Raw genomic sequence first — 144,179 nt, forward strand, 5'->3', positions numbered from 1 at the left:
AGCTCTTCCAGCTCCTGCCAGATCCCCCTTCACCTGCCCTGACTTCTGGGCCACGTGCGTGTTTAGCTCTTCTCGGACACCCAGCAAAGTAGGAAGCTTAGAGCCAGTGAGAGACCAACAGTTTCTAGTCCATCTTAAGGGGTCCAGATTTGCTTCTCACTTCTTATCTTTTCCATTCATTTTTCCTTCCCAGTGGTCTCAAACTCTAGCACCAGATATAAGGACAACACCCTGACCTAGACTGTTTAACGAGTTTCCACAAATAGGTAAGATCAAAATTTTTAAATAAATCCTAATGGTTCTGTTTCTCTGGTTGAATCTTGACTCATACACATTTTTGGTACTGGGGAAGGGTTTCCCCAGAACAGAACCTGAAGGGTAGGTTCTCTACCTACGCTTAAGGTTGTACACCATCTGGAATTGATTCTCTGATATGATTAGATTTAGAGTCACTAATGACCCTGTTCCCAGTGATAACAGCTAATGAAGCACAGCAATGAGCTTGGGCTCATGGAATTTGCTGGTATGATAGCATTCTTTATCACCCTGAAGTAGCTGGCCTGATAGAATGGGGGGATGGCTTTTTGAAGACTCAGTTATGGATGGCAGCACCAGGGCTGGGGCAATAGCCTTAGGTTTTCTATAAGCATTCCCCCCCCACCCCCCCACCCACGCCCCGTAGCTAGGTTTCACAAGTCTAGGGATCAAAAGGTCAGACATGGGATAGCTCTCCTCACTAGAGATCAGCTAGTAGAATTTTTGCTTCCTATATTCATGACTTAGGACTCTGGTAATCTTAGACATCCTGGCTTCCAAGTAAGGAATGCTTTCCCCAGACGACCCAGCAGCGGTTCCACAAAACTGAAAGTTGAGATTCCTACCTATCTACCTCTTTAGGCAACTTGTGCCAGCAAATCATCAGGCAAAGAATGAGGTTATGGTGTTGGCTGGGATGCTTAATCCTGATTATTAAGGGGAAATTGGGCTGCTTCTACACCATGCGGATAGGATGTAAGCGCTCCCATAGGGCACCTTCTAGTACTCCCATGCTCTGTGACTAATTCAGTGGAAAACTAATCACCTCAATCTAGGCACGACTGCTAAAGACTCAGACCCTTCAGGAATGGTTTGGGTTATCCCACTAGGCAAGGAACCACAGCTATCTGAAGTGCTTGCTGAGGGCAAAGGGTTTTGGGTAGAGGAAGATGGTAGTTTTAATTCATTTTGATTCAAATACATATATATCTGTCTTCCCCTGTCCCATTCTTCTAGGATCTAACATAACAGTAGTAGGAGCTAACTTTATATGTCAGTATTTATGTTATAGGATACCCAGGGGAGAGTGTGACTCACCTAGAACAGGAATGAACATCACTTAAAGATGGATAAATAAAGTCGATATCTTTTTTCCTCTTTTTCAGTTTATATGAGGGGATTGTTGCGTTTTGCTAAGGAGAAGCATGATCTTGTCTGTATTTGCACATGAAGTATGGTTAAAAGAGGTAGATATAGATGGCAAGTTAACAATGGGTAGAATGTAGGAGATTTACATTGTGTCAGCTTAGCTAAATTGAGGCTGCGTCTCCCAGAATTCCTTTCCTTGCAGGAGTCATAAAAGAAATGCTGTGCAAGATTAGAAGGCAGATGAGGCAGCCATATTCCTTCAATTTTCAGAAAGTGGTGCAGAGGCACCAGGCACTGTTGTCGCTTTTATAAGCTTCTCTCCCAGCTCACCTGGTCGGCCTGAGGTAACAGCGGCCGTGTACCTGCTCCAGCCCTTATTACATCCTCCTCCATCTGCTCGGACTCCTAGGCCAGGTGGGTGTTTAGCTTTGTCATAAAGGAACACTTCCTCATCAACTTGGAGACTTGAAAGTGGTAAGCACGCGACACAGGTTCCAGGTTATCATGAACTCCAGTTTGTACTTCTGGGTTCCGGTTTGCTTTCTCTCTCCCCCTCGCTTCATATTCTTTTTCCCTTCCCAACTGTCTGCCCTACTGACTTCAGGTTCAGCACAGATGCAAGAAAAGCAGTTTTACTTAGGCTATTAGTCAGTTCTGATAATTGTGCAAAGTCAAATATATCTACATAATCACCAGGTATGTGTGTGTGTGTGTGTGTGTGTGTGTGTGTGTGTATGACTATATATAGGCAGAAATATATAAACACAGATATGGCTTACACACATAAATAAAGCCACCAGCATCTAGCATAACACTAGGCACTCAAAACATGTATGTTGAACTCAGACAGTAAATTGAATAGAATTGGAAAGATGGTCTGTATGAACATATGTAACATTTTAAAACAATATAAGTTTACTATCTCATAGTTCTGTAGGTCAGAAGTCTGGTAGGGTTTGGCTGATATCTCTGCTCCGGGTCCCACAAGGCTAAAATTAAGGTACAGCCAGCTTGGGCTGTTAATCTGGAGGCTCTGGAAGAGAACTTGCTTCCAGGCTTATTCAGGTTGTTGGCAGAATTCAATTTTGCTTGAGGTCTCTGTTTCTTTGCTGGCTGTAGGCTGGCGGGGGGCGGGGGGGGGGCTGTTCTCAGCCTACTTTCCCTTGCTCGTGGCCCCCGCATCTTCAAAGCCAGCATCCATACGTTGAGTCCTTCTCATGGTTTCAATCTTCTACTTCATCTTCCCTGCCTCCAACTAGAGAAAGTTCTGTACTTTAAAGGGCTCATGTGATTATACCGGGGCCCATCTGGATAATCCAGGACACTCTCCCTATTTTAAGGTCAGCTGGTTAGTAACCTTAATTATACCTGCAGAGCCCCTTCACAGCATTACCTAGATTTGTGCTTGACTGAATAACTAGGTGTTGGGAATCTTGGAGGGGATTTATTTGTAATTCACCCACCATAATGCTCAGTCACATGTGATCTGAATCCTTGAGCTTAAAGCACAACATGGAGACTAGAGAGGAAGAACAAGATGAGTCATAGACAGATTCACATGCTTTGCTGTAGCGTAGAGCCCTTAATTTACAAATAATTGAAGGAGTTCAGGTTTATGTTTTAGTTGGATTTCAGGTTGCAAAATAGAAGGCTGGAGAGAATTGTTAGAGGTCAAGGATGAAGATGGGCACGACCTATGACAGTGATAGTAGAAATTAACAAAAAGTAATGCATTCCAGAAATATCTGGAAAGTAAAATTGCTAGGAGTTGGATGCTGAGGGTAAGGAATACGGAAAGGGAGGGTTCTCAGATCATTTCTGAGCTTCTGGCTGGAGGAAGGTAACCAAGAGCATGGTGGTGGTACTGAGACATGAAATACTGGGGAGCAAACAGATCTTGGAGGCGATAGGAAGGGAATGAGAACTTCCACTTTGGGTCTACTGTACTTGAGATTTATAGGAGAAATGCAAATATGCACGCGCACGTGTGTGCAGACTTTTTTAAAAAGATTTTATTTATTTATTTGAGGGACAGAGAGAGAGATAAGCCAAGCAGGGGGAGTGGCAGGTGTAGGGAGAGGGAGAAGCAGGCTCCCCACTGAACAGGGAGCCCGATGTGGGGCTCGATCTCAGGACCCTGGGAACATGACCTGAGCCAAAGACAGATGCTTAACCAACTGAGCCACCCAGGCGCCTGACTTTTTCTTTTTTAACATGGCCATGGGCTAACAGCAAAGAGCAGGGGAGCAGATTCATTGCAGCACTTAAAGCTATAGCTACGTGGAAATAAACAGAAACAAAAAGCCAATCCCCCCTCAAATTAGTTTGTACAAATCCCATACAGATTATTGGCTGACACTCTGTGACTGTTAAAGCTTAAACACTCAGTGGATTTCAGAGACTTGAGGATGCAAATTTCATCTGATAATAATATCTAACTCTGTTCAGGTGTGTTCAGCTTTCTGACGTTCTTGGAGAATGTTTAGCTGCTTGCCACTTAAATATATAGGTCATGGAAATCAAAGGGGAGAAGAAGAGGTTACTCAGTAAATACAGAAATGAGGCCATTCCCCTCTCTATACGCCACATCTACCCAGCTTCTGGACCCTCAGTTTTTTCTTTTCTGCCTTCAAGGGTGTTATAGAAACACGGAAACTTGGCAAGGAAATTTAGAGACAAGCAACACAGCTTGAGTTCCTGGTAGGAGAACTAGAAAATTAAAAAGCAGCTGTAAAACCTTGCTGCCATTACCATCAGAGGCTTCCTCCCAAGTAAAAAGTTAATGGCAATGGTCAAATTCAACCTTTTCCAAACCAGTGGCTATCCACGTTGATAACTGTGTCTATAAAGTGTGACATGCTTAATGTATTTTTAAGAATGAGAATAGGAAGTGAAAGTAACTTGATTAAAAACATAATTGTAAAATGAATTAATTGTGTTCCAGGTACTGGACTTTTCCGCTGTTCCAGGCATGGTCAGAAACTTCAATTTTCCTGCATTTGCATCCAGCAAAATGCGATTTTGCCCATTTCGATCACTCAAAATCAATTGTGCTATTTCAACAAAGGAGCAATCTTATAAGAACTGTCGCCTCTTAAGTACATTTTTTTCAGAAAGTTAAATATAGCACAACTTTTTGTTATAAATGCACACACGGCCGCACACGTGAACCGTTTCAAAGGCTTTTGTGTCCACAGTATCCACCTAACCTTGGACTTCACACATGGCTCATTCTCTTAATCCTTGGAGAAATGAACTAATCATTTCTTTGTACTTTTTCTAATCTGAATCCTTGTGTGTGTGTGTGTGTGTGTGTGTGTGTGTGTATGACTCTTGGAAAAATTTCAGTGACTTCCATTAAAAGTAAACAAGGCAGAGCTTTGCCTTGGACCCAAAGTGGGGAGGGATCCACTGAACTAAACCTAAAATCATGAGGTGTTTTCACAGCTTGGGAGAACAGTTCCTGTCATTTGCCCAGTAATTGAAGGGCCGGCGACGTGCAGGATGAGGGTCCTCAGCCATATGTGGGCTCATTCTTTACCAGCTCCTCATTATCACTGCCACTGGCTACAGCCCTCCTTATCTCTCACCTGGGCTGTTGTAATAACCTTCTACGGGCTTCCTCCACATCAGTACCCTCCTGAACCTCTGCTTTCAGAATATCCTTGCAAGATTCACTTTCTTTAAGCGCTGTGTTGATGATGTCACAGCCCTGCCAGGAAGCTTTAATGTGCCCTCCTCTGCGGATCAGGTGAAACTCAAGCTCCTCAGTGGCTCCTAGAGGGCCCTTTAGAGCATTGTCCCACCTTCTTCTTCCAGTCTGCTCTCACGTCTCCGTCACCTTTCCTGTAAATATCAACTAGACTCTTATCTTCTTTTTCTTCATTGAGCCCCCCATCCCTTTGTCGCTTCTATAAATGTGCTGTTTCTTCCACATCAACTGCCCTCCCTTCTTGACCTCGGCCAATGTTTATGCCATTTTTCTCAAAAAAGTGTCACCAGTCATGCAAAGCATCTCTCAACTATGATTTCTTTCATGAAGACTTTTTTCTAACCACTTACTTCCCCTTCTTGAGCTAGATGAGACCTGTTCAAGCATCTTACATGGCATTCATCTTATACTGCTTTATATTATGGTTATTTGTTCCTTCAAAATAGTGTCTCAATTTCTTTAATCTGTGCTCCCTTTGGGAAAAAAAATCTAATACCCTCATTTTAATATTTCTGGGATTTCAAAAGAAATGAATTATCGTGACTAATAAATAAATCAAAATAATTATAGTATTTACTATGCTTTTTAAAAACTATAATGGCCCCAATAGAATCTCTTCATCAGTTGATAATTGTAACTCAATCAGTGGATCATATTGAAAATGTATATAAAAGTCAAGCGCAGTACCATATCCTACTAAGTGCACAATAAATGTTAGCTATTTTTATGATTATAATGAGCTTCTTGAGAGAAGGATTGTCAACTGTTGGTTGCAATATTCACAACTGGCTGATCCCTTAAATGATATGATTTTTACTTCATGGCAAATTTAAGATCATACCTTCTCAGTAAGATAATCAGTAGTAACAATGCGCTTCACTTTTGTTATGGCGTGGCTAATAAGCTTAAAGAATAAATGAAACGGTGGCAAAAGGGGCCAATATAAGTAAGTGCGGTGTGGATAGCAAAGTACTGGTAAGTTGACTCTGGGCATTTCTGACATTGCTATGAGTTCAGAATCAGACTGTTTTCATACTGAAAGAAAGATACAAGATTTCTGATTGATGGTTCAGCAAGTCAGGCAAATATCCATTCCAGAACTTTAAATGGTTCAGGCATAATTACCAATGTGTCATCTCGGGGCTGGGATAGGAAATATGTCATATGATTCAAATAACTTGTTGAATCCACACAAGAGAAAACATCTCAATGTTTCTGGACTCAGGGATCTTAAATGGGGGTTATATAACAAAAGGACAAGTTAATGATATCAAACACCCATTTTAACTTAGTAAAAAATCACTTATGGTTAAATATTTCTGAGCTTAGAGTCACCCACAACAGGACTTTCTGAGGTTTGCAGTTATAATTATTAGAAAAGAAGGCTTAGAAATTGCGCCATCAAAACATAAAGTTGAAGATTAAATTCAATCACCTCTGTTAAAAAAAAAAAAAACTACAAGCATTTTCTTTTTTTTTAAAAGATTTTATTTATTTATTTGAGAGAGAGAATGAGATAGAGAGAGAGCATGAGAGGGGAGAGGGTCAGAGGGAGCAGACTCCCCGCTGAGCAGGGACCCCGATGCGGGACTTGATCCCTGGACTCCAGGATCATGACCTGAGCCGAAGGCAGTCGCTTAACCGACTGAGCCACCCAGGTGCCCTTACAAGCATTTTTTTGTCAAATGACTTAAAAGGATATAACCCAGAAAAGCATGGTCACATCTGAGTGCATCATTAAATGTTGATGAAAACACCATCAAACATTCCAGAAAACATTTCATTGTCCCTTAAAGTTAACTTTATTATTTGTCATTAAAAACACAAACTGCATTCTATAAGAAATTAGGCAACCCATCCATACATATGTTTACATCACTGTAGACACTGGCAGCGTTAGGGACCTGGATAGAGGCTTGAGTTCAAAGGAACACATTAACTTGGTTTTGAATCTTTTCAAAAAATTGAGTCCTTTACACCATTTGTTACTCCCTTATCTTGAAATTATACAAAAGAGTACAACAAATAATTTTCATCAACTTAATGGAGACCTTCCAACAAACACCTAAGTCTGCTACCAGGAAGTTTGCAGTGTTGTCTGGGTTTATGCTCTGTCCACACAGCCTCCAGCCGTGGCTGGTGCCTTTGTGACAGCCTACTGAGTTTGTAACCAGAGCCTTCATCCTATTCTCCTCTGATAGAGGAGACATTCGGAAGGTCTCTGGGTGAACTTCAGATAGGAAGACCTAGTCTGGAGTGCAGGATCAAGAAGGCTTCCAGGGGGAGGGGACCCGTGAGCTAAAATCTCAGTGATGAGCAGGGACTGGGGATGGGGAGGCAGTGAAGAAAGTTCCATCTGAGGAGCAGGAACAGGCAGCAGGAGAGCTAGAGAGGAAGCTGATTGGGAGGCCAGGGAGTGACAAAGACCGTGTCCTTGTCCAAAATTTAGCCAGCTCCTCTGAGCCTTCTTCTTGAGTAAGTCTTGATCTTACCTGCCTGCCCCCTACTGTCCCATAATTTGGGCCTGCCTAGCCCAGGTTTAGCAAAAATCCTGCTAAGTCAGTTTAGAGTCCCTCACTTTTGATATGTTGCCTTCAGCAAGATCCTGTTAAGTCGGTTTAGCAAGAACTACCCCACCTTGATATCTCCTCTTAGAAATTTTCCATCACTGACCTCTTCATGCTACTCATTGCCTATAAATTCCCACTGTCCTTGTTGTATTGGAAGTTGAGCCAGATCTTTCTCTCCTATTGCAAGAGTCCTGAACAAAGCCTTCCTTACCATTTTAACAAGTCTTAGATCATTGTTTTCTTTAACAGAAGTAGAGAGCAAGGTGTCGGGGGAGATGAGAATGAGGGCGTGTTGAAATACATTTCCAGGCCCCAGATGGAGTCGCTCCTGCCAAGGGTGTCACATCAGCAAGCTCAAACTTAGATAACTTTTGTGTCCCTGCCTGTCCTTTCACATCCATCCACCTGACAAGAAACACAGCATAATGGGTCGGCCGATGCCCAAATGCCAAGCCAACTCTGGGCTCTACACTGGTTTCCTTATTTCTTATTCATTTTCTCTTTTTCTCTTTTTCTTTCTTGTTCCTTACTCTTTATCCTATAAATGTTTCTTGCCTTCCACCTCATTTTGCAGTTCTTTGGACCATTGGGAACGGAGACCACCCACTGCATGAAGTGTTAATATCATCTAAATTGCCTTCTTTAATCATTTTTAGCAGGTGGAAGAAGCAGAGGGTAGAGGAGTTGGGGGAGGCAGACAGGACAGATCAGGCAGGGGCTCCTAGTCCACAATAAAGATTTTGGTTTCTATTAAACAAGAACATAAAGGCATTGAAAAGTTTAAAGATACACAGTGACATGATCAGATTTGCATTTTGGAAACGTCATTTTAGCCTTTAACAAAGAACAACGATACCAGTTTAAAAATTCTTTACAATACGTAAAGGGACATGAAAGACAAGTGAGCTCATTTGTACCTATACAAAATGGCACCACCAGTGGCCACATCTCAGCAGGAATTTGAAATCTTGGTCAGCCCACAGCTTAGTCCACGTTCCCCTACCTCATGGTCCCCTACCGCAGTCCACCTGCCGCTAAAAGATTGGCCATGACCAGTGTGCTGGGGATGCTTGCTGCAGGGGTACTTTTGCTGTCACTCCAGCAGCCCCACCTGAAAGAGGTACGGGGTTCTGGGGCACAGGGCTTGCTGGCTTGCTGGCAGCATAATTTATTTTTTTTAAGATTTATTTATTTAAGAGAGAGAGAGAGAGAGCATGCACGAGTGGGAGAGGGGCAGAGGGAGAGAATCTTCAAGCAGACTCCCTGCTGAGCGTGGAGCCCCGACTCCACGCTCCATCCCAGGACCCTGAGATCACGACCTGAACTGAAACCGAGAGTCTCTTGCTCATCCAACTGTGCCACCCAGGTGCCCCTGGCAGCATAGTTTATAGCCCCAGGTTCTATTTTAAGATACGATGACATTAAGATACTATTTTGAGAAAGCTCTTCTTGAACTGCAAGTTGCGTATCTCGAGTCACAGAGGTAGGAGGTTGAGATAGAACAAGACAGTGAAACCAATGCGGGCCATTAACCCTTCAGGCAAAATAGATTCATTGAGGTTAGCAGAATAAGAGCAGAGGTTGGAAAAAATTGAACAGAAGAGGTAAGTTTTGTGTGAAAGAAAGGTCTAAGGTATTCCATATTGTGAAACCATGAACGTGTAGGAGATGAGACAAAAGTGTGCAGGTATCCAAAGTAAGAGCTGGGTAGCCTTGACAATGGACTCTGGTAGGATAGGAAATCAGAGTCCCAAAGAGCAAGGTGAAACGTGTGATATGCAGTCTGTCACCTGTACCTAGAGGATGGCATGCCCCCATGTGACTGATGTATCCAGGACTATAAGTATCTTAGAGAAGCCTCTGCATTATCTTACTGCATTCTAGAATGCGACTTCATCTTTGTTTGCTGGGACAGATGGACTCACTGGGAAGCATGGCTTCCCTTCTGCCTTTCAGAAGAGCACTCTCAAGTGAGTTTTCTTGATGTTTGGAATTTGCCTCAAACACAAGTAGGCCACTTTATTACTAAATTAGACTCACCAACAACTTTTTCTCTGATTAAAAAAAAAATGTAGCTCCCTACACTTCGCTCTATAAGATTTCCCCGTCCTCTGCTGAACTATGGGATGTCGCTTTTCCATTCATGGTCAGCTCAGTAGCAGAGAAGGGGAAGTTTCTAGCCTGAAAATTAAGCAAGCCTCTGGAGGGGAGCATTTTCCTTCATGATCTGGCTGCCAGCTCTTTTAAGGTCTCATCTTTTTAGGATCTGGTTATGGTATGTTGTACCCTGCTCCATAAGTGTTTGAAAATAGGATTGCAATTTGACAGGCGGGAACATGAATCATGCCTAGCAATCCTTTCCCAAGGAGCAATGGAGGCATTTTAAGAAATCGAGCAGGATGCACTTACGTGCTCTCTCTGTGATAATGACGATAAACAAAAGCACTTGGCCATCCTGTAGGTACATGCAATATTCCATTATGACAGCCAAAAAGCACAGTCACTTCTAACCTGTTATATAAAAATGCACTGTAATCAAGGCCTCCTGGTGTAGTCACCACACAGACACAGGTATTTTTAAAAGCTGGGAAAGTACACAAGAGGCACCACAACACACGAATTTTTTTCCCTCCCACCACTTTTTCTGTGGGTGGCAATCAGCAGTGGGTATTTGTGGCAATTGACCTTTATATAAATGAATGAGCATTAGTCTGGAGCATCGATTGGTAAGAATTTTGCTTTCATTAAGCAGTAGGACTTGTGGCTTGCTATTTGGGTCAGGAAAGCTTGACACGATCAGAGTTTTAATTAGAAACATGCTAGCCTTAATTACTTGTTTGTCACTCTTGCTTGATGTCAGTGGAAATGGCCTTACTTTTGATTCACAGTCTCTAGTTCCACCTCCAATCTACCCCCTACGGCCAGTTAAATTGGTTGGACTAAAACTTAGAACATTTAGTTTTCGAAAATCACCTTCATAGTGGAAAGAGACCCTCACAGGCGAAGAACATAAGTAATTATGCCATGGACTTCAGAAAACCATCTTTTTTTCTGGGAAGTGGCTACTCAGGGGCATCCGAGGTGTCCTTTTATGGCCCCACACCAAGTAGATGATGAAAGTGACTTGCACAAAATAAAGCCAGTTCTGTTCCTGCCCCCTAGTCCCCAGATGCAGCAGATTCCTTCCCTGATAGCGTCCCTGTAGTCCAAGCTATCAATACACCCACCCCCACCACTCCAGCACGGGCTCAACCCCACCCCCTGCACTAGGGGATCTGTGCTGGTATTAGGATACCCTAGAGAGAGAAGCCCAGATGGTCTGTGACATAGTAAACTCCTAGGGGGATGAAACCCTCTTTTATCATCTGTGCCCCCTCACCACACATACCACACACACACACACACACACACAACCACACACACAACCACACACACCACACACACACACACACACACACACACACCCCACACACACACCACACATACCCTCCACCCACACCCACCCACACACATACACATGCACACCCTGCCCAGGGCTTACCAGCACACTGAAGATGCCTAATGAATAGTTATAGATTGACTGACTGGTATGCTGGGCCAAGGAATCACACAATCTAATTTGTCATATAAGGCAAATTCTGTAACAAGAGATGAAATGCTTTGTGGTAAGGCAATACATTGAAGTCGCCCTTTACCCTCCAAATGACTTGAATGAAATAGCTCCAAGTCATCAGAGTTCATTATTAATGTTAATGGTTAGCCATGCTAACCAAGCCACAAATATTTAAATCTCGGCCCTATCCCTAGAGGACATTTGCTCTTACCCCTATTTCGTACACGGGGAAAGTTATTACTTTGCCCAGGTGAGTTTGCATCAGACCACGTGAATGGCAAGTAGCCAAATCCTATAGTGCAACTGCAGGGCCGGGCCCCCTAAACCTTACTTTGTATTGACAAGCTCATTTATGAACTAGGGTGCAGAAGAAGTAGCTCATGTTCCTGAGGAACTAGGACAGAGAATATGTGTCAGGAGGAGAGGAGAGGAGAGGCCCAGGTCAAGGAGAGTGAGCGAGATAGAACAGGTGGCCTGGGGCACCTGTGGAGAGAAAGTTGGGTATAGGGAAAAGAAAAGGCCTTTTGAAACAAGCCCACCCGTTCTTACTTTAAAACGGTCTGACTATTCACAGGTTGCATGGAAGCAACCCAAATGTCCATTGATGGATGAATGGAAATAGAAAATGTGGTGTATACATCTACAACAGAGTATTACTCAGCCATAAAAAAAGAAGGAAATCCTTTTGCAACAACATTGAGGGTGTTATGCTAAGTGAAACAAGTCAGGCAGAAAAAGACAAATACTGTATGTTCTCCCTTAGATGTTGAATCTAAAAAAGAGCTGAACTCATAGAAACAGAGAATAGAATGGTGGTTGCCAGGGTCAGGGATGGGGCATCCGGAAATGCAGAGATGTCAAAGGGGGTCAAAGGGTGCGTACTCCCAGCTAAAAGATAAATGAAATCTGGGTTTCTAGTGCACAGTATGGTGATTATATTCAATGAGGCATTATGTACTTGAAGGTTAAGAGAATAGGTCATAAAGGATATCACCACACACATCATAATTATGTGAGGGGATAGAGGTATAAACTAACCTTATTGTACTAATTATATTGTGCTAAATACTTGTATCTAATCATCACTTGTGCTATATACTTGTATCTAATCATCACATCTAAACTTACCTACATTATATGTGAACAATATCTCAGTAAAGCTGGAAAACAGAACAAAACTCCAAAGAGATTTACATTAAATATTTCCCAAACTGGGATGCCTGGGTGGCTCAGATGGTTAAGTGTCTGCTTTCAGCTCAAGTCGTGATCCTGGGGTCCTGGGATTGAGTCACGCATCGGGCTCCTTGCTCAGTGAGGAGCCTGCTTCTCCCTCTGCCTGCTGCTCCCCCTGCTTGTGCTCTCTCTCTCTCTGACAAATAAATAAATAAAATCTTAAAAATAAATAAATAAATAAATAAATAAATAAATAAATAAATAGATAGATAGATATTTCCCAATCTATAAAAAAAATAAAAATAAAACTATCTGAGGTTGGCCCTGGGCATAACTTGGTTTGCGGGCTTGGCATCAGATGGGGAAAACGGTCTGTGTATTTATTTCCTACTGTTACTGTAAGAAGTTCCCCCAAATTCCATGACTTAAAACAACACAGATTTATCATCTTACAGTTCTGAAGGTCAGAGGTCCTACAATCAAGGTGCTGTCAAGTTCTTATTTCTTCTGGAGGCTTCAGGGGACAGAATACGTTTGCTTGACTTTTCTGGCTTCTTAAGATTGCCTGCAGTCCTTGGCTCATGGCCCCATTCTTCCTCTTCAAAGCTGCAATATAGCATCTTCCAATCTTTTTTCTTACCTCTGTCATCATGTGGCCTTTTTCTGACTTTGACCCTCTTGTCTCCTTCTTATAAAGACCCTAGGGATTACACTGGGCTCATGCAGATAACCTATCTAGGAAGTAATCCATCCCAAGATCCTTCATGGAAGATCCCTAATCACATCTGCAAGGTTTCCTTTACCAAGTAGGGTAACACATTCATAGGCTCCGAGGATTAGGGTGTAGACATCTTTGGGGCACCATTATTCAGTATATGATAGTCAGTAAAAATCCCAAGTGCTATAAATCCAATCTCCTGTCTGATTGAGAAAAGTCACAAAGACTGGAAGTCAACTGTACTGTTGAGCATGTGCAGAGGTAAGAATTGTCCCACACAACTAACTAACGAGTAGTGATGGATAGAGAGAAGCTGATATTTTTTTTTTGAGAGGAGCTGATATTATCAAAAATTTCAAAACTTGTCCTTGCTTTTAACCAACAATTTTATTTTTTATAATTGCATTTATTTATTTCAGAGAGAGAGAGATAGAGAAAGAGAGCATAAGCAGGGTGAGGGGCGGGGGGGAGGGAGAAGCAGGCTCCCCTCTGAGCCAGGAGCCCGATGTGAGGCTCAATCCCAGGACTCCGGGATCATGACCTGAGCCGAAGGCAGATGCTTAACCGATTGAGCCACCCAGGTGCCCCTTAACCAACAATTTTAAAAGCACATGTTCCTTCAGTTGTTCTGCTCTTTTTACACACTGTGTGCATGGAAGGGAAGGAAGAGGAAGGACTTATCTGCCCACCTGTCCCGGGAGGAGCCACGTCCTTGTCTCGCCCCCCTGCTCTCTGTGGCTCTGTGGCTTTACCTCATCCCTGCTACAGAGCTGTGGCATGCTTTCCGTAATTCTTCTGTTTGCGACTGTTCTTGTTCTCACTCTGGGTATATAAAATTCTGTGGCCCGAATAATGGCATTGAAGCATAGTGGTCTAAACTTATTTGTCCCCTTTTCCCACTTTAAGCCATGCCCTTTAACACTGTCCACAGAGTTCATATGCATTCATTGGACTGTTTGGCTATAAGCAATAGGACATCCAAAGCTTAAACCAATCAGGACTGTGTCCTCCCCAACAAGGAGTCTGGGGCTTGTTAAGCTAGCCAATAGCTCAGAGACGCCATCGGGGCCCAGATCCCTATGGGCTACTCCCCCTTTCTTAGACTGTGGCCTCGGCCTCATAGTAGCAGGAGGACTCCTGCACCTCTCAGCGTTGAGTCCCTGTCCCGGGAGAAGGGAAGTGAGCCAAACGACAGATGAGGAATCAGCCTGCCTGCCTTTTCTACACTGTGTTCCCAGTGCTCTTCTCAGTCACTTCTGCCTCAATTTCACTGGCCAGATTGGGTCTGTCCAGATATAAGAAAGCCTGGGGAGGTGAGTGTTGTAGCTTTCTGGATTCTCGTGGTGGAGGAAAAGAAGGAAGGAGGGTGAACAGGTGTGGGTATAAAGCAGAGCATCTGCATCAGCATGCTCCAGAAGTGCCTGAGAAGGAACTCGGGTTCTTGAGCTGAAAAAAAAATCTTTATTATCCAATATGGAGCTAAGTTTGTCTTATGCCAAAAGCTACTCTGTTGGTGAATCCTGCCTGTGTCATGGATGCCCCTCAAAAGTTATTTTTAAAATAATGATCACCACAGTATCTAGAAATCTGCCAGAATTACAATTCCGTGAATTAGGCAAAAGTAGAGTATATCTATACCAGTACAATGTCCCTCATCAAATTTTCCTTATACCATTATTGTATCTCTTGTGCTATAAAAAAATGGGATTTAACTAACTGAAAAACGCTTCAGGTCTTATCCAGATTTACTCTCTTAGTTCACAGACGAGGTAACAAACTAGAACAGCGGAGACATGATCTTCTCAGGGTTACCCAGCTAGACAGTCTCACAAAGGGGTTGTGTCTAGAGCACCTTCTCCTACTGCCAACTGTGGGATGATCGGCCCCCACGAAGCAGCATTATAAGATGCAGGTAGAGCTCCCGTCTTACCCGGGGGCCCTGCCCAGGGAGCTGTACGATCTCGGGCTTTCCTTTCATCCCCAGAAAATAATTCCATGCCACTATTGGTGTTTTGATCAACACATGTTCTATTTATACTTTTATAAATGCAAATTTGATGTTAAAGGGGAATATTTCTAAGCTGGAAGTGAGGAAATTCCAGTGTTTGTGTATTTGGCTTAATGACAGCTAAAATATACTCCACAGACTACATATCTCCTTGCTAAAAATATAAACAGGAACATCTTGAGATGAATGTTTATTTTTAAATACTAAAGATGCTAATATCTCCAGTGAATCACAAAATTAATACATATAATTTTGCTAAGTAATACTGCCATTAGTAACTTTAGATTAAGGATCAACTTTGAGGTTGTCATATACTCATAATTTTTTCATTCTAATAACTTTTTCTATTGATTTTTTTTAAGGAAAGTGAAATTCAGCACTTCTATGATATACTGTCTAGTTTCCGGTCAGATATTAAACAAAGTAATCCTAACAGCTCTCTATTTTGTAAAATAATGCTCCAAGTAGTGGCAGAGTACTAATTACTGCTTTGACACATCCTTTTTTTTTTAAGATTTTATTTATTTATTTGAGAGAGAGAGTGAGCGCGCAAGCAGGGGGCAGGGGAGGGACAAGCAGACTCCCCACAGAGCACAGAGCCCTACACGGGGTTCAACCTCACCACCCTGAGATCGTGACCTGAGCCAAAATCAAGAGTTGGAAGCTCAACTGACTGAGCCACCCAGGTGCCCTCCATCCCCCCATCCTCTTTTAAATAAGCAAACTGATTTAATGTCAGTAATTTAAAATAGGGCTCTAGTCGCTATTAAGTAAAAAAAAATAGAAACTATATAAGTATATAAACTGGGATCTATCCCTGTGCCTGTCCATGCAGCTGTCTGACTTTGAAGATGATCTTGATTTATTGTTTCTGGGTTTCAGTTTCCTCATCTGTGAATGAGGCTGGTGGACTAGATTACCTCTGTGGTGCTCACAGTCAGCGCTTCGAAGGGAATGTCTGATTTGCATTGTCTTTGGTTCTGAACACTGTTCTCACTGTGTCAGTTCAGGAACCTTTAAGAACGATGGGACGATAGACTTATTATAGGAATTAGACCCTTCCCAATTTGGGGGTGGAGAGTGGGGAGGAATGCCCTGGGGAATGGATGGTCTCACGGGGGTGGTGGAGGATCCCTGGGGTGCTTGACCGGGCCATTTGAGAAGGCAAACTCACATCGGCACAGAAGCGGTCACAGAGGGGGAGTCGGCAGAGAAGTCCATGGGACAAGTCTATGGGTCCACAGCCATGTGTCTGGCTTTAGGCTTGGGACTGCGGGCTCATCGGGGTCGGAAGTCAGGAGGAATGACAGTAAGACAGTAAGTTGAGACACCTGCTGCCACCTCTGACCACATGACCTGCAGAAAGGGAGGCAGCTGCTTCCTTCTGCCTTCCAAATCTTGCCCGAGCTTCTCTTCTGGCCAGCTCCAACCTGGAACCACCCCAGGATGGGATTCTAGGAAGCATAGCCACAGCATAAGTCCGTTGATAATAGAACAGTTTCATACAAACGCAGCCCAACAAAGTGGTGAGATCTTTGTTCTGATTCTCTTGCACTATTTTATTCAATCTTTCTATATTCTATGCATCTTTGTAAATAGTCTCAGAGCCTGGGTGCAGAAAGTTAGGGAATGAACGCTTTGAAAGAAGTATGGCTATGCAAACACTGAGGATTTAGGGACCATGTGGACAATCTGAAAGTGAAGCTCTGGTCTAGAATTAACCTGACTGCCTGCTCACACCAGCCCCTCCCTCCTCACAGATGCCCGGGCTGTGGGAGGGAAGAGTAGGAGGTTCTGCAGAAATGGGACACAGAGCCAGAAGGGAAGGGGAGGCAGTGGGAGGAAGTGGCAGGTGGAGATACAGGATCGAGAAACTGGGAGAGAGGAGTTTGGGAGAAGGGAATAGGAGGCCATAGGAGGAATGGGAGTTTGGAAGAAGCAGGAAGAACAATGAGAGCTGGGGAAACAACACTAAATGTACATGTGGTTGATCATAAGAATGACTTTGGGAACTTTTGGGGACACCTAGGTGGTGCAGTCGGTTAAGTGTCCAACCCTTGGTTTGGGCTCAGGTCTGATCTCAGGGTCGTGAGATGCAGCCCCGAGTGGGGCTCTGTGCTCAGGGTGGAGTCTGCTTGAGTTTCTCTCTCCCTCTGCCTCTGTCCCTCCTGCCCCCCACCGCAAGTAAATAAATAAATCTTTTTTTTTTTTTTTAAAGATTTTATTTATTTATTTGAGAGAGAGAATGAGATAGAGAGAGAGCATGAGAGGGGAAAGGGTCAGAGGGAGAAGCAGACTTCCCGCTGAGCGGGGAGCCCGATGTGGGACTCGATCCCGGGACTCCAGGATCATGACCTGAGCCGAAGGCAGTCGCTTAACCAACTGAGCCACCCAGGCGCCCTAAATAAATAAATCTTAAAAAAAATTACTTGGGAAACTTTTGTGTTTCATTACAATGAAATACTTTATATATACCAAGGAATGCAGGTAACATTTCTTTAAAGACTGATCCTTATAATGCATCATATACCTACCTCCCAGCTTAAGACAAAGAATATTGCCCAGTGTTGAAGCTGCCTGAGTGCCAGACCCACACTACTTCTCTTGCCCTGGGAAGGTAACTTCTACCATGAACTTAGAGCACAGAAACAGGAAGTTGCTTTTAAGGTTGCAAAGGAGAATAGATGGTGTGAGTGAACGGAGGGTAGATGGGGCTCGTGGGGTCCATTCTCTCCCAGGGAAAAACCTCACTGGGTTTCTGTGTGTTCTGACCATAACCTGGCTTCTTGGCTCTGCACAGGGCGCCTGGGTCCTCTGACTCCAGTATGTTACTTCAAGGCCGTTTCCTTTTTTTCCGCCCCAGGCAAACTTGAGTCCTATGGTGATTATATCTGAACTAGCAGAGTAGCCTCATCTGGGAATAGATGCTTTCTACAAATTACAGGCATTCACTGAGTTGGTTCTTGTGTATAGAAATGCAGCCTCTAATAGCCCATTGAAGGCGCTTCCCTTGTAAATGATTAAGTAGCAGAATCTTCCCATACAGAAGGATAGTGTTCTGTTGCCTTTTCCGGGACTTCTAGATTGGTCTCTTTGGGGCCTTTTAGCTTTGAAGGTCCTAAGCAGCCAATAAATAGAAGTAGCTCATAAGGACGGGCTTCTTGGGTGGGTGAGGAGGGAGCCCACAGCAGAGAGAAGGTGGAGGCAGCTGGGGCTGTGGCTCGAGGAAGAGACTGTCTCATCCAATTTTGAATCCTTCCCTGTGTCTTACACTTTGCCTGGCACAGAACCGTTTGTTGACTTGTTGAGTTGAAACGAGACATACATAATTGGTCAGCAGAGCCTCCACAGCTTTCTAGTTTAGCCATGCTTTTCTATCATCTACTTTGATTCCAACTGCACTGTTTCCGAACTGCAAGTGGGACTGAAATCCACTGAGAAATCGCTCCAGCACCAGTGTGTCTGCCAAACGCAGTGGTGACTCAGGGGTGGCCACGTGGCCGCCAATCGGCCTTCAAGCCGGCCGGCAAATTGCCTCCAAAAGGTCAGAGATGAGCCAGCATCTTCCATCCTACATCTTTGTACCCACGTTGGCAAGACGCTCTATAGTAAATTCCTGAGAGGGAGTGGCTATGGGTTGGGGTAAGCGGTGAGCCAGCACCACGCGCACAGGCCGGGCCTGTGGGCAAACTGCAAACTCAAGGCAGACTGTTCTGAGTTTGGGACCCACCTCTGAAGAGGCCAGTATGGCTGGAAGGCAGGTTTTCTGACCCTCAACACCACTGTCATTTTGAATCAGGAGATTCTTTGCCTCGGGGGTGGGGCAGGAGGGGAGTCCCACACATTGTAATGTGTCTAGCAGCATCTTTGACCTCTGCCCATTCGCCCCCTCCCCCACCAAATTGTGACAATCAAAAACACTTCCAGACCTTGTCCCTGGGGGCAAATTCACCTCCAGTTGAGAACTCCCGCCATAGAGAATGTGTCTGCAGCAGTTTCTCTCAGAACATTATTCTAACCCTGTAGCAGAAACACCTGGTGTGCTCATTAAACTACAGAGTCCTAGAGGCCACTCCAGAATTACTGGGACGGTAACGTTTGAATGCTTGGTGACCGTCCTAAGGGAAGCAGCAGAAAGCTTGCTTTATTCAAAGCAGGAGACAGAGAGAAAACACATGGTATTCTGATCAGCCCATAGAATTTTAATGTCCAATCAAGTGTATTCACAGCATTTACTTGTATTGTTCTACTCCGAGCCTCCATGATTCTGCCATCTTTGAAGTCTTTTACTTCCTTTGTTTTTTGCTCTCCCTTCTCACCTGGTCTGAAAAACATGGTGCCTCTGGAGGCAGGACCTCAGGCAACGACAATGTGATTTTTACAGCTGCCAGCATGCTGTATCACCTGGTCTCCTATTGGTGCCCTGCCCCCCGAAGTTCAAGTTCCCTAAGTCATGCAGAGAACGTTAATCGGAATGTAAAATTTGTCCTCAAAGCACATCATGCCCCTACAGTAGGACATGCCTCCAAGAGAGCCAGTACAGAGCCAGTGGAGAACAGAGCCACCTTCTCTTTCCTTCTGCTCAAGGTCATCCTGTAAGCCACCTGCAAATAGAAGATGCTGTGATCGAGGTCTTTTATGTACTTCAGCATCTTGCTGCTTCAGGTTGGTTCACTTACAATCATTCTGGGGGAGAACCCGGCTCTCACCGAGCCACTTACACCTCCTTTTCCTGTGCATGGGCAAGTCCGTGGAAAGGGTGAGGCTTTCCTTCCAAGACTGTTATGTCCTGGACTTCGTAAGCACCAACCACCAACCACCGAGACGCGTCTTCGTGGCCCTGTTTTTGGAACAGAGAACTAGATGCCTGTTACACAATGAGAAAAATCCTCAAAGTTGAAGACAATGAAGCAGAACTTGGAAATAAAGAAAGCACAGGAAGTGACTCACTTTCCACCAAGAAGAGAGAGGCAGACAAACAGAACTGACAGTGCTGTGAGGAAACCCAGATTTCCATATTCACCCAGTAGAGAGCAGCCACCACCAGGAACCCAGACTCTGTGGCTTGCTTTCATAAAATAATTTGGTTCTAAAGAATCACATCAATTTATTTATTTTTCAGTCTTCACCCGGGGGAGTGTCCATTCTTGGAATAGCCCTACCTCAATGATAACGTGCTTCCTTTAAGAGAACTGGCCTAATTACATTGATGTCTAATTCAAATGATTCCTTTTATCATGATGACAGTGCATTTGGAAATCAGTCTGAGATTCAGTGGGGATTTTCCTCATTACAAGCACAAACATCTTAAATTAATTAAAATTAATTAGATTAATTAAAACAGACCTAATTACTGTGTCCTAGCTCCAGCAGTGTTATGTCCTCACCCTGCCCCCTCCCCCAAAATTGGAAGCATTGAAAGAAAGAGATAGAACCACTTAATGGCTGACTTTCAAATATTGGAGGAAGTAGTAGACTCAAGATGGCATTGATTCTAGGTGGTCATTTTGTCCTATCTGGAGAATGCACTGTCTCTGAATTAAGGAATACAGTAGAAAAAGTTCAAAAGTTTAGATAGGTGCCTCCTGAGACTATTCTTTTTTCAAACTGGCTCTTTGACTAGAAATAAGGTTTCTCCTTCCCTCTTCTTGCAGTGTGTCTTCTGAGCATATGGTGGGTGAAGTCCCCCTTCTGGGAAGTTCGGCTTCCCAAACTCTGTCTCTGCAACCAGCAGGCACCAGGTGTGAACACGTCCAAATTTCCCCAGGCAGCTCTCATTGGAGAACAGGTAAGAATCTCAGTGCCCACAGTTGTGTGGCCCTTCTTCTTCTTCTTTAAAGATTTATTTATTTATTTGAGAGAGAGAGAGAGAGAGAGAGAGAGAGAGAACTCAGTTGGTGGGGGGAAATCCAGAGTCGGCTGCTTAACCAACTGAGCTACTCAGGCGCCCAGCTGTGTGGCCCTTCTAAGTGGTCAGTCTGCAATTGGTGACTTCACTCTCTGTCCTGACACTCCATCCCCCCTCCATCCCTGCTCACAGCTTTCCCTGCTCTCACCCCAGAGATGTTAAGAGGTTTTTAAGGGGGCAGTGTGCTATTCTGTGGTACCATTCTAACCCTTGGTGATGGAAAAAGATGGGGCCAATTTTGCACACAGGCAGGATGGAAGGTGCCTACGTGGCATGATTTTTTTTTTTTTAGGTCTAGGAGAGCTAGCATTTTAAAATTTATTAATCTAATAGATTAATTGGATATTTTAGAAGACACACAGGATGGAAAGAACTTAAAGAAACATGACAGGGATACAAACACTATTAATTCAAAGGACCAAGAATCTGTAATTTTGCCTCAGGCCATATTTCAGAAAAGGCTTTCTTCCACATTTGAATCTACTAAGGTGTAAGCCTGCTCACTTCCATTGTTCGGGAGACTTTCTAGGAAAATCTTATACCTGGTACAACATTTATTACTTCCGATGAAGACAGGAAAGATTTGAGACTTCTCCTCATTTGCAATTCACCCTTGAATATGGTTAATTTTAATGAAATGCAGAAACTTTAACTCATTGTCAGTTGGTCTTGATTGATATCTCTGTTTTGGAGAATACATAAAGTCATACTTAATATTTATTTTCTTTTTCCTTGAAGGAATTATAGTGAGACCTCCTCAGTCTATTTCCATATAAATATGGTAATAATACATGATGTATGTTTAAAATTATTATGAAAATTTGGATGCAAACACCAGGAGCTTCTTTAGTCAGCAAAAACCCTTTGGACCTTAAAGCCTGGTAACCTGGGACGAAGGACAAGATGGGCTCAGAACACCCTTGTAATTCAATTGCCTGAATACAGATTAGTATTAATACTTGGAAGTGATGAACTGGTTTTCTAACATCAGCACTGAGAAATTTATGACTGAGACTTAACATTTCAGGATTACTCTGCCCTCCAACCATTACAGACCAGCCACTGCTGTAGTGCAAAAATAAATATTACAGTTGCCACGGAAAATGAATCACCTTGGAGATGATTAATACCAGGAGGGCTAACAGTAGAGGTTGCAATCTCATCATTTCTGGCCAAATTAATCATGATCAAACAAAGAGCAGCAAAAACTTTTATAAAGGCATATGAGCCAAAACTCTTTTTCTAGACCATTTAAGAATTATTATTAAGTTTTGGGGGTGCCTGGGTAGCTCCGTTGATTGAGCGTCCAACTCTTGGTTTCAGCTCAGGTTGTGATCTCAGGGTCATGAGATCGAGCCCCGTGTTGGGCTCCAAGCTGAGTGGGGGAGTCTCCTTGAGATTCTCTCCCTCCACCCCTCCCCCTACTCACACTCCCAATCTCTCTAACATAAATAAATCAATCTTAAAAAAAAAAAAAAAAAAATTGCTATCAAGCTTTGTTCTCTGTGTATCAGGAAGTTTCCTAGTAAATTGTGACATTTTCACTTACTGAGCAACTTTTTACTAGCTCAGCTATAGAGGGGTGTTGAATGCCTCTTACCGTGCGGGAAGGAAGGTTTCATGATGAAAGTCCACCTTGTAAAGGAAAGCTCTCCACCCTTTTTTCTATTTATTTCCCCCCTTTGCTGTGAATCCTCATCTTTTGAGAATCTGGTGACTCTAGATTATTATAATCATTGAAGTTTTGATTGTGGTTTTTACAAAAATTGCTTTGCTTAGGAGATCTTTGCCAAACCATCAATACATGAGGATGTTATCAAAAAGCCTATTATTGAACAGAACGAAATTGTTATTGTTTAAACAAAAGGGTTCATAATGGAATGTAGAGACAACAAAAAACCTTTGTTACCTGGCATCGTTGGTTGGTGATTAGGCTGTTCTAGTTTCCAAAGACAATAAAATCGTTATCAACAAAGAAACTGCTCCAGTTACATATTTCTTTCAGAAATTTTAGCATCAGAGGCAGAAATAAGAGTAGAAATAGTTGTTGTTTTTTTCAGGTAAAGAGGTTACATTATAAAAATATTATTGAAAATTGATCAGATCAAAAATGATCATCTTGATGCCTGTAATTAGTTTATAATACTTCTTCCTGGACGAAGTGATGTTACTATCGATGTCTTAGTAATGATGAGTAACATGGCTTCTGTGGCAGAAAATCCCAGAAATCTCAGAGGTTTAATTCAATAAAGATTATTTCTCAATCCCAACACAATGTAAATTTAACAACCCATTTATCACAAAAAGGGGTCACAGATCTCATGTACCTCCTAAGAGGATCCAATGAGAAATACACAATACCATCTATAAAATGCTCTTGCCAAAAAACCTCACTAATCAAACGATCCATACACAGGACATATGGGGCAGAGAAACTGTCAAATAACACCAGAGGCATGCAATCAGCTAAATCCAGAATATGGAGAATGATAGATGACAAATGGTCTGCTTTCTTCAATAAAGAAATCACAAGGATCAGGGGCAGGGAGGGAGAGGAATCCAAAGATTAAGAGAGACTTAAGAGATTTTAACCAATTGTAACGTGTGGACCTTATTTGGATCCTAATATGAAGAAACCAGCAGAAGAAAATATGGAATGATTAGGGAAGTTTTAATACCAAGTGAATATTTGATAATATTAAGGAATTAACATCATTTTTTTTGCCGTGATAGTGGTATTGTAATTAAATTAAGATGAAAGAAGACTCCTTTAGGGATAAATGCTGAAACATTTACAGATGAAATGGGATGTCTGGGATCTGCTCCAAAATAACTCAATGGGAAGTGATGGTAGAGGTGAAACCTTCACCTTTTTTTTTTAAATCTCTCAGCAACAAGAGATTTTGTTCTTTAGTGTAATGATATTAGAAAGGAGCTTCCATTGTTAAAATTCGTGGCTTTCTAAAAGCAAAATGAATGTGAGAGATGGGCTTCCACTAGTGATGTCTGCAGTGTTTAAGACAAGAAGATTTGCTCCAGTATTTTGGGGTTATCCCTGCATGCGTATAAACAGATTTAATTTAAAAGTCCTGGGATCCCTCTTATTTATCCCTTTTATTTCCTTCTTCAAAAGTCTTTCATCCTCAAGGATGGTGCCTGAGGTTTTATTCCTAAATTGCTCTATATCCAAATATTGGCTCAGAGGGTTCTAGTTGCATCTGTTCATTCTTGAATAACTGAGTCCTGACTCTAGATCAGTGATTCTGAAAGTATGTTGCTGGGACCTCCAGGGGCCCTCAAGACTTGAAACAGGCCTGCAAGGTCAAATTATTTTCCTAATAATAAGGTTACATTTGCTTTTCTCATGCTGATTCTCTTAGGAATGTACAGTGGAGTTTCCCAGACACTACATGATATATGAAAACATCATTGCCCTGAAAGCTAATGGGATGTGTGTTTTCATTTTTTAAAGTTCTCGGTTTTTTTTTCCAATACAATACAATACAATAAATACATATATATATATATATATATATATATATATATATATATATATATAACACAAAAACAAAATCTCTTTGGAGTCTTCAATAAATTTTAAGAGCATAAAGGGTTCCTGAGCCCCAAAGTTTGGGAACCCTTACTTTAGATTGTTATCAAGTCTGTCTTGAGTAAAACTGTCATGCAAGGCATTGATGGGGTTCAGGACACACACCCCCAAAATATGGCACTTTGGCATATTGAATATTTTAAACTGAAGCAGTCTGAGAAAGCACCAGAAGCAGGAAGGTCACTCTGATCTCCCCTCCACACTTGCTTTTCTTCCCTGAAAGAAAAGAGGAAGACATTCTTGTCACCGGAGAAGGAGAGTTAGGGCTAAAAAGCTGTATAAACAAATCTTGTTATTTTTTCACCATTTACTACCCTTAGTTCAAACCCCTTTGTCTCATCAGTTTTTAGCAAACTTATTGTTTCTTTGTCTAAAAAGTATAAAAGTTTCTTGCTCTGGCCACTTCGTCAGGTCTTTATTCTCTTATGAAGGCTTCCATGTACATGTAAAATTTTAATAAAATTTGTATTCTTTTCTCCTGTTAATCTCCCTTTCTCAGTTTCATTTTCAGACCCAACCAGGACTGTAAGAGAGTCAAGGAAAACTTTTTCCTCCTCTGCAGTATAGTAGAAGCATATACATTTTTGGAGAATTAAGACTTTATCAAGCTTTCAGAACAAACTGTTTTACTCCTACTTGCTAATAAATGTCTATATTGTCACAGAACATGGAAGAGACTTGTCTTCATTATGACCCAGTAGCAAGTTAAGAGATCAGCTACACCTGTCTGTAACTATTGGCGAGTATTATAATCAACCAAAAAGAACTTAACGGTGATTTGTGCCCTTATCGGCTTAGGGCAATTTGACCAGTAATGAAAGCCACAAAGCATATGCTCAGGAGACTTAGAGTAGATGGTTGGGAAGTTGGAGAAAGAATAAGGCTAAGGGATGAGCAGATGAAATGGAAGCCAAATTCAGGTAGAGAAGAGAATAGAAGGAGTTGGGGGAGCGGCCCATAGGGAGGGAATGTAGAGGTTCTAGGTGGAGAGGTTCTAAGTCCTAGAAAAAGCATGTGATATGGGTCGTAGGCTCCTCCATTCCCAGCAGTTCCTGTAATAGTTCCCTGGCAGCTAGCCAACTCTGGTTTTCCAAAAGCCTGCAGAGGTAGAATTTCTCCCTGCCCTACCTGCTTGCCAAGACTTTAGGATGATTTATTGGAGAACATAGATGTTTGCTCCACAGAGAAAAAAGGCTAAACATCAAAGTGTAATCAATCAATCAACTGACAAGCATGAATGATCATTTTAGATCTTCACCTCTTGGGAGCTCAGGGGATGGAGGAAGTTGCTCCCAAAGAGCCATGCAGAGAGATAGGAATAGGTAGAGATAGTAGTGAAGCCTGAATTGTCAATAGATGTATATTGAAAATGTCCTAGGGTCTCCTCTGGCCTGGGTCCCGTACACCTCTTCACCTGGGTGCTTTTACAAGTGTAGCTAAGAATATAGGCCAATCTGTTTCTCAGGGTTTGAGAAGACTTTGAGCCTAGGGGAGTATTTTTTTCTTCTTTTTTAAATAATAATTTTAGTTCTCAGAAGATCTGTCACTGAGAAAGTGAGAAGCTTAGAATATGCACAAATCCACTCAATGATAGGTGAAATGACTTAGTAATTTTTGAGTGTCTAGATCATCTGAGAAAGTCTTTTCAAAACTGTTTGTCCTTGGTCTTTCTGATTCAGCTTCTTCATTCTCAGTCCACAGGCTCCACCTCCTCTTCCCTCCTACTGTCAGCAGGGGTTCAGTGCAGCTAGGGCCGGCCAGAGTCAGGAAGTTGACCTGGGCCAGTGCGGATGGTTAGTGCCAAGAGCAAGGTGCAAGCTAACAACAATAGCACAGTGTTTATGTCCATGCTATGAAGGAGGACTTCGCTGTTTGAATTTTGCAAGCTCCTTGAAGGACAAACAATGTCTAAGCTGGTTTGTTTTCATGGCACTTCACATAATGCCTGGTACACAATGGGCTTTCAAAAAGTGATGGTCACGTTGGCCATCTAAGTGTGGGACCTTGGGGGACATTTCATTTTCTAAATGATGCAGTTCCATTTTGTTGGGATGTGGATTTTTTTTAATAGTGACCCCACATTATTTCCATAACTGGTAATATCATTTAAATAATTCTAAACATATGAATAATAGTTGAAGAAAGTCCTGAAAGCAAAAGAGAAATAATAGCTTGGGGTGTCAAAGCAAAAGGAAAAACCTAGACATGGTTGAGAGACTAAAGAGACTGGGGACAGCTAATGACAGGAAGAGCAAGAGAGGAAGATGTGAAAGACATAGTTTGGTACAAGCCAGCATCCATTGTCCAAAAGAGGCAAGATGCAGGTGTAGGTTCAAGCTATGCTTTGGGGAACTGAGGGAGGGAGAGAGTATGAGAAAAGGGTGAACCATCAACATCTCTCTGGGTAGTTCTTTTATGCTTAGGGAGTCTCAACACTACCCTAGGACCTAGCTCCGTGGCCTGACTTTTTAAGTTCCTGCTAATTTCCAATTTATCTTCTGTTCCTCTCTAGTTCAGACTCAATACTCTAGGCAGGCCATGTGTCCTGCAGGCTTTACTTCTCCCTGATTCCGGGTTTTAACCTGAGCTGCAATTTCTCTCCAAAAGACTGTCCTTGAAATATTTCCTTGATTCATACAAATCCTTCAAAATCTAGTTCAAGTTGTTTCACTTCAGAGAGCATTACTTACTTTTTGATATTCTTCAGTGTGTCAAGGATGATGCAGGTCTCCTTGAGGTTTCTCAGTGCCACAAACAGAAGTCACATGGGTGTGCATGAGACACTTAAGAGTCTTTTAAAGAATCTATTTCTTTACCTCAAATAATGGCAGGATTTTTTTCTTACTTAACTTGGAAGAGTGAATGCATCTTAAATTTCTATTTTCCCACTCTCCTGGTATCTGCTGTTAGCACATAGGTATAAAATTTCATTAAGAGCAAGTTTCTATTTCAGGTTTACATCTAGGATATGAAAGTAATTTGCATGCTCAGGTACTGTTGGGATTCCTGGGAGACATGAGCATGGGGGAAGATGTGCTATACCAATCACAAGACCTTGGTAATGAACCATACCCTGTAACTCTAAAGAAACGCTAACTGAAAATGATCATTTTGACTTACAAATTCATGCAATTGAAATATTATGTACACCTGGGTAATTGTTTCATTGATGAAATGAATTTCAAATAGGGCTTGGGCCTTAAAGAGTAAAAGCAAATATATGGGACAAAAAGATAATACAAAGTTAATGTTTCAAAAAGGCCGCTGACGAACTCTCCAAGTACTGAATTCCTTTTGCAGTTCAGTTTGTTTTCTATGCTTTTAAAAAGATATACACAGCTTTTGAAATTACTTTCTTATTCTTTCCAGGACCAGATGACCAAGAGTACCACTGGATTAATTCTTCCTTTACCTTCCTGCAGTTGGTTTATAAACCAGTCCATGCATTCCACTTTTATAACCAGCCACATATGTTCCCCTTTCTTATCATAGAGATTTTTGTAAATTGACCCATAAATATAGGACAATGAAATACAGTCTCTATTTTTCACCATGAACTGAAGAGTAAATTCTACCAATATCCATTAGGAGACCAATATGTACCAACGTTGTGCAAGACTCTGAGGCACCTTGATGAGTAGAGTCTGAAGTCTAGAATAGAAATATTGAGAAGAGAGTCTACGATGAATATATTAAAATCAATTCCTAAATTTCCTGGACTTTCCAGTATACAATTTATTCAATGACATACCAAATTGGCAATAATCTCCATTCTGACCAAAAGTCAACTCTTGGTTGACTGTGGCAACAAAAGCAAGACATCAGAAATAACACATATAAAGTATACCTAGAAATACCCAACATCACACCTTCTCAGATATTCTCCCTTTCCTTCCATTGTGAGCCCATGGCAGTGTTACCATTATGCTTCAGATGGTCAATACTCAATTTTATCTCTTCTTGAGCCGGAGAACAGAGCCATAAAATTGCGGCAACAAAGTAAATAATGCAACATATAAACAAAAAGAATTGAAAGAGAAGAGCTTGAAGGAGCCACAGATGAAATACTACACATTTAAATATTGGATAGCAGGTTATACGTTTAGGACTAGACTTTTTTGGTATAAGTTTATAAACCTACAATAATTTGCATCAGAATTTCTTAATGTACATCATTACCAGAACTCTAGCATAAGAAAAGAATGGCTTCTATTAAATTTACTTTGTAAATTGCTAAATATCTTGCAAATCAATATAAAACACAATGCAGCATTCACACACCAGAGTGTATTTCACTTAGATTACTTTGTAAGAGAGTTTTTTCCCCTCTGAGTTGGTAATGAGCATACTGCACTGTAAGAGATTATTAACTATAACCTATATTAAATATGATCCAGATTCTAAATGTCTTCATATTTTTGCTCGTCTGTATTTTATTTAAGGTCCTGAAACAGTAATAGACTATAATAACAAACATAAAATGCAAGAACCTTTGAAAGATATTTCCTTAACTCTTCAATTAACTGGCTGGAAAGTTCATTTGACTTCTCAGGTTATTAACATTGTAAATGGTAACACATTTGGAATTGGAAGTGCTTTAGAGAAAAAAAAAATATACCTAATGAACACAGAAAATATATGAGTGTAGAAAAAAAGTGATTTCATTTTTTAAAATAATAATCTCTGAATAGCTTTGAGCTATTGATGACTCATTAGTTGACAACCTCAAATTAGTGATTAATTCACTAACCCTTAGGGTGAATGACAGAAATAAGCTGGGAAATAAACACAGATAATATCTATTAAAATGTATTTTTAGAACAACTAAGAATATTTTCTCACTGCTTCCATGTTTAAAAATTATAAGTTTGGTATTATTCCAAAATAAAGTGTAAATGGAATGCCATTTGTTATGCATGGGTTTTCAATAAGCATTAAGAACATATGGTATTGTCTCCTCTCCCTCAAACCCCACACTTCTTCCTTCCTTCCTCTTGGTCTTCCTGCCTTCCTTCTTGTACATGTGGTTTATTGAATATGGATGCAAATGACTCATTTTAGTTCCATAAATCTTGTTCAAAGACAATATAATGGCTCAGGCAGGCATAATGGCGTAATTTTCATGGCAGAGCTTCATAGTTAATATATTAAAATGCAGAAAATCAATGTGTAAGATAAATACTAAAAATTCCCATTCCAAACTCTGTGCCTTATCTAACGTCCGCCCCAAGTATATCACCCCCTGTGCGCCCCGCACATACCTCTAAGATGTGATGAAAGTCTCAACACTATATCTCCTGCCTGAAATTTTAGATACTTTTCTCTTTGCGAGTCCTAATCAACTCAAAATCTATTCATCAGAATTTGAACATGTTTTTTAAAAAAAACCTTAAAAAAAAAACTTGGCTTGATTTTAATTGATGTAGATCTCGGGAATCAACAGTCTCGGATTCAAGTCCTAGTTTTGCCACTAACCTGTGGTCCCACTGGGTGTCAGCTCTAATGTCTTATTGCTTCTAAATTCCAGGCTTTTATGGTTCCATAGCAAGCATTCAATCTCTGTGCCACAAATATCATGGCATTATGAGCTAGATTATAAACAATTGCACTGCAAACAAAATCTCTAAATTTAGTTTGCAGAGTACACATGCTCCTGGAGACACAATCCATACTATTTGGTGATGAGAAGGAACTAGGAAATCATTAGAAATCTCAAAGTATTAAGGTGGTGAATTAAAGGGAGGAATGAAAATAAATTTCTCAGTAATTTCTGCAATAAAATAACTACTGAACCAACCAGTAGTAAAGGGAAGCAATAAGAACAGAATACTCAAAGTTTAAGATTATAGTGAAGACCAACTTGATGTGTGACAATGACAAGATCCTATGTGTAGAGATTCCTGTATCCTCTTTATTACTTACTTTCTCTTTTCTTACAGTCAGCAAAAGAAGAAATATACATGTAAATCAGTTTACCAGAGATGTGTTTCCAGAATAGGAACTAACCTGCCGACATTTAAAGATTGAGGGACCTTAGGAAACAAACGGAGGGTTGCTGGAGTGGTGGGGGGTGGGAGGGATGGGGTGGCTGGGTGATGGACATGGGGGAGGGTATGTGCTATGGTGTGTGCTGTGAATTGTGTAGGACCATTGAATCACAGACCTGTACCTCTGAAACAAATCATACATTATATGTTAAGAAAAAAAAAAGAAGATAGTAGGCACTTCAATGAAGTTGGTCTTTCCCCCCTTATGCCATCATCCTGAAAGAAGCAGCATATAGAAAGAAACCAACTGAATTACTTCAGTTTGAATTCAGATCACAAAGGACTTAAATCATTAAATGGGGATCTAATCCAACATTACGGTTTTTATTATATTGATATAAGGCCTGAGATGGGATTATATATGGCACGTGGGAAGGGTAACAGGGCAATTCTTTGGAATTAAGAGGCAGGATAATCTATGTATGGCACTGCTACTTGGAGAATAGTGTTTAAGATCTTTGAACAATCTGAATACCACAGGGGTTGGATGTATATCATTGGGCAGGCCAAGACTTTCATATTTAAAACACTATAGGTAAAGTTTTGGTAAATTGATGGATTTTTAAAAAATTTATTTTACCTCTTTTAGTCATTCATGGTATGTTTCCATAAATTAAAAAGGGCTAAATTGGAACTGCTAAAGCAAGTAACTAAAAATTTATCTTTAGTAAACTGTTCATTGCTAGTACAATATCCATTTTGATACAAAGCCGGGCTAAAAGTTTCCTTTTTACTGATATTACCACTGTTTCTTCTAAAATTACATAAACAGAAACACTAATTTGACTCTGAAAACTTCTACAATTGATAGCTGCTTTGAAGCCAAGAGTTTAAGATACACTCTTGTCCAAATATGGGAATATATATATTTTGAAGTTTGTACCTCTTAATACCCTCCACCTATTTTGCCCATCCCTCCGTCGCCTCCCCTCTGGCAACCACCAATCTGTTCTCTTTATTTATGAGTCTGTTTCTAGTTTTTTTTGCTTTTGCTTGTTTGTTCAATGGTTTTGTTTTTTAGATTCTACATATAAATGAAATCATATATTATTTGCCTTTTTCTAACTTATTTCACCCAGAATAATACTTTCTAGGTCCATCCATGTTGTCACAAATGACAGATTTCATTCTCTTTTATAGCCAAGTAATATTCCATTGTGTATATATACCACATCTTCTTTATCCATTCATCTATTGATGGACACCTCAGTTGCTTCCATATCTTGGCTCTTGTGAATAGTGCTGCAATAAACATAGGGGTGCATACATCTTTTTGAATTAGTGTTTTCATTTCCCTCAGGTAAACACCCAGAAGTGGAATTACTAGATTGTACAGAACTTTCATGTTTAGCTTTTTGAAGAACTTCTGTACTGTTTTCCACAGTGGCTGCATCAACTTACATTCCTACCAACAGCGTACAAGAGTTCTTTTTTTCTCCACATCCTCACCAACATTTGTTATTTTTTGTCTTTTTGATACTAGTCAATCTGACAGGTGAAAGGTGCTATCTCGTTGTGGTTTTGCTTCACAATTCCCTGATAACTAGTCATGTTGAGCATTTTTTCATGTGTCTGTTGGCCGTTTGTTTTTTATTATCTATTAAAGTCAGTATTTCCTGCTTCGTAGAAGCTGTACCTCTTTTGTCTAAATTATTATACTTACATTATCAATGTTAAAGTAAATTTAACGTTGACCATACATCAACTTTGGGCCACCTGCCATCACCTGGGATAGATGCCTTTTACCCTGCTTATTAGTCTGCTGACAACTGGCTCCCTTCTCTGAAAAAGCTCGTTTGGTTTTGGGGAATGTATTAGTTCCCTATGGCTGCTGTAACAAAATACACGGATTTAGTGGGTTAACATAACATATACTTATTCACTTACAGTTCTGGAGGTCAGAAGTCCAAAGTCAGTTTCACTAGGTTAAAGTCAAGGAGTCAGCAGGACTGGTTCCTGCAGAGGCTCTGAGAGAAGAATCCATTTCCCTGCTTTTTCCAGTGTCTAGAGCTTTGTTCCTTCCATTTCTTGGCTTCTGGCTCCTCCCTCCATCTTCAAAGCCAGGATCTTAGCATCTTCTGTTTTCTCTCTGGTTTGATCACATCATCTCCTCTGTAGTCAACTCTTTCTTAGCCTCCTTCTCGTGAGTACTCTTGTGATCACAATGGAGCCATCTGAATAATACAGGATAATCTCCCCCATCTCAACATCTTACATTTAGTTAGAGTTACAAGTGATTTTTTGCCAAATAAGGTAACATTCACAGGTTATGGGGAATGGCACATGAACATTTTTACGAGGCCTTTATTCATCCTGCCAGTGGGGTATATCTGGGGGTGGGATGTGGTAAGGTGAAGAAGGTGGGAAAGCTCTCAGGTGACACTTTCAAATAGTAAAAGAAATGCTGAATGCTCACTGTGTGCCCAGCTAGGAACCATCGTGGACCCTCTATGAGCATCAACTGATTTTATCTGTACTAGCCAGGGAGTGGAACTGGTACTCAGATGGTATTCACTGGTGGTCTTGCCTCAACAGTGGCAGAAGCCAGAAAGTGGCAGTGCCAAGTGCAAATCCTAGTACTCTGGCTCCAAAATCCACGAGTCTAAACCCTCTGCTCTACTGTGGTTCCTTCTCCTCATTATTTGAGAAGTAAACTGCTGCAGAGATAGTGACAGGCAGTGGGTCTTCATCCCAGGGCATCAAGAATCCCGAGCCTTTAGAGTTTGGGCTTTATTGTTGATATTCATACTCATTGCACTTCACAGTTGAGGAATCTAAGGCTTGAAATTAAGAAATAAATTTAAATTGAATTAAGTGAAATTGAGATTTTTATTTACTGAAAGCTACAGAGCTGTGGTAGTAAAGCCATTGGGGGCATCCTGTGTTTTTCTTACCTGCTCTAGGCTAAGAACATTCACTTAGCTCTCCCACTTCTCAAAGGCACACCTCGTGGTATAGGCAGGCTTGTGTTCCCCTCCAAATTCATATGTTGAAGTCCTAACCTCCTGTACTTCAGAATGTCATCATATTTGTAGATAGGTAGGATCTTGAAAAAGGTGATAAAGGTGAAATGAGGCCCTAATCCAATAGGACTGCTGTGCTCATAAGAAGAGAGACCCAGAGATGTGCATGCCGAAGAAAGGTCACTTGAGAACACAGGGAAAAGATGGCTTCTGTAAGCCAAGAAGACAGGCCTCAGGGGAAACCAAACACCTTGATCTTGGATTTCTATCCTTTAGATCTATGAGAAAATAAATTTCTCTTGTTTAAGTCATCCAGTTTGTGGTATTCTGTTATGGCAACCCCAGCAAACTAATACATCCCAGGTAGACCACAGGCCTTACAAACTCTTTGGACTAGAGGCAAGTAGCCCACAGTTCAGATAGCTGAAGTTTCCCAAAGGAAGAATGGGAGTTCCTAAATAATTTTCAATATTTATAAAAGCTTAAGGGAAATGTACAAAATGCACTCTAACTAAAATTCCAAGTTGCATTGTTTTTGTGCAGAATTGCATCGAATCAACATGGTAACATCCACTGTCTCATATTCATCTGAAGCTTTAATTAGCAACATGAGTATGATTAATTTAAAGTAAAGTTAATCATTTCATAAAGCTGACTTGTTTGGGAAATAAAAACCTCAGACTTTTTGATGAAGAGAAGGATGAGCAGCAATCACTGCTTTGAGCCCCAATTCCTTTATTTGAATCCTCTATGACCCATGCTGTTTAATCCTCTTTAAATTGTTACAGCTTTCTCAGGGATGAACTGAGCAAATTATATGGCTTTAGTCATTTGTCACATCAGGGGTGTTCAGAGTCACTGCTTTCAAACTTGGGAGTATCACTGACATTCGCTAGGTGCTATATACCTGGTTGTATTCCTGAAAGCCAATGAAATTTTAAGTGAAAATGATCCCAAGTGTATTAGGGTTCTCCAGAAAAACTGAACCAATAGGATAGAGACAGATGATGATAGATAGACAGATCGATGATAGATAGATGATAGATAGATAGATAGATAGATGATAGACGGATAGATAGGATAGATGATAGATAGATGATAGATAGATAGATGATAGAGATGATATATAGATAGATAGATAGATGATAGATGATAGATAGATAGATGATATAGATGATAGATAGATAGATGATATAGATGATAGATAGATAGATGATAGATGATATAGATGATAGATAGATAGATGATAGATAGATGATAGATAGATAGATGATAGATAGATGATAGATGATAGATGATATAGATGATAGATGATATAGATGATAGATAGATGATAGATGATAGATGATAGATAGATAGATAGATGATATAGATGATAAATAGATAGATAGATGATATAGATGATAGATAGATAGATAGATGATAGATGATAGATAGATGATATAGATGATAGATAGATTATATAGATGATAGATAGATAGATGATATAGATGATAGATAGATAGATAGATGATATAGATAGATAGATGATAGATGATAGATAGATGATAGATGATAGATAGATGATAGATGATAGATAGATAGATAGATGATAGATAGATAGATGATAGATGATAGATAGATAGATAGATGATAGATGATAGATAGATGATAGATGATAGATAGATAGATAGACAGATGATAGATAGATAGATGATAGATGATAGATAGATGATAGATGATAGATAGATGATAGATAGATGATAGATAGATAGATGATAGATAGATGATAGATAGATGATAGATGATAGATAGATAGATAGATGATAGATGATAGATGATAGATAGATGATAGATAGATGATAGATAGAGAGATTTATTATGAAGCATTGGCTCACATAATTGTGGAGGCCAAGAAATCTCATGATCTGCCATCTGCAAACTAGAGAGGCCCAGGAGAGGTAACAGTGTAGCTCCACTCCCAACTTGAAGGCCTAAGAACAAGGGAAGCCAATGGAATAAACCTCAGTCCAAATCCAAAGGCCCAAGAAGCAGGAGTACCAATGTCTGAGGGCAGGAAGACAGATGTCTCAGCTCAAGCACAAAGAACAGATTGGCCCTTCTTCTGTCTTTTTATTCTATTCAATCCCACAACAGATTAGATGATGTCCATCTGCACTGGTGATCAGTTGATAGATTAAAATGTGAATCTCTTCTGTAAATACCCTTACAAACACACCTAGAAATCTGGGCATCCCTTAGTCCAGTCAAGTTGACACATAAAATTAATCATCACACAAGGAGAACAAATATGAAAATAGCCTAATTAAATAGGTGGATAGACCTAGCTCTTTAACAGAAGCAAAATAAGAAAGCCACAGAACCCAATACATATACTAGAGTATCAGGCGCCTTCAGTAGAATATACCTTGGAAGTTTGAAAAACAGTACTTTAAAGAGAATTGCATATTTTACTTAAAAAATAATAGCACATGTAGGCAGAACACAAATTTCTATTAAGAACGGAAGTTTATTAAATGTTTTATAGTAAAATATTGAGTCCACTCTATTAAAATACACAAGCTTGGTGTTCTAACAAGTAACATTGACTCAATTCAGGGAAGCTCGTGATGCCAACACAGGGGGAACTGTGGGGAGCTACGAACAGAAACATACCTCCTTCTCCTTTTCCACAATAGCTGCAATAATACTGATGCTCAGAAACATTTCGGCACTGGGAAGAACCTGTAAAATTTCCTGAGTATTCCATCAAACATTTCTTACAATTAAATGTTACCTTAATGGAAACCATGAACATTTTCTGATGGAAACACTCATTTTCACATTTGTTATCTTCAATAATTGAGAGCCACAATCCCAAAAATGTATTACACCATAAGAAAGTCTTTGGGGTCTTCAAAAGGCTTTCCAGCACAAGGTAAATTTCAAGGCAATTTGTCAAGGACTTGAGTCCAATTTGTCAATTTTCTTGAGTCACCAAGCTAGTGATAAACAAAGATAAAAAGAAATGTTAAGGTTAGCTGATTATTTTCCAAAGAACAGGATTTAAAAAATCTTGAGGGGAAAGAAGGCTGTGGGAATGAATGGATGCTGGATGATAAAAGAGATGGCTAGGAAAAATACTGAGATTAGTTAGCGTTAACTAACCCATAGTGTATTTTTGTGACTAATCAACGTCTTCTTCATGTATATAATTATTTCAAGAGAGCATTCCCACAAACTAAATTGGCTCATTCCTTTTTCAAGTTAGTTGCAAAGAAATTTTGATTCTGAATATCTAAAGTTATAGCTAATAGCATTTTGATATTTACCCCTATGAATAACTGGCATTCTCAGCCATGGCTCTTGAATACATGGTTTCTTGATAAAATATCACTAAAATAGAACTAATAATAAAAAAAGATATACCTACCCAGAGCTCAGGGTACTAGTCACAAGCAACTTAAATAATTCCTGTCAGTTAGCTCACATAGAACTAAACCAGTTTCACCAATTCACATTACTTAGCACACCCAGAAACTAGATCTTTCTCCTTTTAAATAATTTAACCAATTTTGTAAAAAAAAAAAAAAAAAAAAAGCAGTTGTTCAGAAAATCACACCTTAGATTTGTCCTCATGCTCATTTATAAGTTTATATTGAGTCTTGGGCCTAAATTTGGTACTTCGAGTCTACACTTTGGTACCCTACCTTTTCCTAACTGGACACTTGATTCTATGCAGATGACCATCGGTGAAAGAACTTGAAAGTAAAGAAAGGGAGTTTTAGTAGAGATGGAAGTGTTCTCTGTTCATACTGATAGAAGAGATACTGCTTTCAAAGGAAGGGAGAGTATAAAATCATGTGTGATCATAGAAAGTCCTGCAAGCATAAGTAACCCAAACATACAGCCATCTCCACCACGGAAGTAAGCAACCAGGTCTAACCCACTACAGACTATTTGATTAAAAAGGCTCATAGCCCATACTTTAACATGGAAACACTGGTGAAAATAGTTTTAAAACATACAGCCTTTGAAAATGATACATTTTTGAACATTAAAACCTCGTTTCAGAAGTTCCCCGCTTTAGGTTGTTACTCAAAAACTCATCGTGTTCAAAACTCAAATTGTTGTGAGATCTTGAAATCATGAGAAGCTTCTCCTTATTGGTAAAGTCTTTTCTGATCGCAGCTTGGGGCACAAGCAGCCTCTCCATGGGGTCCTCTTTATTTTCTAGTTTCACGTATCCTTTGCTGTTGCTTCGATCCAACCGAGGCCAACTTGGGTGTTTCCGTTGTTCGGCCTGAACAGTTAGGGTAGAGGGACCCCGGTCTAAGTCTAAGGATTTTGAATGTGACGAGAGCAAATGTAAAGATGTGTTGGATCCAAACTGTCTTCTAGCAGCCCCAGGAGACAAGAGCTGTCCAGCCCCGGGTCCGAGGGCCACAGAGGACTTGTACTGGCTCGACAATGACTCCCCAATGGAATTATTCCTTGGGAACACCATGCTGACTGGCTGGAAGGACTCACCGGCATTGGGCAAAGGGACCATGAGGGAATCCATTGACAAATTCCTTGACCTACTTTTGAGGTTCTCAGCGTCTTCAGTGATGTTATCTATACTGGGCTCATCAATAACACAGTTATTAAGTTTGATCACAGGCAATGTAAAAGCACTGATGGACGATGACACAATTGATTTGGTTTCACATTTCTTAGGGCCACTGGTCTTACCATCTGTCGCCTTCGAAGGAGGTGGATAGAGGCCAAAGACAGAGACGGAGCTGTCCGAAAGCAAAGGTGGCATGAGATGCACCAAACTCTTATTTTCATTTAGCGCAAGCTCATCCTCCTCGACAGAGCTGTCCATCCGAAAACTGCTCCTAAAACTCGAGAAAGAGGCAATGGTATTTGCTGCCAGTCTCGAGGCACAGGAGCTCCCATTCTGCTTTACTTCTGTGTCTCCCATCAAACCAGTATAGATGCCATTCATATGCTTTTGCTCCTTGATCCTCAGTGTGTGGATGTCGATGACTGTGGAATAGATATCCCTCATGTGTATGATCTTGGTTTCTTTGTCACGGTTCTCATGAAGAATGGCATTAGCACAAATGAAAATGAAAATGCCAATCCCCATGGTGAAAGGGCCAAGCATTTTCATTTTATCAGAATGCAGATGTTGCTCAAAGAAACGGACTACCACACCACCTTGGTTCCGAATGACCTGAGTCTCGTTGGTTGACAGTGTCGTCTCAGCATCAATAAAATGTTCTTTTTGGGGCCAATATCCAAGGACTGCCATTGCAATTCCTACAATGGAGATAAGCACTCCTAAAATGAGGAAAAAACCAGATGGGGAATAAAGCCGGATTTTGCCTCGAACCACCACAACATCGGCCTGAGGCCGCCGCCTGACGGGTTTCTTCTCTTGGGCAGTAGGCGATGGGCTGAGGCTGACATGATGCTGCGACCTGGCAGAGTCTTGCCTTTTCAAGGCGGCCAGGCCAGTTATCACTCCACCGGTTGCTATCATAGCTCAGTCTTTTGCTCTGAAAAGAAGGAAAAGAGATGATAATCCAATATGTTCCTGGACACATTCACCAGTTCAACAATTGTTTATATGTTTTTGCTGTTGCTGTTTCATATACTGAAAAGGGGCAGGGGAATATCTTTTTAACTGACATAGCTGAAGTAGAAGTTTTATTTATTGAATAATGTAAAAAATCCTGGAGATTTCCTTTATTGGCTGAATTGATATCTCTAGTATTAATGAAATGTGAACTCAAGGTATATTTTATTTAAATAATTTTTCACTTATATAAAACAGTCCCTGGTCACAAGGCTCTCTCTCACACACACACGCGCGCACGCACACACATGCGCGCCGTCTTAAATTATCTGTGTTATTTTAAAGAAATGGGATAATAGGCCCCAAACCATCAAACCCTAGACTTACGAAGAAAATACATTCCAGCAACTCACGGTTTAAAACCCACTCTTGTGAAAGTCACCAGTGAACTCTTAACTCCCACATTTCATTTCTCCTGCTCCATTCTCAACCTCCCTATTTCTCTGTGTCCATGAACAGTGCTGACCCCTCCTTCTTTGAAAATCTCTCTTCTGCAGTCTTTTATGATCCTAAGTCTGGCTCTTCCCTGACCTCACCGACTACTTCAATTTTGGCTCATCTTCCCTCACCTACATGCAGACCATCTTCCCCTGAGAGAGGCCTATCTTTGGCCATGTTCTCTTTACACCCTCCCTTGGAGTTCACATCCACTCCTACACCTGCCACCATTACCTCCGTGCTAATGAATCCCAAGCCTGTCTTTCAGACTGTAGCCCGAGTTCCCATTTCACATCTCCGCCTCCCCACTGGGGAGCACAGGTACATTCATGCACCGTTAGAAAAGCTGAACCCACTTTCCCCTAGTCCGGCTTGACTTGTCTGACTTCCTTAATGATGTCACTTCTTAGGTTTGACTCTTCATAATTATCTTTAACTCCTCTCTTTCTTCTTCCTCTCATCAGGTTCTAAATCCTAGAAATGTTCACCACCTGATGTCTCTCAATTCGACCCTCCATTCCAATCCTACCCCTCCCAGCCCAGGGCAGCTCGTGGTACCTCTTACTAGACTGTTATAATAACCTCCCAGCTGGCCTTCCAAACTCCAATTTCTCTTCTTCCAGTCAAGCTTTTACGCTGAGGACAGATTAATTATCTGATTAATTATCCTCAAACACAGCTCTGAAATTGCTTAAAGAGTGGAATAATGGATAAAACATTCCCCATTACCTAGCAGAGTTAAAGCTGGGATTTCAGACCCAGGGGATTTAGCTTTATCAGTAACTGCTCCCTTTCATTTACATAAAACTAAAACCTAACAATGTTCCCTGTATTTTATACTGTACTATTTCTGAGACTTTGTTAATAATGTTCCATTCATCTAGATCCCCCTTACCCTCCAGACCGCATTGCACATATTAACAACTGGCTATTCATCAAAGCTCATATCCCACTGCCTTTAGAAAGCTTTCTTTGTCTCACTCAGCAAATCCCACCCGAGCCCTCATTTCTCAGTGCATTTTCGCAAGCATTCTATGGCACTTGCTGCATTATAATGTCTCAGTTCTTTCAATTCTTGTGGTCCAACATCAAGTTCAATTCATATTTTCATTACCAAAAGCACTTGCACATAGCCAGTGTTCAAGAAACATATGCTAAAATGTTCAGTAAGAGAATAATTCTTTTCCTGATTATCTGTTGGATGGCCATCACATTCCTATACTAACTTGCCCAGTTAAAAATATGAACCAACAAAATTAATACCAAGACAAAAAGCAACACGTTGTGAGTTGGTAAAATATTTGTCATTATTGTAAGAATAGTTCTCAAGCTGCCAGATCTGGCTGGTACAAAACAGAGGATATTTTAGGACTCACAAGGTCTCTGGCAAATATTTGAGAGGGTTTCTTCATGGCATCAAATCTCATCTTGTGAAACTGAGCTCTCCTTTTGAATTGCTATTTATGATTTCTGAATTGTGTTTAAATAACCAGGGTTGTGGATGGTATCTACACTTTAAGCTAGCTGAACAAGCTGGTGAGTAAATCCAGCCTTCATTGGAATTATAACCAGGATAAAAATAGTTTAATGCTGAAAGAACAAGCTATACTGTAACCCATAGCATAAGTCTATGAAATTTATCAAAGCAGACATACTGCAGTTCAGAATTTCTCCCCAACCTTGGCGACCATGGAGCTTAGTGTCAACCTATGTTTTCTTGACCTCAAAACAGTTTCAAATGTTTGAATAAAATAATTTGATTAGATAGAAGCCATCTAACTCAGTTACTTCCCTGTGGCAGGGGGAGGATTTAGTCTGCGATCCTTCTGAACAGAACGAAAACAAGGCAAAGGCTTTCATCTGCTTTGAAAGACACCACTGTGAACTACCCTTCCGTACAGAGTCCACGTCCACCTCCGTTTGTTAAAACATTTCTGCTCGCATTACCATTCCCCATTCCTGAGGCTGGCAGAGGAGAGGGGGCTGGGAGAGAGAACTGTATCTGAGAAAGATGGATAAGGATAAGAAGGCAGAGAAGAACGACAGCGAGTAGGCTTTGTGAGTAAGCAAGCAGGTTAGACTGGACAGGAAGGAAAAGCAAGGGCAGTCTAAGTGCAAACACTTACAGCAAATGGAAGGAGAAAAGAGTCTGGGCAGAGTTTAGGAATCAAGAAGAGGGTAGGGGGAAATGAAAGGATGCCATGGCTTCTTCAACCAGGCTGCCCTGGCCAGGCCCAGACAGGGGAACCATGACTCCCGAGGGTCAGCAAGCTCAGGGTGGGTGCCAATACCCTTCTTTGGTAAGCTACTGTTATGACTGGGCCCCAAGGGACCCAGAGGGGAAAGCAAAGGTGCTTAAACGCAGTCACTGCTTCAAAGAACTTGAACCCCAGTGTAGGAGCTGGTTTATCTCCCTAAAACAGAATTAATACCCCTAGAATGAAAGTTTCTATTATGGCAGAGCTTTACAGCAGCTTCCCGCAGCTGAAAGCTTTCTAACTTGCATCACAGTGAAAAGTCGAAGGAATAGTTATTTCAGGTAAGGTCAAGAGAAAGCAAGGCTGGAGCACAGAGCCCTGGTCTGCCTCTAGCACCCGGCTCAGCACTGAGGGAGGAAACCAGGTAAGGCTCGAGAGGAAAGGGAAGGCCAGGTCTTGGAAGGTAGCAAGGGTCACTCCCAAGTGCCTGAATATTCCATTCACGTGCGCCGGGGTTGGAGTAAGACACAAATACTGGTGTGTTATTATAATCTTAGGGAAATTAATCTCAACTTATAGAGCGAAGCAGTAATGAGGGACTGACCCTGGGAACAACATAAAGATGCTAATGGCAGTTTTGCAATAAGCCCGTGGCACTGTAAACGTGGAGAGAGTACATGCACAGGCCTCTGCACCCCCAAACCGCAATGTCCACTTGGTTTGCGGTGTTCAGTCTATGCGAAAGTGGTTTAAATCTTTTTTTTTTTTTTTTTTTAATTTATGCTGCAAAGCCACATCCCCTCCATCCTACACTTTTATGACTGTGTGTGCTCTCTACCATACCAGGGCAGGGCTGGGACTTATTTCCTTAAAGATCCAAGTGAAGAATTTTACTAACTGAATTTCATTCTGTTAACTTGGGCACAGAGTTTGTGTTTCCCAATCTCTCTGGATCCAAAGCTTTACCTAAACTTTTGGAACTTGAAGGAAGCCCTGTGGTATTCCAGTAGAGACCTTCTCCTAAGAGGCTGTTAGTTTGTGTAGATATTCTCTCATATAATTGGTAAACACCAACATCTGGTATTGCAGTTATAGCAGAAGACTCAAATAGGTTTTCTGGCCTCAAGAATATAATGATCAGCAGCTACCTTTTTGAGGAGGCCATTTGACTAGTTATAAATAAACGTAACTAGAGGGTCAGCCACGCTCACTTTCCATATTCTCCAAAAAGGTACCATGATTTTGTCAGAAGTCAAATTAAAAAACAGGTATGAATATAATCATCTGTTAACAACCAAAAAAAAAAAAAATTAGTTTGGGTTAACTTTTAGCTACATATTCATCAGCCTAGTTTCCATTCCCAGGGCTTGTAAGTCAGCCACAACGTTGCCTGCCACAGCTAACAAGATGACCAGCTTATGATTTACACATGCACCTTCCTCCTCACTGGGCAGACCAGCTTCCTGCTGGGCTGTCTCTGGGCCTTCACCATCTTACCCATTCATCGTAGATCTCAGAAGTCATCAGTAGGGATTCAGTCTCAGTTGCTACCTTTCTCCCTGGAGATGTAGACTCCTGCACTCACTCACGCACCCCGTTCTTATCTACTCGCCTACCTGGGGCTCATCTTCCCTCTGGACCATGCTTATTCTACCCCCTTAGCCAAAAGCTCTTTCTCCTTGACTGAGGAGATCTCTGCTTTGCATATCATATGTTAAACCCACACCATCACGTCTCTGTGTCAGGCTTACCCTCTCCTACTCTTGCTCTGCTAATCATTTTAAAAACTTTATTGTTGTTGTCCTTCACCCAAGTCACAAGCTTAAGCATATTGTGGAACTGGCTCTTCAGGGCATTCTTCCACACTTAGGATTCACATCCTCACAGAAGCTTATTCCTGTACTCTCATGTCCTCTTCTGACCACACCGACCTACTGTTCCGACCACAGTGTGAGCCTCCCACACGTCAGATGTGGTTCCAGATGCATCCGCACACTTCCATCTGAGATAATAAGTAAGTATACTTGCAGAGTTGAGAGACGTCAGAAGTCTTTGAACCAGACATTCCTTTTAACCAACTAAGGGCCAGGAATGCTGTCTAAGATCCAACAATGAAGTAGCACAAAGAATAGGACTAGAATTCAAGTTTTCAGACCCCCGGGCCAGTGTTCATTCTTTAGCTTAAATATTCTTCTTCCTATTGTTTTACATGCTATCCCAATGCCTCACAGAATGCCGGGAATGTGATAAATGCTCAGCAAGTTTCTCTGTTGACTACAAATTGACTTGAGGAATGCCCATCTATGACTGAAATGTGCTAGAGACCAGGGACACTGAGTTAATAACATCTAGTCTTTGATTTCAAGGAATATGGAGTCCAGTCGAAGAGCAGTAAAGTACATATTTCAAATGAAATGAACTAATGGCTATGATGATGGACTTATCCTGGAGAATGCTCTTCTACACTATCTGGAGGAAGCAGGGGGAGGCTTCCAGGAAGTGGCAGGAGTGGAGACTTGGTTTATCAGTAGGAGTTCGCCGTGCAAACAGATTCGAATTCATTTGTGTTCTTCACTGTTTCACAATGGTCCTCACACCAGGTTTTTTTTTCTTCATCTTCTCAGCTAAAGGATGCTTATTGTCCTAAATATATTTGATATTGTCTTACTTCTATGTTTGAATTTTTATTCGTATCTCAAGGTTTAAAAATTCACCAGAATATGAGGCTATCTGCCAAAAGGAAGTGAAAATTAATCTATCCCTTCAGGACCAAACAAAAACATTATATAAAAACCCCATGTGGTATCCACAAATGTAACAGATGGAAATATTTTCTGTTCAAGCTAGAATAGTTTTAGGACTTTCTTCCCAGTAGAGACATTTTAAACTTTCAGACTGGGATTTTTATTCTATATCCTTACCAGAGTTGGAAGAGAAAATTTCTATGGGTGACTAATATTTCAATCATATTAAAGTTTAAAAATAAGAATAGAGTAGAAATCATTTTTTAATGTGTAGCAAAATGGTTTTGCACATGGACACTGGAATCACAGAAACCTGATAGCCAGGCAATGTTGGACAAGTTTTGTTTTTTGTTTTTGTTTTTTTTTTAAGATCTATTCATTGGGCGCCTGGGTGGCTCAGGTGGTTAAGCGTCTGCCTTCAGCTCAGGTCATGATCCCAGGGTCCTGGGATCAAACCCCACATTGGGCTCCCTGCTCAGCAGGGAGTCTGCTTCTCCCTCTGCCCCTCCCCCCAGCTCACGTGCTCTCTCTCTCTTTCTCAAAAATAAATAAATAAAATCTTATTTATTTATCTTAGAGAAAGAGAGAGAGAGTGTGTGTGTGAGTGCTCAAGCAGGGGTAAGGGCAGAGGGAAAGGGAGAGAATCTCTAGCAGACTACGCACTGAGCCCAGAGCCCGATGCAGGGCTTGATCTCATGACCCTGAGATCATGTCCTGAGCTGAAATGAAGAGTCAGATGCTTAATCGACAGAGCCACCCAGGCACCCCTTAGACAAGTTGTTTTAAATTCTTATCTCAGTTCCTCTATCTGTAAAATGGCAAAAACCTTCTTTAATGCATAGTATATAGTGTACTGGAGGCGGAAGACCAGGCAGGAAAGGCTTGAATTCCTCCACACCACTTAATAGCCACAATTGAGCAATTGACTCAACTTCCTGGAGCCTCAGTGTCCTCATCTGTAAAATGGGGATAGTAACAATACCTGTAAGGTTGTAGGAGAGCAAAGGAAATAATAATGAACGTGAAGCACAACTCAGTAGCTGGGAACTAAGGTCTACATTAGTGACGTTAGCTGTGTCTATTGTAAGGTCATGTTAAGGATAAAATGAAGCAATATCTATGAAATGTTTACTATAGTGTTGATTGTAGTAAATTCTCAATAAACAATAGCTATTTTTATTAACTCTTCATTGCTTAGTACCATTAACTTTTTCATTGATCTGCTAAGCAAACCAAAATATATTTCAATACACTAAGTGAAATAATTAATGATGGCTCACTGTACATGGAGAGGAAATTATGATTGCAAGTTTGTACTGGGACTTAGAGTCAAAACTATCTGAATGGAGACTGTGTATTTTAGTGGCCGAAGCATTAATAATTTGGTAGTTATGAAGAGAAGAGCTGCATTTATATAAGAGAGAGGCAGATGGGGGAATATATAAAGCATGCTTTTCTTTTTAATTGTATTTCTTCAGATTTGGAGACCTGTCTTGAGACAAAAAAATAAAAGCAATAATAAAAATGAGGTAGGAAAACCCAAACCAGTTCATCTGATGTTTTTACTTATCTTAATGATGCAGCTGAACCAAACACATGAGTATCTGATCAATCCCGCAAGCACCTTTCTGCTTCCATTGGTACCCTTGGGCATAGAACAGACTGAAAATGAAGAGGAATATGGGGTTTGGGGATACGGGGACTAGAGAATTTGCCATAAGGGTGATATAAAGGGAAAACTGCAAAATGTTAATTTTGTGACAAGGGGTTTACGCTATGATTTTGTGTACACCGTGAAGACCTTTGCTGGTCTGCCTTGGAGAGAAGGGTATCTTAATCTGTATAATTCCACAGCTGCATGAGTGCTGGAACCAAAGGGAGATACAGAATTTTTTATAATTAGCAGAATGAGACTCAAGTCCTTAAATATAAAATACCACTTTATGGTCGAGTACATCCTACGCATGCAGAAAATGCTAGAACCCAGAAAGCGCTTGGAAATCTATACATGTTCTTTGTTACCGAAGCCAGCCTGACAAAGTGTAAAACATGGGCCCAAACCAATTACAGACTGTGTAACAGTGACATGGAACTGGTCTCCCAGGACTAAAAGCCACGAAGCTCAGGAACACAAAAGTCTTCAGGAAACCAAGTAACAGATCCATAATGAGCTGTTAGACAAAGCCCTGCTGAGACCCAGTGGGAGACATTTTCCACGGGAACAGAAGAAATTTAGAAGCCTATTTCCCCCAAAGTGGAAATATGCTTCCTGCCTTGTACCCCAATTCTTCAAACCTGGACAAGCCCTTACAAGCACTTACTCACACTCCCTGTTCACAGCGCATCCAGGCAGGAAGTCGGCTTGAAATAGACACACAGAAGCTATTGCTAAATAAGTCACAGATTTACTAAAATGCAGGAAATTAGCGGAGATATTCCTGGATAAAGAGCTGAAACACTTAAAACCCCAGGATGGACTTTGTTACACGGATTTCTCTTCTGCAGAAGAACGTCTATGGTAACTTTGCTTAGAGCTACGGTGACAGTGGTTTGGAGACAACACTGGTAAGGGAGACTCCAGTATATTAATAACCTTTCTAGGGACTTTAAATGCCTAGAAAGTCCCAAACACACTGTTGACATTTCTATAGGACAAAGGGGGGAAAGGGCTGAAGCTTGGTAGTAAGTTTCAATTCTACTTGCTCTACTTTCTGGAAAATGTCTTCTGTAAGTCCACCAGCTCTGTATGTAACGCAGCTGGGCCAATACCGGTAAGGATGCCAAACATCTTCCTTTCTTCTCCACTGCAAATGAGGAACCATTTCTCACCAGAGGGAAACACCATCAAAATTAGCCATCAGCTGTGCCATCTTTTAATCCATAGTAACATACTGTACATGAAGTTTCTTATAAAGTTTTCCAAACCACGGTAGCTCAAGGCTGCCATGAAGCATTTGTAAAACCCGAGGAACACATTACGAAATAATTCGAACCTCATCATTTCCACTATAGAATTTCATTCTCCCCCTAAGTGCAACCGGAGCAGGATCGCCCTTCAGGCAAGGGAGAACGAGGTAGGAGAGGCGGCCTCATGAGAGAGGGCAAGACCGAACTCCTCACCGGTCACAAAAAGAATGAATCTCTTCAGCTCGGTAATACAAAAGTCTTTTAGCACTAAGGAACATATTCTTTAGAGAAACTCCAGTAAAGGAGACAGCGGGCGTGCACGTGACTATTTCTATTTCCGTTTTCTTCATCTTTTCTCCTACTTGTACAGGTTAGTGGCAGCAAGGTGAATCGAAGAAAACAGATTTTTTAGACTTCCAATTTAAAAACAGTATTTGTTAGTCAGTTTGTCCTTCTCCCTTCCTTTCCCCTCCTCTCCCCTCCCCTCCTCTCCCCTCCCCTCCTCTCCCCTCCCCTCCTCTTTATGTGGAAGCTACTTGTGCTCAAGGTATCCAGCAATAGAAAGTGAAGATAAGTACCTACACCTCTGGTTTCCCTCGTTTCCCCATCCTAGAGGTCAGCAGAGTGTCGGATTTCTTGTAGCTCTTTAAGAAGTGGGAAGAATGTTTTCTCATTTTGTTTCTTAGAATTGATTTATGCGAACTCTTTACATATTGAAGAAACCAGCTTTCTGGTAGTGATATGCCTGGCAAACACATTTAATTTATATTTTTGGTTCTTTTTTATTGTATCCTTTACCAAACAGAAAATTTTAATTATAAGTGGTCAGCCTTATCGGTATGTTGATTGATGGCTTCAGAGAACCATTAGAAAGGTCTTCTTCAATGGAAGTTTATGTTAAAAATTCTCCCATGTCGGGGCGCCTGGGTGGCATGGTCGGTTGTATCATCCAACTCTTGATTTTAGCTCAGGTTGTGATCTTGGGGCCGTGGGTTGGGCCCTGCAGTGGGCTTCCTGCTCAATGCAGAGTCTGCTTAGGAGTCTCACTCCCTCTGCCCCTCCCCCTGTACACTTGTGTGCATGTGTGTGCACGTGCGCTCTCTCTCTCAGATAAATAAATAAATCTTTAAAAAAAATTCTCCCATGTTTTCTTCCAGTAATTTTATGTTCTAATTCTGTTACATTTTAATTTTCTCACATATCTGGATTTCTCTGTGTGTGTAAGAATACAGGTAGGGATCTGACTTGTTTACAGGAAATAAATCTCTCCTCCCTTGCTTCAAAATGCTACTTTCATTGCATATTAATTTCTTATAGTTGTACTATGTACCAAATCTCATATGCATTTTGGTCAATATTAAGGTTGACCCTTCTGTTCCATTAATCTATTAATTTGCCTGAACCAAACTGATTTGATGACTATTTACATTATAATACATATTTGGATACCTGGTAAGATTAGTTTATTCTCATTCTCCTGTGTCAAAAGTTTCTTGTCTATTCTTACACATTTTATGTTGCGAGTGAACTTCAGAATTTGACTTTTACAAATCTGGCATTTTTATTGAGATCCCACTAGATCTCTAGATAAACACAGGGAGAATTGACACTGTTATGCCACAGCAGCATTTTACCTAAAAGTTTTCTTTTATGTCAGAATTTTTTTTTTTAAAACATAGATCTTCTCCATTTCTTGTTACTTTTTGTTTTTTGGGTATTTTGTCACTGGGTTTCTACTATATAGCAGTACGTTTTTCTGTCACTGTCATTTCTGTCTTCAAGTGGTTGTCATTTGGATGTAGGAAGGCTATTGACTTTCGTGCCTTAATTTACTAAGCTGCCTTAACGAACTTGTTGACTGTTAAAAAAAAAAAAAGTTTTTAGTTCATTCTCTTAGGTGTCCTAGAAGGACAATTACATCATCCAGATATGTTTTTGCCTCTTCTTTCCCAATTTTAAACCTACAATTGGTATTTTCTTTTTTTTTTTAAAGATTTTATTCATTTGCGAGAGAGAGATAACGAGCAGTGGGGAGGGGCAGGGGAGAGAGAGAGAAGCAGACTCCCGGCTGAGCAAGAAGCCTGATGCGGGACTTGATCCCAGGACCTGGAGATCATGACCTGAGCCAAAGGCAGATGCTTAACTGACTGAGCCATCCAGGAGCCCCTACAATTGGTATTTTCTAACTGTACCATCTAGGACCTGGAGAGCAAAGGTAAACAAGTGAAACAATAGGGAGGCGTGGCCATTTTTGCCTGGCTCCTGGATTTAATGGGAGCGCCTGTTTCACCACTGAAGAAGTACCAGTCAATGACTGTGTTATGCAGAGTTTTTACCTAGACTCTAGGGGATAAAGTTAATTATGTCAGAGCTGCTGCTGGATAGGGATACGGAGGAAGTAGAAGGAAAGAGGAGGGGAAGGGCAAAGGATAGAAAAGAAGGAAGAAGGAAAGGTGGGTACAGTGGAGGAAGAGAAGGAGAACCATGTTCGGTGTGTGTGGGGAATTATGGATTATTAATGCAAGGTTAACTATCTGAAACCATAAATCAGTTCTACATATTTTCTTAAAAATCCTTGCTTCTTTCCTTATCTTCTTAAAAAAAATTATATAAGGTCAGGAATTGTCCTGTTGGGGGTGCTGGGATTACCAGATCATCTATAAATCCTGCCTGATTATATTAGCTGAGAGGGGAAAATCAAGAAGTATGATAAACTGCATATGACGTCAGGAATAGGAAAAGAAAAACAACAACTGGAAAGAGTGCTTGGCAGAAAATGATTTCAAGGGAGGTTTACCCTAACAGCAGCAAAGGATGGAACCATGTTCCTAAAAACACCATACATGCACATCTCCGCTTTCTACAAGGGCAGGGTATGTGGGGGTCATGTCTGAGATATTTTTAGCTTCAAATATCTGTTATACTTTATAATGGTTGCTTCACTGGTAATTTCCTGTGAGAGATGGCAATCCAAAAGAAAAATGGACAAAAGACATTCATAGTCCAGTCACAGAAGGAGAAGTACAAATGTCCAGGTAACAAAGGAAAAGAGCAACTCAATAGAAATTAAAGAAATGCCGACTAAAGCAATTTCAAAAGTAAAGACAGATCTTCACTTACTAATTGACAAAAAGGAAAAAGAGGGATTGATTATGCCCATTACTGGTGGGGTGTAAAGAAGATAAACCCTAAAAAGTTGTCAATGAGAGGACACACTGGTACTTTTCTTGGGAGTGACTTTCAAAAGGTTAAGTGTCCATTCCCTTTGACCCTGCCTCCCCCCTCCACCGTTTTACTTCCATGACTACATCCCTTAGAAAGAGTTCCAGAAGTACCCACAAAGTGTGCATTCAGTGCTACGGGAATGGCAACAGCTTGGAAATCACTTACGTGTTCATCAGGAGAAGACTGGCTGAGTCAGTTAGGCTGCATCTATACAACAGAATATTACACAGATATTTAAAACAATGAGTATGTACCAATGAGGAAAAATATTTACATCATATTTTTTAAAGATTTTTATTTTAGAGGTGGGGGAGGGGCCGAGGGGGAGAGAGAGAGAATCTGGTGGACTCCCTGCTGAGTGTGGAGCCCGCCGCAGGGCTCGATCTCACGGCCCTGAGCCAGAACCAAGAGTCTGACGCTCAACCGACCGAGCCACCCGGGGGGCCCCTATTTACATCATATTTTTGAGATTTTAGAACAGAAATAAAGAGTAAGATTCTGTTTATGTCCACCATACAGAACATGTGTTTGGATATGCACTGAAGGGATGTGGGGGGCCACTGCTAACGGCTTCTGCGTCAAGAGCGGGACGCTCGCTTTAGATATATGCAAATTATTCATCTTTTGCAAGGAGCACACACTGCTTTTATTTCATTTCCATTTTCATTAAGTACAGAAACAAACAAACAAAAAGATGCTTCAGCTTACAAAACAACAGTAAAAGGCAGAGCAAACTGGTATACATTTGGATAATTTGGTGGGCTTCCTGATCTAAAAACAGGTGTAATTTTGTTGAGGCAAAAAACGCAAAAGTAGAGAAAATAGAAAATGGCTAAAATCACTAACCAGACCAAATCAGAAATTTAGGAATGAAAGATTTACTTACGATACATCGTAACGGTGAAGGACAGGAAACAAAGATCAACACCTGCATTTACTGGGGGCAAGTTAACATAAAGGATGAATTATGAATTGGCATCTGTCTTCAAGAAATCTGTAATCTGGGATATGCTCATGGACAATGCTGTGCATTGTAAAGCAAATCCTGTCTCAGGGCTGACTGGCTCACCTGTGCCCGGGTCATCCTGACTTATTCACACGGCTCCCTTCTGGCCTGCAGAGGAGCAAGGGGCTTTCTTTCTTTCCCCAAAGCTCAGTCCTCACTGACGATCTTCAGTTAATCTAACCTTACAACTTTGATTCCCTTATGAAAACGGGCTTCTGTTGGAGATTAGCCTGCAACTTCAGAATTATTATTCTCATCAAGCATGCGGCCACAGAGGCTGGACAGAGATCTTCAGCCTTCATTATGAGGGAAACCGGGTCCGGGGCTCCGGAAAGGGTTCTACTTAACCTGATTTGCATTCGTCTCCTCAAAGAGATGAAGAAGCAAGGCTGAATTTTATTTAATTTTCATGCCCTGAAATTACATCTCTGTTCTGCCCCATCCGTTGACACTGTTTCATCCTTTGTGTGCAGCACGGCTCTGTTGTCTACAGAGACCCAAGAGTCGTCCTAGAGGGTGAGGATCTGTTTTGGCAGGAGCTTGTGCCGGAGTCGGGTGGGGTGGTGGTAAGGAGATGGTCCCTTGTACTCAAGGGTTACCCTGTGCCTGCCCTGTCCCTGCTTAATCTGAACACAGAGAAAGTATATTTACGTGGAACTTTTCTTCAAGCGTCGACATCCCAGGGGCTTACCTAAGATGAGTTTATGCCACGGTTGAGCCATCCTATAAATTCACGTGGCCTCAATCTGAGTTTTAAAAATGCCTTCAATCTTCATGATTTTCATCAAAATCAGACTAATAGGGTTATAATGAGTTTTTGACCTGTATGCTTTTAAAACAAATACTTAGCATTAGTTTACATTTTTGATCCTCAGTGATATCCAACCCACGGACAAACGTAACTTGCTTTAATAATCAAAGTACTTTTTAGATTTGCTATAGTTACATGCTGAACCACAGATTTTATCTGTAGCTTTTTGGAGATTAATCAAACATTTGTTGGCTTATTCATATATTGGCTCATTAAATCCTCACAACTCTGAAATGTAGGCTGTAGCTTCATGCCCATGACGTACAGGTGCCTAACAACCCCTTTATAGCAGATGAGCTAAGAGTCCAAGAAGATACGTAACTTACGTAGAAGTAACTGTTTCCCAGGTCTGTCAGAGCAAGTTCTGACCATACCGCTCCTGTAGTCACTTCATTACTTCTGAACTGGCTGATCTTCCAAAGGAAAATTATAAGGAGGATTGAAATAATTGCTGAGCTTGTTCAGGCTTCAGTATGCTTTGCTTTAAACCATTTATTTATAGGGCATCTGGGTTCTTTTTTATTACTTTTGACATGATGAAGAGGACTTCTTTCCTCCTAAATCCATATAAGATAATGAAGTCAAGTAATTAAATAAATCAAATTACATTCCTAATTCTTCCAGAACGATGCTGATAATTTATTCAAATTTCTCGTTCACTTTGGAAAGCAGAGAATCTCACTCATCTCTAGTTAGCAATGCTTGGGCTGCTTTTAATTTGGATCACCACTTACAGTAATTTCAATCTTGAATGCTGCTTTATCTGAGGACCCATGCTTGTGGTGTCGAACATTTACTTCTGCACTCAAGAGGGCTTTGTGGAACACCAACCAGGCGCCAGAGCTCCGCGGTGGATCTGACACCCTCTGCGCCTTTATCGGGCCGACAGCCTAGAAGCAAGTACTGACCGCCAAGCAAGTACTAAGACGCACTCTAGGCACAGGGACAGAAGTATTTATGGGATGCAGAGAAGGCCAACAGGAGCCAGTGACCTTGGGGGTTAGGGGAGGGAATAAGCAGCAGAGGTTTCATAAAGAAGGTGACCTTCACACCGTCTTCAAAGAAGGGAGGAAGAGAAGCAGAGAGGCAGGGAGGAATTCCCAGGAGAGAACACAGAGGCACGAGAGCCATGAGCATGGCACAAATGGACCGGCACAACTTTCCATCAGCAATCCCCAAGCAGAAGACAGAATTCGGTGGTCAAATCTCCGAGTCTTACTTGATGGAGACACCCGTCATTGTCATCATAGTTCCCCAACCCAGCCCCACCTGCTCTCATAAAATAGTTGAGGACTGCGTACGGCTTACAAGGTCATTTTAGGATTCGTTCGGATTTAAAAGGAATAAAGTTAACCAACCTGAGCTCTGCAACGTTACTGAGATCAAAGTAAATATTAGTTAAACAGGGACTTTTTAAAAATGATGAATTCCAGAAAGAAACAAAAAGTTTTACTCTGAATCTTTTCCAAGAGAACAGCCAAGAAGTTCAAATTATTCATCTGGAGACTGGGGGAAATTATGAAAATTGTGAAGGAAGAATGAAAAATTAGAAATGGAAAAGGAACAAGTGTTTATTGAGCTGTGATATTCTGTTAGGAACTTAATATACACTATTGTATTTAATCTTCAGAAATATTCTGTGAGGGAGGAAAAACTGTACCATTTTGCTGAGGCTCAGAGAGGGTAAGTGATTTGCTTCATGTCACACAGCCAGGAAATAGAAGAGCATGGTTTCAAATCCAGATCTGTTGAGCTCTAAGAACATGTGATTTCTCCTTCAATCATACTGCACATTAACAGAATTAGGATAAGGGAAAGAACCAGGCATGATTGAAAATGTTGAGAGAAAACAAGAAGATGAGGAGAAGAAGGAAGAATTTATGCTTATGAATTTAGAATGCAGGGAAGAAAAATATGTTATTTAAAGAAACAACAAAGTATGTCATTTAAAGAAAAAATGTTATTTAAAGAAAGAAATCATATGCATCTCTGACTTGCACAGCAGAGCGCCATGTCCTCAACAACTTGCAACTGTTGGTGATGACAGAATGAGTTCCATTTCCAACCTTTGTAAGAACCCATTTCTATAAAAATTATCAAAACCGTAAGTGAGAAATAAACAAATTCCTCAAAAAAACCCAAAAAACACACACACACATAAACCGCCCAGAACTACATCACTCAATGCATACATAAAATAAAAATCAAATACTCATTGGTATGCTGCTATAGATCTGACCAGAACTAAGGGAAAGATGCTTAAAAACGACCCTTGCACCCTGAACTGATTTGAGAATATTTTATCTATTTATTTTTTAAAAGATTTTATTTATTTATTTGACAGAGAGAGAGACAGTGAGAGGGAACACAAGCAGGGGGAGTGCAAGAGGGAGAAGCAGGCTCCCGCGGAGCAGGGAGCCCGATGCGGGGCTCGATCCCAGGACCCTGGGACCATGACCTGAGCCGAAGGCAGACGCTTAACCGACTGAGCCACCCAGGTGCCCCAAGAATATTTTAAACCCAATCAGTTTAAAGATTTTATTTTCCCCCCAAAAGTGTCATATGGACAAACTAAGGAAATACCAGCAAAAGGTTTTTTTTTTTATTAGTTAGCAGTGTTTATATAAAAGTGTTTTCTCTCTCTTTAGAGGGTAATTCGGCAACATGTACTTCCCCCCCCCAATTATATTAACACAATGATTTGACCAACCAATGATGGTACACTCAAACAAACGCATACTAGTAGTCATTTCAAAAATGTAGAAAAACATTTAATGACAGGAAGAAATGGTCTGTAAATATATTAACTGAATATCAAAAATTCAATGTGATAAGCAATCTCATTTATTTGAGAAACAGATTTCTTTTTTTTTTTTTTTGAAGACTTGATTTATTTTTTGACAGAGAGAGAGACGGCGAGAGAGGGAACACAAGCAGGGGGAGTGGGAGAGGGAGAAGCAGGCTCCCCGCTGAGCAGGGAGCCCGATGCAGGGCTCGATCCCAGGGCCCTGGGACCATGACCTGAGCCGAAGGCAGACGCTTAACGACTGAGCCACCCAGGCGCCCCGAGAAATGGATTTCGAATACATACACACATACACAGCTGTCTACAATCTACTGGGGTTGGAGCCACACAAATTCTTCTGTGTAACTAGAGGCACAGTGAAAAAACATATACATGGAGAAAATACCCAGATAAGCCCTCTGGAAAAGAGCTCACTCTGCCATCTAACTCAATACAATTCCTTGTTTGTTCATCTAATCTTACATATCCCAAATAGAAGATCACTTAAAATCTGGACTTTCATTTCTTCAGGCTCATGTGTGTCTTTATTCTCAAAAGTCAAGTTACTTTGTTGTTACATCAAGACCAATTTAATAGCTACAGCTATGAATGTACAATTGGACTCAGTCAAGATTTGCAAAATTGCAGACGCGTTAATTTTATATTCCACCCCTGTGGCTGAAGGAACTTCTTTACTTCCTTTAATGATTTCAAAAAGGCCAACTGCCTAGCTAGATACCAGGAGTATAAGAAAAACACTCATAAATTTCTGAAATAGCTGATTAAAGGTCCCAATGTCTTTGCTACAAGGAAGCCATCCCTTTACTATTCTGACCAAATACAGCCTTCAGAAGTGCTGGGCAGGCAACCCCCTCGGCTTTCCCTCCCTCCAGAAGGTCTTCTGGGACCAGACGGTTCCAATGCTTAGGAATTCATCATCTGTAACAATCAAAACAACATTTGGCCAGACACATAAAAGAGAACACGAGTCTTATAATACCAGAAGAGGAATAATTAGGATCATCCCAACAGTTCAAAAGCAACACGAAAAAAGTTAAGCAAACCCAGTACCTGAAAAGAAACAAGCTCCGGGAACTCTGGAGGCACCGGGAGGAAGGAGCAGGGATGGAGCTCAGAGCAGTGCTGTTCAAACTACCGTCACATTGGTATGACTCGCGAACTGGTTGGAAATGCAAGTTCATGGGCCCACTGCCACCTCCTGAATCAGAAATCCTGGGGATGGGCCCAGCAGTCTGTCTGAACAAGCTCTCCAGGTGATTGCCATGCCTGTTGAAGTCTGAGCCACGGAGATGGAAGAATTTCCTCAAGAGACTCAGCCTCCACTCGGATCAAACATCGGGGAGGGGACTGACTGTTTCTTCTTAAAAACAGGATTCTTTCTCAGGGGTGGGAAGGAGGTGGGGAAGGGAATGCTATTTACTAGAGAAATAGAGCTCAAGGCAGCCGTGTCCAGCGGCGCTGCAGGGGTCAAGGTACTCCTCCTTGCTTCCCCAGTGACCACAGCCTGGCTACGAAGGAGGGAGGAAATGAGTAGGAAGGGAAAGGCAATCAGCACAGGATTTCAGGATCCCAGGCACTGAGAAAATGCCCCCTCGTGCTCTCCCTGCGCCTGAAATTTCTTCACATGGGGACAACTGTTGCATATTCATTCTGTTCTTCATTCACTTGGGGACGGCTGAGTTCCAGATGCTTCCGGGGCATTGAGGACCCAAGACTAAAGGAGAAGAAAGAGGACCCTGAAAACCGAGAGGACTTATTTTTGTCTACACCGCTCTGACTACAACCTGACCTGCTTACTCTCAACCCGGAACCAGAGTGGCCGTGTGGTTGCCGCTTAACAGAGTGCAAGGAAAGGTGTAGACACGGGGCCGTGTGCTGGAAAATAATGTACTTGGCTCCATAATATTAAATGTGTCACTCCAATCCTCTTTGTTCTTTAACAGTTTATATAAGCCACAAATTTCCCATCTGGATAGAAAAGAAGAACTGAGCATTGTGAATATAAGTCATCTGAGTTGTTGCGCTATGTCCATGTAGGACACTGAGGCAGTTCCATCCTAAGCTTACGCAGTTATGCAGCCCTGTATTTTGTCTCGACACAGGCCTTATTTCTTAAGTTTCCTTTTATTAAGGGATACTACGGGCAACAAGCGGAAATAAACCTCAGGTCATCATTATGAATGAAGTTTGTAACCAATGTAAGTCATAACAAGCCCTAACATTTATTTGGTTCTTGTAAGGTGCCCAGCACGGTGCCTAGTTTTACGTTCACTAACTTAATCTCCCTGACAATGCTAATAGGGCCAGGGGGTGGTCATTAGGGTTGTTCACCAACATTCCAATTCTCCTTCTAGGCCCACAGACCCATTATTGGATTGCGTTTTCTCAACCCCGTGAATCTAGGCAAGAGAAGTGGCTTGCCTTGGTCACTGACATGTGAGGAAAGAGACGTGTGTCCCTTCCCGGCAAAACCCTTTAAAAGCCAGTGTGTAATTTGCTATGATCTCTTCCACTAGCCATGATGGTTGACAACCCTCCAGACGGTAAAAAGTCAATCATCTCAGGTTCTCGTGTAAGGATGATGTGGAGGAGCTGCTGGTCAACCCACAATGGACGTGAATAAGAAATACATCTTTGTTATTTTAAATCACTGAGATGTGATTTGGTTTTGTTACTGCACTTAACTTACCTGACTGATACAGCTAGGTTCTGTTATTATTCCAATGTTTTATAAAGAAACTGAGAGCCAGAGAGACTAAAAAAATGACTAAAATGCAGAGGGGTATTGTCACCAGGTAAGAGTTTTTTTTGTTTAATACCTGACCCTCTAGCTTCAGGAGCCCAAGGAAATTCATTAGCTGATTTCTCAATGATTCCCTCTTGTAGTTCCAGTTCATTTTTCACCAAACTGATATATAATATCACATGACTAATAATTGCTCAGAGATTGCCCTCATCTACAGAGATTAAGCATATTGCCCACTGTGACTCAGTCAGTATGTGACCAAAGGGAGGATCCAAACATAGATCTTTCTGACACTAAAGCCTTTGATTTTGTCACATTGCTACATTGCTTTTATGGCTAAATGTATCCTGAAAAGACTAAAAGTTCTGGTCCTTAATAAACTGTAATCTTTTTATTTTTTTAAAGATTTTATTTTATTTGAGAGAGAGAGAGGGAGAGAGCATGAGCCGGGTGGGGAAGAAGGGGTAGAAGGAGAGAGAAAAGCAGACTCCCTGCTGAGGAGGGAGCTGGATGTAGGGCTTGATCCCAGGACCCTGAGATCATGACCTGAGCTGAAGACAGACGCTTACCAACGGAGCCACCCAGGCGCCCCAATAAACTGTAATCTTAAGATAATAATTTAAGTTACCACTTCAAGTTTTTATTTTTTTTTTAATTATAATACTAACCCTCGCATTCTTTATAGGTTGCTATGAGCTAGGCTGAGTTTAAAGGGTTTGCAAACTATACATCAATAAAATCAGAACTGGGAAATACTGAAACTTCAGGCTTGGGACACTCCCCAGTTTATGAGTAGCCCTAAAGAACAGAAGTAGTAACTTTGTATTCACCTTTTTTTAACTTTCATTATTAGGGATAAAAATATTTCTAAAATATAACACTTCAAAAAAATACAATACTTCATTCCAGGTTCCTCAAACAATATTGAACATAATTTAATTTTCTCTTGATGTCTCAGAGTTGTTTTGCTTTGTTTTGAATATGATTATCAGCTATGACATGATTTTGTGTGATACTCTGAAAGCTTTGTGAAAAGCCCAGGTCTTTCCCTAAGATGTTTATGGATCAAGAATGGGAAATAACATTTTACAAGCATAACTGTGTCACTAGGTGAATGTGGTTAGTGCTGTCACGCAAGTAAAGTTCCCTAGAAGTCTGGAGGATGGTGAGGTGACCATGCTGCTGGCTGACACTGCCATTGGGAGTACGGTTGCTACAACTGCTCGTCCTATCCAGTTCTTGGGTGGGGCTTTGTCCTTAGAAATGAGAGAGCCAAGTAAATAAGTTTACTGATGCTACGTGCACAGTAAAAGCAAGCAAAGTTGGAGTGAAGACTTTGGGTACACATATGCGTTGGGCTTTATGACATCTATTTTCCTTGTCTTTTGACTACTGGATGTGTGCCTACTTCCTGGTTTTGCTGTGTTCTTAAGAAGTCTGCAAATTTCCAGTGAATGTGAAGTTCTTATGTTCGATCGGCCTTGACATGTTAGAGAGTTATTTAGATATGTTGTAGCATGAGTACGAGGAGACAAATATTGTCTAGATGTTACATTCTATATACATTCTCATAAAGAAAACTTTCCACTTGTTCAGGGCTTACCAATATACTTAAATTTCTTCACCTGAAAGATCCTTCCTCTCTGTTCCCACACATTGCCAAATCAATTTAAACCTGAGTATACAAGAGTATACAAGACTGTTGATAATACTTTCAAACTTTTTAAAAGTACTACCTATTTGTGCTCAAATTTTCATTATTTGGGTTTTCTTTATCCTAATTTGAATTGTCATAATAATTCAACACCAAAGTAAGTATTTGAGTGACATTTACATCGGTCCATCATTCATTCACTCACTCATTTCATTTATTCATTTTCATTCATCCAACAAATATTCACTGAGCATTCATTATGTGCCAAGCACACTGCTGAGAGCTGGGGATAAAATGATGAGCAACTCAGACCTGATCCTCCCCTCCTTGGATCTAACTGTTGAGTGGGGAAGACAGACATTGAACCAATAATTGCGAGTGTTACATGTGGTTAAAAGGGCAAGTGTAGGATGGCATGGAAGTGACTATCACGGTAACCCACCTTAGTCTTAAGAAGTTTGAGGAAGCGACTTTAAGCTCAAGTAGAGGAGGGAAGGAAGAACAGCATGTGCCAAACCTGAAATGGTAGAGCACCACGTCTCAAAGAAACGAGCAAAAAGCAATGTGACTCAGGCAAGGGAGTGAGGGAAAAGGTAGTAGGGGCAAGGTCACATGAGATTTCACAGATCATGTTAAGGGCCTTAAACCTTATCTTGGGAGACACAACGAGTGGGGCTTCAAGCAGAGAAAGAACAGGATCAGATCTGTATGATTAAAAGAGTGCTGGTGCCAGAAGGAAAGGAGGCAAAAATGAATCTAGGAAGACCAACTGAGAAGTCCTACAGCAATCCAGACAAAAGACGACAGGAGTCTGAACCAGGGTGGTGGCTATGGGGTGAACAGAGTAGACAGAACTGAGAAGGCAGAATAAAGAGATCTTGGTGTTTGAGCAGATGTAGGAGGTAAGGGAGAGGAAGCTTTCAAGATGACACCCAGTTGCTGGCTTGAGCAACTGGATGGATAAAGACACCTTTCAGGGAAACAAGGAACGAATGAAAAGAAGCTGTTTGAGGGAAAAGTTTAGTTTGGAATGTTATTGGTTCTCATATTCCTACAGACTTACTGTTCATTGACTATATGTACACACATACACAGAGCAATCCTATAAGCAAAAGTTGAAAATTTAATCCACTGATAAAACAGGCATGAGGCTTAATGCCCATGAATCATAATATTGTTTTTCTTAGTGAAACAGATCCTCTGAATCTTCACACTAGAGTCAAAACTAAATAATGAATGTAATTTTGGAACTAATTTCCTTTCTCCTACAGTATTATTTACTTTGTAACCTGGAGAAGAATCCCAGCAGCGATTAGTATGGAATAATTGTCAAACTTAATTTACCATTAAAAAAAAACAAAAAACAAAAAACCAACAACTAAAAAGCCTGCTCCCCAAATAAAAGCCTCAATAAAAATTAATGTAATTAGGACATTTAAACTGTAAAAAGGAAAAAAACCAGGAATGTGTATAAAATATTCAGTATGAGAAACACTTTGAAACCTTGGAAGAGATGGGAATTCAAAGTATTATTGTTACCCAATTATCTCTAGTTTAATTTCCAAATGACTTGTTTCAGTGAAGATGATGAATCTTCACTAATGATGCTTATAAATACTGTAATAATTCCTCACACATATATAGCACAGTAATTCATTTGCATATCAGATTACAGTTTTCTTTTAGGTGAAGGTACAACCTCAGACACCCTCCAAGAATGATCTCGTGGGAAGCTCCGAAGGCACTAAAGTGGAGGAAAGGGATCTCTAGAGCAGAGGAGGGCTGGGCAGATTTACCATCTATTTTTTTTTTTTAAGATTTTATTTATGTACTTGTCAGAGGGAGAGAGAGAGCACAAGCAGGGGGAGCGGCAGAGGGAGAAGCAGACTCCCCAATGAGCAGGGAGCCCGATGTGGGACTCGATTCCAGGACCCTGGGATCATGACCCAAGCCGAAGGCAGATGCCCAACCGACTGAGCCACCCAGGCGTCCCTACCATCAATTTAGTAAACTATGAAAGTGGGGGTCAAGGGAGTCCCAATTCCTTTCAAAACTTAAATAAATCTATCATCTTATGGAGTCTTTGGTTCTCTTTTTTCTGACATGTAGTTCTCTTGAAATTATAAAGAGCTGATTTCTTCACCAAGGAAGGATGTAATTCATTTATAATGAAGCTTGCTGTTGGCAAGCCAAGCACACAGAACTGAGGAGAATGCACTAAATCGTTCACCCCTCCACGTTCCATTTTTATCTGTTAATTTGGGGGTGAAAGAGGTTTCTTTACCCTTTTGCTCGTCTCTGTCACTTGGCACCGTATCACTCAGTAGAAGAAAACGCTTCCCTTTGGGCCAAACCTCTCTTCTCTCTGCTCTCTCTGGTCTCTAACTCCCTGGTTTTCTTCCCTTTCTTCCTGCTTCCTCAGAGGCTAGCTCTACAAATCCTTGCATTCCACTGAATTCTATTCTGGAAGGGGTGGTAGGGATGAGCTTTCAGTTCTCATGGATACATTATCTACAAAACAATATAATTTTATACTGCCTCAAATCATTTATCTCCTATGAGTTAATATGAAAAAAAGAGTCTCTGACTCTTCCTTTTCTTCTGTATTTCATATCTAAAAGTTGGTTTGGAAGTTCGATATGTTCCTGGCTCCAGATATTCAGTGTATATGAGCAATGAAAAAAATATCCCTCCAAGCACATAAATGTATTTGCTGGTTTACTTGTTTATTATGTTTCTTCTCTACTAGAGCACGAGCACATTTTGTTCATCAGTTCCTAGCATAGTGCTTGATGCACAATATTTCCTGAACGAAGGTGGGAGTCCAAGGCACTGGACTCGGCTGGGTGATGCTACGCAAGTCACTTCTCTGATCTCATGAGGCTGGAAATTCAAGAGAGACAATGCATGCACACATTCTTGTACTTTGGGCTGTGCCATGTACATGTAAGAAATTATTATAGTATTTACAAACACCATTAATAAAAATTCATCATTTTTACTGAAGCAAGTTGTGTGAAAACTGAACTAGACATAATTTGGTAACAATATACTTTGAATTCCCTTTTTTTCCCAGGATTTCAAAGTGTTTCATATGCTGAATATTTTATAGACATTGTAGTTTATTTTCTTTTTTATATTTTCAATGTCATAATTACATTGATTTTTATTAAGACTTTTATTTTGGAAGCAGTTGGAAGCAGACTTTTTCTTGTTGTTTTCTTCATAGTAAATTAAGTTTAATTATTATTTCATACTAGCTGCCACTGAGATTCTCCTTCAAGTACAAAATAAATAATACTGAAGGAGAACAGAAACTAGTCCCTAAATCGCAGTTATCAGTAAGCATTTGGCTGTGGTGAAAAGATTCAAAGGTTCTACTTGGAACAGGGAAGTTAATGATCTTCTAGGCAGAGGATGTTCAAAAGCTCTTAGGCAGCAAAAAGTTTGATATGTTCCAAGAAAGAAAAAAGACCAGGTGCTCAGGGCTTAGAGAGTAGGGGGGTGAACAGCACAAGATAAGAGTGGAGAAAGGGACAGGGACGGGTCATGCCGCTGTACCCAAGAATCATGGGGTTTGTTAAATGTGTTTAAGCAGGCTAGGGACATGACCTGATAGGCAGACATCACTTTGGCAGCTGTGAGGATAATGAATGAGGATGAGAAGCAGATGAGGTGAGAGATACTGTTGTGTTTTTTTTTCCCTTCCCTTTCTTTTTGAAGGAAGAATGCAGGCTTCTTGCCCATTGGGCTCCCATATAGAGCCAAGGAGGGGTTTCCTTTTCTCCAGCCCACAGGTGTTTCTCACTCTCAAGACAGCCAGCTCGCCAGGAGATTGTGCTAGGCTCTTCATTCTCAGCTCTATCCCATTTTCATTTGTAATGAAGAACTTTGGCCCTCCATGTATCCATTTCTATCTTTTTGCTCTTTTTTCCAAAGTAGGTCCTCCCTGGGAGCCATTCAGAGCCAGGGTCTCAGAGCAATATCCTGTGCTTTAAACTGAAGAGTCTGCAGAAATCTTGTGACTCTGTCATAAGTTGGGCCACAAGGCCCCTTGTAATTTGCCTTTGGGAACTATGTTGACAAGGGGAGGCCTGGGACATTTGATGGTGCCAGACAGGATGTGTTTGTGCGTAGGCAGGGTCAAAGATTTTGGGAGGGAACTGTCCTCACTTCAAGGTCAAGGTTAAATGAAGTTAGACATTTCATTCCCAGCTTTATCCCGTTCCCATCCCAACCAGAGTTGAGACAGGAGGTATTGAAAAGAACAGAACAGACCACAGACCACAGAATGCATTGACCTATTCTACATAGGAATAAAGAAGAATCAAGAACATTTCCAGATCTCTCGCTGGGGGCATGGTGGTGCCATTTGTTGGATAGGGAAGACTGGGAAGAAGATCTGCACTGGGGATGATGGTGTTCGTAATCAAGAGTTCAAGTATGGACATGCTGAGTTTGAGATGCCTGTGAGGTATCAAAGGAGCACAAAACCCAAAGAATGCCTACCTGACATCTCCATTTTGGTATCTCACAGGCATGTCAATGACAAAATTTTAGCACAATTGAGACAAAAGGGCAGGCTAAAGTAGAGAGATCTGAAGGCTGCTACAGGGCCAAGATCTGGGCTGGAAATATAAATTTGGGGTCACCAGTATACATCCCATGTGCAGAGTGGGCAGTACTTTAGACCTTTTGTCTGAATCCAAAGAGCACAGATCTGATGAAATGTCAATGAGGAGCTGGTACTTGATTCTGAAATTTTCATCATTGATTACTTTGGACACAAAATCCCCTGAAGACAACTTACTCCTAAGTAATTAATGCACATGTCTATTTTGGAGAAGATATGCTATAAATGTGTGTTCATTTCTCACTGAACACAGAATAAATTAAACATCAAAGCTCCGCTATATTAAAATACGTATCTTCACATTAAAAAATAAATCTTAAAAAAATAAATGGACCTGTGGATACTTAAGAAATCGCTTCTCTTTAATTAATGGTATGTTCCAGAACACTGTTTAAAAAATACGACCACAGATCTTCTGAGTTCAGCAAATTATTAGCTTAGTTCCACATCAACGTTTACAAATGGCCTTAAGCCCTGTTTCCCTTCATGAACAATTCATTCCTAAAGCCATTTGGTGGGGCTGAGTAAGGCAGAAATCCACATAGGAGTAGGGAAGCCATGGTGATGGGCGTGGGGGTCAGAGACCGGCTAGAATGAGGAAGATGTTCACCAAACCTGGGTGTCACTCTCTGAGCAGAGTAAAGAAGACAGCCCCACAGGGAGGGGGTGGGGGTACCCAAGCACAGATTTTCAGAGCCCAAGCAGAGCAAGAAGCATTCCCACTGGGGCTGTGGCCCACCCAGGGTGTCACACCTGAACAAGGTGAGACACGACTCCCTGCAGGAGTGGGCAAGGGGGCCTGATGTGGGCGTCGAGACCAGAATAACACAGAGGAGTAGCACTATTGCACAGTAGCCCAGCACAGAGAACCAGAGCATGAACAATGAGCAGGGATTCCCCCTAGGGTGGGTGGGGACAGCAGTGATGACTACCTACTGAGAATGTCTGTGAGCCACAGCAACACCCAGATCACAATGAACACACCTATCACCCAGATTTTGGTTTCTAAATACCATCCTCCACGAAAAGGAATAAGAGCTTCTGGGAGAAATGGCTAATTTCAGAGCTAGGGTAGGGAAAGTGTAAGATGATCTCAGAATAACATGTGCCCCCCAAAAGCAAGGAAATACTCAAACAATGATGGCGATATGTCAAAAAGACATAGAAGCCAGCTTGAATGAGCTCCCACTGGCCAAATATGGAACAACTGAGCAAAATAAATAATGACAGTCACAGATTATAACCCATTAAACCATGAGACCATAATAATATAAACTAGTAAATGCAACAATTAAAAGTTTAGGAAGGAACAAGATATTTGCATAAATTCAAAGTATCCCCTCACAAAATACTTATTCATTATAAATAGAAAGCACTGTGAAACTTTGATTGATTAAGGAGTGGCAGACACCAGATCAAAGTGAACATCATTATCATGAGATGAACTGAAATCGTGCACTAATTGACACAATAAGAAAAAAGCACCATGAAAGGATCCAGAATAAGCCACTGTGGGATAAAAATTATTTTAGGATAAAGGCATTTTGAGTTCCTGAAATCTCTTATCTGCCTAAAAGCAGAGACTCTCAAAAGAGCTTAAAAAAAATTTCCATTGTCATAAATCCCATCTCTGGGAACAACTCCAATCTTCTCTTTCAGAAAGAGAAGCTGGCACCACACCTGGACTGATATTGTCGCAAAACCATCGTCTCTCCCATCTATTTTCCGAAGGGCCCATTCATCATTCCAAAGAGTCATTTGTTTTTCCGTAAGTGTCCTTTCTCTGCACTTCCCTTCTAAAAAGTCACTTGTTCTCCCAGAAGTAGCTGTCACAGGGCCCTCCCCATTCCTCATTAAGATGGTACATAAGTCTCAAATATTTACTACTACTTTGAGTTTCATCTGTGAACTCCCGTGCATATGTAGTTAATTAAATCTGTTTTTCTTTCCTCTTACTAACCTGTCTTGGTCAGTTTAATTTGCAGGCCTCCATATACTGAACCGAAAAGGTTAGAGGAAAGTTATCTTCCTTCTCAACAACCACTTCTATGATACTCCTGCCCAACCTGATTCTAAGAACAAGGAAGGGTCTTCAGACAAAACCTGTATTGAAAAACATCCTACAAAAATGGCCTTTCAAGATCATGAAACTCTAGGACAGACGAAAGAAACATTCCAGATTGAAGGAGAAAAAGAGATATGACCACTGAATCTGACACGTGATTCTGGACTGGATCCTTTTGTTATAAAAGACATCATTGGGATGCCTGGCAAAACTTGAATGGGGTCTGAGGATTAGAGGGTAGTAAAGTATCAATATTAAAGTTTTGGATTTGATGGTTATATTGTAGTTATTGTAGGGAGTGTCTTTATAAGAAATGCACACTTACTTTGTAAGTACCTGCACACTAACTCATGCCAACAAGTTATTTTCAAGTGGTTTAGGGGAAAAAGTTCTTTATACTATATTTGCAAAATTTTCATAAGCATGAGGTTTAAGAAAAATAAACACCTCAAAAAATAGCATTGATTTGCCTTAGCACCCCATCCACTCATTCCCATCAAACACAATCAATTACTGGTTTGAAACAAATCTCAAATGCCAATGTGAGATGCCATATTGATTTTCCCAAACTTCCACTTGACACAGATAGCCTCCCTGTAGTAGCCACCTACATGCCACTGTGCTTTCCCTACAACTCCAACAACATTGATAACTTAGTATTAATTAAATAAGAAGGTCATGCACCCCCCTAAATTCAAACTCATCAGAATGAAAACATAAGTTCATTAACATTTCACTTGGGCTTTTGAAGTAGTCATTCTTGTCATGTTCACTGATAATCATCTGCCCCCCTGAACAGGAACAATGTCTCGTTTGTGCATGGGTTCTAAGTACTGCAAAATTATGATATCACATGAAATCCTCTCACCAAATAGACTTCCTAGCACTATTAAACAATATCACAGAAATACGAGGTTTTTCTTTACATGGTTCTTTTCACATTTCAGCAACATACTATGTATTCCTTTTAAATGAAAATTCACAAGAAAATGCCCACAATTATAATTAAATCATTCGGACTTAAAAAAATGTGTTTTTTTATGGAAAAGTTCATGTTAAAGGCATTTAACATCTTCTCACTCCACAGATTTTGAATTCATTTGAATTTTTCTTGGCCTTTTAGCTGTCTCCTACTGAAGAGACTCTAATGTGTAAGATGACAACAAAGCAGGGCAGACAAAACCATAAAGTTGGTCCTCAGTCCCTCCCTAAATCCTGGACCACACAGAGAACTCCCATTCACAGAGAACTCACAAAAGAGTTATGATCACAAGAACACCTGAGAGTCGGCCCAGGGGATTAGATACGGCTCAACTCCACAACTTAACTCAAACACATCCATTTTGGTTTCAAAAAACATCTTAGTCAACCTAGCACTTTATTTTAAATAAATGGAGTACAGAATTTTGCTGTGAGCCGTATTACATAAACTGCAATAAATACGATAGACATTCTAAAAACTAAAAATGAACTTCCATGCTTTTCTGAGAGCTGACTTCAAGAACATGATTCACTGAAACATTTAAACATGTATTAAAAAGGGAGAGCGAGGAAGTGCCTTTCATATATAAGGCACAATATGCCACAAAGAAAACACTGCCTCAAAATTCACCTGGTAGTTTGCTCTAATTACTTCTGTCCCCCCAAAATGCTAGGTCACAGGCTTTTTAAGATGCTGAATTATCTTCCTCTTTGATCTAACCACCTGCTAGTCATGAGATATCCAAATACTTTCTATGGTAAGAATGACAGGAGGGAAAAAATCCTGTCTGTCTGAAGCGTTTCCTGTCTGTCAACTCTTTGAACCTGAGCCCATCCTGACTCATGATGGGATGTGGGAAACCCTGACCAAGTAGAACCGAGAAAGGCTGGCGGCTTTGCACAGGTCCTCCAGAAGCCTGTCAGAGCCCAGGTAGCTGGAATGATAAACCGGTGCAGGGAAGCCTGGCTCTCCCGGGAGTCCAGTCTCTCCTCGGATAATGTAAAGATTACTTCTCACTTCATACCACAGTTTACTTCATATAAAGGAAAGCATGCTAGCTCAGAGGGAAAAACATAAATAAACCACCTAAAGACATACACCGAAATTTAAAAAAGAGACTTCGAAGCATCATGTGTCAGTTCATGTCCTGTGGGAAGCAGATATCAAGATGTAATTGATAAGGAAAAATCTGTGTCCTAAGATGGCAAAGGAGCCAGCAAGGAAGTCCCAGCCCCTGCCCCGGGTTTCTTCCGGGGTCTTCTCCCTCCCCTCGCTTTGCACGTGTGCCCAGAGTGCCCAGTATGCGGAAGGAGAAGTGTATAAATTGCCTCCTTTGTGTGCGGGGCTCAGACTTTTGGAGATCACTCTCTTCTGAGTCCGCCGGTGTTAAATAAATCTCCTGTCCTCCAAGATCTCCGGGTGCCGCCTGGTTCTTCTGTCACACAAGCCAGTCTAGTTTCCGTAACATAATTAGAAATCTAAGAGCTGACTCGGGGGAACCCCTGGTACAGAGAAAGTGGGAAGGGCTCAGAATGGGCGGAGGGAGCTTCCGACCACCCTAAACCCTTGGCCCCCACGAAAGGAAAGGGGGAAAGAAGCAGCAACAAACGTGGCTCTGAGAGTCTCTGCCAGCACAACCTCAAGCAAAGGCCACCCACTATAGGAGTCCTGCATTGGGCAGAACATCCTGCCATGCTCAGTCGTCACTGGGGGGCAGCCCAGGGACGGAGGCCCTGTGGGAAGGCTGTGACACCTGCAGGCCGACGCCCACCGAAGTTCCTCTTTGAAGGGAGAGCGGGGTGGTGTGCCTCATCCACAGCTTCCACAGAGAAACAAGAAAACCAGCTGAACGTTACGCACAGAACACCCAACACACATCTTTTCATGTACTCTGCTCCTTGAAAGCCTTTCAAGTTTCCCTCATGCCCACATAACGTCCAAACCCCTCAGCAAAGCACGGATGTTCTTTCATGATCTGGGCACTGCTTTTCTGGTCAATTCTGTTTCCCACCTCTTCTCCATAAGCGCCCTACCTGTGCTCCAGCCATGCATATGTGCTCATGCCCCCCACCTGCCTCATGCCATTTTTGCATCCCTGACTTTTCTCACGCTCCTTTCTTTCCTTCTGTGTCTGACTGCCCAGCCCCTGTAGCTGTAGCACCTGCCAAATCCAATCTGGGTTCTGGGGCCAACCAGAGCCTAGAGGCAGGAATCATGGAAAGTAGGTAAGAAATAGAAAACTCAGGGGATGCAGAGTGGAGACAGAAGCAGTGACAGAACTAATCACAGGGAAGAGGTTTGTCATAGACCTTCTCCAGCTCCGGGTGCAGCTGAAGAAAAACCCTTGGAAGGTGCCCCTGCCCCCGCCAGGTAGAAACCTGGAATGCGCTCCTCTTGTGTCCCTCTGGTAACTTTTTAATCATCCTTCAAATAGCTCCACTGGGTCCTGAAACCTATCTGCTCTAGCTAATCAGAGTTCATACGTCCCTCCTTTGGGGCCACCACAGTATCGTGCACAATGGGGCACTTGTTGTACGGTACTGGGAATACAGTGTCCATATCTGCCTCCTCACGGCTCTGAACTCCCCGACCACATCCGACGAATCTCTGTATGTCCACGCTTGGTAGCGGAGCATATTACATACCCAATACAAGTAGGACGAATGAGCGGCATTTATCACAGATGTTAGAATACAGATGGCATGTTAATAATGCATCAATAGAGTTACTATGTAAAAATCAGGACAGAGGATAGAGAATTCAGAGATCATGCCCGATATATAGTCTCATGAGCTTTATCAAGGAAATCAAAGGAGAAAGTCTGAAAAACTTGGAAGGTCAACCATCAAGAGGTCAAATGCAGCCTGGATGGGAGGCTAAGACATACAGTATGAACTACTCACTCTAAGATTTTCAGTCTTGAAGGAAAGGAGAAAGGCAGAGAAGTAGTTGGAAACGGGCACATGATTAAGGAGAGGGCACTGGTCTTCTGTTTTAAACAGAAGAGTTTTGTTTCTGGCAACAAGGCTGACAAAGTGAAACAAAATAGACTATTTCCAGGGAATAAAAACTGGGAAGTAAAGTTATTTTGTTTGGAATTCAGGACATTTATGCATCAGGTGAAGAGTCTACAACAGTGCACCATGGAAACTGGGAAACCAGATGAGAGAAAACCGAATGTTAACATAGATTCACCTCACAAACATATTGGTGGGCAAAAAAGCTGGCTTCAGAAGATTATATACATTTTTATTCTATTTATGTTTAAAAACATGTGAGACAAAGGATTTTTTAATGTTTTTAAAGGTTTTATTTATGGTACTATAAGTTGGCTAATTGAATTTAAATAAAAAAAGATTTTATTTGTGTATTTATTTGAGAGCAAGGGAGAGTAGGAGTGGGGGGAGGAGCAGAGGGAGAGGGAGAAGCCGTCTCCATGCGGAGCGTGGAGCCCCATGCAGGGCTCGATCTCATGACCCTGAGATCATGACCTGAGCTGAAACCAAGAGCTGGACACTTAATCGACTGAGCCACCCAGGTGTCCCTAAACAAAAGATTCTTAAGAAATATATACACATGTGATTAAACCATAAAGAAAAGAATAAAATAATACAAAATTCAGGATATTGTTTGGGGGAAGAAGGAAGAAGAGCACACAAGAGCTTCAAATATATTGAAAAGGGACTAGTTTTAAGATGATGTTTGTTATACTGTTATTTTTTAAACTGTGCATATATTTTATATTTCTTCTTTATATGTGTGGCATGTTGTATATAGTTTTAAAAAGTCAAATATAAAGACAGAAAAGACTGGGTGGGCTATGTTATATGGTTAATAAAAAGGAGCCAAGGTGAAAAGAAATGAAAGCTATGAAAAGACAAGCGTAACTGATGGAGGCAGATCCCAGGAGAGAAAGAATTTATGGGTTCCTGAGATGGATGAATTCACCTTGGAGAGGAGGGTCATCTCTTCCCAGAAGCCAGAGAATCATAAAAGGATGAAGACAAGCATGTCTTAGCTTGAAGTAGAAGAAACTGCTGACTTTGTGAGTCAAAACCCGTCAAACACTGGCAATTTCACCCGGGTCCATCCAAGCAGTGGAGAGCCGACGTCCACTGAGGGCTTCCCTATCGCAGGTCTGTCAGCTGGGCTAGGAAGCAGTGGGTGAGGAGACCTGCGGTGGGCGGTGGGAGCAGGCACAGGGAGGCGATAAGCACTGCCCAGGAGGGCAGCTGCATAGCCCAGGAAGTGCACCCGGGAAGGAAACCACAACGTGTCAATGGCACCAGCCCACTAAAACTGTGGCAACTTCCCTGCTGTTGGGGAGCAATCCAGTTGTCAGAGGTGAAGGGCTGGGCACACGGACATGAGTGCACGTAACTTTGCACTCTTAGATAGAATGACTCTCCTACCATGACACAAAGTCAACGAATGGAAAATGAACTGTAAGAAGAAATCAAAAAACCTGCAGGACTAGCTCATTTCAGCAGTAAAAGCAACTCTGAAAAGTTTCTGAAATAAGGATTTCACGCAAAAACCAGAGGCTGAATGATCCATGTCTTCTCACCTAAAAATGCAAGTTAGCAAAGATGATATATTTCTCATTCAAAATTCTGTAATTTTAGTGGCGCCTGGGTGGCTCTGTCGGTTAAGCACCCGACTCTTGATTTCCACTCAGGTCGTGATCTCAGGGTCTTGAGGTTGAGCCCCACATCAGGCTCCACACTTGGCGTGGAGTCTGCTTGTCCCTGTCTCTCTGCTTCTCCCCACTGCTCGCATGCATTCTCCCTAATAAATAAACAAAATCTTTTTTAAAAATTCTGCAATTTTAAACATATAATTTGCTTCTTCCAATAATGTGCTGACCATGTAAGTGATCACCAATGTAAATTAGCAGGAAAATTTTCCTTGGTGTTAAAAAGAGGACTATTTCTGGACACAAGTTATGAAATAATCACAACCATCAGGAAGAATTAATCATTACAGTATCTAGAATGTCCTTGGTATGAAAGTGGTATCTGCAATGGTCATTCATTCTGTCTGAACAACTGGAAAGGAAATCTGCACGCTGCTCTCGTTGAAAAGTAATTATATAACATTCTTGTAAATTTTTGTCACGTTTATCAACAGGGTTTGAATTAATAAGGAGTGATCACTAATGCAATCATATTTCAGATATCCCTCAGAACGGACAGGCCCATTAACGTGAGGAGCCCAAGACAGAACATTCCACTAATGTGTTTTTCCCAAGTGTTTTTACCTGGTGTGGTTGCACCGAGATATAGAAGGAGAAGTAGTGTTGCCCATGACTAAAATAATATGAAACGAAGCCACTGCAGATTTGAAGGATGGGGGATGGTAAATAGGACTAAGATGCAAAACTTAAGGAGGAGTTGCCATGAGAGGATAGAGAAATGACATGAAGAAGCACTCTTGTATACAACAAGGTAGGCTGAAGAGGCAACATTTTCAAAATAACTTAAAAAGTGATTATAAAAATACAATTTCTAGTAGAAGAGAGGGTACTTCACTTCATCTAACACATGTATTCCTTTTTTTAAAATATTTTGTCTTTTTGACAGAGAGAGAGAGAGAGAGAGAGAGCACAGCAGGGGAGGTGGGAGAGGGAGAAGCAGACTCCCCACTGAGCAGGGAGCCCGATGCGGGGCTCGATCCCAGGACCCTGGGATCATTGACCTGAGCCGACGGCAGATGCTTAATGGAGTGAGCCACCCAGGTGCTCCCTAACACATGTATTCTTAGTATATCTTGTGTATCAAATCCTTATAAAGTTAAGCAAATTGTAAACCTAGGATTTATAGAAATTCCTCGAGGTTGAGATGAGTTTGTTTAAACTGCACACAGCATAGACTTCTCTTTTGCTCCTGCAGCATATTTCACAATAAAATTGATACATTTTTTAAAAATCTTGGTTATGTGATATGCTACAGGAAAAGAACCAAAGGGAAAGGGGAAATATTGAAAATAGAGAAAGAGAGGCATAATTAATGTAGTCACATTCTGGAAGAGAAAAAGGAACTATGGAATCTTGAGGTGGTTAAGTGAGCCCTGGCTCCCACCCAGCAGCTGGAGGTGGAGTGGAAGGGAGGCAGGAGCAGAGAAGGATGAGCCAAGCTGGTATTAGGTTGCATCAGAGGCCAGTGCTGATACTGCAGGGGCAAACAACAGGTCGGGCATATGCAATTTCATAGGGATCGAGCTCATAAGCCAAAATTATCACCCACAAATTATTTTCTGGAACACAGCAGGTAATCAATACATGTTGACTGAATAACAAACACAAAAATTGAGTGTTATTAAAGTTGAACAGGTGCCCAAGTAACTCTCATTAAGTGTAATAAAAAGTCCTTTGTAAATCTTATCCAATTAATCATAAATCTTTACATAATTGTAAAGAACAATTGGCTGTGAGTTTTATATTTCTTTCATTTGGATTTACTTAGTCTCCTAATATTTTTTCCATTTTTTACTCAACTGTGTCCTATTTTCCATGAACAGTGTTGTGGTCTCTCCACTGGATGCCCAGTGTCTAGATTTTCATTCCTTGAGAATTGCTTGTTGTGTTTTACTTTAAAGTTGCATTATTTTTATTGTTTTAAGTGTATAACTTTTCCCCCTATTTATTCTGGGAAATGTTATTTTTACATAATGTTCCATTTGCTTATTATATGAATTACTCATGGCAAGTTAGAATTTTTTTCTGATAAAAGCACTTCACAAATTCCTTCTTTTAACTATTTTAGTCATAGTAAGAAAGCCAAAAGCCATTAAGGTTTTTTTTTAAGGGAAGCTATGAATATATAAAATTTAAAATTCTTATATGGCAAAGCCACTGTAGTCAAGTTTAGAAGAGATATTGCAAACAAAGAAAAGTTGCAACATATACAACAGGCAACGGAATACTGTCCCTACTATATAAAGAGTTCTTAGAAATCAATGGTTAGGGGTGCCTGGGTGGCTCAGTCAGTAGAACATGTGACTCCCAATCTCAGGATCATGAGTTCAAGCCCTAGGTTGGGCATGGAGCCTACTTGAAAAGAAGGAAGGAAGACAAGAAAAAAAAAAAAAAAGAAAGACATCAATGGTTAAAAAGCCCCCAACAACACTCCATTGGAAAAACAGAACATGGACAATTTACCAAAAAAAATTGTAAAAGGGTATTAACACACAAAGAAAAATGCCCAACCTTACTAATGAAGAAATGCCAAGTAAAGCAATGACATATCATTTTATAGCTACCAAATTTACACAGTTAAAACAACTGATGGGAGAAGCGTGTAGTAAGAACGGACCTGGGCACATAACTGGGAGGGTAACAAGGTCATAATACGTATCCAGTTTTAAAAATGGGTACACCCTTAGGCCCAATGATTTCCTTTCTAGGCATTTATTCCACAAAGTTGGGTATGTGGGGCAGGAAAACACTGATGTAAATTTCAAACTACAGAATCCAATGCTCTAAATAATCAGCTATAAACATATACAGAAAAAGTACAAAAACAGGGAGGCGAAGGCTCTATGATGTACCGGTTACTTCCAAGGAGGGAGAACAGAGTACGGGACGTGGCAGCAGGGGGTTTCCAATGGTATCCGAAGCATTTTCCTTTTTTTAATATAATTTTTTTTTAAAGATTTATTTATTTATTTGAGAGAGAGAGCATGCAAGGGGGAGGGCGGAGAATCCCAAGCGGACTCCCCACTGAGCACAGAGCCCAACGCAGGGCTGGATCCCAGGATCCTGAGATCATGACCTGAGCTGAAATCAAGGAGTGCACACAGGTTCGTAACTCAAGCCTGTCTGATATTTTTCTTTGAAAATTATTCTGACATCAGATGTCCCTTCTCACTATTTTCATATTTACTCCAGGGAGGAAGATGGAACATTATAAGCTTGGTATCCCTGCCCCTTTCAGAAATGCCATCAAAAAGGAATTATTACCTTAGATAACCACACTATTATGCCCTCCGTATTTTGACTGCCATTACGTGTAGCATTCGCTTTAAATCCAAGGTTGGATCCAGCGTGAGTTACGTTCTTGAATACATAACACAACTCAGTCAAGGTGTGTGGTGAGTCTATTCTACCATCATTACCAGCAAAATCTTCTCCATCCAACCAATGAATTTAGAAGCAATTGTTATGAACTGAACTGTAGTTTCATTAACCTCTCATTTAAAAAAAAATCACTTCCTGATACCAGGTTTAACAAGAGCTTTTTAAAAATTACTTAAATGGGCATTTAAGATTCTCAACCAGAACCTGAAATATTCTCTGAACTACTTTTACTCAAATTAGTTGTTTATATAATCATTCCCTCTGAAGAAACAATTTGGGAGATATGTTCCTGAGTGTGCCTTCACAAATCTGCTACTAATATTTCAGATAGTAAAATAGAACAGACTGTCCAGGGCCAGCGATTGGAACTGCTTTTCCAAGCCTCCAAAATTACAGATTGATTTTGACATGTTTCAGCTGGCTGAAATGCCAATTTCCACTAAGGTTCCAACCACTTGGGAGAGGGGAAATCTACTGAAGTGACCCCTTTTCCAGGCAACTCCATCTAGCTGCAAGAATTATGGCCAATCCATAATCAGAATTGTTTTGGAAGGGAAATGGGGAGATCATCTTATTTTGTTCCCTCCTATATGCAGAATGAACTATGAAAACAGATAACTTGATGTATCTAATACATCACTGAGTGCCTACTACTTGCAAAACATTGTGATATAGTGAAAATACTACAGAACAAAGAGAGGAGACCAGAATTCTAGTATAGTATCTAGCATGAGCCAGCTGGGTGATCTTGGGCAAATCACTTAAGCATGCCTTGCCTCAATTTCTTCAGCTAGGAATAGATCACGTTAACTTCTAGATCCTTACCTGCTTACAAATTTAGGATTTCACGATTCAACGTTCACTAAAGGGTTCTCCGTCTTTTGTAAGTAGGCAAGTAAATCACGCTCGCTGTCCTCTATTTACCCAGTACTGTAATCTCTATTCCAAAGAGACAATTTCTAACATCTCATACCCACTGGAAGCTCCAGAATGTAAATTCAGCCTTCACTCCAATACTTGTACTTACCTTTTGACATCTTAACAAATGCATAAAGGATGCCAAAAAATAAATTAGCAAGGGCACTGTCAGCCAGACATGAAGAAATGAGGATAATGTGCCAAAAAATGTCCTCCCACATGTAAAGAAACTGGTAATTGGAAGTAAGAGGAATCCCCCGCCTCCCGGAGCAGACTGTGCAGAGGCGGGGCGCCCCTGCCAACATCCCAACCTTTGCCAGAAGCAGAAGCAGCGTGGGGAGGGGGGGAAAAAGAAAGCTCTTCCACCCCTGCTACTCTGAGTATTTACAGATATTCATTCCAGTTCCTGGCAGGAGCCTGCTGGCAGAATTAACTATATGCCCTTCTGCAGGAACAAAAAGGAATTTCAATATGATAGTTGTGAAATGTAAAAATCACCGCAAGCCTTGATAAAGGTTCCTTCTTGCCTATCGGTTCAGTGTTTCCCTTTAGGTGGTCTCGGATCTTACAGACTCAAGGCTGGGTTTAATAGGATGCTGGTTCCTTCAACACAGAATAGTCAAGAGCCAAATCTTCCGGGTTTGGTGTAAGATTTTGAGAAATGGACAAATATTGACTTCAAACCCTAACAACTGACTCACAAGTACAGTTTATTGAATCATTAAATACAACCAGAGCTGTGATTCATTGCTATTTCACCTCAACAACAAAACACTGTACAAATCATGGGAACGGAAATTCGTTCATTATCTTAATTGAAAAGCTATGTGTGGTGCTCAATCGGTGAGATCAGAAAAGAAAGCAAAATCCTTTTTCAGAAGATGAGATGAGATTTCAAAAGATAAAACATGGTCAGAGACTTTTCAAATGTAATTTATAAAAGTAGATATTTGGGCAACGTATCAACATGTTCCTTGTCCAATCAGAAAAATACGGTTCCTTCAAAGAAATCGTCAGTTAAATGGTTAGTAACATTACTAAGTGATGTTTTGGTTATCTCCTTAGTGCTGAGAAAACTGGGCGCCATGTTTCCCTGCTTTACATTATGGGCATGGAAAATAATCTTCCTGATGAAAAAAAAGTGGGGGGGGGGGCTCTTGAGACTGTTGCTTTTGGTAGCAAACTAGTTTAAAAATGCTCGGGTAGAAAATGACAAAATACTGGCACCTTGTGCAGGTTGAGGCCACATGATCCTGAGGCAGCCTGGCCTGTTGAACATGATCTTTGATCAGGCTCTTTCCATGAAGCTGGTATTGACACTGGAGGCTTGAAACTGATGTAAAATATCTACCCACCACACATCTGCCTGGTCATTTCTGGTCTCCAGGCAATGACATGACTCCATCTGTTGAAAAATTATTTCGTCTCTGTTGCCCTAACACTAGGTACATACCTTTTTAAATAACACTCTCTTACAAGAATTTATTTATTTATTTATTTATTTTCTTTTGTTGTTTCTCCCTCATGAGATCTAGTTCCTTGAAGTCGGGGGCAAAAAAAAGGAGGCATCATGCCTTAACACCCAGACCCCCTGGTATTTCTCCTTCTGCTACCTATTACAGATTACCTGACTCAGCTAGGACTTCTCACTTGGTCCCAGCTTTAAGATTCTGTTTTAGATTCTGTATCTATGGATCTCCTGTTTCCATCCAATAAAGATACCTGCATGGTTTCTTTGTCCCTAATTTTTGCCAGTTAATTTCATCAACTCATTCTGACTCAACTGTTCTACATTTTTCTAAGTCCATACTGCCTGATTCAATCTTGTGGAATCCTAGCTTTGACTATGAATAATTATTAAACATCAACTATGTGTCAAGAAATGGGCTACTCATCACAGAAAACCAAAACGAACGTGATGTCAAAAATTCACAACTTAGTGGGGGACACAATCAAGAAACCTAAGTTACGGATGGTAAGTGCCAGAAGCTGCACGAGCACAGAGTGTGAGCGTGGTAACAGGCACACGGGGCAACAATGATCTCAATGGAGGGTGACCAAGGACTGCTTCTAAGATGAAGAGATGATGGTGCTTTGTCTTAAAGAGATGTTTGTTCAATGAAGAAGAGAAAAGAAAGCAAGGAAGAGGGAACAGCCAGCACAGAGGCACGGAAGTCTGAGGGGCTGGCATGCTGGGATCTGGGTTGCTCAAGCATGTCAGGATGCTATCCATGGTGAGATGGAAAGGTAAGCAGGAGGCAGGTCACAAAGGGCCATCTACGTCATGCTGGAGGCTAACCTTCGTTATGAAGACAAAGGCAGACACTAAGGAATCTGTGTGTCCAGGGACCAGGCAATAGACAGACAGACTGAAGGTGAAACTGGAGGCAGAAAGGCCGGTTCAAGCATCTTTTTCAACAATAACTGCATCTACCATTTATTAAGCAGAACAGGCATTTTTTTTCCCTCGCTGATTTACACGCATTATTTCATTTAAGCAATTTGCATACATTATCTAATGTAATCTTCACAACAGCCCTGGGAGATCAATATCCATCTGACAGATGAAGAAAATGAGGCAACAGGATGAGAAATCATCTGCAGAAGGTCACTGAGTCATCAAGGGGCAAAGGAAGATTCTGACTCCAGATCCCTGCATTAGGGCTGGGATGGCTTTGTTCCCTGGGATAAAGAATCCTGAAGGAAGCTGAAAAGGAGCAAGGAAGGAACATGATGAGTTTTTTCACACCTATTCACACCAGGTTTCTGGTTTTGGAGCTTGTGAAATATATAAGAGGAGCTCTCCAGGGGTTAGAAAACGTGATTCTGGGATTAATAGAGAGGTTCTAAGCTAGAGACACTTATTTGGGGAGCTTCAGGGAATAGGTGGTTGGAGTCCAGCTGTGGAAGGTGTTCCAGGGATTGGGGTGGGGGGAGAGAGAGAGGTGCCTTTAATCTCTGCCTGGACTGTGAAGCCTAAAGTCTCAAGCATTCAGTCCCAGGTTAACATCTACTTTGAGTAGACACACTGCATAATTCTATCAATGATCAGGGCATAGGGGAGAGGAGGATTTGAAAAAAAGATGGTGACATTAATGGCTTCAGGAAAAGAGACCTCAGGTGATATGAGGTCTGCCCTTTTGGTCCTCCCCCAAAACAAAAATCCATTACACATAATGGACCAATACAGTTATTATAACTGTTTCTCCTTCTTTAGGTATTTTTTCCTTTTCTTCCTTCTCTATTGGCTGCTCTTCTACCAGGGTGGGGATGGTGGCTCAGAGAAGGACACAGTGCTGCCTGTAGGGGGCCGGCCGTCTAGTGGGGAGGGGCACAGACAAACCAACGATTTCACGGCAAAGCCTGGAATGCCGTATGTCTGCTGTAGACAGTGGTGTTCAACCAGGGGCAGCTCTGTGCCCAGAGGACAAGGGGGAATGTCTGGAGATATTTTTATTGTTCCAGCAAAAATTGGAAGGGGATGTTACCAGCATCTAATAAGTAGAGGCTAAACATCTTAAAATGCACAAGATGGGGGCACCTGGGTGGCTCAGTTGGTTAAGCATCTGTCTTCGGCTCAGGTCATGATCCTGGGGTTCTGGGGATCGAGCCCCAAGTTGGGTTCCCTGCTCAGCGGGGAGTCTGCTTCTCCCTCTCCCTCTGCCCCTCCCCCTCCACTCATGCTCTATCTCACTCTTTCTCTCTCTCTCTCTCTCTCTCTCTCTCAAATAAAATCTTAAAAAAAAAACAAAACATACACACACACACACACACACACAGGATGATCTCCCACAACAAAGAATTATCTGGTCCTCATTGTCACTAGTGTGGAGGTTGAGAAATCCTGCTGTAATGGAGAGCCCAGAAAGACCAGGGCAGAGGAGACCAAACACTCAAGGCTGCCTTGGAGGATCAGAGCAACCCCACCAACATTGGAGCTGACTCCAGAAGAAGGAATTTGCCGGCAGTGAGGCAACATCTGATGTTAGTGGACATCTGCTCCTTTACTGGGCAGTATTTTTTTTTCACAGTCCCAATCCATTATCAGCATTCATTAAGCACCTACCGTATGCAATGCATTCCCCCCGGCTACGCGGGAGAGATATTCATGAGAAAGATAGTTTGTCCCTTTAAGTGTATGAAGAATACTAATTCTTGTCAAGCTTTCTCATATACTTCACTATTTAAACCTCTCAGCAATCCTATGAAGTAGTTAGTACTAGTCTTGCTTTGTAAATTCAGACACAGCTTGAGATTAAAGGCATATTTCAGCCCACAGAGAAAGTGGCAGAACTGCTCTGAATGCCTCACTCATGCTCCCCCTGCCCTCTGCGTGATAGCACCCTACATAATGTGTGCCACTTATGCATGATATGGTCATCAACAGGGCTGGTCATTTCACCAAAATGTGGCACATACAAATTTGCTCTACAGCTACAGTTAAGAACTTCAGAATGCTTCTTGGTTAAAATTAGATGACTAGGAGGTTTAATAATATATCATTTCTCCAGGATCCAAACAACTGAGATAAAATAAATAAAACTGTATGATTTATAATCATGTCAATCAAGACATGTGATCTTTTTAATCAAAGAAAGATTATAGTCAAAAATAGTTCGGGGGCTTGTTGCACATTTCATTTGGTATACTTTTTGAAAAGTGATAAAGCATTTAGAGCAACTCTGAGTTGACTAGAACACCCAAAAACCCGAAACACTTATTTCTGGCCATTCTTATGCCCTTGGAAGCAGAATAACGTTTATTAGTAACCCTGAAGTGTCAGGATGAGCCATTTTTATATGGCAATTTTTACACTTCTTAAGTAATCGGTATTAACGAAGAACTGGGGGGAGACCCTGTAGCTTCATTATTAACAATGGGAGCCCATGTAATGAAATCAGCCCATGGAACAGTGAACGTAGGGCCCTTACTAAATACAACTGACCCGGAAACTTTACTCAGAAATTTTTGAGATCTGAAAATCAGCGAATCATCAGAATCAACTGATGGTATTAAAATCTGGCTTGTGAGCTTCTGTATCTAAAATTAACGGTTTCTTGAAACTCTGAAGAGCTATATCATTGCTTTCCCCTATCATGTTAAACATCTTTGGTTGGAGGGCCCTGGGATCCATATGAACACTGTATCACTTTCAAGTTTATAACACCTTTTTTCTCTCATTTTTTTTCTTATATGATGATAGAGTTGTGGGTTGAGGGAAGCGACATAAGTGTCAAAGAGCAAAAAAGCTCTAGTGACAACCCCCTTACCTGGTAAGCAACCAAGGGTAAGTTCCTTCATTTTTTCTAGAATATTCTTAGATGGAGAATTGTTACCTCACAGGGTACAGTGAGAATCAAATGAGAAGGCATGAACAAAGTACCTAGCAAAATAGAGTACACACTAACAAATGTTAGACATCTCCTTCACAGAAAGATGAAATTCAAGTTCCAAAGTAGTATTTATGTCACACAGTCCTTTACATTGGCAATGGCTACCTTTCACAGGAGTCCTGGACAGGGGAGTTGGCTTGGTGACACACAGTTCCTGGTCCTAGCTCTCCTAAATGCTTTTCTGCAGGCTCCTGCCTCTCTCCCTCTAATGGTACAAACGCTGAAATATCTCTCCTTCTCATCATTATTCCCAGCATGTGCCTTCACTGCCCTTCTCAAAATCTATACTTGGCATTCTGGACAGTGGAACATGCCCTGGGCTGAGAACCAGGACATGGCCCCCACCCCAATCTGGTTCCTGCTTCTCCAAGCCTTGCTGCATGATTGAGTGGCAATTGTAAATCTGTTTCCTCATTTGTAAAATCAGAGGACTATCCAAATCCAACAATCTATAATCTAACCTACAATTTATTCTAAGGTCCTAATTTGTTGAGAGGCAATGAAAATGTCATTGATTTACCTAATTATCTAGCTGGAATATAGTAGTATTTTCATAGTATATCTACTTTACTTTTATATAAAACATGTTTTATTTTATATTTATATTAGTACATCTTTATCAGATGAATCATGGATTTTTTTTTTCAAAAAAAATAAGTTTGCTTGTCTTCTCCTTAAACATAATGATTAGTGTTAAAACTACTGCCATTTAGGGGAGCCTGCCTGGCTCATTTGGTGGAGCATACGACTCTTGATCTCAGAGTTGTGGGTCTGAGCCCCACGTTGGGTGTGGAGATTACTTAAAATAAAATCTTTAAAAAAAATATTGCCATGTAGTGATACGCTGAGTGCCATGAGTTAAATGGTTTTATAAGCGCCTCCACCTATAGCGGTTGATGTAGTTCACATAAACTGCCAATACATGTTTTCACTAAGGACATTCAAGTGCTTTCTTTTTTCAGTCTTGGTAATTTTAGTGTTTATAATTGAGGGATGCATGTATTTTTTAAGTATTAGAATTATTTTAAAAATCAGGTATCTACTTACAGACAAAAATTAATAGTCATTGTTTCTGGTGACAAGATTGAGAAAGCATGATTACCGAATTATGACGCTCACTAAAAGAATCAATCATCTTCTCAGAAACAGAAGCAATAACGATACATGAATTTTGACTATACCATCCCATAGACGAATGAAAATGTACATAAGCAAGAATACACATTTCAATCACATCAACAGAAAGAGAACTTACCTAAGCAATGAGTTATTCTACCCTGAGGACAGGTCCCATTTTCTCCAAGGACAGACATATCACCTCTCTTTTGAGAATTCATTCCGGGGGTTATCAACTTAGTTTGGAAGCACCTATACTTAGATAATTTCCTAACATTGTAGTTTCAGCACATTTCCTTTTTAATTGTTTTCTTCCTAAAGAGGAAGCTATCTGATTCTTACACATTCAAAAACCATTAATATAAGCCCTCTGGTCTCCAGAATCCTTTCACACTTTCCAACTTATTAATCAAGCCTTATTGCTCATCTAAAACTTCAACTCCTTCACTGCCTTCTTGACATTTAGATGGCTGAAGTGGACACAATCTCCAAAGGATCGCCACTAGTGGATAGTGTAATAAAGTTACTGAATTTTAAAATTTTACTTTCCTCTTTCCTGAGTGGTCCTTGCCATTCTCCCTTCCACTCCCATACTATTCAGTATGAAAACTTCTGCCTGTGAAGCAGAAACTAACTGTAAACTTTCAATGCTCTGAGACATTGGATTATCTCCCACTTTTGTGTTCTTTCCTATCTTCACAAAAAGACTTAAAAAGGGACTTCCCTTGGGCGCCTGGGTGGCTCAGATGGTTGGGCGTCTGCCTTCAGTTCAGGTCGTGACCCCGGGGTCGTGGGATCAAGTCCCGCATCGGGCTCCCTGCTGGGCGGGGAGCCTGCTTCTCTCTCTGCCTCTGCCTCTCTCCCTCTCTCTCTCTCTCTCTCTGGACTCTCATGAATAAATACATAAAACATTAAAAAAAAAAAGGACTTTCCAAAGAGAATAAAAAAAAACAAACAAACCCAGAAATGGGACAGGGCTCTAAGCCAGCCTAGTCAGTTTAAACCTAAAGTCCAGTTGTCTCATGTATGACAATTCCAGGGAAAGATACTGACGGGTAAGGAAACTGTGTCATGATTCCGGCCTAGAATTCCCTCTACAGATTTGAGTCCCCTTGACTCAACCAATTGCAAACAAACCTGAAAAGCCAGGTGGCCAAAGTTCACATGACTGCACTCAAACTTAAAAGACAAAGATTTCCCACCCTTCCAAAAACTCTATCCAAACAAAAACATTCCTTCTGCTACGGAGGAATTATGGGAACTTCCCCAAAGGCCTTTAATATTGCTATATTACTTTTACTATAAACACAAGAGGCCTGGGGGACAGTCACAGACAGGTGATCCCTCATTCTTTCTTTCCAAGCATCTCAGCGTCTTGCACCTACCACCTTTGAGTGAGAAAAGGCATACTGTCACCAAATGATAGTGCTCCGGAGAATCTTTGGGGCCAAATCCTCTTAGAATTGGTAATTGAAGAAGGGCCCTCTTCCACCCACTCGCTTTAATAGCATTATGGGATTACTGACCCATGAGCTGTGCTGAGACTGCCTCACCATACTGAAAGGGATCAGGTTTAGAAATAGGTTCTCCGAGGGGGAGTGCCTGGGAATACTGCAGGGTTGTTGACCAAAGGACCTGGCTTTCCAAGGCTGGGGGGGGTGGGTAAGAAATAGGAATACTGCCTTCTGACACAGTTTTAAAATAACAGCATTGTCATGCAAAGCAAATCTGTTTTATCAGAGGATATTCTAAAGTCATTATCCGTTGAGATTACATTTTTACTAGTTTCTTTTCTTTTTCTTTCCTTTTTTTTGGTGAAAAAATATTTCAGTGCTAATCACTTCGAGAAGCTTTTTAAAGACCCAAGGTTTGCTTTCTGCACCGGAAGGCTGGTGTAGGGAAGGGGCAAAGACCAGGCAATGCTGCAGCCGTGGGAGATATGGCGGGGCGGCCACACAAGGTGAAGCGTTTAGAAGCCTTCCTAATCACTCCCTCTGATCCTCTCTACTGCTCTGAAAAGCCAATCGATTCCCATGTGCCGGTCTTTACGGCTGACAATAACACGGTTGCCTTTAGTAACGCTAAAAGGAAACTGTAGAAGGTGCACCATTAGGGCAATTACAGTCGCTCTAACAAAAAGGAGCTCTGCATTCAGCTCTGTCTTGAGCAAACGGAGCTGCTACTCCTTCCCACAGAGACTTCACAGCCCCCCAGTGCTGCTACCTGGAGGTCTTCCCCTGTCCTTCTTAGCCTTCCCCAGAGCTTCAGTGCACAGGACTGGTCCCTGCTGGGGCTCCTGTTTTAGTTTGTTAGAGACCATTTCCCCTTCCAGGATGGGGCTGGGAGCAGCCAAGAGAAAGGAAACCAGAAAGTTCTTCCAGTACTTCAGATATTTTTCCCGACAACTGCACATCAGTTGCATAAACCCAGACAGAGACACCTAAGTGGAAATAAAGAATACAGGAAAACTCTAGATAATTCAAGTTTAAGAGTTCTCCCCTCACAAATAATACAATTTTCCCCCAGAATATCAGTAAGATTTCAGGGGAAAAAAAGAGGGGGGAGAGTTTCTTCCTCAATTGAAGGATCATTTTCTCAACTGTGCATCTTGCATTTTAAAGCATGGCCAGAGGGTCAAAGGTAGCCCCTAAGAACTTACCTGAAAATTCTTCTTGTAGTTTATAGTCATGGGAGATTGCTTGAGTTGACTGATGCTTAGACCCCTAGAAAAGTGTTTTCAAAAAGGCAAATGGCATGCAAGCTCACAGGTTGCAAGGTTACAAAACTTCTTTTGTTCCACTGGAACATCATTAACCTTAAAGCTAAAGAAGTGCAAAGGAATTAATTTTCTCTTTAGACAATGAGCTTTGAATTGGCATCTTCTCCAGGGGATTTTGGTGGGGATGAAAGAAATGGAGGGAATCGGAAGCGATCTTGTTAAACAGCTTCCTCTACAAAATGATCTATAAACTTACTTTTACAGTGAGTGTTTAAGTAGGGCAGCGACCTATCTTTACTTTCATTAAAATTATTTATTGGAGGAGCTTAGGTTTGGCAAAATAAGACAACTGTTTGATGCAATAAGGTTAACAGGAGAAACGGTCTGACAAATCCCCAACAATAAACTCTGTTTAGAATGTAAACAAACTCTGTCAGATCACTGGAAGAACAAACAGATGATAAAAATGGCCATAAAAAGCTGATGTGCCCTCCCAGGGCCCCGGGGCTGTTTCTCTACTCACCTCCAGGACAAAGCACGTGGCAGGGAGCCCCGGCCCTCCTCCTTTCTTGTGGTGGCTCTAGGCACCGAGACATTAAAGATTTATTATTGTGATCTCTGTAACTTACAATGCCCCAAAAGCACATGCATGGATCACCATGTTCACAATGCAAATCCTCTTTCTAGATTAGGACTGCTTTTCTTCTGACTGCTTTCTTCTATATTTATATTCAAAAGATTATATTAAAAATGACTGGTCTTCTCATGTTTCTCTCTAACACTGGACGAGATGTTGTGATAGAAAGAAATCTTTTTTCAAAAAGACAATAAGTAAAGGTACTCCAAATATAAACATTTGTGATATGAGAGAAAAAGCAAAAATAATCCTAAACTATCTGACACTCTAAAGCTTCTAACAAGAGGAACAGAAAAGGATTCCATCAGAAAACTTCAAGGGGGAGTCATCTGCTCCCTGACAAGTTCACTTCAGTGTGATTTGGTCATCACTGCAAGTGTGAAGCTTGATAAAAATGCCAAAATATTCAATGATACATCTGGGAAACCTGTTTTCTTTCCTGAATCAAGGAAATTGCAAAGGAAAGCTCTAAATGTCACAAGAACTAATATTCCCCTTTTTTATTAATTAAAAACTATAATTTAAAAACGTAGGTAACAAGGGTGCCTGGCTAGCTCAGTCAGTGAAACAGGTGACTCTTGATCTCGGGATTATGAGTTCAAGTGCCACATTAGGTGTAGAGATTACTTAAAAAAAAAAATAAAGGGCGCCTGGGTGGCTCAGTTGGTTAAGCGACTGCCTTCGGCTCAGGTCATGATCCTGGAGTCCCAGGATCGAGTCCCACATCAGGCTCCCTGCTCAGCAGGGAGTCGGCTTCTCCCTCTGACCCTCTTCCCTCTCGTGCTATCTCTCATTCTCTCTCTCTCAAATAAATAAAATCTTTAAAAAAAATAAAACCTTAAAAATATATATATATATATATATATATATAAAAACATAGGTAACAGAACATCGTGCAGCTATGTTTACCAAAACTTCAGTAACATGACCAATATTAATAAACTAAAAGAAATACACTCTGGGGCGCCTGGGTGGCTCAGATGGTTAAGCGTCTGCCTTCGGCTCAGGTCATGATCCCAGAGTCCTGGGATCGAGTCCCGCATCAGGCTCCCTGCTCCGGGGGAGCCTGCTTCTCCCTCTGCCGCTCTCTCTCTCTGTCTCTCATGAATAAATAAATAAAATCTTTAAAAAAATTTAAAAAAAAACATTCTGAAAGGGTAAGTTTATTTTATATGAAACATGGACAAAAACAACTAATAATGTTCAGAAAGTACTTAAGAAGTGATTTCTTCTTTTGTCAGATTATGTGAATAAATTATTCCTCTATAGTACTTTGGGTTCATTGGTCCTCAAAGTTTTACAATTTATCAGCATTATTCAGAAAATTTTAAAAAGAGAAAAAGAATCATTTGTACTCATAATAAAGACGGTATTCACCACTTTTGATGTTCATTTTGATCTCTCTATGCCAATCAAATGTGCATTACTAAATCACTGAAAGTTAGAACTGAGGACACTTACTGGGTTTTAGGCACAACAGCTCATGACTTATTGATTAGTGTCCTCAGAGAAACCAGAAAGCACTGTCCAGTTGCAATGAGTTCTGACGGCCGCGTCCTCACGGCTTCGGAGCCAGACGCTTTGCCACTGCCAGGCGGTCAAGTGTTCAACTTCCAATTTTATTAAGATGGCTTCATGGATGTTTCCAAACATCAAGATGAATAAGGCCAAGAAAAGGCTGGATTATCTATTGTCAGGCAATACTCCCATCTGGCTGTGTTTTAGCGTGCCAGCCTGCCCAAACTTGCTGCCTCAGTGTCTCACTCTCTACGGGATGGCACTGCGGATTCTTAGCCATCGTGACAAAGAAAATGTCTAAGTAGAGAGTGGCTCCTCCTCTGAACCAGCTAATACCTCTGGCTTGATAAGACCCGCCCCTCCATCAAAGTGAAACTCTCCCTCTCGGGGCAGCTAATGCTCCGGGCAGCTCCGGGCAGCTCCGGGCAGCTAATGAGCCCCTCAGAGGTGCTGTCCTCATTCAAATTAGGTCGACAGTTCCATGACCTCCGGGAGGAATCCTAAACACAACAGGGCATCACACCCAGCCTTGAGGGGCTCGCACAGTTCATTGGGTGAGAGGGTTTGCTTCCTGTCTGAGGTCACAAGGGGGCCAGAGCAGGTGCCTTGAAAAGCGTGGCCAACTTCACAGAAGAAACGGAATAGCACGAACTCAGCGGACTGAGGAGCAGAAACGTTCCTGCTTCTAAGTGCATCTTCCTGGCGTCTGCCCCAAGCAAGTGGAGGGGGGACTTCCTGTGGGGCTGCAGCCTTCCTTCCATCCACTAGTCTCCAAAAGGCGAGTGCGCAGCTCCCCATCAAGAGAGCTGAAGTGGGCTCTATTTTTTGGTGGCGCTGCTAGTGGTATCACCACTAACAGAAAAGCAACATTCCCCTTCCATTCTCCAGTCGATTCTTTCTGTTGTCCTGAGAGAGCTGTTAGGTCCATTTTTACTAACACCCCTGGGTTTGGGAGACAGAAGGGGGACTAGCCATTCTCCATGCATCAGTCTGGACTGCTGGCGTGAGCAAGGCACCCTGAAAGTCCTGGAAGATGCGTCCAACTCTCCCAAGAGAGGCAGGGGAAGGGTCCACAGAAGAGTCCTTGCCCACCCCCCCACCACCCCCCACAAGGATTTCACATCTGGGCAGAGCTAACAGCTGCCTCATCGGAGCATGTGTGCAAAGCAAGGTCATCCAGGTGGCAGTGAAAGGAGAGAAAGGACCACACTGGGCAGTGTCACTCGGTATAACACACTCTGCCGGATCGTGTATTTACATGGCCTTTTACAACCTGAGTGACCCTTCTAAGGAGGTCACGTCCCATGCTACAGATGAGCAACCCGGGGTCCAGCAAGGTTATGTAATTTGACCAAGGTCACCTAACTCTTCAGGGGTGAAGCTGAAACTCTCCAGCGATTTTCAAATAATCCCTGGCAATGGGACTCTTTTTCCAAACAAAACCTCACTTAAACAATAAAGAGCTCAGAGAATCAAAAGTTGACTCTATACTTTCAAAATATCTCTGAAGGAGATTCAGTGGGGCCAGGCAGCCAGATGGCAGTGGTCTCCAGAATGAAAGTAAGAGAGAGCACAGATCAGAGGTGGGATCCCACTCAGAGAATCTCCAGGCAGGTCGCTCAGCCAGCCTTTCAAACGTTAACCTTTGGTTAGCAATTCCCCAAATCCTATTAGATCAACTCTAGAGAACTAAAGGATAAAATCCAAATAAACTTTCGTGGCCCCTGACACTTATATTTTAAAATGACACCCTGACTCCTTCCACAAGCTGCTTTTTACATGTGCACCTCAACAGAAAGAAAAGCCCGCCTCCCATTATCTAGGTGGAACATCACAGGATGATGCCCGTCTGGCGGCTGGGTGACCGCCACTCACTGAGCTGCACTTGCCACGGGAAGACAGCTGACATCCTGAGAGCACTGTACTTGGAGAAAAGGTCATGGAGTCCCCCTCACGGTGGGTAACCCAGGGCACCTGGCTGTTCTGCACGCCACCTCAGGAACCAGCCATACCGAACCAAGGTCAGGCTGACCTCCACGGATACTTATCAAAAAGTCCACTCTGAAAAGGGAAGACAGTCCAGCTCCTTTCCTCAAGGCTTACCTGCAGAGATGGTTCACCAAAAGGCACAATTTTTTTCAATTCTTTTTGTAGTTGGGGGCAAGCAAGAAAAGGAGATCATCGAATCCAGCAAGCAGTATCCGGCACTGCTCCTTAGGACACACTGTTAATGAAAGCCTTACGTAACTGATGGACACTTGGGCCAGGACAGATAAACCCATGGCCAAATTCGCCTTCTAAGCATTTAAGTAAGAAAAGAAAGGTACTAACGCAGGAACTGGAAGCTCTCGCTGTCCCGGGAGACGTGGGGCAGCACAGGGCTAACTTCCAAAGAACTCCAAGTCCAGGAGAGGTTTTGTTGTAGACTTTTCAATCATAACTTGAGAGAGTACTGTGGACACAATAAGCATTACTGAGTGCTCTGATAACTTCATTTTATAAATAAGGTTTACTCCTGAATCTTAAATAATATTTGAATATGATGAAAAAATATCTTAAAAAAATGGGGGCGCGCCTAGGTGGCTCAGTCAGTTAAGCGTCTGCCTTCGGCTCAGGTCATGATCCCAGGGTCCTGGGATCGAGCCCCGCATTGGGCTCCCGGCTCAGTGGGGAGTCTGCTTCTCCCTCTGCCCCCCCCATCTTGTGCTCTCTCTCACAAAAATAAATAAAAATAAAATCTTAAAAAAAAGAAAAATATTTAAAAAATGGAAAGACTATATTAGAAGACTCGAGAAACAGTAAAGTAGATGTAGTTCATTGCTTCTAATTTGACAAAGATGATTTTCGATTTTTGCACATTCATTTCATGTACTACCAGTGACTCTCCACTGTGTTTTCCCTGCAGGAAAATAGGAACAGGATGTGATGCTCCCTCAGGGTCCACCATTGCATACTGAATGGGGTAAGCTGGGCTCCCAAACGGAGAGGCTAGAAGTAACCTCTAATAACAGGTGTCTTTTCTCTTCCATTTTAATGAGCTAAAAATGCATTAGTAATAAGAGCCAGCGTAATCCTCTGAGTTTTCTGCAAGATGTTCAAGCAACTCTCTTAAATTATATGCTTTTCTTATAATGTCCTGGAACATAAAATAGCTTAAGCCTCTATTTATGGTTTTAAAAACTTCTATCGCAAAGGTAATACATGACCTAGTAATGCTTTAAGAAGTATATGCAAATGCTTTAAAAGTATAAAGACCAAGTCAAATAGAAGGCAGCAGTGGAGTTGATAAGAGAATAGCCTGGTAATCAGCATAATAATGAAACTGACCTTCAGATGTGCAACTCTATCAGTATTTTATTGTGAAGAAATAACTCGTGCACCTATTCTGTTCTAATTTGGTACCGACAACTACGACATGAAATTCAAGAAAAGACTTCAGTGATTTCTAATCCCATTTTGCTCAAAAGTTTGAAGGCAATACTACAGTCGTGTAGTCCTAAGAGATTAAACTGGAGAAAGAAACTGAACCAAGATCTTCAGAAAGTGTTCAGTAAGTGACACATGCCAACAACTCTTAATGGCTGATATCATGTACCTTTTGTCGCTGACATCACACCCCTAGCTTTTCTTCTACCTTCAGGGCTGCTACTTTTTGGTATGTTCTCTAACCACCCCTAAACATGGCAATCCCCAAAGCATGGTCCTAAGTCACCTTCTTCGCCCAGTCTCTCTTCTCTCCTTGACTTACTACCAATTATATGCTCATAACTCTCAAATTTATGTCTCCATTCCAAATTTCACATCTGAGCTCCAAACCCATCTGTCCAAATGTCCACTTGCACTTTCTCCTGGGATGTCTCATAGGCATCTCAACTGTAATGAGTCCAAAACTGAACTCAGAAACCAGACTTAGGAAGTAAGTCTTCCTCATCCTTTCAAATGATACCACCATCCATTCTATTCGGTCATGCTAAAATCTAGGCATATCCTGGACCCTAATTTTCTACGTGCTATCAGTTACCAATGTTGGCTGATGCTGCCTTCAAAACCTGTCTTCGCTCTGTCCACAAATCTCCAACATCACTTTCCGCCATCCCGTCTAAGCTCTGCTGTTTCTTCCTTCATGTATTCCTGCCTCCTCTGACCTCTTTACCACGAAACTGCCCAGTGGTGGTAAATCGGTTCATGTACTTCCTCCTTCAAAACTTGCTCTTTGGAACAAGTATCCAACCCTATCATCTCCCTCAGGGCATTTCACGATGGCCTTTGCCTAGCATATAACCTTTCCTTCCACCTTCTCTCCATTGCTATGATCCAATGACAGGGCTTTCTCTCTGTTCTCAAAAACACCGAACCCTTTCTTTCCTCAACCTGCCTGCATGGTTTTTCTCTCTGGCATAGCCTCTCCAGACAAGTTCCTCTTGTCTCTGGCACCATCTGCAAGACAGCTCCTGGGAAACAGTCCACCAACCCTTTGACTCATGACCCTCTCTCCTAGCAACATCTATGTTTTTGTGGCATTAATCACACTTATCATCACATCATTACTGATGATGTAATTTTTTGTGCCCCACTACCAGATGATAAGCTCCTAGTCCACCCCACTCAGATTTTCTCCAGCATGAGACACAGTCTGTGCCTAGAACACAGTAGGTGCTCCATTAGTATCTGTTGACCGAACAATGCCAATATTTAAGAGAAGGTTTTTTGGGGTATGGCCCGAGTCTTTGACCATGATAGTCCTCAGGGTCATTCATATTAGGTGGCTAATTTCAGTCCAAATTTCATAGCTTTTCTTTTCCTTACATATGTGTATCACCCAGGGGCCAAGATTAGGAGGAGAAAGGCCTGGATTTTAATCCCATATCTGCGCCTGTACTTAGTAAGCAGGCTTTAAAAACGGTGAACTGCTTTTCCAGACCTCACATTTCTCGCTGTTGTATGAAAAAGACTCCTCGCGGGTCTCATCCTCTGAATCTGTGAATTTGTTTTCAATCCACAACAAAATTTTGTACAAGCCCAAAATAAAACATCTCCTATTGGCTTTAGAGTTCTCTGGGTTATTCTTGCTTCAGGGTCTTTATCAATGTCACTTTCTTTTGATCCCATGATTTCTGAGAACCTTGAATCACAGTTCAGACCCATCAGGCAGAGCCTACAGATGGTGAATGCAGACACCTAGGGCTCTGCTTACTGCCCATTTCCTTCGGAGACTAGTAATGATGGTGAGGACTGGGCCCAGCAAAGCGCCCTCTGCAGGTTTGGATGAGCAGATGCTTCCCATGTTACTCAGATGGAAGTCCAAAGTTCCTTCGTGGCCCCAAGACCCTGCAGGAGCCTCCTGCTTCATTCCACTCACACTGGCCTCTCTGCTGTGCAAACACTCCAAGCCAACTCCCACTTCTCAGAGGCTGCCTCTCCATCACCCTTGCGCCTCCCGTACCCTGGCCAGGCACTCTCTGCCTGCAGAGAGTCTAACAATTCCTTCCCTCCCTTCATTCAGGCCCCTGCTCAAATGCCAGAGCCTTTCTCGTAACTGTGCCACACTACTCCCCCTCCCAACTGCTCTCTGTGCGTGGGTCCTGCTTGATTTTTCTTATTACCTGTCACAATAGACTATAGGTTATCGTCTGTCTCCTCCAACTGGAACGTAGGAATCATTAGGAGGGGAGCTCTGTTTCCTGTTAGATATCCAGGGACTAAAATGGTACATTGTAGGCGTTCAGAAAATATGTATCAAAGAATGCACAAAGGAATGAATGAGTGGTGCTCCACTAGAAATCAAGAAGGCAGCAGGGCTGAGGATCTTCCCATCTAAAGCTACAGGAGTCTGAGAAGGTCAGGGAGTGCTGACGAGGGTTAGAAGGAAGAGCTCAGGTTGCTGGACCCCAAGGCAGGAGAGCCAAGAGACACTCCCCCCCATTTGCACACCCACCCTCCCTACCTCCCCCCCCCCCCCCCCCCCCCGCACTGCCACCACGAAGGCAGCTGAAGCAGAGAGGGCTCGGTTCATGGGCTGGCAGGGGGGGTTGAGTCACAGAGGCCTGCCAGTCAGCAGGTCTCCTGCCAAATGAGCAATGAGCTTCTGACAGTTGGAGCGGGAGAACAGAAACTCCCCAGGGAATATCAGTAGAAATGAGAATCAGGATGCACGTGGCCTTATTACCTGGAGATGGATGGAGTGTGCCATCTTTTCATCTTTGTTTTCTTTTTATAACTTGTCTTTTAAAAATCACTTAACCAAATTCTGAATTTAAGGCTTCTGCGAATTAGTCCACAGTTTCACTCACTACCACCCCCTTTCCCCAAGCTTAGACTCAGGGAGACCCCTGTACCATCTTTCAAAGCTGTTATCCTCGCTTGAAGTACTGAGCCTTACTACAGCCCTCTAGACTGTGAGTTCCTCCAGGAGAAGCCGCTGTGCTCCGAGCACTGACCACATTGGCCGGCACCAAGCATGCTCTTGATAAACACCAGATGACTCAATAAGTATATTTTGAATGAGATCTCCCCAAAGACACTGAGCTAAACATTCACTAACAAACATCACTAATTACACGCTATTATTGTCTTCTGTTCAATTATGCAGGTGTTGGATAGAGTTAGTTTTGGACAGAGATTAGTTCAAGGATTGGAAGGCTCACAAATAAATAAGGGATTTCCACATGTGTCCAGTAAGGTGTGATAAGACCACCATGTGGACTTCCCAGAGATTTCTGCCTATATGGCACAGGTGCGGGGCGGCGGGGGGGGGGGGGGGAGTATGTAAAGAAGGTAATTGTATCTGTGAATTAGATTTTTATTTTCAATATTTCATTTAACAATTTGAATATCATTTTTAAATATTATTAATATCCTGGGTCAGTCAGTTAAGCATCTGACTCTTGATTTTGGCTCAGGTCATGATCTCAGGGTCATAGGATTGAGCCCTGAGTTGGCTTGAGATTCTCTCTCCTTCTCCCTCTGTCCCTCCCCCCCAAATAAATAAATCCTTAAAAATATATATTATTAACATTCAGAATAAAGTTAACACTTTAAATATTTTCAGAGAAATGATTTAGTCCCTTACTAAAAAGTCTGTGTTTTATATCTTACGGAGACTTTCTTCCCCTGACATCATAGAGGATCAAATATAATTAATTCAGCAAACATTTACTGAATGCATACAATATAAAAGTCACTATACTAGGCACAGCTAAAAAATATAAGCTTCACATAACAAGAAAAATGTGCAGTGGGCTGACCGAGCTGTTTATATTCTACTGAGAAGACTATATTTATATTAGTATTTAATGTTTTATTTATATGAAACACTCTTTGAAGGTGGATATACTATATATGGAATGTCTTCAGCCACGTAATGATGTATGGCACATCTTGAGTTTCTAACATGAATGGTGCTTTTGCTCCCAACCCCCTACTTTTAATAAATGGCCTCAAACATCATACTCCAAAAGAAAAACCTTCTCATAGCTTCCAAGCACACTGAAAATGAAGCCTCCCCCGCCCCCCAATATGCGAGGCTGGCTCTTATTATCTTGCGGGTCTAAGCCCAGATGCCTCAAACACAGAGAGGTCTGTCCTGGCCATCTGATCTCCAAAAGCCCAGGCACTCTGTTACATCAGATTCCTTTACTTCCTCAAGCCCTTTCCATGTCTGAACCCACCTTGTCTGTCTCCCCCCATCTAGAATGTGCCCTCACCCACAACCTTGGTTTTGAGCTCTACCCTATCCCCAGCTGCCAACACATATGTATTGAATCAACTATTAATTAATGAACTTCCTACAGAGCTTGAGTTGACTCTCCTATGCATGCTATCAGTAAGCGAATCATAAATATATGGGTCCTGCTTTCCAACAGGGTCTTCTACATCATCATTGTATGGGATGTGCCTCACATTTGACCAGATGGGTCATAAGTATAATTTAGCAGCAACTTCTGAATGAAGCTCACTAAATCATGATTTGGTGAATTAATGAATGAATGTAATTCTGTTCAAAGTTACTGACGGAGATCCATAAAAGAAAACGGAGTTATAATTCTCCCTCAACTTTTAGAAGAAAACCAAAAGTATTTTTATTTTAGTTGTGTATTATTTTTGTAGAAAAATAGCAGTTGTGAAAAGATTGAAAATGGCACTCAAAACCCACATCAAATGGACTGCTATGGGAAGTTTAATAGTTCCCTTGTAGTTGCAGGCAATGTTTTTGGACAAGAAAAAAACCCCACGGAGGTTTACCTAAGATGCAAGTTCCGCCTTCTTATGGAATGAGTCAAAGTTCCTCACTATGAAAGCTAGATACTATGACGTGACTGTTTTTTTTTTTTCCGGAAAAGGGAGCAAAATCAGAAGGCTCAAAATTCAGGATCTTTGGCTTACTTCAGGGGAACTGGTGGTTTAAGAGAGCAGATATTCTGGAGGGGGAAAACCTCAAGCATTTTCGCATTCTATCTGGGACCTCACATTCTGCCTCCTGGCTCAACCTGGTCCAGGGTCCCCTGCTGAGAACACAGCCAGAGACAAAGCAGGCATAGGCTTGCCCTCACTTGGCTTACAGCCCCTCTGAACAGTGGAGGGACCATGAGCACAAGAGTTACAATACCCCACCGAGCTATGGATGCAGAGGAGGCTAGGGTTTGTTCTGCAAAGTGGAGCTCTGGCTCAGAAGGTTCTCCACAGCCTGGTCTGAAGAGCACCCTCACAAGATATGCATTTCATGATTTAAAAAAATTACAAGCTAATCTGCTCTCTGTCTTGTGCCTCTGTCTAGATGCATAATCAGGAATGTGTGTAAATACATATTTAAAACTTGAATGGTTTATCACAATATTTCAGCAGTCTACACTCTAAAAGAGAGTTGTTTTATAACGAGGAAACAAAGTACGTGGTTAACAAAAAGTGTTAGTCATTTTGAAATGGTAGCTTTTCTTATTTAAAAATAAATACATAAAACCCTAGGATAGGCATGATGAAGGGGTATTTCCATGCACTGTCAATCACAAATTCACCTACTCTGAAAATCAGTTTTGCATTAAGTATCAAGGGTCTTAAGACATCCATACCCTTTGACCCAGGAATTAGCCTCTTCCACGGATCTTGCTTAGAGAAATAATTTGAAATTTGAAAAAAGATTTCATCAAAATGCCACTTATAATGACAGATATTTGGAAACCACCAGTTAATAAATTGTGGTGCACCCACACAATCAAATATTATAGACATTAATAAAGCTTGCCTAGGAGTCGGAAAATATTTAGGACATAAGGTTAAGCAAACAAAGCAGGTTGTAACATGTTATTAACTATGGGAAAAAAAATCATTAAAAACAAGGACGAAAATGTCAAAATCTGATGGGTGCTTTGGGGTCAGGGGATTATAGGCAAATTTTCTCCCTGATTTGTTACACTTAATGTATTTTCCAAAGTTTTAATTGGGAGCACATATTGCTTTTACGATGACAAGTAAGAACATCTCTTCAGAAATGCTAAGTAACTCTCCTGTATTACAGATACTCACACAGGGATGTTCACGGAGCTGATCTGATATGTGGTTTGCCAAGTGAGCCCAAATTTGTGCCTCTCCTACGCGTAAATCAACACAGAGCGAATACTGAGATTCCCTGGATTCACCCTGCACATCAGCCCCAAGATGCTGCTTCTCAATAAGGAAAATACTCCTCAGCAGCTGCCAACCTATCAGCACCTCTGTGATTGGCTCCCCATTTGCCAAGAAGCCGGCTCCTTGTCCTCACTCCTTTTATCCAAGGAGCCTCTAATATGCTTTACCTATTCTAATATCTCTACCAGCCTGATTTCAGGGCACTGCAGTCATTGGTTTACCTCAGGCTCTCCCTTTTGTTTATGAAATTCTTGAGATCCTTGTCATCCTGACATCTGCAGAATCTAGCTGAGTACCTAGTAAACAGTGGCATTTAATAAATATTGTTAAATAAATTTTTCTGATCTAGGAAGAAAGTCACCTCAATAACCCCCAAGAGAAACATTCACGAATAGGACCCTCATGCGATGGAAATCTTGGTTGGTGTCTGGAATCAAAAACACGTTGAGATATCACTTCCAGGTTAGGAAGGAGCAGAGCCGTCCCTGATAGCCAGGAGCGGGCCTGGCACTCACAACCAGGCCCTGAGGGCCTCCTGTCGGATGGAAACGACTTCACGAACTTCAACACCAGACGAGGCCACCCTGTGGCCACGACGGCTCAGGACAGAAATAAGACCACTCTGTAATCACACCTGAACACAAACAGAAACACAGACATTGTCCAACCCCTACAATGAGCAATATCCCCCCAGTCGGTTCAGATGGAACTGCTGCTTCTTTGTCAATTACAGCGTTAGCCTCTCTAGTCTTGTCTCCTTCAGATAAGACTTAAGATAGAAGATCACAGGATTATTCCTGCTTCAATCCAGAGCAAAGCCCTGCTTCTTTAAACCTTCCGCAAATCGTATAACACAAGCTCAAATCTTACAATCTTATAATAACTAATTTCTAACACCTTCTTACTGAGACACCCCGTGTTCCCCTATGGTGTACATTCACCCGTGCTGAAACAAGCACCGACCCCAACCTGCTCCACCATGGGTAATTCCTGGTGCTCTCTGGTCGGAGAGCATTAATAAGTTCTTAATTCCACCTGCAACGCTCCTCTTCTCATCTCTCTGCTCATACATAGTCATCAGAACTCACTTCCTCCTGGAAGCCTCCCTGGATTGGCCTTCTAGGTTTTAGATGGTTCCATTCTTTTTAGTCTCCATAACATTTAGTTCAACTGCTACTATTAAGTTTGTATTTCATAATAGCTAGCAGGCACTGTGATCTTGATTGCACTCTGAAAAATCCTTCTAACTCTAAAATCATATTGTTTTATTGTGTTGCTTTAAAAGTTTCATGCACGGTTATATTTACCTCCCCAAATAGGCTCTGAGTTCTCACAAATATGCCTAAAATGTATATTTTTATATACCTTCACATTCCATTTCCGCGTATCGTGTACACACACACACACACATGCAGCCCAGTGCACATAATGAAATCCACAGTCACATGCCTGACCTGATAAAAGTTTGATCTTGCATTTGTTGGGGAATGACATGATGTCACTCCTATTCAATTAGTAAGCAGTTTCATCCAGAGTATCTCCAAGTATAGACCTTTATCGCTGGAGTGGGTTCCACATACCTACTACATTCGGTATCTGCTAGTACTCTCCCTTCCTGACGCCCTCCCTCTCTGTCTCCCTCCATGTATCTATTTATCATATTTCAGGGCTAAGTACCTGTCCATATAAAGGGACATTCAGGCCATGGCAGCTGGCAGAGGTCCCTTCTCTTCAACAGAAATCAGTGACTAGAATTAAGCCTTCCAAACATCTGACTTGCTGATGTTATCTGTCCTGCATAATGATAGAGATCCTGCACAGAGGGGAAAAACCTACTGGATTATTAGGCTCTCTGCCAAAGCCGGATGTAATCCTGCTGGACAACCCCCTCCAGATGACCTGCTCCCCTCTCACATGCTTAGGACTACAAGTTAGCTCCCAGTCTCCCTGCACAACCATATGCCCTGCTGACTTCCCCATTTCTATTCCCCAGACTTGACATTGACCTTGCCTGCCAGGGCTGGGATGACTCCCTGAAGATCCAGAATCAGGTCTAGATTCACACAGAACTGGGTTTCCATGACAGCACCTTCATCTCCAATCTGGCTCCAGGAGCTCAGGCAGATCATTTCTTAACCTTTCTAAGCCTCTAGCTCCTGGCTCGAAAGAAAAAAAAGAAAAAGAAAAAGAAAGCCCGCCATAATATTTACCCTCCCAGGACTGTAATAAAGATTTGGTGGAGATTGTGTATCTAAGGCACATGGCAGATGCTCTACAAATGTTAGCTCTTTTTTTCCTAGCGGTGCCTGACAACTAATACAATCCCGTTTCCCTCTGAGGAGCTGCCCAGTATATGTTCTTCCTGCCTTACACCAGGAAGGGTATTTAAAGCAGAGCAGATGGCAGAGCTCCTGTTCTGAGATCAACAATCAGGCCCCAGTTGTTGTACTGATCTGCCTACCTGTTCACTTCCTGATACCACTCCCGTCCACTTCCCTTGCTACACCCCAAACCCCAAACCAAAAATCTAGGTCTGTCCCCCCTCTGGCTTTGGCAATCCTGCCCGTTTGGCCCCGGAGCATGGGTGCTCTGCACCTTTGCCCTAATAACCTCTATTCCATCCCCTCTGGAACTTCCGTCACTTTGGTAGCCTATTAGAAGGCCCGACCTTCAGTTTTACCTCATCTACAGGATTCTGACCATGGCCTTGAGAGGCAGTATTGCACAGTGTATTAAAGAAGGGGTATTTGCTTTGGATGGCCAGGGTTTGAATCCCAGTGCTGCCGTTTGATGACCACATAACCTTGAGCAAGTTATTACCTCCCTAACTTCCAGTGTTCTCACCACAGAGGGCTTTTATGAGATTTAAATATGGTGAATTTAAAGCATCTAACACAGGACCTGGCACACAAGGGAGGTCCCCAATAAATGTCAGTGCTACACGCATAAAGGTTGTGCCCTTTGGACTCACAGTGACCACTGGCCTCCTTTCTACACAGTCAGCTGCTATGCACTTACCCCCAGCACACAGCCGCGTCACCTACTGGCCCTGCTGATCTTCCTATGTGGTCCCTCCTGATCCATTTCATCTCTCGCATGGCAAAACAGATGCTCCTTTATCCTGACATACGCTCTTACCAGACGCATGATGTCACTTACACGTGCCAATATTCTACTTTGGTACCTATAATCTTAGCGCCTAGGTGGCTCAGATGGTTGGGCGTCTGCCTTCCGCTCAGGTCATGATCCCAGGGTCCTGGGATCGAGTTCCGCATCGGGCTCCCTGCTCTGCGGGGAGGCTGCTTCTCCCTCTCCCTCTGCCTCTGCCTCTGCCTCTCTTCTCTCTGACTCTCATGAATAAATAAATAAAACATTTAAAAATTTTTTTAAAAAATAAAAAAAAAAAGGACATATGTCCTAAGTGGTAACTCTAATCTATGTCTGCTGCCTCCCTTTTGCCCATCCCCCACAAACTCGGGACCTCCATGAACAACAGTGCTGTGTTCATCACTTCACTTTCCTGTTCAAACGTTCACGAGATCGGTAGTGCCTAAGGTAGGGGGCCTCCAATTTAATGATATTTAGATGACCAGGGCTTTTTTTTTTTAAGATTTTATTTATTTGAGAGAGAGAGAGAGAGAGAGAGAGAGAGAGAACACGAGTGTGGGGGGGCGGTGGGACAGAGGGAGAAGCAGGCTCCCCGTTGAGCAGGGAGCCCGACGTGGGACTCGATCCTAGGATCCTGGGATCATGACCTGAGCCCACTGAGCCACCCAGGCGTCCCCAGATGACCAGGGCTTCTGATAATGAAATCGCTAGGCTGGAAATAAAGCACAGGGATATTTATGTGGATATAGATAAATGGTGGGCTCCTCAGTCAGAAATATGCTGGCAACCATGCCTCTTTCAGCAAAGTCTAGACATGAAGGGCGTTACTTCATCACTCGGCTTTGCCTTGGCTGGGAGGAGAGTTCCACTTCTGGAATTTGCAGTGGTCTTGGGCACCTGAGCTGCCTCCATGGGCAAACTCCACATCACCATTTAGGGGGTCTGTCCCGGAAAAGGAGCGGACAATTCTCCTTGATAACAGACATGTTGTTTTTGACTGGCAGCATCCGTAGCTTCAGAGACCCACACCTCTCTGTGATCTTGACACAACTGTCCATCATGGTGTCCCTACCAGCCTCTACCTCCTCACCCCACCACCAGCACCTCGTACACAACGTGGGGCACAGGATCTAGTTCAAGACCACACTCATCATACTGCACTCTCTGATGGATGTGGACTGATATGGGGCCAGTCAGAGCCCTTGAAGGAAATTTCTACGAATGGAACTTGGAAGAGACAAGACTTCTCTTTTCTATGGCTCAAAAGCCCCAGAATGCAGGCTAGGAACTACTTGATAGTCAACTTTCTCAGCACACAGAAAAGGGGCCTCAGAATGAAGCTGACCCAGAGAGAAAGGAACTGAGAAACAGGGAGAGAGAGAGAAAGTGCCCTGGCAAAGCTCACGTGAGTCTCTGGGTTCTTGCCATGACTGAAGCAAAGGTCCATCTTTGGATTTTCCGGTCACATGAGCCAATAAGTCCTTTTTTTTGTTTAAACAGAGGTTCCTTACACATATAACCAGGTGAATCCTGACCAGTTCCTTTGGCCAGGGACACAGGGTGGGAGGGTGGCACCTGTCCACCCTTGATGCACTTAATGCTTGGGCAGATGAGGGCGCAGCAGGAGGGAATGTAGAGATCCACATCTTCACACCTTGTTCAGTTCCTATGACTCCTGTGTAATTTCACCCCCAGGGACAAAAGTTTCCAAATTGCAACTTGCTCTTAGAACATATCCCATTAGTAGTAAAATGGTCCCCAAATCCCCATCTTTATATGAGTTTCTTTTTCCCAGCTGCACTCAAAGCTCTTAGAAGAGTCTTATCAATGACTCTGTAAATAGTTAAATCCCCAGAATTCCTGCTGCGGAAGGGGAGGGAGGTGAGGTGGGGAGGAAGCACACAGAAGTAATTAAACTAATCATCAACAATAGGAACCGAGACATTTCAGGAGGTCTTGATCTCATAATTGGAGACTTATCTTCCAGAATGTAACCTAAATTTTTACTCAGAAATTTAAACCTACACTAAAATCAGATACCCACCTATCTCTCTGTCCCATGAACACAGGGCTTCCAAAGCACGTTCTAGCTTCTCCTATCTCTACAAGTCTGCAGAAAGGCAACGGGGCATACTGGTACATGCATACTATAATTTATAGTATTAGTTCCAGTTTTGTCACCTTTCTGCTCTCGTTACCTTTTAGGGATGTTGTGAAAAATCAATTGCCATTATTTGTGGAAATTCATCAAAAACCATCCAGTACTAAGCGAAAGTTGATTTATTATTTTATTATGTATTTCAAGCTCAGATAATCAATGATGGGTCAGATCTCCTTTACCTCGTATTAGCATCATTATTATCCTTTCTCTGTGTCCAGCATGGCCTCCTGTCTGTCTTCCCTTGACCTAAACTCTATTAACTGCACCCTTCCCAAACTACACTCTGACTTCTCCCTCTCAATTCCACCAGAACTCATCATACAGCACTTTAAAAAGAGGACAGAAAGATCATGGGTCCAAAGCCCTCGATCTGTCAATGAGGGGATGATGGGAGGAGGGTGCAGAAGCCCGTTAAGGCCAAGGAACATATCCAGGGCCACTCATTCAGTGGCTTGGTCAGGACGACAACTTGGGTTTTCCAAGCCCCCATCCAGAGTCCTCAGCTCCCCCCGTGGGCACCAGTCTCCTGATGCTCAAGGACCATCCCACGTGCTCAGTGATCTGTGGCCCACTTTCCAGCCTTCTCCCCACCAAACTTTAAGTTCCCATAGGAGAGGCTACCTTGCAGTCCATCAGCTAGCAGGGCACCCCAACATGTGTTCATCCGTGTTCTCTGAGTGCTTGGGCACATATCAGACATGAACAGACAAAACAGATACACTAACCAAAACCGCAAATCATCTATCCCTTAATAAAATGAAGGGTCCATCTCACCGCAGATTTGTTTTTTGGTCTCTACACAAGCTTTGTTTTTGTTTTTGTTTTTCCAAATGCATTCTGCTTGAGGAAGACCTGCCACGCTGCCTCCTATTTAGGGAGAGTAATAACAAATGAAATTTATTTTATTTATTTATTTATTTATTTATTTTAAAACTACCTTCCCTTTAGATGCTATATTCTGTTTAATAAGGGCATTATTATGAGGACTTACTTATCTTCAACTAATTTTGCTTAAGAAATGTAAAAGGTGACATCTGCTTTTATCCTTGTTCTTATCTATTTTCCTGAGCTAAATATGAATTTCATTTCCCTTATGCTGAGAATCTTCAGGGGAATGAATGAATTTAAGCAATCAGTTCAGATTCGCTCCCCTGTGTGTCAGTGGTTATCTTTCGCTGCCCAGTGAGCTGTTGTCAAAATTCTGAAAATTCTGAAACCACACAAGTCCGACTATAGTAATCTAGCTGTTGGAGCATTCCAAAGCTTCACTAAAAATTCTTTCAAGTTAAAATAACAAGTGTAGCCATCCTTCCTTACAATGATCCTTCCTGAACAATCCCTTCTGATTATGGGTGCCTTTGGGATAAGACATGGCATTTACCCGGACCCGACTCAAGCAACAGGTAAAGCCTCTCGGTGCCGACCGCCTGGAAATCACACACACAGCCTTCCCACAAAAGAACTCCCTCTTTCACTGAAAGGCTTTCCCAGCCTAGGATACAAAGCTAATTATAACCAGGGTCACAAATTATAGTTAAATCATCCCGTAATTATGAGCTCTCTAGCAGGACTTGGTTAGCGAAAATCATTCCTAACACCTCAGTATATATTTTTAAGAGTAAAAAAAAAAGTCTCATAACATTAAATTGATGTGACATTTAACTATAGTTTCCACTTAATGAAAACATTATTTTCTGTTTAGAGGGACTCCTATTCTTCACTTAAGCTGTTTGAAAAGCATGAAACTATAAGCAGATGCTTCTCTCCGGATAAACAGGAGCGGGAAAAGCAAGGGTTGAAAAAGTTTCAAAATTTAGCCAATTTTTCACAAAATGGTAATATATTCCCATATCAGCAGCCAAATAACAAACTGAAGGTCATTTGATAATAAGTATTTCTATAATGCAACATGGGACAAACCATCCAAGTAAATAGCTTTTACAGGAGCTGGTAATATTTATGCATAAAGTACTTCAGAAAGTGTAGCTCAGAACTTGGTTTGACTGCAAAACCAAAAGAGTTCAAAATCCTTACGGACAAATAAGAACAGTTGACGATTCCTTAAATGTTTTCTATGCATACATTTGCCCACAGCTACTTCTGAAGGTTTTCAGAAGAAAAAAACAAGGTTAGGAGAGACTTTAATGCAACATATCCAGTTCCGAAATACACCAGACTCAGGTGTACTGGGACTGACTCCAATTAGTAAATTACATATATGTGAAGCATCTGACTTTCTGTCATTACCAATGCCTGGTACTGAATAATGAATTATATTTATTACATCTATCACACACATACACTTCTCCCTCTAAATCTAAGGGCAGTAAATAGACACAGAGCTTACACCTACACAATGCGAAATGCTTGCGTGGACAATTAATTATAGCAAAAGAATGATTAATGAAGCAAATCTTGCAAAGCTTCAGCTTTTTTTCTGAAGGATGACTATATAGGGGGAAAAGTAGTGCTGAATTTGGCAAATAATTGCTTCGCCTCTCCATTTTGCCCATGTAGATACTACCAGATACTGCCTTTAGGAAACCCTGACTACACTTTGCTCCTGCCAAGGACTACTATAAATTGACGCTGTGCACGTCTTCACAGAAAATGCTGACTCTTTGGAACCGAGACAAAGGCGGGTGTAGCTCAAAGAAGCCTAGCCAGGCGCTCCAAGGTTCCGGGCTCCCTGAGGCTGCCCCGCAAAGCTTCTCTTGCGCTCCGAGGACTGGGGAGTCCGAAACTGATGGCGGACTTGGTTTATTTCCCAAACTTCGGGAGACAATGTTTACCCTAACTCTGGTGCCTGAAGCAGGGAGAAGTGGGGGTGAAGAAGCGCCCTCCCCGCCCCCGGCAGCACCCTTCCCTCCGCCCTCACCTGTCCTGAGCGCAGGGCCTCAGGGGTCCAGTGGCCTCTCTGGACATTCACTGCAGGAGCAGTTGGGACGTCAGGCGCCTCCGCAGACGAACGAGGAAGGCGGCGGGCTCGGGGGCGTCAGCAGGAATCTCGGCAGCCGCGGGCAGCCGCGGGTTCCCTCCTCATTCCGGCGGGGCTCGGGCGGCGGACGCGGCGCGGCCACCGCGGGCGGATGAGTCAAGCGAGGGGGCGGGCGGCGAGGGCGGAGGACCTGAGGAGGGTGGGGGGCGCCCCTACCCCCGCGCCGGGAGGGCGGCGGCGGCCTCTGGGCCGGGGACGTGCTGCCGCCTGTGCCCGCCGTGGGTCGCGGGGCCGCCGGCCGCCGCCATCGAGCGCAAGGAGCCCGAGCGCTCCTGCCCTCGGCGGTCGGCGGGCGCGGCGCGCCGGCCTGGAGACAGGGACTCGCAGCTCAAGAGGGGTCGCCGCCTCCAAAAAAGACAAAAGGGACCCAGGGGGCGGGAGGGGAAAAGTTTTCTGCTCTGCTCCAGACGGATCCCAACCAAACCTCACGCCCTAAGCACGGAAGAGGCGGGCTGGGGGCAGGGGACAGGGGGCGGGGCGGGATTCCAAGAGCGTCACCGCACGGTCGGGACCCGGGTCCTAGCCAATCTCGCCGCCGCCCACCACCCGTGGGAACTCCCCCCGCCCTGCTGCCCCAGCTCTCGCCGCCCGCCTCCTCCTCGAGGATGCCGACCAGGTCCTCTCCTCCCCTTCCCAGGCCCCCCAAAGGCCCCCTAACGCGTGACCCGGCCGCAAAGTTGCACTTCTCGATCCGGGATTACCGCAGACAAAACCTATCTTTGGGGACAAAATACCCGCTTTCAGGAGCTCTTCTCCGGGCTGGAAGGCCAGCGGGTGGAAACGGACACACCCACCCGTGGGGCGCGCCTCTCTCTGCGGTGGAACCCCAGGTCCCAGAGCCGAGGTCCGGGCCCCGCCAGTCCTCTGGAGCAATAGGGGTGCCCTTGCGGATTCCCGGTTTTCCTGGAGCAGGCGCCTGGGCCCCACGCCCCTCAGACTCTTTATCAGACGCCGCCTGGGCGGGTCGGGGTCCCCCTGGCGGGCTGCACGAGCGCTGCGCGAGCGGAGCCAAACTCGGCTCCGAGCCGACCCTGCGAACGCCCCCTCTGTCTACAGCGCCATAGAGCGCCCAGCCGATTAGTCGTCGGTCGGCCGGGAAAAAGCTGCGAGAAACGGCTTGGGGGTGAGGGTTATGGGCCGGAGGGATAAGGGCGAACCGGACCGTTGAGAGCTTCGATGAACGGTGCTGACGTTGAACTCCAAACATCAAAGTCAATGAGGGGTACAGGTTACTCCTCCTTGCTCCCAAACATCCAGTGAGTGGAGACTGCCCTATTCATAGAGTAAAACGATATGATAATTATCTCCAATTTGGCAGAGACAGAGTGGCGATTTTATTATATGCAGGTCAATTCAGTAAATAAGGTTTCGTGTAAAATTCTGAATTACTATTCCAGCCATGACACGGGCTTGTGCGGAGCACATCAGTGCCAGCACTTGAAGTGGGGTGCCCCTGTGTCTCCTGAGTATGTTTTAGGTGATGGACTAGAAAGCAAGTATGGCATTCTGGTGAAGTAGTATTTGTGTATTTAAGACAGGGAAGAAGGGTTTCGGGGGACGGAGGGGAGGGAGTCTATGCAAAACCCCACATTTTGGAATTTAGACATGGCAATGAGGAGAGAATGTGGAAATGGGTTTCTTGTGGTCCAGTCTTCCTGTCTTGACTAGAAGAATTTGGAGATTTGGCATTTTCAGTAAAAGTTTCACAATCAAAATGTTTAAAAAAAAAAAAACTAAACTAAAGGAGTAGGGAGGGAGGTGAAGAAATAATTCACACCAATAAACCATCTGTAGGTTTATTTTTACCCCACCGGCATCTAGTACTCTTTAGCCCACAGCCACTTGCTTAATTCTCTTGGTTTTCCTACACATTTGTCAAGGCACCCACGCTAAAGGTGTGTGATTCCACTGGGCCTTTCCTATATGTTTATGAAGCCACATTTTTCTATAAAGCTCCTGAGAGTAGACATCACCTGGTCATGTTCACTAGGTTCCCAGGGAATGAATAACAGGCTCATAGCATCCATGGAGATCATCAAACATGGCATTGCATCTAATACAAGTGGTGAAACATTTAAAATGGCCATCTAGCCGTCCTACACATTGAATAACTGAGCCTTCCTCAAAGAGGAAGTGATAAGGGCTACGAAAGGAAAAATAATCCCATTCTTCTGGCCACAGATGTTGATGACCCCTCATTTCTGAAGTTAGATTTCAGTGATTCAACCAAAAAAGAAGCAGCAGCAGAGATGGACTACATGAGACCACCAAAAGGAAATTATTTACATTTCTTTTAAAAAATAATTACTATTTGTCTCAGAAAAGACTGAAGTAAGGTGTTTTATAAATAGGCGATTATCTACAATTCAGTAGACCAAACAACTCCCAAGATATTAGTTACAAATTCTTTCCCGGCATTTTGAGTGCTCAAGGCAAGCCCAGGTAAATTATTTAATCTTTGCTAATGGCCAGTGTCTGTCCATCTGAAAAAAGCCCAGTGAGGATAATACCACTGGTAATGGATTTTGAATTTAGCTCCATATCTGCTCTTGAAATAATGGATGGGACCTCTCACCATCAGGCTGCACTGCACTTCACACATAATATTTTTGCCCTGTCCTTGTGAGATTTGTAAGTTTCCACTAGAACAAGCGCATCTTATAAGAGTGCACAGTGGAAAGAGAGCACGCATCTTTGTAATTCAAGCTCAGCTACCTAAAAACTCTACTGACAGAGGGACTTTAAACCTCATTTCTCCCATTCCTTAAGTAGGAACAAAGTACCTATTTCAAACTGTTTCTGTGCAAATTGAATGAAACAACATATATAAGACTCTTCTCACCTGTGACATAGATTGTCAATACATATTGAAATACATGCACATACACACATGTACCCCAAGCTTGTTTTAGTGTTAAAAAGAAGACTCTTCTTTGGAATCAAGAATTAACTTGAGAAAAATTTTGAAATATGAAGATTTAAATTTTTATTCCTGGTATACTATGAATGTAAGCCCAATGAATGGCAACACACATTTTTTAGTAAATTCATTTTGAAAATACACATAAGAATAAAAAGAATATCATAAAGAGATCATGTAACAAGGCTAAGGGAGGGCCTGTCAGAAAGTTTATGTGTGATTATATCCATTTGCTTTTGCCATAAATGTAGCCCATAGCATCTCCAGACCTGAGAAGAGGTCCTCAACCAAAAAATAAAAAACATTTTCAATGGAAAACAAATGCAATTATTTGCTAGATTCTTATCTGAATTGTTTTACTCTAAGTGTGAAAGAGATTGATAGTCTTAAGGCCCCCAAGGTATCTCTGCTGGAAGCCATAGTTGCTGTTTCAAAATAAAGGGTAAAAAACGACAAAGTCAATTAAAGGAAATGATCCATCTGATTTTATCTTTAAAATTTTGAACAAGGTAGAAGAAATACAGGGGAAAGAAAAAGGTAATAGAAATATATTTACAAAGAAATTTTAAAGGTCATTTTATTTCACTGTGAATTTGAATAGCACTCTGCCACATTTTTAATTTTTCTTTTCTCATTTTGTATAATTGATTAATAGTTCAGTATATTTAGCGGCAGAAAGATGTTGCTAATTTCTCTTCATTAAACATGCAAGTAAGAGTACTAACCCCTCTCAAATAGAGGTCTTATAACATTGTAGCTGATACTATTACTTAAATATTTTATAAATTCTGTATTAACCCCCATATTTGATGATAAACCTGATTAGGTTATTTTTACCTGAGGAGCACTAGCGGTATGCCTTTAAAAATACAAAGTGGGGGGCACACCGTCATTCTCCGAAAGCCCCAAATCTTTCCTGTGAACAGATTTGTACCTATATGTGAGGAAGGATCACTTCATGGCTGCTGACAATCCAGGAAGTACTTTCTCAGAAAGTTTCTGACTGTGTATTTCGTTACAAGAATCTACCCACAGAAGATATTAGATTTGACTGAAATAGTGGAGAAGATGGGAATGGCGACCCACCTGTTCCACTGTCCGTGGTACTGAACCGGCCGTACATCAATGCCTAGCTACTCGAAGTGTGGTCTGAGGATCAGAAACACTGGCATCACTGAAAATTTTTAGAATAGCAGGATCTCAGGCTTCAGCCCAAACCTACTGGATTATACTCCACAATTAACAACATCCTCAAATGATTCATCAGCTTGTTAAAATTTGAGAAGTGCTGCACTAGGACGCAGTTTACATTACCTTGTGATTATCCTAGGACTTTGCTTTTATCACCCCTCATTTCAATGCCTTCCTGAGGCACAGCCCAAATGCTGCATTTTTAGCTATGTTTTATTTGGTGATGGAAGTGTGGTGTTATACAGAGAGCATAGCTTTTGAATCAAACAACTGGGTTAAAATCTCAACTTGTACTGACCACTCTGAGCTCTTTTGTCCTCATCCATAAAGTGTCAATAATTATAGTATGTCCTTATAATGCCATTTTAAGGATTCAATGATAATAAAGTAGTATTTGTAAAGCACTTAGTCTGGCATATAGCAGATGTTCAACAAGTGTCTCAATCACCTTGTGAGTGCTACATCCTTTACCAAAGAGGGGTACACTCTCGGCATCACACTCTTGGGCATGGTGAAGATTTATTGTAAAACAATTTAGTCTTTAATTTCTGCTCAATTGGGGTGCCTGGGTAGCTCAGTTGGTTAAGCATCTAACTCTTGATTTCGGCTCAGGTCATGATCTCAGTGTCATGAGATCGAGCCCCACATCGAGCTCCACACTGGGCATGGAGTCTGCTTAAGATTCTCTCTCTCTGTCTCCCTCTGCCCCTTCCCTCTCTCTCTTTCTAATAAATAAATAAATAATAATAATTTCTGCTTAATCAAATCACGGTACATGCACATTAAATTAGTTAATAAAATGAGATTTTAATACCCATCAAATCTTTCAGTATTCTGTTTCTCCACCTGTAATTATGATCCAGAGTAAAGAAGGATAAGTTCTTGACAATTATATGAGATCTGCGTTTATTAAATTAGAGCAAGATGACTTGGTATTTTGAATTCTAAAATGTTTATAAATATCTAGATGCCTTAATTCTACTACCAACAAAAAAGTGTACACGTGTACAGTTGACTTCATAAATAGTACCATTTACACTTCCATATAGTCTCTAATGAAGCCACAATGTTGGTAAAATAGAGTGCAGTTTAAATTGTGCTATTTGGGAGCCCTGGGAATACCCTTCACACACTTATTTCAAAACATGAGGAAATGTTGACACATTCATTTTTCAACAGAAATGTCAAACCTGATCATCTGTTCTATTACAATAGTCATTTAATGAGTTTTGACACTTGGGATCATTGCTCACTGTGCCACTGCTGATCTAGAAACACCTGTTTCCATAAAGGAATGAGTTAGAATGAACTTGAGCAGGCCACATCCGCTTTTAGGCACTATATTCATTTTTTTAGTTATTGGAAAAATAGCCTTTGAAATATTTTAGATATTTCTTTCAGACCCCCCATTTTTTAGTTTATGAAGACAAGTTAAGTGCCTATCTCAGGATCATATAACTAGAGAGTGGTAAAGGCATGACTACAACCTGGGTCTTTTTAGTCTTCATTCAGAGCTTATTCAACATTCACTCACATGATCCATGTTAGGCTGCTTTAAAATCCCCAGGTGATTATTTGAGAGACTTTAGCCTATCCCCAGAAGTAGATGCATTTCCCCAGCCTTACCACACCTCCCCACCTAAGGGAACAGGCTTATAATAAAACATGAGTAGAAATTCAGTTTTAGATTGTTCATTCATTAATTCAGAAAGCATTCCCACAATGTAGTAGACGTCATATTCAGTTAGGGCCGTATAAAAATGAGTGAGCTGGAGTTCGTTTCCTCATATTTATTGTGGTTTGGTGTGTTTTGGCACTTTTATAAGCATACAATCGCAATATGAACAGTGCCCTAATGGGAGTACAAAATGATGATATAAAGTAGGGGTTCTCAGAAATCCTTTGGGGAGCTATAGTTCAAAGGAGATTTCAAAGACATGGGGATACAAGATATTGGTCTTAAAAGACAAAGAGGCTTCAGAGGATGGATGGGAGGGGTGCAGAATTCAAAGAGACAGAAGAACTGTGTGTGCAATTTCCAGAGGAGAAAACAGTGTGGTCCTTTCAGAAGGGTATAGGTAAAGCCAGGATGGCAGGAGTGTGGAAGGAAGCCAGAGTTATAAAAAGGAATCTGGAAAGTTAGACAGGGACCAGGTCACAGAGGGCTTTGCACTCCATGTTAAGGACTTTAGGTTTTAACCTAGAGACATTAGGGAACATTAGAAAGTCCTTTTGACAGAAGTGGTAGAGGATTTGTGGAAGGGGTGAGAAACTCAGAAGCAGGCAGGCAAAAATGTTAGAGATTTTTATAATAGCCCAGGTAAGGAAAGATTATGGACTGAACCAGGACACTGGGAATAATGATGAGTTGGAGAAATTAAAAAAATACATATTTTTATTTACACTGTCTAGCACCAGTATTCATGCCATGCACTGCCTTTTCTATTCATTCTTCTGCTAAATAAGAAATGAAGAGTAAGAGTTCATTGGCTGTTTTCACCATGGTCTAAATTCTGTGTCTTCAAAAACATCTGATTTATTCAAGAGTTAAAATTCAGATATATATAAAAGCAATGGATTGCAGTATTGTCCATAGTAACCAAAATATCATAGCAAACCTTCATATAGTACTTACTATGAGGTAGGCACAATTCTGAGCATTTTATATCCATTAGCTCTTCACGAAAATCTTCGAGTAAATACTAATTTCCCCCTCAATTTTACAGCTGAAATAACTGAGAACTACAGAGGTTAAGTGACTTACACAAGTTAGTAAGTAGAGGAACTGGGCTTATGAGCCATGCAGGCTGATGCCAGAGTTGGGGTTCTCAAGGACTGTTAGCTGTCTTTCAGTGAAAACGGGAAAGCACCTCTGTGCTCATCAGTCGAAGACTAGTCAAGTTATGATATGTTGACACAATGGAATACCATGTAGCCCTAAACAGAAAAGATCCATATCCACTGACATGGGTAGATGTCAAAGAGATACTGTGAAGTGAGAAAAGAAGTCATAGAACACCTTGGATAGTGGGATCCCATCTTTGTTAAAGTGTGTGTGTGTGTGTGTGTGTGTGTGTGTATAAAAGTGTAAGGCATGGAAGGATACACACCAGAATATTAAAAGAGACTATCAATGGGGAATGAAACTAAATTCATTCTAATTTTTATTTTATACCATTTTGTTCCTTTAATTTTTTATAATGACTTTGTATTAATTTTATAATAATATTTTTAAAATAACAGTAACAATCATTAAGACTTTTCTCTTCTCTGTAACTGTGGACCTAGCAACAGAAGGATCTTACTGATAAATGACAGATGTAGGAAGTTCGTGTTCATATTTTCAGACTTTTCTTCAAACCTAGCCTATACATACACAACAACAAATTTAAATACCAGATTTTACCTTAATTCATCAAATAAAATCCAAAAGTTTTGGAATCCTTACTGGAGATGTGCAATCTGAATTAAAAACTTCCTGAAAGAAAGTTCTAGGGGATCTTCTGGCAAATACAATCAATCTGCAGCTTCATTTTATTTCCATCTTTTCAATGTATGAAAGAATAACTTAGGGGCGCCTGGGTGGCTCAGTTGTTGAGCCTCTGCCTTCAGCTCAGGTCATGATCCCAGGGTCCTGGGATCGAGCCCCGCATCGGGCTCCCTGCTTGGCGGGAAGCCTGCTTCTCCCTCTCCCACTTCCCCTGCTTGTGTTCTCTCTCTCGCTGTCTCTCTCTCTGTCAAATAAATAAATAAAATCTTAAAAAAAAAGAAAAGACAGGGCGCCTGGGTGGCTCAGTTGGTTAAGCGACTGCCTTCGGCTCAGGTCATGGTCCTGGAGTCCTGGGATCGAGTCCCGCATCGGGCTCCCTGCTCGGCAGGGAGTCTGCCTCTCCCTCTGACCCTCTTCCCTCTCATGCTTTCTATCTCTCATTCTCTCTCTCTCTCAAATAAATAAATAAAATCTTAAAAAAAAAAGAAAAGACAAAAAAGAAAGAATAATTTACTTCAAAAGGCAAGGTAATGATTCCTTGATTTTTTGACATCTTGCTAGCAAGAACATTATCTAATTATACTCTTCTGCCTTTATAAGAATGCAACTTTTTGCCATACTGTATTTGATTAGCAACTTTTAAATGATTTAAAAAACAGAAAGTGACATGTTATTGTTATGAGAGAAATTAACCCTATTAGCTAGCCTGATGCCTCACATAGCATTCCTTTTCCTAGTGACAAAATAAATCCTCATTCCTCAAATGCATGTTAATTCAGCTCTTTTATTTCCTGTCAGCTTCCTCATTAATTATTTAAACAAAAGTTAATGTGTGCTAACCAAAAAATCTGAGAATGATGCTTTTACAATGTTTACCCAAATATACTCAAGAACGATGCTCTCTTACAATGTCTTATGAAGTGTATAGCGTACCAGTAGATTTTCCTTCCCAGATTGATCAGTTACCTAATAGAGGATTTGAAATTACTTTTTTAACCTTGAAAGAAAATGTACACATTGGAATGTTGGAGCTCAAAGAGTTTAACTTGCTCAGAATCTGACAACTAACAAATATTAGGGCTAGGCCAAGGATACATACAGGTCCCCTGTTGCTCAATACCCTCCTATGCAAAAATACTGTCTTCTGGTAAATGGTAATGGTGAGAATACAGGTGATTTGCCAGGGGCCTTTGCAAATCAAGAGATTAATGAGGGCCAGCTTACTGGATCCATGATTTTGCTGGATGATGGAGGAAAGAATTTTTATTGAAATGTAAAGATGACCTATGAGAAAATTTTTTAAATTGCAGGGACTTTTAAAGACAAAACACAATATAGCAAAGAAGTTCTGAATTCCCATCTAATGATTTGACATATGCTCCTAGTTCATGGCGCAGCAGATATAAAGGTAAAAATCCACTTTCCTCAGCAAAAAGAACACTTGGATGAAATTGTCTGTCAATCCTTTGCAAAATTAGAAGCTGAGCAACACTGAGACGAGTCACTCAGGTTTGAGAGCTTATAAAATATGAATTAATTACTGCAAACCTGTAAGTATTTGATTGTCCTCTTATTTTTTCCCTACAGTTCCACAGGTAAGGGAACCTACTAGGTGAAGGATTGACAACAGAGCACGTTTTGATGAACTTCACCCTCAGGAAAAGAGAAAAAAAGAAAAGAAAACCAAGAAGGCTGTTAGGGCCCCTTACTATCTATGGGAAGGTTAGAAAGTATAACCTTGTGATAACAATTGTTCTTTTATTCAACATAGTTCTCATGAGCACCTACTACTTTGTACCAGGTCCTGTTCTGGCCTGACTGTCTCTACCATTAATGACTTGGATCCCAGAGGGGCAGAAAATCATTACACACAAAGTATAGCAAAAGGAAGTGATGAGTGCTATGAAGACATAAAGCAGGGGAAGAGTCTAGAGAGTGATCCGGAGCAGGAGTGTAGTTTTACGTAGAGGCATCAGCGAAGTCTTCTCTGGGGGCGGATGTCTGAGGGGAATATCTAAATGGGATAAGATACAGCTTCAAAAATATCTGCAGCAGGGACAGACCAGGTTGAGGGAACAGCAAATGCAAAACAAACAAACAAACAAACAAACAAACAAACAAAAAAAAAAACCTCTGAGGTGGAATGGTCTGCGCATGTTTGGGGACCAACCAGAAGGTCAGGATGGCCAGGCAGATCAGGGAGAGGGTGAATGGTGAGAGATGAGAAAGAGGAAGAGTCTGGGGCCAAGCATCCAGGGCCTTGTAGGAGTCAAGCTTCAGTTGCAAATCACATCATTTGAAGTTGTACCCTTATTTCCTATAACAAGTGCAGTGATAGAATTTGAGATTTTTAGGGGCACTTGGCTGGATCAGTCGATGGAGCAAGTGATTCTTGATTTCAGGGTCGTGACTTCAAGCCTCACATTGGGTGTGGAGCCTACTAAAAAAAAATAAGTAAAAAGAAAAGAAAAAGAAAAATTAAAAAAGAAATTGAGAATTTATTTCTGGACGCCCGTTTCAAACTATTAAAATGTCAAAATTCATAACCTGAATAAATAAAACACAAACATATGTGTAGGTGCTTAGGTTCTAGAAGGTTTTTGTCCTCCACTCTGGGTTTGAGCAATTGTATGTACACAGAAAAACCTGGTAGCCAAGAAGGGAGCAGAGTAGCAGCTTTACAAAGGCTATGCAAATACATCAAGCAAACTCCGAAATGAAGAGCTGTCAAATTAAAGCTGAATTGGAAACACTGCTACCGTCCAAATCATTCTACTCCTGCTCTCTTCATCACTGGGCCCTCTGTATCAGGCTGTTAAGCTAGAGCACAGCATTGGCCTTTTTAACTGAGAAGGAGTCGAAAATTTCAAAGATAAAGGAATGTGGACCAGGGAACCTTTAACACAGAGATCCCAAAGGGAGTCAGGAGAGAAGCAAGAAGTATGTACTCCAACATTCTCCTGTTTGCTCTTTGCCCACAGAAACAGTAGGAAATGGGAATACACATGATCTCACTTATATGTAGAAGCTAGGAAAAACAAAGAAACAAGTGCGTCACAGACTGGTGGTAGCAGAGGTGGGGGATGGCGGTTGGAAGAAAAGGGTACCGGGGGTCAAAAGGTACAAACTTCCAGTTATAGAGTAAATAAGGCATGGGATGTAATGTACAGCATGGTGACAGAAATTCGTAATACTGTATCACATATTTGAAAGTTACTAAAAGAGTAGATCTTAAAAGTTCTCATCACAAGAAGAAAAAAACCTTGTAACTATGTGTGGTGGTGGGTGTTGACCAGACTCACTGTGATCATTCTGTGATATATACAAATATCAAATCATTATGTTGTCCATCTGAAACTGATAAAATGTTCTATGTCAGTTACACCTTGATAAAAGCAAACAAAAAACAAACATGAGAAAATGAAAAATGTTTCAACTTCTTCCCACTTTATAGTTTTTAAAGAATTATAAACCAAAAATAGGTAAGCTATATCATATAATCATTTTTGCTGAGGCTCCTTAATATAAAAGCTCTAAAACTCTCAGAATGAAGACATGGTTTGTTACAGGTAAATCTCCCTCAGGTAGCACATGCTTTCTTTGCTGCTTACAGAAACCGGGAATTCCATTCAAAATAAGGATTAACTCCTCAAAATGTTTAATTTCTAGCTCAGTGAGCATGAAGATCCCACTGGAATGATAAGTTTTGAGAAAGAGAAAATTTCATAGTCTTCAAGGACCTTCACTCAGGTGTAGCTAGATTGTCCTATTCACTCGGCATTAGCACTGGTGTTGATAGAATGGGTATTTAGGTATTAGCAGTGGTGTTGATAGAATGGGTATTTAGGGCCCTTTTGATTGGAGATAATTTGCATTCCTAAATATGAGACTTGGTTGTTACTTGTGGCAGAGGTGAAGTTTTATTTACAGTAAGAAAATTCATAAAGTGAAGAGGTTTCAATTCAAAACCCCTTAAGCTGTGAGTCGCACTTGAGTTTTAAGATATGATAAGTAAAACCATCTGCCGAAATAATTTTAATGGACTTTTCCTCATAAAGCTTTAATATCTTTATTCATTAATACAGCTCCCTAAAAAAAAATAGATCCTTGACAGGCATTGACCCCCCCCTTTCTTTCATAAAACCACCAGATTAATTTTTAATGAAGTCATTTTCTTGCCTAGAAACTTCAGTGACTTCTTATGGCAACAAGATAAATGCAAAATATTCAGCTTGTCCTAACAACCCAGTTTGTTTTTGACCCCTCTAGACTTATCTGTAACCCCTCTCATGGCACTAATAGAACTGCTTTATCTCAATGTCCGAACATTCAACTTGGGAATAGGACAAAATCCATGACTCATGACAGATACCGAGAGTTTTCAAGTTCCCCTTAGTTGAATCTGTTCTCTGTCTTTCCTCCTTGTGCTCCCTGTGTGCTTAGGTGAAATGAGACAGCGTGCCTTCTTTTGTACCACCTGAGGACAACTGGCAAATTCTTCCTTCCTCACCGTGAAGAGGGGCTTAGAAGGTCAGTTTCTGTTTACTCACTCAGTGAACAGTGTCCCGTGCCTGCCATGGGCCAGGCACGGAGGATTCACGGCATCCCCAATGCCCCTGTCTCTGAGGGGGTTTCAGGACACGTGGGTGCTCCCCCTATCCCCAGCTCCCCAAACCAATTTCATTCATAGTTTTGTCTACGGCTGTCCTAGCCTAGGGAATTTTTTTTTTCATTTTATTTTATTATGTTATGTTAATCACCATACATTACATCATCAGTTTGTGATGTAGTGTTCCACGATTCACTGTTTGTGCATAACACCCAGTGCTCCACGCAGAAGGTGCCCTCTTTAACACCCATCACCAGGCTAACCCACCCCCACCCCCTCCCCTCTAGAACCCTCAGTTTGATTCCCGGAGTCCATAGTCTCTCATGGTTCGTCTCTCCCTCCGATTCCGCCCCCCCTTCATTTTTTTAAACATATATTGCATTATTTGTTTCAGAAGTACAGATCTGTGATTCAACAGTCTTGCACAATTCACAGCGCTCACCATAGCACATACCCTCCCCAATGTCTATCACCCAGCCACCCCATCCCTCCCACCCCCACCACTCCAGCAACCCTCCGTTTGTTCCCTGAGATTAAGAATTCCTCATATCATAGCCTAGGGAATTCTTATTCATCCACACAAATACACAAATACAGATCTGTCTCGACAAACCCAGCTTTATCTGTTTCATCCAACCCATTCCTTTGAGCATGAGGAACACCTTCCTGGGCAGAAGAAGCTGAGGAGTTGCTTCCACAGCTGTCTCACAGGAAATGTCTCATTGGGTGGAGGTGTCTGCTTGAAGAAAAAAGAGATTGCGAGTTTTTGAGATTTGCCTTCTTCATGCCTAGGCCCTTTGTCCTAACACTTCTCTCCCTTGAGCAGGATCCCTGGCACACCACCTCCACCTCCACGCAGGCAACCGATGCCTTCCTGTTCTCTTCAGGCTTCTTTCCGCTTCCCCCCAACAACAACAACAACAACAACAACAACAACAACAAAAACCCGATAAAATTCAACTTAATTAGGCATTTATTTGTTAAGTCCTTATTAACTATTGGGCCACTTGATCATCACCCCCCTTAAGGAATTTTAGAGCAAACTGAGTTGATTAATTTGATGGAAAATTATTCGTAGCCCAGATTTAGATCAATGAAGCATCTTTTCTTCCTCCATTTGTATACTATTCTGTGTTCTGGGTATAAACAAATTGTGCAGAAATTTTGATACGGGAGATGAAGGGGGTTAGTAAGGTGTAGTGGGGATCAATATCCTGAAATAGCAGAGGAAAGGGTCCTAAGCCAAAGTAAGTCTTTCTTTTCCTCCTTCTTCCTTCCCTCCTTCTGTCTTTGGAGAATATGTATAATGGGGAGGGGTTGGCATCAGTAAGGAGGGATTGCCCATCAAGGCCCAGGAACATGAGAAGCCAGTGTCTCTGGAAAAAAAACATTAGTGTATAAAACATTAAGAGAATATAGTTGGATTACAAATTAGATTCCAGGATTTTGATGGCATGCAAACAAACAGGTGGCTAGAGATGTACATGTAGGAAAAATACTAGGAAGAAAATAACCAAATATCAGCAGTTGTCCTTACTGGTTGGGGTGGTTAGGGGTGAATTTTCTTTTTTAAGTACTACCAGATTTTCTACAATGAATATTGGGTACTCTACAATAAGAAAAATAAATTGTTAATAGGAGGAAGAAAACAAACCCAGAAACAATGTCCTCACTGAGGGTTATCTGCTGCCGTAGGTGGTCCAGTGGGCCCCTCTCTCGGGGCATCCATTTGGGTAGAAGAGGTGCCCCTGTCTCTGTGTTGGTGATTTATCCTCCACCAGCACTTTATTTCCTGTCATTTCCAGTTCATAGCCACTTCTCAGGACACCTAGTCTCCAATCTGCCCAGCTCACACTGCACCCCCTCTCCGTTGCCCTTGGAACTAAGTACTCGTTGTCTGACCCCAGGAGAGGAAAATGGGAGCAATGTAGGAATTGGGGCTTTAGGATACATTTAGCTTTGCCACAGTACCACAGAGACATGCTTTCCATTGTTTAGTCATGTCTTCACCCATCCATCAGTAAGTTATTTTTGTGCCGACCAGAAGTTTCAGACAAAGTTCTGTGTGACTACAAAACATCCTTTCCGTTCTCTGGGCGATGACTTACGATATAGGTAGTTCACTTCAGATCGTGAGTTGTGGAGATTTCGGGCTGACCTAAGGGACCTCAGGGAGAAGGCCTGAGCTTTCAGTGAAATGAAATCTTTTCTAAGTTAAAAAGGCTATTTGAAAAAGATTCTAAGAGCTATTGATAATGCATTCCTGAAATTGCATTCTATACCAGATTCAATATAAAATGACCCAAAAAACCCAAAAGTACATTAAAAAAATCAATAATAATAATCACAGAAGTAATCAAGTTCCATCATCTCCAAAAAGTTAAGTTTTTTTCCCAGAAGTTTCCTAAAATTACTGACTTAACTCCATTCTAGAAAAGTCTAGTTTTGTTCCTAATAGTTTTGAATCAAGGCCCCCCAGGATGGTCTGAATTTTCCAGGTTCACCAGCCACGTGCTTACTTACCAAAACATGGTCAACATTTTCTTTTATACACTATAGATAAAGCCTTTGATAATTTTGTAAAATTTTAGGAATATTTGTTACGGCTACCTTTCAAGGAAGCAATTTAGCTTCTTACCATAGATCCAAAATAGTTAAAATGAATTAAAATACTGTGTTTCATATGAAACTTACTATATATTGAATATTGGGTTAAATAATTTTCCTTTTTTTGTTTCTTTTAACAATAGAGTCTCACTTTTTAAGCTCTCATTAAAGAAAAGAATGTGTTCATTTCCAGTATTCTGGAAGTCTGTCAAGACAATATAGTGTTTCATAATTTTAAAAGGAGAGAAATTCTTGAATAAACAAAAACATGCTGTGGTTTGGAGAGCCTCTAAAGTGAGTTTTAAAGTGATTAACTTTAATTATAAATGTGACTGTGAGATATTAAAACTAATAGCCCAATTCTTAGCTAAAATTAATTGAAAATGATGCTTAATGCACAGGTTACTTAGCAATTACATTTTTTATGTTTTCACATTAATTTTCTAAAGCTGCTGCTCAGTTTATTCATTATAGCCAAAAAACATCTCATCATAAACCTGAAACATTTCTTTTCTGAGGTTTATAAGCAACATCTTGGTGGGGGAAAAAAGATTCTAAATTTCTGGTCCTGAGCCATTTTATTTTCTTTGTTATTATATTTTAGATACAAGGTCATTTGAGAATCTGGTGAAAGTTATGGCTCCTCATCCCAGGAAAAGCCTAATGCCCTCATATCCACAATATTTCCCTGTGCTTGTAGAGAATTCACTGTTGGCCCAATATCCTTTTGGACCATCCAATTATTCATAAGCCTGAGGTTAAGAATTTCTGTCCCAAGACCAGGTCAATATCTCATATTAAGTAAGAGACATGTCTGTGGTTTGGGTTTGTAGGAACTCTTTATTTTTCTGCCCAGTTTAGTCTATTGATAGGATAACAGGAATAGTTTATGAATATCTGAAATTTATTGAACTGAATTTGCAAATGTGTTTGGGTGTGGAAAGCACATAATTATACATTTTATTATTTCATCCAGTTATCAGGGTTAGAGAAAGTAGAGAAAGAAATGTCATCCTTTGGTCACTTAGTTTCTGGAAGGTTTTCAAAGAGCATGTTTCGATGCATCTAACAACCTACCATAACAAATGTCTCACTCGCAAGGGCTGCCATGGACACCACTCGTAGTGCGCCAATCCCAAGACACCCTCCAGGGCTTTGCTCACCAACAGATGAAAGTCAGTCTGCACGGACACCGGGTTGTCACTATAATACACCTCTATCACGCGTGCCATGGAATGTGCTGCCCTGAAATATCTTCATCCACCCGTATATAACTGAAATGTTATTGGAATGTTTAGTCAGAGTTGGCTTCAACCAACTAGAATGGGCTTCCTTTAGTTTGGAGGCAAGTTAAGCCTGATTGTATTCCATTTCTCATTCAACAAATCTCTGTAGGTTCTCAAGTGAGAGAAAACAATGAACAAACCAACCACTGAAACCTGAATTAAAAACAAAAAGCAGGGGTGGCTGGGCTCAGTCAGTTGAGCGTCCAACTTGTGGTTTTGGCTCAGGTGATGATCTCAGGGTTGGGAGATCAAGCCCTGTGTCAGCCTCCGTGCTCAGTGGGGAGTCTGCTTGAGATTCTCTCCCTCTCCCTCTGTCCCTCCCCCAACTCTCTCTTAAAAAAAAAAAAAAGTAAAACTAGGTCTTCCTACTTATCTTTACTTACTTAAAATTCATTAATGTTTGACCATTTTGCATTGTCCATAGAATAGTCTCACTTGTCAATTAGCTGAAGAATTCTGATGTCATGTGTTGTGTTAAAGCAAGATAAAGTGATAGACCATATTGGTTATTATCATGTAGCTTCCTTGCTTGCTTGTTTGACAGCAAATTGTCAAACAATAAACAAACATTAGTGCTGAGAGTTTGTGGAATCTAATGTCAATAAGGCTCAATTATTAGAGGCACTTAAAAACCTTATATGGCCCAAATGTATTGGAAACATTTTAATGCTTCCGACATCATATTTTGCTTCCAGACAGATTTCACTCAAAGATGACACACCTTGTCTGGCAGTCTGACTGTATCAGGGAAATTAAACATCATCAGGGGGAAAAAAAAGTTTCAAGAAGAGACACAATTTGAAGCAGTGTAACCTTGAACTTTATCATAAAGAATGCCAGATGGCTGACTACGATAGCAGAAAACCTTACACTAAGATGTTTGTAAAAAAAGGAAAAAGTCTCAAAATGATATAAATATAAATATGATCAGAATATTAAGTTGGATCAGATCTAGTATTTTCTTCCTTTAGAATTTCCAGAAAATTCTTGTGGAATTAAAAGACAAGATTTTTGAGAATCCATTCTGATTTGACTTTAACCCTTTTTGTGTTTACTTACCTGATTAGTGTTTGTGGAAGGCAGAGTAACAGCTCCCCAAAGATGTCCATGCCCCAAACACCCAGAAAAGGTGAATATATTATGTTACTTAACAATGAGAAATTAAGTTGTAGATGGAATTAAGGTTGCTTGCTAATCAGCTGACCTTGGCATGGGGAGATTATCCTAGATTATCCAGGTGGCCATAATATAATTACCAGAGTCCTTATAAGTCAAAGATAAAGGCAGGAGAGTCAGAGTCAGGGAGGAATTTGAAGATGCTATGCTGCTGGCTGAGCACTGGGTGTTATATGCAAACAATGAATCATGGAACACTACATCAAAAATTAATGATGTAATGTATGGTGATTAACATAACATAATAAAAAAAAAGATGGAGAAAAAAACATATCTTGACAAAGCCAAGATATGTTGGAAAAGGCAAGGAAAGTGATTTTCCTCTCAAGCCTCCAAAAAAAAGCAGCCCTGACGACACCTTGACTTCAGCCTAGGGAGACTCACTGTGGACTTCCTTTTTTTTTTTTTTTTTTAAATGGGCTTCACACTCAGCTCAGCATGGAGCCCAACGCAGGGCTCGAACTCACAACCCCGAGATCAAGACCTGAGCTGAAATCAAGAGTCAGACACTCAACTGACTGAGCCACCCAAGTGCTCCCTAACCTCCAGAATTCTAAGAATAAATTTGTATTGTTTAAACCTCCAATATAACAGCAATAGAAAACAAATACAGTATTACTGAACACATATCATGTAACCACCTCTGCATTATAGATTGGGTACATATTGAAGTAGAAGTCACGGTCCCTAATAAATTTAGCAGAGGATAAGATTATATGTACAAAATATCTCCTCTGCATATCATGTAGTGAATCCTATGGGAAAATTTTCACAATTTTAAGAATCCTCTGACTTTTGAGGGGCTGCATTAGGAGGATAAACTTGATCATATAAACTGAGAGAAATTGACTTAGAAATCTATATAGGATATTTTAATTGGAAAGACCAACATCTTATGTTGACTCAGAAGTCATGTCTGGACTACTGATGGTCTCTCTTCTACATCCAAGTACTTGCTACAGAAGGTAACAGTGGAAATTAATTCTTAGAAGTCCTATTTTCTGAAAGAAGAGTTTGGAAAGGAGAGAGTATGGTTGTGGATTTAGGAGCCCAAGTGTACTAAGTGCAAGCGGCAGATGGCAAATGCTGGTAGCACTGAAAACGAACACTCACCAACTTATGGTTTGCTCCTGGCTGCTCTTACCATCTGCTGGTGGTGGTAACCATCTGATGGTCTAGTGAAGGTTTGGTTATAACTTACATTCAGTACTTTATAACTGAGTCATAACGCTTTACATAAACCCTCATGAGTACAAACACTGCCTGAGGTGCACTTACGAAGTGGCTGGAAACCAGTCCTGTACACAGTTCGTCACAGGATTGTGTAGCAAGGTGCAAATACCACATCTTGCACGGAGGGGTTGAGATTCAGAAAAGGGTATATTACACGTCCAGATTCTGACAAATACAAGGAAGTGCTATCTCCCTCTCAAAGGGTCACAGTTTATAGCAATTAACTTTTCCTTTTGGCACAGAGAACCAAAGACTCATCAAAGACTTTGTCAGGTGTTTGGGCACCATATACAGATGTGAAGAAGAGTGATCAGGTGCTCCCCCAATATTAATGTGAATAGCTGAATTTTTAGGGGCAATGACCAGCATTTTAGATAATGAGTTTCCCAGCTTCGGAGTCCATACACTTGCATTTTAGAGCACTTATAGGACACTACCTACTATAGCAAGATTGATTTCTTCATTTTCAGGCAGGAAATGACTATATTACAGTAAGTGCTCACTTAAGACTACTACTTAAACGTGAAAATATGGTGAATTTTTCCTCTGAATGTTTCTGAATAGAAATCACTCTGAGATGCCTATTTTACCTGTGGTAAATACACAAACAGGATCAGTTATCAGAAATGTTACTTCCACTTACCAGGTCTATCCTCTATAATTGTCCTTAGCATTCCTTCTTCCTTTTCTAGAATGGAGATTTCCCAGAGATGGTGACATGCACTAGGTTGGACCCTAGAATGCAGTATCATACATTGACTGAACACAGGCAAATCAGGATTCAAATCCCAGCTCTACCATTGTATGTGCCTACCAATCTGAACCTCATTTTCCTCGTCTGTAAAGCAGGATGCCAGAAAATATCTCATAGGTGTTTTTTGATAATTAAAGAGATAACTCATGTAAAGTGCTTAATGCATTGTTTTAATAAATGTTGGCTTTCATTTTAATAGCTAATGCATAGAAATCCACTGACACAGAGTATGTGTTTGATAATGTTGATTTAGAAAACCTCAGGTTTGGGGCACCAGAGTGGCTCAGTCGTTTAGGAATCCAACTCTTGGTTTCTATCTCAGGGTAATGGGATCAAGTCCTGCATCAGACTCTGTGCTCAGCGTGGAGTCTGTTTGAGATTCTCTCCCTCTACCCTTCCCCCCACTCACACTCTCTCTCTCTCTAAAATAAATAAATAAAATCTTAGGGAAAAAAAAAGAAAACCTCCAGTTTGATAATGTTGGTTGAGTGAATAAATGAATTAATAATTATGGTTCCAATTTGCTTAAGTCTAAAACACATAGTAAGCTTAAGTACATTGTTCTTCACTTAGCAGGATACAGGTGGTCCTCTGTCAGGAAGATTCACTAATGGGATTACCTCTTATGTGGTGAATGGCTTGAGCTGAGCCATCACCTCTTCTGATGTCCTTGCCCTGGTGACAGGTTATCCATGTCGGAGAGTTGCTTGGTCAGGATCAGGGCTGGACTCATCAGTCTTGGCACATTGTTTTCCCTTTCTGGAGTGCACCCACCCTTAAGGGAAGAGAATTCACAACTTGGCCTCATTTCCATTCACCCTGAAGCATGACAAATGCTGCTAATCAACTGCCTGCTGACCACTTGGCTCATCTTTAGGAATGGGAAAGCCAGCTTGAGAAAAATAGCGGCCGGGAGCCTCACCCTTTGCCACTGTCAGGCCTAGGCCCATCCCCTGCAGCTCAGAAACAAAGGCAACTGGTGCTGCCAAGTGTGTTTGCAAATATTATGAATCTTTTAAATGAAAAGTGTTGATTGATAAATGCCATGTCCTTTTCCCACTGAGCCTGTCTTCTGGTAACAAGTTTGTCTCCTGTCAATAGGGCCTGCTCCTTCATGTTTCACTGCCTTTCTCAGAGGACCACAGTGATGGTACACTATGAAAGGAAGTGCACGGGAAGTAGGAGAACCGGGGATTTCATTCTGGACCTGCCACATCCTGCATGTATGGCGGTGAGCCAGGGCGATGAAACTAACATTGTTGGATGCCTTCTCTGGACCAGTTCTGTGTAAGATGCCACGTATGCATGTCAGCGCTTTAAACCTCCTGACAACCCTGTAAGGTAGATGTCATGATCCCCCTTCACAGATGAAGACCTTGAATCTCAGAGAGACTATATAACTTGCCCAAGATCACTGAACTAATAAGGCACAGAACCCTGGGAGCTAACTTCATTCTGCTAATTGCAAAACCTTTGCTGTCTCTACTATACTGTGTTGTCTCTGGAACTCAGTCGCCTTAGCCATAAAAAGAGAGAGATGACCTAGGTGGGGGGCATCCCCATTTTCTCAGTAGTCACACAAGGTCAAAATCCAATACCACGTAGACCACAGTTTTTCCTTTTTTTCTTTCTTAAAAAAAATTTCTTTAATAACAAGCACATGCATTATATAGAAATGTTGCAGGATTATTCGCTGAGATAGTAATTGTTTAACTGTGTTTCCCTCCTCCGCTCTCTTCTCACTGCCAATTTCAAGCAGGGCTCCTTCAACTCAGAGGATAATCATGGCAGAATGAAAAGCAGAAGCCGCTTGAAAAAGCAGAATTTCCCTGGTTTTTGTGAAAGTCTAACCTCTTTGATATTATTCCGATAAGTATGGCAGGGGTAGAGGTGAGAGGACGTAGTGACTTTGAGGTCAACAGAGGGAGGTGGAAAGATTTCAACAGAGAAGGAAAAGAATGGAGTTCTATGTGCAGGATTCTGAGCATGGCTCCAGAGCAGAGCCCCAGAGAAATAGCAGTTCTGCAGAGGGGTCTGCTTGTCCTCTTCACCCCTCTAGCTGGGTCTCAAGCATAGGCTGCCCAGCCTCCATGTGGGATGGCAGCAGAGGGCCTCCGCATAAAGCATGGGGATAAGATGACCATGATGAACTAGAGGTGAAACAGTCTTCCCCCAATATGTCAGCACCACATACACTTTCTCGATTCTTCTGCAGCCTTAATGACTAAGACTGAATTTCTCACCTGTCTGACAGCATAGGAACTTAGAGCGGATTTTATAGGGATTTAAAATAATAAATAAATGTGATATTTCCTGACAGCAGAGTTTATAGACTGAATCACACCTGCTCTACAGCATTGGATGTGACTCAAACATGAGTCAAGTGCATAGGGAAGCTTTATTCAAACTCATCTTCCTTTTGTTTATCATCTCTCATAAATAAGGCCCCTTTTTCATGGTGTAATTTTAAAGGAATTAAATATGAGCTACTCAAAATTCTGTATTAAATCATATGCAGCATCCACTGGAATTGCTAATTGATCCAAGTCTATTTAACAATATAACTGCTAGTTGTCACTCATGAGACAATCATGCAGGAAGGCATTAGGATGCACTAGATCACTAGTTTATACTTATGTTACAACACACATTTCAAAATCTTGGTTGCTTTTGGGGAGGAGAGAGAGCAACAGGATCAGGAAGGAGTACCCAGGCATGTGAGCGGTTGTCGTCAAGTTCTAAAGTTTAGCTCTTAAGTGGGTGGGAGGAGCCCAGGACTTTCCTTTATTATGTATACTTCATAACTTACACGTGCGTGACAAACATGCTTTTGCATGTATCAAAGATGCATTAAAATATGTTTAAATGCTGAAAACCTGTAGCAAGATCCAGGTTATAAACCTAGTACATCAACTGCAGCTGTCTTGGACTTTATTGAGGAAATAAACACGATAATTATATTCCAATCACTAAATCCACCAGCTGCTTTTACCTGACCTTGACTTTCTTTCCTCTCTTTTGCTACCGTGGGGAAATTGTAACAGTCCCTCTGTGTCTGAAGCCAGTCCTCTCAAGCACACCAAGATGTTTCTCTTGTATCAGTTTGCAACCTTGCTATAGTACCTCTCTCCACTTACAACAACCACTGACAGCCTTCCATGACCTCAGGTCCCCCTCAGCTAATACTCCTCCCCCTTCCCAGCAAAACTTCTTTATAAAAACCTGTCCAGCCTCCCAGCCTACATTTTCTTATCTCCCAGTTTCTTTGCAGCACACTTGGCTCCAAATCTCCACTCAATTTACTCATGCCAAGATCACAAATGTCCCTCATGTTGTCAAACCCACTCAAACCGTGATATTTAAAGAATAATCTCAGTACTGGACTGCGCCAAAAGTACAAAGAAATACATAGATCCTAACTTGAACAGCAATGAGATTTCTGCCAAACTAAAAGCCTTGCACAACTCTTGTTTGTGAATGCATACAGTTGGGCATACATTGGGCATACAGTGGCCCAATGGTACCTGCGATTTCACTTAAGGTCACACTGGTATTTATGGCAATAAAAATATTTTTAATTTAAAATCGGCAAGATTATCTTTTAAAACAAGAACAAACCAACAAGACCCCCTGATTCCTTGGCAAATTTGCATGGGCAGGTCCCAGTGTGGCAAAAGGAAAGGATTGGTTTTTGTGTGCAGGCTGCACCTAAACCGCACTAGGTGATTGTGTCTGGGCAACTTTTGTGCATGAATTAACATTTTCCTGTTCCAAAGAATTTTCTCCAAAATATAATATATGTTATTCTAGTTGCAGCTATTTTCAAGAATAATGCTCAGATCTTTTGAGTTTAAAATTTTACTTGATACATTTAAAAGATCACTTGTCTACTCTGAGCCTAATTTTTCTGATAAGTAGAGTTTTAACCTAGTTCCTTCAAGGTAAGAGAAGCAGCGTCAAAGGGGAAGAAAGCACACAGTAAATTGGTGCAAACAGCTAAAAGTGCTTCATAATTTGAAAAAGGCTAAGTACAGATTTAAGAATACATTTTTATATTTTGATGGTAAAGAAGGCAGTTCCAAAAATTATGCTTCAATATTATATAAATGGATACAACCATATAAAAATATAGAATGTCAAGAGCATTCCTCACCTATGTTTTTAACAGCAAAATCTAACCACACTTAATATACTCATACTAATGGCTTTTGCCAAACTGGGGAAGAAAATATTAAAAAAAAAAAAGCACACTGAATTTAAAGGCCTGGTTTCTAGTCCAAAAATAAAAGGGTTAGCCTATTTTTCTCAAAGGTAACTTCTAACTAAAAATGTCTACTATTTTAAATCAATATTTTGGTGGGGGTGGTCTGGGTGGCTCAGATGGTTAAGCGTCTGCCTTCGGCTCAGGTCATGATCCCAGGGTCCTGGGATCGAGTCCCACATCAGGCTCCCTGCTCAGTGGGGAGTCTGTTTCTCTCTCCCTCTGCCCCTCCCCCTGCTTGTGCTCTCTCTCTCAAATACATAAAATCTTTTTAAAAAATCAATATTTTGGGATTCAGCTAATCTTTCTTAACTATTATCCTGATATTTAATAACATTTGATCAATCTAAAATGTAAAGAAATATTTTAAAGGCTTATTTATGAAGTGTTCTATCTTTACTCATGCAAGAATATGTTCTTTAAATGTGCCAGGGGTGTCTGGCTGGCTCAGTCGGTGGAGCATGCAACGACTCTTGATCTCAGGGTTGTGAGTTCGAGCCCCAGGTTGGATGTAGAGATTACTTAGAAATAAAATCTTTAAGAAAAAAAGATGTTCCGAGTGTTAAGTGTTGGATTGTATTTATTAAGTCATCCCTGTGTATCTCAGTGCGCCATCATATTGTAACCATTCATTTGTTCATTTATCGATTTAAATATTTATTGAGCATATATGCTATATATCCAGAACTTAAAAGGCACTAATAAAAAGGGAACCAGAATGCAGTTTTTTCCTTTTTACCTTACTTTCCGGTTGGGAGCAAATTATTACATGGTGTTTACCGTGTGGCCCATCAGTCTAAGCACTTCTTATATTAACTCATGTCAGTCCTGCAATAACTTTAAGAGGTTAATACTATCATCATTCCCCTTTACAGATAAAAAAAAAAATGAAGCACAGAAAGGTTACATAATGTGTCATACATCACACAGCTATTAAGTGATGATCCAAGAAACAAGAAAGAACAGGGAAATTTTATAATGCAAAGCATTAGTGTGCTTTGTACATAATTTTGGGGAAATACGAATGAAAAGTACAAAGTAAGATGGTCATATGAGGTGACTTGTCAGGGATTGGTCCCCAATGGCATCTCCAAAGGCAACAGGGACCTTGGATTGGTAAGGAGCAAGTGAAGCCTGAGACAGAAAACCCCTGAAGCTTGCTAGGTCCCGCTAGGGAGCCTGGCTTTTGTAAGGGCTGGGAGAGAGGTATCCATTGTCTTCTTCTATCACCTATCTATATTTTAGGTATGTCTAACATTCACCTATCAGAAGAATCACTTAAGAACATAGCAGACGACACTGCTGTTTTGACTTTTTATAAAATGCTCCATTGTTAACTACTTGTAAAACAGTTTTATTTTATAGGTCAATGGCTGCTCACATGGTGGTCATTGTTTGACTTTCCATCCATTATTCCATGCACATTTTCTATTGTGAACTTCTAAATGTCAGAAAAAACTAATAGCTTGAGATTCCAGTCTGTTCTGGTCTGTGTTTACCAGCAAATCACTACCACACTGCCACCTAGTGGGTCTTGGCCACAGCCTCCGCGACTGACAGAAATTGTAATTCAAGTATCTCCAGGCCAAAATTCTTTACAATTTCTGTTTTGACATTGATGGCTTGGAATGCACAACTTATTTTAATATAGAAATGATATTATGAGTAGTCGTTAAGTTTCCAGCTTGTTCACACAATCATTCATCCCATAATGTACTCTGAACACTTTCCAGTTCAGCTGACCCATCTGTCCTCACAAGTTTCATGGAATCTTCTTGTATCATGTTATGTGTTCTTTGTGCTTTTACTGCTCTGAGAGTCCATGAGCAAATGCCTGGTTCCCAGCCTTCCACTCCAGCCATGCTGTCTCAACCTGCAGTCTGGCTTTGGGCAGAAAAAGAACCCCGCTGGGGGTCAGTCTCTTTCTCTCAGTCCGCTCTTGATTGCTGATGCTGTGACTCAAGCTTCAGAAGGGCCTGGCCTCTGGCCCCTGCCCCCAACTGTGTATCTCTGCCACTTCTACGCTTACCTGGCCCACTTGGACCCCCTCTCTGGCTTTGCCTTGCTGATGACTCAGTGGAATCCTCGCTGATGAGCTCCTGTCAGTGATCCTCACCCTGCCCTCGAGGCTCCTCTTAACCAAAGAAGTATTCTTCCCTACTCATTTCTCCTTTCCAAATATTTTGAGAGCATGATGAATTAATACCGTTGCCTGATTATAGGAAAAATGGAACATAGCTGCTTAAGGAATTTCTCTCATTTTTCTGGTTTCCTGTGAAAGTCCCTCTCCTTGAACTGAGTTCCACATAGGTCTATGAGACAATTACTAGCTAAAGAAAACCCGTCTTGCGGTCTGGACTTTTTTCCAAATTCTATGTGAAGGAGTCAAGTGTACCCTAGGTATGTGGTTACTTGTATATTACCACAGTAGAGACTTTCATACACTTTATTGCATCGCCAGTGCCTGGAATAGTACCTATCATATGGTAGATCTTCAAGAAATACTTTTATGAATGTTCCGTGAACTCATCCTAATTCTTCTTGGGAAGATCTCATGGACTGGCCACCAACTCATCTAAATCTGGACAGTCAGCATTCCCATCAGCATTTCAGGATTCTAGGAATGTGTTGGACTCTGCCACTGTCTTCCTTCTCTCACTCTCTTGTCACCTAGCTGCTTATGGTTCCTAGGGAAAATGACAACCCGTAAAAACAGTAAGAACAATAAGGTGGATGGTTGGTAGTAGCTGTGAACTAAGACCAAATTGTGTCTCTCAGGACTTCTCATCGTCCATTTGCATTGAATTCTTAAAATATCATAGACCTGGACTCAGAAGACCGGAATTTAAGTCAGCTTGGTCACCTGCTGTCTGTGCAAACCAGGGCTATTACTAACTCCCTGAAGCCATTTTCTCATTGGTTAAATGGGGTGATAATAATATAGGTTTATGATCCCTCATCTGCAATTCCAAAATCCTAAAAGCTAGGAAAAGAAACTGCTTTTTCATAGCTTTTTTTGGCATCAAAATCTGACTTGTATGGAATAAACTAATGGGAATCTTTTTAAAACTTTTATTTATGCCTCTACGATTATGAGGCAACCTCTCAGAACCACTTGGATGTATTGTTTAATGTATGGTCAAGGCATCAACTCACCTTTCTAAAAACGTGAAAACTCTGGCCCCAACGTATGCACCTTAATAGGACATATACTTGGACTCAAGCACTTCCTAAAAGGTGCTGTGGATCTTTTCCTCTCTCATGAGGTTGTCGTGGGCGTAGTCAATGAACGAGAGCTGTTATCCCAGTGCCTCTCCTGAGCCCTCCGTGAATGTAAGTTATAATTTCCACATGTGAACTTCATTCCCCCCTCCCAGAAAAAGACGTTTTCTCCGTCCTTCTGGAGGGGCACAGACCACCTATAGCACATTCTTCCCAGGGATGTATATTCTTCCCAGAAAATCTCCCCTTAGCACATATACACACACTTTCATGTGTAGTTTCAGTGAAGCCACAAAGTCCCCCCAACGTCTATCAAGGGACCCTACTTTGGGGAGTTCATCTCTATGGAATTAAGTAATATCATCTGCGTCAGAAGAATCCCATTTTACTTAATTTAAAATTCTTTTCAAAGCTATTTAATTCTAAAAAAAAAAAGGCTATGCCTTATTTTAATAAATATAATTTTTAAATGTTCGGAGAAAATTGAAATACCACAAAATATGTCAAAGGCATATACAGGTAAATTACTTTCCTGAGTGGCTTAGGTAGGTAAATGAACCAAACAACCTCCTGTGGACATCACTAGTTCTATTTTCCTATGATTCTGTTTTTGTTAACAACTGACACTCATGTAATACATATAACTTATAAAGTGATTTCACATATATTATCTCAATAAATCTTCATAGACTCTTGAGAGCTAGGACAGATATTATCTTATTTTACAAATAAAAAAATGTAATTTTAGAGAAGCCAGATAATTTCTATTTGAGGTCACATAACTGGCTCTCCAAATGTCTAATCTAGTGATTATGCCACCATACTTCACTGGCTCTTATGACAAATTATTCTCATGTATACCTTCTTCATTTCCAAGTTCTCATAGACACTCTAAATCATATTTGCATTTGACTTCTTTTTGTTGTATATGTATTATTCTTACATATATTGTTTTATATATTTATAGAAAATATAGATTCTATATAGTCTAATATATCTAGGTCTGGATCTGGATATATACTTTGGACATACTCTAGTGTGTCTATGACCTCTTCTTCCTCCTCCCACATTTTCCATTGACTTTCCATCTTAGCACATTCAGGTCACACCATACGCCATTGTAAGTCAACGGGTGTGAAAATCAAGGGCAAGAACTCCATATTATTTCTTAGAGCTTGTTAGCTTGAAAGCACCAGATACTACACAATTTTAGCAGAAATCTTGTGGCCTGTCTATATATGGGGATTCAAGTAAGTCATAATGCAGTGGAAATATGAATTTATATTTAATGAACATGTGCTAACCAAAATTTTTCAAAGTGCTAGTATAAAAAAAACACTGATCATTTCTATAAGCTGGAGGGCATTTTGTCACATATGGCTATACCCGTAGAAAGCTCAAAAAGAAGTCAAATGCCAAGTCAAAGTTTGATTCATAGGACACGTAGTCCATTTCAGCTGTGATATTTTTACAATTCCTCTACTGAGAGAGATTTACTCCTGAGGGATCTGGTAATTTTCCCAGAGCCAGATATTTATTTGTGAAGAATTTTCACTTGTCATTTTGTTAATTATTGAATTTAAATTCAATATCCCCTTTGGTTTCTTATGGCTAAATCCCACCTGATCCCCAAAAGTCACGGGCTGGGCCCTCTCTCAAAAATAAGAAAAGTTACACATGAGCAAGTCTGACTAAGACCTAAATCACACTTTTGAATTGCGTTCCGATTTCAGATTGTTAGTATTTGGGGAAGCAGCCAAGTGGTTCCACTGACTAGAATATTAATAACAACAATAAACAAAAAAACCACCCACCTCTAAATGCTTCAAGGGATTTAATTCTCAATTCTAAGCTATTTGGTTTAGTGCCAGTGTCATTTTCAAAGTGGAGAGCAAGTCTACTGTAAGAATATATTGCTTTGATTTTATGGGTAAAGTGAAGGCCGATAATCTTTATATTTTTAAGTGAGGAATCATAACCTAACATAGGTGTATATTTGACATTTATAAAAGGTTTTAATAAATATTGTCTTGCTCGATGTTTCAGAGTCTCTTAAGGGCTATATTTTCCACGGCAAATGTTGTTTTTATTGAATAGGTGATAACAAAGTGCAACAATCAGGGCTTTAGGCAAAAAAAAATTGAAATATGAATAGAATGTATTTTCAAATTTCTTTTCTGCATTTTTAGCCAAAATCATTAATAACACCTCCCCAACTCACATACTTTTATGCCCTTTCTCTTCTCCCTCTTACCGAAACCTAATTTCCAAAAAGCAGCTGGGAGTTCTGGTTTTACACAGCAGATTAAACACACAGGCTATCGTTGCTCTTTGCAATGCTCCAGATTGAAAGTAAATGCATAAAAGGGCACAGAGCCACAAGAACAAAGAGAATGGGAGGAGAGATGACAGCAGATGAAAGATGTCAACCAAACCTTGGACTCGGGAAAGCAGCAGGGTGAACGGTAACCGATTCAGCAGACCCAGGAAAACGAACCCGTGGGCTTGCAGGAGAGGAAGCTGCTTAGCTCGGCCAAACCTCAGAAAGCCTCCAATCCTAGCGACAGTGGACATTTCTGAGAGCAGAACTTCAGAGCAAAGCTGCCACTGGAGGGTAGGTCGAAAGTTCATGCGAGGGTCAGTCAGACCCCCAGGTTCCCTCCCCAGGACCGTGGCTCGCTTCTCCCCTGTTGAAGAGACTTACCTTTAGAGAGAAGTACAGGTGCAAATGTAGAGTTGGGTCAGACTGGTGAGAGGCAATGCTGAAAATAAGGGCGTTTAATAGACTCTCCCAACTGAAGGGTCAGACTCTCGAGGGCCCCGTTGCCTCCCAGATTGCTTACATCGGGGCTTTGATTTTCCAGGCAGGAGACACAAGGACTCTTTAGGGTCGTCAGTGGTTTGGCAATGTTTTGAGACATGTTTGGTGCTGGCATCTAGTGGGGAGAAGCCAGGGATCCTACAGATACACAGAGCAGCCCTGCACCACAGAGAATGATCCCGCACAAAATGTCAAGAGTGCCGGGGCTGAGAAACTCTGCACTTCCGGCAGTGATTTCCGGTGTGGCCCCCAGACCAATAGCATCTGCATCACCTGAGAACTTGATAAAAATGCAAATTCTCCTGAGTCTCTCTCTGGACCTACTGAATCACAAACTGGGAGAGATGAGGCCAAGCCCTCTGTTTGAACAGGCCTTACAGATGATTCTAATGCAGCTATAATGTGAGAACTACTGCTGAACCATTCTAAGAAAACTGCGACCCGAGGAGAAAGTCCTAGAGATGCTGAGTGCTGGTGATCCCCCAAGGCGAAAAGTTTGTCACAGCCTCAAAGTTCTCAACAAGTGCAAACCCAGCTCCTGCCCCGTGGGATTACAGTCAGCTTGTTAGTGTCTTGTTCTTAAAAAAACAAAACAAAACAAAACAAAACAACCGGGGTGCCTGGGTGGCACAGTAGATTGGGCGTCTGACTTTCGTTTTCCGCTTAGGTTGTGGTCTCAGGGTCATGGGATCGAGTCCCGCGTTGGGCTCTGCGCTCAGCATGGAGTCTGCTTAAGACTCTCTCTCCCTCCTCTCCCTTGCACCTCCAGCCCTTCGCCCCCGCTTGCTTGCTCTGCAAGCGCGCTCTCTCTCTCTAAAATAAACAAGTAAATCTTTAAAAAAAAGAAAAACCAACAGCTAGGTAAATCACCAGATTATTAAGAAAATTAGGAATCAAAACAAAAAAATGATACATATGAAGTCCTATTCACATAATGATATCCTATAATTACTATCTCTGACGAAATAAGGTGGGTTTTAAAAATAAGGCACAGAATCAAAACAAAGCGCTCAAAATTAGGACCCAAATTGCATCATGAATAACTTGACACTGGAACCCAGAGCTTACAAAGTAAAAATATTTCACTGTCTTCTAAGGACAGGATCAGCCGCAACCACTCATTAGGAAGAGGTGTTGACAAGCTATGGCTTCTCTCTTTCTGGCTCTGCTTCTGCCACCCTTGCTAACTGTGGTTTTAGCCCTTCAGGTCTGGGAAGTGAGGAGAAAGGAGAGGAAGGAACACTCCCTGGGGGGGATGGAGGTTTTAAGCCCGCCTCCTTCCTCCTTGGGTACTTTCCGGTGTCCATCAGAGGCCCCTCTCCTAATGGGGATGGAATCTGTTTCTGCCGTTGCCATACTACTCTTGGTTCCTGGTTTTCCAGTTATCCAAAGAGAGGTCCGATCCTTTGGAAGTTCCTCTAGGACAGGACTTTAAACTTCTCTGGCTCCCTTTGGCTCTTCTTCCCTGTCCCTCTCCAACATGGCTGCCATCTGGACACAGAAAACCCTTACAGATCCTTTGTCCTGATAAACTCGAGTGCGCTGGACTGTCTCAAAGCATTCAGCTCCATTCTGCTCTCAGACCTCTTAAACTTTCTCAGGTTGACTCAGGCACCAAACCAAGCTCTCTGAGCAGTCTCCTGGCTCCCTAAGTGTGGGACTGGAGGTCAGCGCCCCCTTGTCCCTGTGTATTTGGGAAGGGATGGGGGACTCACAGTGTAACAGCTCTCTCTCTCTTTAAAAACTTCTCATAGATGCCCCTCTTTCTTCCTGCTCTCAACTCTTTTACATTTGAAGTTGGCGAAGAAGTTTAAAAATGTGGAATCGGTTCTCAAGCACTTCCTTGGCTAGTTCTACACATAAGGATTTGCTTCAGTCATTTTGATGTCTGATATCTACTGTATTGATGCCTCAGTTGAAAATGAAAGCAGGATAAATCCTACTTGTACCATGATACAGATGGAGGAGAGTGGGAAGCTCAAGCAAGGGTGTATATGGTAAACCAGCCTCTCCCCAAATAAATGAAATAATCCCCACCTCCAACTCTGAGTCATGACTCCCCCCCATTTTCCTTGGCTAACAACTGAGTAGTTTACTCTTATAAAAACTCAGTCATGATTGGGGGGGAAAAGGACCTAAGGTTGGATGCCCCATAAAACAGCCCAGCCAATCCGTGACCAAACCCAGAATTTAGGATAAGAAAGTTGTATTCAGCAAAGCATTTCCTCTGATGAAGATTTGATCCCTTTCGATAGGATGTTTCCCAGCCAGAACCTAAGAGATGAATCAGAAAAAGCCTAAGAGAAAGCAGTAGACCCATGGACATCTTTACAACTTTTATCTTCAATACTTCAGGTGCCCCCCTTGCTCCAAATCTCAGCCAATTTAAAAAAGTGTAGCACAGTCCCTTGGAAGACTCTCCCCTCAGTTTTTGGGGTTTTTTTTTTTAGGAAGGCTTAGATACTGCTCTATGGGCATATAATCCCAGGCAAGTGGCTGCAGCAATATCCAGGGCAGGAAAGTGGGCCGGGGCACCTGCTCTTGCCTCAGCCTTTGGCTGGGCACATAGCTTCTCTAGGCCCCAGTGCCCTCACCTCTCATAAAATGCATCTTTAATAGAATTTCAATGGTTTCTAAATAACCTTCCAGCCCTACCATGCTGTAATTCTGGCCACATAAATAAAACACTATTTCGGTAGCTGGGTGAATAAAATTGATATTCACAGTAGAAAAAAAACTCAATAATAATAAAAAGTTCAATTCAAATAATTCTAACATCACTTCTGAAAGTATGGAAAATGCAAGAGTGGGTAGGAGGTCGATGTTGTTTGCTCACTTATCAGTTTTCCTTTTTAAATATAGTTCCTCCTCTCTGTAGCTCCATGATTTGGTGGGGGAAGTGAGATGGTGCACAGCACTGTGGCTCTTTCTCAGGACTCCCTGGATCGATTTCAGTCATATTCAATCCTCCAGAGCGACCCGGTGTGGGGGTCATCTATCCAAGGTACACTTTGCCAATACGCAGCATTGGCTTTACCACCAATGGACTTGCCCTTCTCAATCCCCAGGGGAAGAGTATTAGCTATGATTGTAGTTAATTTTTTAAAGATCTAAACCTGCTAAATCTAACAGATTGCTATGGTTATTGAATGCCTCACACTCAGATCTATCTATTCAATAAAAAAATTCATGGCTATGTTAATAGATACACATTTGCAATCAGTCTTCAACTCATTATTTTTGCAATATAATTCAGATCCTCAACTCTCTAAGATATGCAATCTATAATCGTAGGGCTTGGGAGTTTACAGGTGTTAAATTATCTGCACGGAGCACATTTACTGTAATTTGAAATTCAATAGAAGTACATTATTTATTGCCAGGAAAAATTATAGCACTAAAATAGAATAGAAAAACTATAACATTCAAGGAAACTGTGTACTCTAGTTCATAACCAGAACTGTATATATGCACAGTGTATTGAAATTTTGTTAGAACGTGGTATGTTGGGCGCCTGGGTGGCTCAGAGGGTTAAGCGTCTGCCTTCAGCTCAGGTCATGATCCCAGGGTCCTGGGATTGAGTCCTGCATCGGGCTCCCTGCTCCTTGGGAGCCTGCTTCTCCCTCTGCCTCTCTCTCTCTCTGTCTCTCATTAATAAACAAATAAAATCTTTTAAAAAAATGTCACGACCCCTTAAAAAAAAAAGAATGTGGTATGTTGTGCCTTGCTTTTTAAAGTTATTTTTATTAACCAAAAAGTATTTTTATTTCTTTAAAAGATTTATTTATTTATTTATTTGAGAGAGAGACAGAGAGCACAGGGGGAGGGGCAGAGGGAGAGAGAGACAGGCAGACTCCCCAGTGAACAGGGAGCCTGATGTGGGGCTTGATCCCAGGACCCTGAGATCTTGACCTGAGCCAAAATCAAGAGTTAGACACTTAACCGACTGAGCCACCCAGGCGCCCCACAAAAACATATTTTTAGAAGACAGAGATAATTAACCTTGGAAAACAACTCATTTCTTTGGTAAATGAAGATATAAAATATATGAAGTATCTCTATTAATACAAATTCTACCCACGAAGGGTCTTAAAGCTCTAGATATGAAATGAAATTTTCTCAAAAGACAATCTAGGTTCTACTAAGATTACATTTACTCTACCAATATTGCAATATTTATAAAGATATGGAGGCAATTATGGTAATGATGTTTTACATTCTTTGAAGCAATTGAAACGCACTGAAACAGAATCTGTGACTCAACTGGATAAGCATGCCAGAAAATTCTGGGAGAATATCATTCTTTGATATAAGAATAGAGAAACCATGGGTACTCTATTCTTCGGTCATTTTTTTTTTTAAGTGTCTGCAACCCATTTAGGGTTTCAGTTTAGGACAGGAGGTTATGCTCAGAAAAGGGTATTATTTTAATTGAATAACAGAATTACTTGCAATTTTGTAAACTGGAGAAAGATTTTTTTCTCTTCGAATGATATTATTAGGTGATTGCTTTCTGAGCTGAAAGGAGAACACTGGGAAGGCTGAAGAATACAATTAAGGGGAGTAAGGGGTAGAGTTTTGACTTCCCAGCGGCACAGGAGCTTGCAGAAGGACAGTCAAGGGGTTTGGTTAACCCAGCTGATGGCAGTGAAATGATCTGGATTCTGACACCCCACAGTGCAATAATGGTGCCCGGAGTGTCTCGGGTCTCCTTCCTTCTTCCAGCAGGATGCCAGGAGGCTCACCCTTCTTGGTGACTTTTCCGCTTCTTGCTGCTCTTTTTCATTCCCGCTGCTTGGTGGCTGTGCGAACTCGGGCTCTGCTAGGCCAGAGGACCACACCTGTACCTCTCCGATTCATTTACGCGGTGGCTTCTGACACCAAGGATTTTCAAAGCACCAGCATCGACTCTGGGGCTCCACATGACAAGCAACAAAGACCACAATAGGAATACATTCAAAAACAATCGCTACCATTTCTTAAGCACTTTCTAAGTGCCAAGCAGAGTGCTAAGTACAGTATCATCTTGTCTGATTACCACAACTACTCTATGAAGTGAGGAAGAATAGTATCCCCATTTTTCAAGCAGGGAAAAGGAAACTTTCTGACAATCAACACAACAAGCTAGCGCTCGGTTACAAACCAGAACTTAGAATCTAACACCTAGGATCTTGTCCTTTATCATCGAGTTTCCAGCATCATAAATAATATTTTCTGACAGTTTATAACATGAAATCAAGTATGCTACATGCATTTTCCCATTTGGAACACAATGCTTGAAATACCCTGGCTCTCTTTCAGTGACCTTGGAGAAGGTTCTCTTCCCACAGAGGTCAAAATTACATGATAAGATTGCTGAGGAAGCCAAGTGTTAATGCCAGAGATTAGAGTATGAGTCTTGATTCTGCTACTCACTAACTTTGTAAGGTTATTTGAACTCTCTGAGCCTAGTGTTCTTTATCACTAAAATAAAATAATAATTGTATGTTTCATGAGTTATTAAGAGAATTAAGAATTATATAAAGAACAGTGTGTACTCATATTATTCTCTCGGTAAATGTTGGCTATCCTGATATTAATATTGGTTATTTTTCACCTGAAAGGTGGCCTCATAAATCTCCTCCTGAGTATCTTGGGGACATCTTTACTTGGAGCTAGGTCAAAAGGCAATTGTGAATCAGCATCTAGGATGCATTTTTTAGTGCCTTGATTTGCTTCTATATCAGAGTAACTTCATTTCTCAGAAAAGGAATTTTCGCCTTGATTTGAGGTAGATTTTATCATTCCCTTGTTCCAGAGGCTTAATCTTGTAATCTAGGACCTACCCACCAGCCCCAGAATTTATTCCATGATACCTTTCACAAGGTCTGATGAGATGCCATCAAAATTAGGGTTTGGGACTCTCTCCAGTTTGGTCAAAGCCCCTGGGGTTGGTTTGAGGTTTCTCTCCTGGACCTTTCCTACAAACAAAGAATATAAAGTAGCATGGATATTTGAACTTGCCAAATCAAGGAGGTTGAGCTGGAACAAGGGCCTCTTGACCTCTCCAGGATTTATAAACATCTAAAAATCTCCTGGGACTTTATTTTAACATTCTGAGAGAGTCCTTCAGGAATTTTTTGGCCATGTACTCCAGTTCCAGGTTTGATCAAGATTAGCATCAAGCTAAACCAAGCATACCCAAACAAATAAAGTAAAAACAAAACAAAACCTTGTTTGATCAGAGAGGCCAAACAAGAGAACAGAATATGAGAAAAGACTCCCAGGAATATATCATATATAATCCCGTCAAATTGTATATGTTCTCTAAAAACTTAGATTTAAATACTGGACAGGATGCCCCTGGGCTACATCTGAGATAGACCTCTTCGTCTGCTTCATGCTCAGCCACTTATATCAGTGTCAAAAGACATTATAAAAGTACAGGTCTTAACTGGCAATGTAGAAAACTGACCTTGCATAAATGTTTGGTTTTAAAACAACTATCTCATATTTGACAGACGCTAAGCTTTTTCAGGCTAACATCTATCTACTCATATAAAGAAATGATTAGAATGATCAAATTAAATAAAGTAGTGATTGGCATGTTATTCTTTGCAAGCAAAGCTATTTAAAAACTTACTCTAACTTGTGGACATAATCACTAACAGCCAATTGACCCAAGTTAATTCCTTAGTAAGATCCTATAAAAGTGCACTGAGGATCACAGTTACTCAATTTTCAATAGCAAATTCTCTGTTTCTCCCACAATTTGTGGAACAACCCAACTCAGTATTAAAGCCATTTCTCCTTTGTTACCTTGTAAGCCTGGATTTCCTAAATCAATGCTGTTATTCCTCTCTTAAAGAATATTTGAATTATAGTTTTAATAAGACCTTAGAAAAATACTTATTTTCACAGTTAATGAATACTTTTTAGCAATTAACGAAAAGAAAAGAAAAAGAAAGCTTAACTCCAAGCCAATCCAATACTCACAACAGAGCCGGCTAACTACATAATTTGCAGGGCCCAATACAAAAAAGAAAATGTGGGGTCCCCTTTTCAAAAACTTTGAAGAATTTCTATGGGGCACCTGGGTGGCTCAGTCGTTAAGCGTCTGCCTTTGGCTCAGCTCATTATCCCAGGGTCCTGGGATTGAGCCCCGCATTGGGAAGCCTGCTTCTCCCTCTCCCGCTCCCCCTGCTTGTGTTCCCTCTCTCACTGTGTCTCTCTGTCAAATAAATAAATAAAATCTTTTAAAAAAATGAAGAATTTCTAGACAGTGAGAGCAGAGCAGTAAAACAAGACGGAGTCCTTCTTGGTGTGAAGCCCCGAGCAACTAGCTAACAGTGTGGTCTCATGGGCATAAAGGCAGCCCTGCCCACAGCTGCATCCAGCTTCTATATGGTCTCTCGCATCAAGCAAATACTTCCTTTCCCACGGTATGCACAAGTTTCCACTGTACATAAAGGTTGAGCTTTCTGAATTAATAAATATCACAGAATATTTTAGATCCATGAAAATATGTTCAGAAATGCAGAAAATACAAGGGAAAAAAGGATTAAAATAATTCAAAAAAGTTAGGAGAGAGAATGAAATAGACAGTAAGTCAGAATCATAGCTCGATCATCCATATCCTTTGTCACGCTATAGAAATGGAACCTCTGCAGTGAATCAACAGTTAAAACTTTTATCGGTAGTTCAGAATCTTTATTAGAAAACACCAGGCCCAGATAGTTTATCAGCTGTGTCTACCAAATATTCAGTTGAGCAAACAGTTTCATGTTCATGAAATCTTCCAGAGAATAGAAAAAGAAAGAACATTCCCTGGCTCATTTTATAAGGTTAGCATAAATCTCCATACCTGTGATAGATAACAGATTCCCTCTACTCCGCATTTGTCCTCTATACTTTTTTCTATACCTCTGGCGTTAGAAGCCGGCACACTGTATCTCGGAGTCTTCTTGCCATCTGGCTTCCCGTTAGTTTCTGCTAATGTGAGGCACTGACAAGAGTCTGGAAAATGAGACTAATGGTGAAATGATTTGTTTCTCATTTCAGCTCCCTTCCAACTGCAAGGAGCCTCAGAATCATGGCAGTCATTAGTACTGGGTAACTTTTTGTTTCTCTAGCCCTTATTACCTTCATTGGGTAACTATTCCTTTTGTGCCCCTCTAACTCATCCAATAACTTTGTAACTAATTTCATTCTCTATATTAAGTGTCCTCTTCTTGCAATATCTAGAATGGTCTTATTTTTCTCCTTCTTGGATACTGACTTAATGCAATACTTAAACCATCTGAGAATACTTTGAGAAAGAAATGAATATATTTGTGTAAGTGCAAAATCCTGAACAAAATATTAATTTAGTGTTGTATGTAAAAAGATACTATGTGATTGCCAAAGTTGTGTTTATTCCAAGATTTCAAGGTTATTTGAATCTCGGCAGATCAATCAACACATTTCCCATCAATAATATTTGACAGGTGAAAAACCATATGATCTTCTTTATAAACTCAGGAAAAACATTTGACAGAATTTTGTATCCATTTATGATTAAATTCTTACATAACTAGGAATAGAAGGGGATCCTATAACCTGAAAAAGAAAATCTATAATGACTTCAAGCTATCACTTTTCTTAATGCCAAAATGCTATAAACATTCTCTTTAAAATCAAGAAAAAACACAATGATTCCACTATCACAATATCTATTTAACATTTTTTTGGAGATTATATCCAGGGAAATAAGGCAAAAAAAAAAAAATAAGGAAGAGGGTAGAGTGTTGAAAATTAAGAATTAATATTGTAATTG

General features: G+C 41.3%; 1 protein-coding gene across 4 annotated transcripts; it reads right to left on the reverse strand.

Moving 5' to 3' along the window:
• Positions 1–36,208: 36,208 nt before the first annotated feature.
• TMEM200A (transmembrane protein 200A) lies at positions 36,209–105,921 on the reverse strand. Of its 4 annotated transcripts, none has more exons than XR_003521480.2 (3): positions 105,696–105,921; positions 37,416–39,254; positions 36,209–36,707 (listed from the first exon to the last, which is right to left on the reverse strand). XR_003521480.2 is itself a non-coding variant. In XM_027602518.2 (3 exons), the coding sequence occupies exon 3, from the start codon at positions 39,236–39,238 to the stop codon at positions 37,763–37,765; it is 1,476 nt and encodes a 491-aa protein (XP_027458319.1). In that variant the 5' UTR covers positions 39,239–39,254; positions 51,012–51,053; positions 105,696–105,921; the 3' UTR covers positions 36,209–37,762. The 4 variants fall into 4 exon arrangements, 3 of the variants coding, with proteins under 3 accessions (XP_027458319.1, XP_027458318.1, XP_027458320.1); XM_027602518.2 differs by adding an exon at positions 51,012–51,053 and having other exon boundaries at positions 36,209–39,254; XM_027602517.2 differs by having other exon boundaries at positions 36,209–39,254.
• Positions 105,922–144,179: the final 38,258 nt, after the last annotated feature.

The sequence above is a fragment of the Zalophus californianus genome, chromosome 7 (assembly GCF_009762305.2).
Source record: "Zalophus californianus isolate mZalCal1 chromosome 7, mZalCal1.pri.v2, whole genome shotgun sequence".
NCBI lineage: Eukaryota > Metazoa > Chordata > Mammalia > Carnivora > Otariidae > Zalophus > Zalophus californianus.

Coding starts and splice junctions, on each gene's coding strand:
- TMEM200A (XM_027602517.2), bottom strand. CDS start 39,238: ATGATAGCAACCGGTGGAGTGATAACTGGCCTGGCCGCCTTGAAAAGG.